General features: G+C 35.1%; 1 protein-coding gene across 1 annotated transcript; it reads right to left on the minus strand.

Moving 5' to 3' along the window:
• Positions 1 to 9,826: 9,826 nt before the first annotated feature.
• LOC149926311 (maternal embryonic leucine zipper kinase-like) lies at positions 9,827 to 90,206 on the minus strand. The gene is made up of 14 exons (XM_090159077.1): positions 90,038 to 90,206; positions 89,805 to 89,903; positions 89,273 to 89,358; positions 88,954 to 89,214; positions 88,705 to 88,886; positions 88,549 to 88,627; positions 88,315 to 88,482; positions 88,167 to 88,253; positions 88,013 to 88,111; positions 84,740 to 84,989; positions 62,556 to 62,634; positions 51,710 to 51,929; positions 18,433 to 18,545; positions 9,827 to 10,379 (listed from the first exon to the last, which is right to left on the minus strand). Exons 2-14 carry the CDS (start codon positions 89,875 to 89,877, stop codon positions 10,166 to 10,168), a joined length of 1,911 nt encoding a protein of 636 aa, XP_090015203.1. The 5' UTR covers positions 89,878 to 89,903; positions 90,038 to 90,206; the 3' UTR covers positions 9,827 to 10,165.
• Between the last annotated feature and the right edge of the window lie 53,973 nt (positions 90,207 to 144,179).

The following is a 144,179-nucleotide window of genomic DNA, read 5'->3' on the forward strand; positions in this document are numbered from 1 at the left end:
GAAATCCACACCGCGATCCAAGCCATACAGTCACGGAATTTGTCGAAGGTAGGGGAAATTGCGACGGACGTAGGTAATATACGGATGGGAAACCGAAAAGTTTTTCCCATCATGCAAAAAACACAACGAATCTCCCCGCCCCGTTGGAAAAGTTGACTCTCTAAATCACCAAAAACGTCTCGGGAAAATTTCCACGTTTCTTTTTCACCGTAATAACACCGATCGAAGCGATTTCGGATGTAAAGAAATAATCCAAATGCAAATTTCCCCCATTTGAATATGTCCCACATTACACAAACGGATATTTGTTCGCTATCGACTTCTTGCCTTATATTTTTCGCATTATTCAACGCTAAACAAAAGGATTCTGAGGTACAACAATACACTCGATTTTAAATCTTTCATTTCTTGAATGAAAGAGAATGCTTTCAGGTCGAGTTCGCACTTGTCGGAAATTACAACGAAACAATTTCATTCGCTGCTGTTTTACGCGTCGGGTTTAAAAACAGTTAAATTAAACTTTTCCCGAAAAGTTCATAAGTTGCTAAATTATCGTTTACTAAGCGGGCGATTTTGGTTTGATAATAACAAAACAACTGTTAAGCATACGTAATCGGTGATCAGACCCTCGCTTTTGAATAATATTCAATTTGGTAATAGTTAATATTTGTAAATCACAAGCGTACTTCATAGTTTTAGAGCCTCCGTGAAAGGTGATAGCAAACAAGGTTCGCATAAGAACTAGGCACTTAGGATAGCAACGTAATATTTATTCGATTTTGTAAAATAACCTATTATTGAAGATTGGATTAGGTTTTAGGGTTAATCCATCGTTCTTTTCGGCACAATAATGAATTGTGAGACCCTAATTTAGGCCTTTGAAGATTTTCAACATGCGATTTGAGATGAAGAAAATTCTATTAAATGCAATTAATTGAAACTTTCAAAATTATGTTTGAGACTATTTTCAACTGATTATGTGGTTTTGTAATAAACATTAATACATTTATATATACTAATCAGTCGTGATTGATTCAATTAACAAGTCGTTGTTATATTTTTAACATGTGTCATATTCTTCAGTAACAACGATTTTAAAATCTGGAGCGACAACGGCTGACTGTAAATTAACGTATTGATTTTTTTCTCACGAGCTATGCTGAAAGGGACGTCAGTTGTGAGGTTGTTGCTACACAAACATTAAAGCGAGGGTAATCTTTCCAATTCTGGGCAGAAAATCCAAGTAATCCTTTCAGCTTGAGGCGGCGCGGGGGAAATTAGCTTGTTCGTTGGTCTGTGCAGTTCATTTCGTTCGTCAAAATCCTGTACATTTTAACAGAAAATATTTAAGACAGTTGGAATTCAATTAGAAAATAAAGAAATCTAATCCTAAAGTCTAAAAAATAAAAGGGAATCAACGCGAAAACTACACTTCAAAATCTCAAATCTGCATAATAACCGGAAATCAACGCGAAAACTACACTTCAAAATCTCAAATCTGCATAATAACCGGAAATCAACGCGAAAACTACACTTCAAAATCTCAAATCTGCATAATAACCTGAAATCAACGCGAAAACTACACTTCAAAATCTCAAATCTACATAATAACCTGAAATCAGCGCGAAAACCACACTTCAAAAGCTCAAAATCTGCATTAAAATCTCACTTCAAAATCTCAAAATCTGCATAAAAACCTGAAATCAACGTTGAACGCGTATTTTAAAATCTCAAAATAAGTTTCAGATTTCAAAAAAGCGAAAGGCATATTTTCCGACAAGTAGGACAATGTAGGCAGACATTCCAAGGCGAATTGCGCTAATTTCTACGAAGCCACAAATCATTAGTTTGTTCCAGATTAGTGGCACATTTTCCCATAAATACCAAAATGAAATTCCCAGCTCCACGCCCAATATCAATCAAATAGCCTAAGCTATATCCATAAGTAAAACATTAACATTAACATTAAGTATAACACTTCCTATTATTTTAATGCTAATTTTTATAACGGACCTTTTACCTATACTAACACTCTCGGTCAGCTCCGACTTGGACTCGAAACCGAGCTGATCATCGTCCTTGGTAACAGAATATTTCGGGTTTAGACACTAGGGGGCTCTGTACTGAACTTAACCTTCATGACCAATAACTCTTAAAAATCAGTTCGGGGATGAATTTTCCTGATAGGTCAATTTCGAAAGTTAGAGGGCGAGCATTTTCTGAAACCTTCTTACCCAGATCACTCTGTTACAGGGTTCAAATTAAGTGAAAACCTCCAAACAGACGACGTTATGACGTAGGGAAAGAAGTGACAAGATTGGTTGTCTACAACTGACGGGTTTCGATGTGTTTGAACCAAGTGGCTACGGTTTTTTCGAATTCAAATTCCCAAGTTTTCTCTGGTCATTTCACACTGGCTGCATTCAGTAACGCTCAACGAAATATCAAATTATTTTCGTTGCTAAACGTGACGTAGGATCTTGTTGAACGCTTTTTACACTTAGTGTAAATTTTTGTAAAATATCGTCTGCTGCGGCGTCTGCCGTTAGCCTTCCCCCGTGCTGCGACGTCACGTGACCGTTGAGCAACGAAAAAAACGTGCTCTTACAGCCAATGACTTCGTTGGGCAACGTGACGTCAAAACCGGTACAGTACGAATCCGGACTCAACGTTTACTCAACGGTGAGTTCGTTGAGCGTTACTGAACGCAGCAATCTTTTAAGCTATATTTTTGTAAAAAATTCCTATTTGCAACCAAAATTAAATTCCCTGACTTTTATATTAAATTTTAAAATTCCCTGACCTTAATACTATTTTTTAAAATTCCCTGACCTCAACACTAATTTTTAAAATTCCCTGATCTTTATATTATTTTTTTTTAAATTGTCTGACCTTTATATTATTTTTTTTTAAATTGTCTGACCTTTATATTAATTTTTAAAATTCCCTGACCTTTATATTAATTTTTAAAATTCCCTGACCTTTATATTAATTTTTAAAATTCCCTGACCTTTATATTAATTTTTAAAATTCCCTGACCTTTATATTAATTTTTAAAATTCCCTGACCTCAACACTAATTTTTAAAATTCCCTGATCTTTATATTAATTTTTAAAATTCCATGACCTTTATATTAATTTTTAAAATTCCATGACCTTTATATTAATTTTTAAAATTCCCTGATCTTTATATTAATTTTTAAAATTCCATGACCTTTATATTAATTTTTTAAATTGCCTGACCTTCATACTAATTTTTGAAATTCCATACACTTTGAATTAATTTTTAAAATTGCCTGACCTTCATAATAATTTTTAAAATTACCTGACCTTTATACTAATTTTTAAAATTCCCTTACCTTTATATTAAATTTTAAAATTCCCTTAAATATATGTATATTACATTTTAAAATTCCCTGAAATGTATATTAATTTTTAAAATTCTGAGACCTTTATATTAATTTTTAAAATTCCCTGACCTTTATACTAATTTTTAAATTTCCTTACAGTTTATATTAATTTTTCAAATTTCCCGACTTATAAACCCATTTTTAAATTTCCCTGACTTTTAGACCCATTTTGAAATATCCTAACGTTTCCAGGTACTGTGGCAACCAGGTTGAGGCACAACCCTGTGACAAATTTCCTTCCCCTTCTCAACAAGCTCCTTCTCCTAAAGTAAAAATCATTAAATAAATCCTAAATAGAACTAAAAAAATTACAACCCATCGACTTTGGAAATCGATCCATCGTCATACTTATTGATTCCTAAGTTACTTTCGCTACAACCGAGAATAAGGTAGAACAGGTAACCGAAGAAAGAAAAACGAACGTCGGTATAGTACACAAGAAGACGGTGACTCATTTCATTCATTTTCTAACGGCATCCTGAGAGGCCACAGTTTTAAAAAGATGTTGATGATGGAGAATAAGAGCCCCCCTGGAACAAGTCCTTACCCTCCCACGACAACCAAAAAAATCCATTGTAATCCAGTCCGAGTCGCAGGCAGGTATTACCGAAGACGTATATGAGAAAAGAACGACGGCGGGTAGTTCGGTAGCCAAAATGCCATCTCCCCCTACTACCCTCCCCGAAATCACTCAACCAGAAATTAATAAGAGAGCGAGGGAGGGCCAAAGAGCGCGCTAGTTTTCGACAGGAAGTAGAATGCTTTTTTTGCCGCTTGGCGACGGATATCGGCCTAAAGAAGGGACTAGTACACCCACCCCCAACAACACAACTGATATTATCAAGAATTTTGCATTTTTTTTTTCTATCTCTACAACTTTACGTTGACTAGGATCGAAAAAAAGATTATTTTCTTGAGCGAATATACAATGCTTTTTCTTAAGCCCTGTTCGCACGGGACGACTTTCGTTTGACAACTCGGTTGGCCAACCTAGTTGCTTCGTCCGAACACGCGAAAGCTTTGTTGGATAAGTTATGATCTGACCGAGGCTTAGATTCAAATATTAAAATCTAATCATTTTCTTGAATTCACAAAACTAATGCAGTCCTATAATTCCTATTAAATCCTGTTTTTTAAACCTATCCTATATTCTCCAGTAATTTCTTGAAATATTCTACAAGTTTAAGTTAATGTATATTTCCGAAATACATATTAATTTAACAAAATCAATTTTCAATTATTTTATTTGGAAGCAAAATTGCGTACCCTAAGATGGAATTTGCTCTACAAAAGCCTAAAAATGAAAAATTTACCCTTATATTATCCTAAATATTAAAAATTTAGTCCTATATTATTCTAAATTATAAAAACTTAGCCCTATATTATCCTTAATTCTAAAAATATTCCTATATTATCTATTATCCAAAATATTAAGAATTTAGTCCTATATTATCCTAAATATTAAGAATTTAGTCATATTATCTTAAATATTAAGAATTTAGTATATTATCATAAATATTAAAAATGTAGTCCTATAAATAACCTTAATTTCAAAAATTAGTCCTATATTATCCTATTTCAAAAACAGTACTCCTATATTATCCCAAGTTTCAAACAATACTCCTATATTAACCCAAGTTTCAAACATTCAAACCTACATTATCCTAAATTTAAAAAATGTGGCCTTATTTTATCCTAAATTTAAAAAAATGTTCTTATATTGTCCTAAATTTCAAAAAAAAATGTTCTTATATTGTCCTAAATTTCAAAATTTAGTCCATTATCTTAAAACAGAATAAGTCATTTATCTTAAAATTTAAAAAATAGTCCAATATTAACCTACATAATTAAATTTCGTCCCCAAATAATCCTAAAATTTCAAAAATTATCCTAATTTTAATGCAAGTAATTTAATTTTTTTCATCATAACTTTATTGTCGAAATATTAATTTTTGTAGAAGACATGCTTTTATTAAAGAAAACGAATAATTGTAAAAACCTGCGTTCACCAACAAAGTTGGAGCAAAATGTTGGAGCCAAATGTTGGCTCGTGTGAATGGGGCTTTAGATATAACCGAGGCTTAAAAACTTTTGCTTAGAAGCGGTCTATTCTATTCTATTATTTTTTTGCAAGCGCGTTCGAAGTTCAGGCTAAAAAAGAACTTTTTTCGGGCGAAATAATGGATTTCTGGAATAAATTATGAAGGGGGAATTTGAAATTTGCATTTAAAAGATGGGAAACTCTCAGTCAGGAAGTTTCTACGGCCCGTCTTACACTCGCTGCAAATAATACAAAAATTGATTTATTTAAATTAACTCGCTAAACGCTGTTAAAAATCTTGCATATTGATTTTTTGGTATAGAGGTATATTTGCAGGACAGAAAAAATAGGATTTTTTATTTCGTAGAAAAGTAGTTTAACTTAAGCGAAGTTAAGTTAGAAGAAACCACCTATGGACTGTGCGAAGGTTGATAAAATACGCGAAAAAGTAGATTAGTCCATAATTAAAAGGGATAATAAAGCTAAATCCTAAATTCCCTAATTCATTATATATTCATAAATTCCCTAATTCATTATATATTCCTAAATTCCCTAATTCATTATATATTCCTAAATTCCCTAATTCATTATTCCCTATTTTTTAAATTCCTAAAATTCCCTAATTCATTATATATTCCTAAATTCCCTAATTCATTATATATTCCTAAATTCCCTAATTCATTATTCCCTATTTTTTAAATTCCTAAAATTCCCTAATTCATTATATATTCCTAAATTCCCTAATTCATTATATATTCCTAAATTCCCTAATTCATTATATATTCCTAAATTCCCTAAATCATTATATATTCCTAAATTCCCTAATTCATTATTCCCTATTTTTTAAATTCCTAAAATTCCCTAATTCATTATATATTCCTAAATTCCCTAATTCATTATATATTCCTAAATTCCCTAATTCATTATTCCCTATTTTTTAAATTCCTAAAATTCCCTAATTCATTATATATTCCTAAATTCCCTAATTCATTATATATTCCTAAATTCCCTAATTCATTATTCCCTATTTTTTAAATTCCTAAAATTCCCTAATTCATTATATATTCCTAAATTCCCTAATTCATTATATATTCCTAAATTCCCTAATTCATTATTCCCTATTTTTTAAATTCCTAAAATTCCCTAATTCATTATATATTCCTAAATTCCCTAATTCATTATATATTCCTAAATTCCCTAATTCATTATATATTCCTAAATTCCCTAATTCATTATATATTCCTAAATTCCCTAATTCATTATATATTCCTAAATTCCCTAATTCATTATATATTCCTAAATTCCCTAAATCATTATATATTCCTAAATTCCCTAATTCATTATTCCCTATTTTTTAAATTCCTAAAATTCCCTAATTCATTATATATTCCTAAATTCCCTAATTCATTATATATTCCTAAATTCCCTAATTCATTATTCCCTATTTTTTAAATTCCTAAAATTCCCTAATTCATTATATATTCCTAAATTCCCTAATTCATTATATATTCCTAAATTCCCTAATTCATATTCCTAAATTCCCTAATTCATTATATATTCCTAAATTCCCTAATTCATTATATATTCCTAAATTCCCTAAACCATTATATATTCCTAAATTCCCTAATTCATTATTCCCTATTTTTTAAATTCCTAAAATTCCCTAATTCATTATATATTCCTAAATTCCCTAATTCATTATATATTCCTAAATTCCCTAATTCATTATTCCCTATTTTTTAAATTCCTAAAATTCCCTAATTCATTATATATTCCTAAATTCCCTAATTCATTATATATTCCTAAATTCCCTAATTCATTATATATTCCTAAATTCCCTAATTCATTATATATTCCTAAATTCCCTAATTCATTATTCCCTATTTTTTAAATTCCTAAAATTCCCTAATTCATTATATATTCCTAAATTCCCTAATTCATTATATATTCCTAAATTCCCTAATTCATTATATATTCCTAAATTCCCTAATTCATTATTCCCTATTTTTTAAATTCCTAAAATTCCCTAATTCATTATATATTCCTAAATTCCCTAATTCATTATATATTCCTAAATTCCCTAATTCATTATATATTCCTAAATTCCCTAATTCATTATTCCCTATTTTTTAAATTCCTAAAATTCCCTAATTCATTATATATTCCTAAATTCCCTAATTCATTATATATTCCTAAATTCCCTAATTCATTATATATTCCTAAATTCCCTAATTCATTATATATTCCTAAATTCCCTAATTCATTATATATTCCTAAATTCCCTAATTCATTATTCCCTATTTTTTAAATTCCTAAAATTCCCTAATTCATTATATATTCCTAAATTCCCTAATTCATTATATATTCCTAAATTCCCTAATTCATTATATATTCCTAAATTCCCTAATTCATTATTCCCTATTTTTTAAATTCCTAAAATTCCCTAATTCATTATATATTCCTAAATTCCCTAATTCATTATATATTCCTAAATTCCCTAATTCATTATATATTCCTAAATTCCCTAATTCATTATATATTCCTAAATTCCCTAATTCATTATATATTCCTAAATTCCCTAATTCATTATTCCCTATTTTTTAAATTCCTAAAATTCCCTAATTCATTATATATTCCTAAAATTCCCTAATTCATTATATATTCCTAAATTCCCTAATTCATTATATATTCCTAAATTCCCTAATTCATTATTCCCTATTTTTTAAATTCCTAAAATTCCCTAATTCATTATATATTCCTAAATTCCCTAATTCATTATATATTCCTAAATTCCCTAATTCATTATATATTCCTAAATTCCCTAATTCATTATATATTCCTAAATTCCCTAATTCATTATTCCCTATTTTTTAAATTCCTAAAATTCCCTAATTCATTATATATTCCTAAATTCCCTAATTCATTATATATTCCTAAATTCCCTAATTCATTATATATTCCTAAATTCCCTAATTCATTATATATTCCTAAATTCCCTAATTCATTATTCCCTATTTTTTAAATTCCTAAAATTCCCTAATTCATTATATATTCCTAAATTCCCTAATTCATTATATATTCCTAAATTCCCTAATTCATTATTCCCTATTTTTTAAATTCCTAAAATTCCCTAATTCATTATATATTCCTAAATTCCCTAATTCATTATATATTCCTAAATTCCCTAATTCATTATATATTCCTAAATTCCCTAATTCATTATTCCCTATTTTTTAAATTCCTAAAATTCCCTAATTCATTATATATTCCTAAATTCCCTAATTCATTATATATTCCTAAATTCCCTAATTCATTATTCCCTATTTTTTAAATTCCTAAAATTCCCTAATTCATTATATATTCCTAAATTCCCTAATTCATTATATATTCCTAAATTCCCTAATTCATTATATATTCCTAAATTCCCTAATTCATTATTCCCTATTTTTTAAATTCCTAAAATTCCCTAATTCATTATATATTCCTAAATTCCCTAATTCATTATATATTCCTAAATTCCCTAATTCATTATATATTCCTAAATTCCCTAATTCATTATATATTCCTAAATTCCCTAATTCATTATATATTCCTAAATTCCCTAATTCATTATATATTCCTAAATTCCCTAATTCATTATTCCCTATTTTTTAAATTCCTAAAATTCCCTAATTCATTATATATTCCTAAATTCCCTAATTCATTATATATTCCTAAATTCCCTAATTCATTATATATTCCTAAATTCCCTAATTCATTATTCCCTATTTTTTAAATTCCTAAAATTCCCTAATTCATTATATATTCCTAAAATTCCCTAATTCATTATATATTCCTAAATTCCCTAATTCATTATATATTCCTAAATTCCCTAATTCATTATATATTCCTAAATTCCCTAATTCATTATTCCCTATTTTTTAAATTCCTAAAATTCCCTAATTCATTATATATTCCTAAATTCCCTAATTCATTATATATTCCTAAATTCCCTAATTCATTATATATTCCTAAATTCCCTAATTCATTATATATTCCTAAATTCCCTAATTCATTATTCCCTATTTTTTAAATTCCTAAAATTCCCTAATTCATTATATATTCCTAAATTCCCTAATTCATTATATATTCCTAAATTCCCTAATTCATTATATATTCCTAAATTCCCTAATTCATTATTCCCTATTTTTTAAATTCCTAAAATTCCCTAATTCATTATATATTCCTAAATTCCCTAATTCATTATTCCCTATTTTTTAAATTCCTAAAATTCTCTAATTTATTACAAATTCCTAAATTCCCTAATTTACTATTATTTTCGGCCTATTTCCAAACTCGCTGACTGTTTGTAAGAAAAATGAAGGAAAACCCAAAACTACGATATAAAAAATATATTTTACATAATCAACATACTGATACAAAGGAAAATATTTATAAAACAACCTAAATGAATAAGAAAAGTGTTTGAAAAAAAAAATGGGTTTCACGAAAGTTAGTGAGATATAAAAAAATAACGAAATTCTTAAAAAAAAAAAACATTTAACATTTTTACACATAAAGAAATAGGTGCTTTTCATGTACAAAAAAATGTAGAGATTTTGTTTGAAAAAGGCACTTTTGGATTTAGGAAACGTTGAGGTGAATATCGCGTGAAAACCTTTGTAAGGCCGCCATTTCAAAAAATGGCGTCTACCTAAAGGCACCAAAGAGAACATTTACAACGCGCGTCGAGCGCTCCTAGTGGTACTATTGAGGACTTTGAGGATCTCTTCCACGAGATGTTTGTAGAGCCAGGCGTCGCCCTTGAGCCTTTTCCTGCAAATACCCATCAGCTCGTCGTCGCCTCGCTGCAGCCTGCAAATCTCCAGTTCGAACTCCAACATGACCTTGCCATTGCGGTCGTCCTTCAACTTATTCCGCAAAGAGTATCTGCAAATAGTCAAAACACAATAACAGGTTTATATTTCGTTTACTAGTCATTTAATTTAGTAGTAAAAATGGGGGTAATATAACCCAAAGGGTGGTATAAAAACAACATTTAACCGTGGGGTGGCGGAGTGGTTAGCACTTTCGCCTCGCAGCAAGAGGAGCCGGGTTCGATTCCAGTTTGTGGCACTGGGTGAAAATCGGAACAGCTCCTAACGCGTTTGAGTTTGTAAGTTCTCTCCCCGCTGGTTTAAGGGGTTTTCCCTCGAGCTCTTCGGTTTCCCCTTCCCATAAAAACGTATCGAGGTTAACGGTAATAGTGAGTGTAAGGAGCTGTTTGCTCGCGTGGCTTGAAGGGCTTGCTACCACCCTCCTACGCATCGTAAACCGGCCACTTGAATTAATGGCTTAAAAAGTCGCTTGATGACTTAGACCTAAGGTAGTATTAATTAGCCTAGTTGATTATTATTATTATTAGAATTAAAATAGGTGTTAATTATCACTTGAGTTACCTGATGTGATTTTTAAAATAAAATGGGATTGCTGAATGATGAATTTATGATATTCGCCATTATTTATGAATATTTAGGTACATTTTTCACTAGTCAAATTAATTAATTAATTTTAGTAGTCAGAGCATTTATTTTAGTTATCAAATGCCGCGACTAGTGCCTTATGTCCAACCATGTTTACATTGTCAACAAACTAATCATCATTAAAATTATCAAATAGATAATTAGATTCGTTGCTAGCACCCTATGAATTAATTAACTGGAACAATATCGCATAAAACTAATTACTAATAACGATTTTCGAAAACTTAGGATTTAACACAATTACTCCGAGATCCACAGTGCTTTAGCACAATATTTAAGCGATGATTACCAGTGATGTATTACAATTGCTTCGTGATTTCAAGTTCTCAGAATTATTACAGAGATCTACCACGCTTTCCTATAATATTTATGTGACTATAAGTAAAAAATAATATTTCCGGTATGGGATTTTGAATCTAAAAGCGATTTCTGAAATCAAAATCTGATTTGGTGATTTAAGAGCACGATTTTCATGTTGAATGTTTTTTAAGCTGATTTTGTGACTGATTTTCGACCAGATTTCAGGATTTCAAGTTGATTTCTAGATTTTTAAAATAATTTTTTTTCTGAAGCGTGGATTTTAGAATTTATTTTCGGCCAGATTTCAGGATTTTCAAGTTATTTTCTATATTTCTAAAATCGTTTTTTCTGTAGCGAGGCTTTTGGAACTGATTTTCGGCCAGATTTCGTGACTTTCAATTTTATATATATATGTCATTTTTTACGTAGCGCTTACTTTATTAGTACGAAAGTCAGACCCCTCGAATTTAACATCAGACTAAAGATTTAATATTTCGATGAATATTACCAATAACCATAATCGAAATAAAATCGTAGTGCCAGCGAGAATAAAACAGCCCGGAAACAAGAAGATTACTCAGATCCCAGCGTACAGACAGTCAATGGAGACGGTAGAACTACGTCTAAAGGCATCTTTGAACAAAATCGAGGCCTGATCCAGGCGCGACCAAATGAAAGAACGATCATTTCCGCAACTGCCAAACGCGAGGTTCCGCCTCATCTTTCACAATGCTCTCAGCCTGGTCAGCGATGGTTGCCTAACACTCCGGAGCCGGTACCTGCAAACACGAGTGCCCCCTGGGACGAAACACCGACCGCCCCGTGCGACACCTCAAGTCGACAGCGCGCTGCAAGGGGAACTAGAGCGGTCGCGAAGTCGCCTGCCAACTGCCACGATAAGTCGCGATTTTCCGTATTGTTCGAAGGCGATATTTCGCGCATCTTTTCATTTCAAATCGAGCGCCGCGTTTGTCATCTCGGGGCGTCCTGCGGGGGGAATTAAGGATTTGTTTCTACTCCTTGTCCTCCGTAGTTCGAATTCGCGCGACCCTCATTTCATCAAGTAAATGATAAAAGTTTTCGTCCTTCGAGAAACGCTTCCGCCAAAAACACCCTCGATTTTTGCTCTGGGATATATTCAGGGTGCATACAGCCATTGGCAACCCGATTTACCTGATATCTCCAGGTTTTCCCACGAATATTTCCAGGTGCAAGATAAAATTAAACTAAGATTTACAGATCAACTCATTTCATGATTGTCGTTTAAGTTAAATTTGTTCAATATTATAATATAACAGAAATGGATCAATACTTTTAGTATTATAACGCCATTGTCACACCGAATTATGAAAAATAATGGCAGCCAAAACCAATAATAATAGGAATAATTAATAATAATCCTCAAATATTTCTTACTAGGCTTGATTTTATTTCGAACAGTTAACTTTATTTTTATAAGAATACACCGTCATAATTAGATAAATATTGTTTTTATTCGAAATTCAAACGGACAAAACCACTTTTTACACAATATCCCCAAGCGATTTGCGTGTACTAGTTTCACTTACAGTGTAGCCGCAGTTGCCCCGATTCTGGCGGCGAATTCTACATAACTCTTAGCAGGGTTGCCACAATATTATCAGATTAAAATTCCCTGTTTTCCCCGACTTTTTAAGGCCCAAAATTATAGAGTTTTTAACTTTTATATTTATTAATTAATAAATTTATTCATTTTATATTTCAGTACAAAAGTTATTTCATCGTTAAAAAACCTTTCAAAGATGTAAATAAAAATAACAGAATTTGCCATAGCTCTAGAGTAAAATTACCTTAAAAAAGTGTATTTTCCCTAACGTTTTACAAATTTTTTAAATTCCCTGACTTTTTAGGCCCATTATTAAATTCCTTAACTTTTCCAGGTTATCACTGACCATTTTGGTTAAATTGTTTGACTTTTTATTATTATTTTAGGGCAAAAACGTCTTTGTTAATGTGTGGTTTGGTTTCTCTAACTAAAATCCCTGACTTATCGCTGACTGTCTACGAAAATATTTAAATCCCTGACATTTTTCCTCCATTTTACAGATCCCTGACTTATCCAGGTTTTGTACGAACCCCGAAAATAGGCCCGCAGACAAAACCCAAACAAACTCATTTCGTAAGCAAATCAGGACGATTAGTCTTGAAAAGGGGAAAAAGACTGTTACCAACTTGCACGCTTTAGCAGTTCCTACAAAGGTGTTCGTTCTTCGGAGCACAGAGATCGTTTCATGGCGGAGAATCGGCCTGAAAGCACTCGTACACATTGCAGACGGGACTCACACCACCATCGCAGCTGTTAGAGCGAGTCTCCGTTTGACTCTCCACGCTCGCATGCCCAAAAATAAGGTCCCCTTTTTCCAGAACCAAAAGGGACCCAAAACGCATCAGACAAACCGAGGGGCCGCCGCGCGACTCCCGAACGCCTAGGTCCCCCGCCTTCCCGCGGCCCAAGAAGTTGCGGCGGCGCCGGCGGATAAACGCCCACTAGAATCAAGGCCGGAGACTGTTTCGACGTGACTTTGGTGAAATTAGAAACTGGAATTTGTTTCGGCGAAATTTCTCAGCGGCGATCCGCTAAATATTTCCATTTCGTTCTTTTTTCACCGCCAGGTGACGCGTATTAACGATATTACAAGCATCCCGCGGAAGCCAAAAATATACGTCGCACTCCTTACCAAACAAAACTCGAAATTCTACTGAAATCTCTCTCAATTCTGGATGAGATTAACATACAGAAAATTAAGCGAACGTATTCAGCTCAAGGCGAACGCTGAAAATATCGAAACCTCTATACAGGAAAAATAAGAAAATTTGCAGCGATTTATAAGATTTAATAGCGAAAATTTGCAGTTAAGTTGAAAGATTTAATAGTAAAAATTTGCAGTTAAGTTGAAAGATTTAATAGTAAAAATTTGCAGTTAAGTTGAAAGATTTAATAGTAAAAATTTGCAGTTAAGTTTAAAGATTTAATAGTAAAAATTTGCAGTTAAGTTTAAAGATTTAATAGTAAAAATTTGCAGCTAAGTTGAAAGATTTAATAGCAGAAATTTCCATTGAATTTTAAGATTTAATAGCAGAAATTTCCATTGAATTTTAAAGATTTAATAACAGAAATTTCCATTGAATTTTAAGATTTAATAGCAGAAATTTCCATTGAATTTTAAAGATTTAATAGCAGAAATTTCCATTGAATTTTAAGATTTAATAGCAGAAATTTCCATTGAATTTTAAAGATTTAATAACAGAAATTTCCATTGAATTTTAAGATTTAATAGCAGAAATTTCCATTGAATTTTAAGATTTAATAGCAGAAATTTCCATTGAATTTTAAAGATTTAATAACAGAAATTTCCATTGAATTTTAAGATTTAATAGCAGAAATTTCCATTGAATTTTAAAGATTTAATAGCAGAAATTTCCATTGAATTTTAAGATTTAATAGCAGAAATTTCCATTGAATTTTAAGATTTAATAGCAGAAATTTCCATTGAATTTTAAGATTTCATAGCAGAAATTTCCATTGAATTTTAAAGATTTAATAACAGAAATTTCCATTGAATTTTAAGATTTAATAGCAGAAATTTCCATTGAATTTTAAGATTTAATAGCAGAAATTTCCATTGAATTTTAAAGATTTAATAACAGAAATTTCCATTGAATTTTAAGATTTAATAGCAGAAATTTCCATTGAATTTTAAAGATTTAATAGCAGAAATTTCCATTGAATTTTAAGATTTAATAGCAGAAATTTCCATTGAATTTTAAGATTTAATAGCAGAAATTTCCATTGAATTTTAAGATTTCATAGCAGAAATTTTAAGTGGAAAATTATAGGCTTAAATAGCAGAAATTTGCAATAAATGTGTTGTATTTTAAATTTATAGAACAATTCCCCGGTAACACAAGGGCTTTTCGTTTGTGGGAGGAGCTTAGGTAGTAGATCATACGAGTCTACCTTCCGGGCACGTTAGTACGTTCTCGCTAACCTAAATACGTTCCCTGTAACACCTTAGAACGGACTTTAAAAAGGAAGGGGAAAGTCGAACAAAACCGCTAAGGGGGGAAAAAGGAGGGGGGGCAGGAAAAGGGTCGTCGTCGGCGAGATGAAAGATTTCCGGATGAGTGACCACTGTCCGAAGTCGAAGGGGTCAGCCGGGGGAAAGTGGAAGGGTCGTCTTTAAACTGGCCTGTCAAAAACGGCGAAGGATTCGCTCCGGCGGACAACACGACGGGGTCGCGTCCGTGAAAGGATTTGAGTCTGAAATGGACACTGTCCGTGCGCTGACCTCCTCTTGACCTCTGCCGTGTTATATTATTCAAAGGGGCGAAACCTCGATCCGAACGCGGAGGGAACAATGGGTCAATGGGTACTCGAGAGTATAAGGTACGGCTCTATTAAAGGACATTTGTTACCCATAGTCCCATACGAAAAAGGATCTTGTTCGGATACGATAATATTGTTAGCTGCGTTGTACTAATTAAATAAATTTTGCTTTGTAAACTTCATTAACCCATTTTCAACTATTGACCTTTTTCAACATTTAAGATGCGTTGCGACTTATAATGCCTTTAAACAGGTGGCCGGGTTACAATGCGTAGGAGGGTGGTGGCAAAGCCCTTCTGATCTGGTCACCATGCACACACCTTCCAAAATATACATGATTTAAATACTAACGTATTATTCCAATTGAAATCCATAGCCAAAGGCGCGTCATGTTGCCAAGTCCTTATTTTTGATAACGTAAATATTATTATCATAATTAATTAAAAAATTTCAAGCACCAGATGAAGTTCGTCGTTATAACGAAATACAGGAATCCATACCTCTACTTGGAATGCCTATCGCGGCCGATTTTCGTCTCGATGTGGCTGACGGTTTTTTTGACGTCACTATGTTAACTTAACAAACAACAACGTGAGAGGGGAGCGCGCGCAGAGGGGATTTTATTTCTCGTAGGCAGGGCCAAAGCCGTCAGAGTGATCTTATCATACGCGATACGCCAGAATAAGCATTCCTAGTAGAGGTATGGATTCCTGAGTACGACAATTGTTTAAAATTGGCTGAAAACCAGTGTTTTTAATAAATAAATTAAAAAATTTCAAACGTATCGCTATATTTCAGGCGTAGGATAATTTATTTCTGAAATCGGTAATTTTATAGCTGTGGTAGAATAATTTTAGTTTCAGGAACTGTGTGGCCAATGCGAACCCGGCCAAGCCCGCATTTTCTGAACAGGCAACGTGACAGATATAATCCATTGGAGATCCTCATTTTAAAAGGATTTCGGTCAGGAATCATCAACAACGTCAACAATACGATTGGTGGCCGCGACCGAAGATGGAGCGAGTGGACTGCCAGTAGCGCCGCCTGCGAAGAAGTACCGAGAGCGGAAGAAAGGGGGCGCCGAGAGCGGAAGAAAGGGGGCGCCGCGAGCGGGAGGACAATGGCCGGAAAAAGACGGACGTTTCCTCCGTTTGATGGACTGCCGCCGACTGACCACCGGAAATCGGTCAAGATACGAGGTCAAGTTCATTTCTCCGAGCACTGATCGAGCTTTGCAAAAATGTGTTTCCTATTTACGACTTTCTAAAACCTCGCCATTAATAACGATACAAGCAGCTTCGTTAACTGGTCAACAGATGGCGTTCGTTTTATCCCGTTGTTATTAAGAAAAAGCAACTTGTTAATTTGCGTAGAAAAAATAAACCCTTTTCATAGTGACTTTCTTTGTAACATTTATAAACCAGACTGTCCAGCTCTTAAAATCGTTGAAGCGGTTGACGATCAAATTGATAAGTCACTGTTACTTTCAACTTGAAATTCAAGTTTCAGTTTCGATTTTGTTCTATTAAAATCAATCATTTTTTTAGTCTATAACAGTGTCAGTCGAGCCGTGGCATCCTGCTCCAAATGTCCACCAGCGAGAGATGCCCGTAAGGTTAGGTGAAAACGTTATCAGCGGGCGTGACACGAGAGTCGAAGGACGTTAGTTAACGGTAATAGTTAGTGTAGCTACCTTTGATTTCTTCAGGAGGAAGGCGCTTATTTTCCAAGCGTGACACTAATAGCGTTTACCATGTGTCTGCTCAGGTTGGTCCGTGAGCCAGTCAAGTTACCGGGCCCACCAAGGTTTGATCACATTTTCAAATAGGCCTACCCCAAAAGGTCTTGAGAAAATTTGTGGACATACGTGGGGGTGTACCTTTCTCCGCAAAAGGGGAGATGAAATTCAAAAATTGGGGTAAATATCGCGTTTTTAAGCCTTGTTATCTCCAAAATCAGAAGCTGTGTAGAAGTGAAAATCATTCCATTCATTGCATTGGATACGCAATCACCCATTTCGTTTGATTTGAGCTTTATATGATTTTATAGAAAATTTGTAGTCCTTTCTAGGATTTTGCAGAAAAATCGTAGTCCTTCATAGGACTTTGTAGAAAATTTGTAGTCCTTAATAGTATTTGGTATTTCCCCCCCAAAATGGCTAGATTTTGATTGCCAATTATACCATGCAATTTTAGCATGTCAGAAATGAAAATTTCCTCAAAAATACGAAAATAGTGTAATTATAGGAAGACATTGTAAATACCGGGTGTTTCAAAAGGTTACGCAAAATTTTTAAAGAGTCGCAGGAGGTGAGTTGAGAAGTATACCTGTTTTTGTCCCATTTTCCTACGATGAGTTAAAAGAGCGCCAGAGAGCTTCAAAGTGTGGCCTATTAGCCCCTGGAAGTAGGCTGCAACAAACGCAAAACCAAGCAGCAATGACTTTAAATACTGTTTAAGTTTACATTTTTACGCTGGCTACCTCGATTTGTTTTTACCTATCACACGAACCCAAACCTTAATGTTCGCAATTTTCCTGCTGCTTAGTTTAGCGCTTGTTGCAGCCTACTTCCAGGGGCTAGTAGGCCACACTTTGAAGCTTTCTGGCACTCTTTTCACTCATCGTAGGAAAATGGGAAAAAACAGGCATACTTCTCAACTCACCCCCTACAACCCCTTAAAATGTTTGCATCACATTTGAAACACCCTGTATAAGAACAAAATTATAAATATAGGAGATGTGGTCACCTTGTAACAAAACCAAATGAATGAACAATTAATGCAAATGAACTAACCCTTTCTGCTTGCAAGGAATGCCTCGAATCTCCAGCGCCTGCCGCAAAGTGTCCAGAACGGAATCGGCGTTTTCCAAGCCACTTATGACAGACACATTGTACAAATTTTCATTCTGCGTACGATAAAAATAACAGTTTCAAATATACTCCAACACCATTCCATTGGAAAATATGCTTTAAGCAAATACGTGGTCAAAAACTATTTTCAATACCAAGAACATATTTACGCGAGAAAGAACCCGTGAGTTTAGCTTATAGCTCCGTTGTTATCATGTCGTATACCGTAGCTCCGCCCTATTTCTGGCTCCATCTTGATTTTAAGTTTAGAGCGTCATCTTTCGATTATAATACAAAACATAATTCACAATTATTATTAAATAAAATAATTATAATTATAACTTTATATATTAAATTTTATAATATTAGTATATAACTTATAAATTATATTCCATTCGTATAACGTTTTGGTTAAATCTAATGTAATTTTAATAATTATTAATATAATATTACAATAAAAGTAAACATTTTAACAGATTTAACATAATTGTTATATTATTTCCCAAAAGTATACGTGGTTACTTATTAGTAGGCAGTATATTTTCTTTGATCCTAGTTCCAACCAGCTAGGAGCAAAAAATACAAGGATAACGGAGCTAGGCCTTTAAACACGCTAACGCAGTGTTGTGTACAAATTTCATTGGACGAGCCTTTACGCTGAGCGTTTTACGGAAAGGGGGAAGACAATTTTGGAATTTTCCCCTTCCGACGACAGCAGGCGCTAAAGCTTCTAACTAATGAAAACTGTACGCGAGAAAATGCACGACTTTTGACGGGTTGCGTTCTCCTTGTGTGGGATGCTGCGTTTGTTGCATGAATGAGATATCGTGATTTTACTGAATACAATGGTCTGTTTAAAATTTTCACCGATAAATGAATAATGTATCGACATTAAAAACCTAGCTAACTCGATCCACGCGTTTTTAGCCCTAAACAAAGGTTTTTTTCAAATTTAAATTCACTGGCCATTTCCACAGTATTACCACGACTTATTTTATGCCAAAGTTTGGCAATTTTTTAATTATATTTTAGTAAAGGTTTCCTATTAGCAATCAAAATTAAATAAATTGTTCCATATGTTAACCATGGAAAATAAGATGCAAAATAGTTAGGCAAAATAAGGTTTTAGGAAACGCGGTTATAACCACCAACAAGATGTCACGGACATTTGAGTACACACAATCCCACTGATGTATTAACTTAATAAACCCAAGAGGAATTTTATCGGAAAAGAATTATTCGAGTTACCTGGTTTTGGAAATAAGGTGGCGAAACGCGAACACGTTAATTTAAATTAATTTTTATAAAAACCAAGTTTTCCGAGTTACCTGGTTTTGGAAATAAGGTGGCGAAACGCGAACACGTTCATTTAAATTAATTTTCATAAAAACCAAGTTTTTCGAGTTACCTGGTTTTGGAAATAAGGTAGCGAAACGCGAACACGTTCATTTAAATTAATTTTTATAAAAACCAAGTTTTCCGAGTTACCTGGTTTTGGAAATAAGGTGGCGAAACGCGAACACGTTCATTTAAATTAATTTGTATAAAAACCAAGCGTTTCGAGTTAACTGGTTTTGGAAATAAGGTGGCGAAACCCGAACACTTTCATTTAAATTAATTTGTATAAAAACCAAGTTTTTGGAGTTACCTGGTTTTGGAAATAAGGTCCAAGTTTTTCGAGTTACCTGGTTCTGGAAATAAGGTGGCGAAACGCGAACACGTTCATTTAAATTTATTTTTATAAAAACCAAGTTTTTCGAGTTACCTGGTTTTGGAAATAATGTGGCGAAACGCGAACACGTTCATTTAAATTAATTTTCATAAAAACCAAGTTTTTCGAGTTACCTGGTTTTGGAAATAAGGTAGCGAAACGCGAACACGTTCATTTAAATTAATTTTTATAAAAACCAAGTTTTCCGAGTTACCTGGTTTTGGAAATAAGGTGGCGAAACGCGAACACGTTCATTTAAATTAATTTGTATAAAAACCAAGCGTTTCGAGTTAACTGGTTTTGGAAATAAGGTGGCGAAACCCGAACACGTTCATTTAAATTAATTTGTATAAAAACCAAGTTTTTGGAGTTACCTGGTTTTGGAAATAAGGTCCAAGTTTTTCGAGTTACCTGGTTCTGGAAATAAGGTGGCGAAACGCGAACACGTTCATTTAAATTTATTTTTATAAAAACCAAGTTTTTCGAGTTACCTGGTTTTGGAAATAATGTGGCGAAACGCGAACACGTTCATTTAAATTAATTTTTATAAAAACCAAGTTTTTCGAGTTACCTGGTTTTGGAAATAAGGTAGCGAAACGCGAACGAGTAAAGACCTTTTCACACGAGCCAACTTTTCAAATCAAAATGCTGAGTCAGCAAAAATGGATCAGTGATCCATTTTTTTCTCGCGTACTTTTTTGGTGGATCAACTCATCGAACTTTTATTCACACGAACCAACTAGTTTACTCAACTCAAAGTTGACTCATCTAGTTGGATCAAAAAGTTGGCTCGTGTGAATAGACCTTTAGATGACACCTGTATCAATTGGCACGAAATTCAAATATGACAATCGACCAAAAACACTAAAGGGGGCAAATGCCCCACTTCTCGGGCTCCGACCCCAAAAATTACGAAAATCCCGTCGAGGCTATAATAGTGCCTACCGATTGAGATATCAATCGCCTTTGTACAACTAACGTACCGCGAGCAATCGTGTGTACGGCAGCTGGTCAAAAAAATATTTAGTGGCACACTTATGCTTAACTTCTGGGCATAACAAATATTTAGGGTCACACTTATTTTTTACGCGCCTGTTCATACGTTATTGTTATTGCAGGCAGGCTTTCAATGGAATGCGAATATAGCTTCAGCGCGTAAAGAATTCAGGTATGACGCGAAATGGCTAATTAACTCACTTAAAGTTAACTTTTTCCAACGCGGCTGCAACCTAAGCTGGAATAGGCCTAGAAGTAACAAAACTGGTGATTTTTGATCAAATCTTACTTACCTACTTCCTGTCGTACGACGTGCGTAAAAAGGGCGTTAAACGTGCGTAAAACGTTGGGGGTCACACTTATTGTTACTTCTGGGAACACGTTGAAAGCTCGGCGCGAACGGCCTTGAAAAATGCGAGAGGGAAACTGGCGTTTAGAACTCTATAGACACGCGGATTTACCATGTCGGAAGTAGCGGGGGTCCGCATACGCTGTCGAAAAAACCTCACTTAGAATTAAAATTAAGCAACGTAATTGCAAATCTAGGGTTAAGGGAAACCACAGCTATTCAAAAATATAACTCTCATGAAAATCGGACTTAAATTAAAGAACGTTATGTAGACTTTTAGGCGAAAATATAAAACCGCGAAAATTGGGGTCCCGTAAATTAACTATACTTAAATTTAATATTTACTGATATAACTGAAGTTGTATATCCGCTGAATCCTAACCTCACCAAAAATATTTTTTTTAACGTTATCGGACTTAATTTTAAATAAAATATCAACCACACAAAGCGAAACCACAAAAAATAGTTAATTGGGCATTTGCCCAACTTCTCGGGCTCCGATCCCAAAATTACGAAAATCCCGCCGAGGCTATAATAGTGCCTATCGATTGAGATATCAATCGCCTTTGTACCACTAACGTACCGCGAGCAATCGTGTGTACGGCAGCGGCGGCGGCGGCGGCTACACAGTACGTGATCGTAATACACACAAATCCCTAAGGATTGTGTGTAAAAAACCATTCTAAAGAAAAAGCCAGAAACCCTGAAACCAACTAATCTAATTTGATCAAGTAAAATTGAAAGGAATAGTTTGAAAGACCCAGGACTGGCTCGTTTAAATATTGGTTTAAACTAAGTGATTTAAAAAAACCAATGGTTTTTTAATAATTTGTTTTTTTAATTAACTAAAAATTATTCCAAAATGTTTGCACATTTTATCACCGAAATGATAACATTCCTAAAACATTTACTAGGTGACCACATTGCCTATGTTTTCAATACATTCCTATAAATTCCTTAGGTTTCTCATGTAGTATAACCCGAAAACATTCCGTCGTCGTGTACCCTTCTTCATCCTATATTTCACTTTACTTTATCTACTGTTTTTCGATAAGAATGCTTATTTTTGCTCAGGGTTTTTCCTAATTTTTCCTTTAATTCGCTTGAAAATTTCCTATTTTTTCTCTAAAATTTACAGATAAATTGTGCATGGTTTAAACTAAGCATAATTTTCATTAATACTCATTAATTTTTAGTTGATTGGTAATACCAAAGGTTAATAATATTACTACATAAGTGTGAAGCTTCCTATTCTTCACATGCAAAGGTTTTACTGACAAGGAGACATCCCGAAGTGTAACCCACCGAATTTGTTCCAACTCGGGGGATTGGTAGACCTTCATTTATCATGAAAAATCCTAAAGGGAATTTATTCAATGGGCAACCGTTTTGCCATGGCATCAAAAATGTTTTTGACAACACAAAATTGAAATTTTCCCATTGAACCGCTGAACATGTTCAAATCAAATCAAATTTTATTGTTGCGTTTTCTTATTGAGGATTTTACAAGTATGTGGGCTAAGTCATAAATGACTTGTAAGCCCTGTTAAATTATGACAATTTTAAATTACAAAAATTCCAAGAAAAAAAAAAGACAATAGCTGCTCTATATAAACAAAAAATAAATAAATGTACAGTATGAACACAAACAAAGAAAAAAAATAAAAATAACCAATTCAGCTGAGTTATTACAGACTAACTAATATAGACTATAATAGAGAGTTAACAATTAAAGTTAGATTTCCTAGTTTAAAGGGGGACAGGCCGAATAAAACCTAGGCCTTTAATCAAATTTATTTTTTTAGTCTATTTATTTATATTTTTGGCATTTTCAAATTTTTTTGTTGTAAAAAACATTTTTCGTTGCCACGGCAAAACGGTTGCCCATTGAATAAATTCCCTTTAGGATTTTTCAAGTTAAATGAAGGTCTACCAATCCCCCGAGTTTTAACAGAATCGGTGGGTTACACTCCGGGATGTCTCCTTGTGAGAGCTATTAAAGGCTTCGTCTCCGTTTCGCGTCCGATTGCTAACGCGTCACACGTAGCCTTTGAAAGCGCCTCGCTAGAGGGAGATTTTTATCTTGTGATGACGTCACTCCGTTACTAGCTCTCAGTAAAATATTCACCAAAGTGACAAACTTATAGACTTATGGTAATATGTATGAACGATTAAACGTGTTTATAGGTCTACGCGCCCGTTTCCCTCTAGCGTTTTTCAAGGCCGTTCAGAGTGCGCCGCGCTTTCAACGTATGACCAGAAGTAATAAGTGTGACACTCAACGTAACAAATAAGTGTGATCAGAAGTAACAAATAAGTTTGGAACTGTACGATCTAGTCTTTGTCGTATAACCAGAAGTAATAAGTGTGACACTCAACGGCTGACTAGTAAGTAACAAATAAGTGTGATCAGAAGTAAAAAAAAAAGTGACACTGATCGAAGAAATCTTCGATGCTTTCAAAGTATGACTAGAAGTAATAAATAAGTGTAAATACAAATATGTGTGGCCCTGGATATATATAGGTTGTGATACCAGCGTTGCAGGTTGCTCTGAATAGCTCAAACAAACTTAACACATTAGAAGGATTGTGTGCATTCTGACCGTCGTACGTTTTGCCTGGAAAAACCGTTATAACATTTACCAGGAGGTGAGGTGGGTACCGGATATATCGTACTTCGGTTTCCACACGCGAATGTGAGCGAGGGACCCAAGCCCGCATTCTAATAAAAGACGATAATTGCAGAAGGCAGAACTATAAAAGCGATTACACGAATTAACGATGAAAGTGGGTGGATAATTTCGGCCGGAAGGCGGAGGGTTGAGGAGACGGAATTGCCGGAAATTGGCCTTGTTAGCGTGTAATAAATAGCCGTTCAGAGCCGCGATCTTCAATTCCCACGGACTACGCGCCAAAACATTTCCATTGTTTCGCCAATTCGCGCAAACGGGCACATTCAGGGTTAAAATTACAGGAAAAAGTACCATATTACCCCGAAAGATAATAACATTCAAAATCTCACGATTATGAGAGAAAATATTACTACCGGCGCACAAAAGTCAGAAGATTTTGGAAATAAACTTAGAGATTTTCCAAAAACGGATTTCGAGATTTTCCAAAATGAATTTCGAGATTTTCCTAAGCGGATTTCTAGATTTTCCAAAATGAATTTCGAGATTTTCCAAAAACGAATTCCATATTTTCGAGATTCACATCAAGTCTAGGCTAATACCCAAGGCAACACCTCACGCCCAAGTCATCGAGGGACTGCTAATGCCTTTAAATCAGGTGGTCGGGTTATAATGCGTAGAAGGGTGGTGGCAAGTCCTTCATGCCACGCGAAGCATGGATTATACCAATTGTAATATTCCAAGATTGTTAAAATAGATTTTAAGGGTACCGATTATTTCTGTTGCAGATTATCGATTTTGAAAACGGGTCCGATTTAGTTTACAGTCTATAAATGTCTAGATTTAAAGCCTTGCCCTGGCGATTTTCGAGGCGACCACAAAACACATACCATGGGAGTTAAGTATTGAAGTGTTTCCATAATTTCGAAAATTTGAGACTAGTTGCACATTAAAAGCATCTTCAAAATTCTGAGTGTTTTGGTTGTATTTCGAGATTTGCTGGTTACAAAGTATCAAACAATTTATTTAAATGCATTTTAATGGAGGAAAACAAACTAAAATATTTAAATTTCGTTCAGATTTCCGGTTGAATTTAATTTTGACATTATTTTAAGAAATTACCAATTAGACTGGAAAACAATACCTTCAATAAAATAAAATTATTTTTATTGGATTTTTTTTAATAAAAAATCCAAACTTACGATTATTACCTTACTTATGATTACAAGAAAATCAATTTACGTTCTTCATTGCATTCGAGCTTCTTGCAGGAATTTCGGAAGGAATGCGAACAAGAACAACAATAATTAAAATATTTCCGGCGAATTGTCGAAAAAAATCCGGAGCGAAAATAATTGAGATTGCCATGGTTACGCATGACCTCATCTACGTCTCGCATTTTACATTAAACTAAGAATTCCCATAAAAAATATCCACGTACGGAAAAGTATTAAAGCTGCAAGAGGAATTTTTCATTATAAGAAAGTATGTGGTTCGAAGATTGAAATTTTACTCCTATGGAATATATATCGTAAGAATTGTATGATATAAATTAAATATAAATCAAGTTAGAAGAAACCACCTATGGACTGTGCGAAGGATGATAAAATACGCGAAAAAGTAGATTAGTCCATAATTAAAAGGGATAATATAGCTAAATCCTAAACAAATTTGAAGTTTTTGTTTGCTCGAAGACCTATTGGTACGAGTTATTTGTCAGTTTTTTAATTTCTTCAAATTTGTTTAGGATTTAGCTATATTATCCCTTTTAATTATGGACTAATCTACTTTTTCGCGTAATTTATCAAAGATTTAAATCGTCTTTTAAGCCTCGAAGTATTCTATAAATGTACAAAAGTTTCTCTAACAGTGGCAATTTATCGCGGATTAAATTACAACTAGTAATTCAATTTCATTATAATTGGTTCAAGTTTAACTTTACAACTCATCAAACTATGTAATTTATTTTATCAATTATTATTATCAATTTATCATGAAACAAAAGTCTTGGAATTAGGGTTGGAAAAATCCAGAATGGATAAAACCGGTGGTTTATCATGAATAAAAAAATGCTCACATTGCTTATATCTAGCCCTCATTACTTCGAAAATGCTCAAATTGCCCCATTTCAAAATAACGTTTTTGCGCGTGACTTTACATTGTGAGGTATAGCACACTTATTTACCGGCTTTTATAACCTAACATGGCGGCGTATTTTCACGCGTAATATGAAATTTAAGATCCCCTAATTGCTTATTACTAGCTCTCATTACTTACCGTAATAAAATTTAAGCCTTAGCTGTAATTACCCTGAAATTTAACAAGTGGTACATAAAATCCTAGAAATGTGAACAACACTTCACTAAACTATTACCAACTTGTGCGGGCCCCGGATATACAATTAAGGGCCCTACTAATGCCGTTAAAACTGGAGACAACAGTACGTTTTCGATGAGAATCTTAGCAGAAGATTGCAAAACCAGATCGCACCCATTTTTCACGGGCCCCAGAAGATAGCAAACGATGGTACCCACCAATGTTTCACGGGCCACAGAAGATAGCAGACGATGGTACCCACCCATGTTTCACGGGCCACAGAAGATAGCAAACGATGGGACCCACCAATGTTTCACGGGCCCCAGAAGATAGCAGACGATGGGACCCACCCATGTTTCACGGGCCACAGAAGATAGCAAACGATGGGACCCACCCATGTTTCACGGGCCCCAGAAGAACGCAAGCCCGGGCCCCACCACATGTTTCAAGGGCCTACGGGTAATTTGTACCGCCTTCTCTTTACAGGCCTTAGCTAATTTCCCTCGTTTTACAGTGGCATGGAAATATTAGAAGACCTTTCGTGCACGGTTCACGATTTCAAAGGAAAAAAATAGCGAAGTTAAGCGGTCCTATAGGTTACTTCGATAAACGCATCCAAGTTAAATTGACGAAACGCGGGCCAAGCGGCGTGGCGTAACAAAGCCTAGCCGTTCCCGTTCCAAACGAAACCAGGAGGTGACGCTTAACCTCGCCAGTTTAACACATTTTTCAAAATAGGAGTCCCCAAAACTTTAAAAATTGCGGCCGAGGCAAAACGACTTTTTAAAGAGGATAAAAACAGCCGTTTTTGTTCGCCATTGCACGGCTCATCAACTCCATACTGGCGCGCGCGCGCTCGGGACAAACACGACAAAAATAATGTTTAAATGCCACAGAGAGAGAGCCCTAGCAACCCGGCAAGTTCGCCCGACAGAAAACGCATTTGCTGAATTGAAATATTTGACAATATCCTAAAAATGTACCAGTTTACTTTCAGAACTCGTAAATACGCTACATAAAAAACAGAGAAATTTAGAATTTTTCTAAAAAAAGTCTTAGGGTTGACCCCAACGTGACAAATACCATCATTAGTAAGAGCACGAACGTATTTAGCTTACCAAGAACGTACAATCAACAATAACATACAATCCAGATTCGAGACCCGTTAATCTGTTCTACTACCCAAAATTATATTCAGGGTTCATAGTAACTATTACCAAACTGATTTTTGTAGGTTTTTCTAGGTTCTTCCCTTGTTATTACTTAGATTTTCCCCTGATTGTTCCCTTATGACACTTCCCTTATTATTTCCCCCATGACACTTCCCTTATTATTTCCCCCAATGACACTTCCCTAATTTCACCCCCAATGACACTTCCCTAATTTCCCCCCAATGACACTTCCCTAATTTCCCCCCAATGACACTTCCCTAATTATTTCCCCCATGACACTTCCCTAATTATTTCCCCCATGACACTTCCCTAATTATTTCCCCCATGACACTTCCCTAATTATTTCCCCCATGACACTTCCCTAATTATTTCCCCCATGACACTTCCCTAATTATTTCCCCCATGACACTTTCCTAATTATTTCCCCCATGACACTTTCCTAATTATTTCCCCCATGACACTTTCCTAATTATTTCCCCCATGACACTTTCCTAATTATTTCCCCCATGACACTTTCCTAATTATTTCCCCCATGACACTTTCCTAATTATTTCCCCCATGACACTTTCCTAATTATTTCCCCCATGACACTTTCCTAATTATTTCCCCCATGACACTTTCCTAATTATTTCCCCCATGACACTTCCCTAATTATTTCCCCCATGACACTTCCCTAATTATTTAACCCATGACACTTCCCTAATTATTTCCCCCATGACACTTCCCTAATTATTTCCCCCATGAAACTTCCCTAATTATTCCCCCCATGACACTTCCCTAATTCCCCCCATGACACTTCCCTAATTTCACCCCCATGACACTTCCCTAATTTCACCCCCATGACACTTCCCTAATTTCACCCCCATGACACTTCCCTAATTTCACCCCCATGACACTTCCCTAATTTCACCCCCATGACACTTCCCTAATTTCCCCCATGACACTTCCCTAATTATTTCCCCCATGACACTTCCCTAATTATTTCCCCCATGACACTTCCCTAATTATTTCCCCCATGACACTTCCCTAATTATTTCCCCCATGACACTTCCCTAATTATTTCCCCCATGACACTTTCCTAATTATTTCCCCCATGACACTTTCCTAATTATTTCCCCCATGACACTTTCCTAATTATTTCCCCCATGACACTTTCCTAATTATTTCCCCCATGACACTTTCCTAATTATTTCCCCCATGACACTTTCCTAATTATTTCCCCCATGACACTTCCCTAATTATTTAACCCATGACACTTCCCTAATTATTTCCCCCATGACACTTCCCTAATTATTTCCCCCATGACACTTCCCTAATTCCCCCCATGACACTTTCCTAATTTCACCCCCATGACACTTCCCTAATTTCACCCCCATGACACTTCCCTAATTTCACCCCCATGACACTTCCCTAATTTCACCCAATGACACTTCCCTAATTTCACCCAATGACACTTCCCTAATTTCACCCCCAATGACACTTCCCTAATTTCACCCCCAATGACACTTCCCTAATTTCACCCCCAATGACACTTCCCTAATTTCACCCCCAATGACACTTCCCTAATTTCCCCCCAATGACACTTCCCAATTAATTCCCCCATGATACTTCCCTATTAATTCCCCCATGATACTTCCCTATTAATACCCCCATGATACTTCCCTATTAATACCCCCATGATACTTCCCTATTAATACCCCCATGATACTTCCCTATTAATACCCCCATGATACTTCCCTATTAATACCCCCATGATACTTCCCTATTAATACCCCCATGATACTTCCCTATTAATACCCCCATGATACTTCCCTATTAATACCCCCATGATACTTCCCTATTAATACCCCCATGATACTTCCCTATTAATTCCCCTCATGACACTTCCCTATTAATTCCCCTCATGACACTTCCCTATTAATTCCCCTCATGACACTTCCCTAATTATTTCCCCCATGACACTTCCCTAATTATTTCCCCCATGACACTTCCCTAATTATTTCCCCCATGACACTTCCCTAATTATTTCCCCCATGACACTTCCCTAATTATTTCCCCCATGACACTTCCCTAATTATTTCCCCCATGACACTTCCCTAATTATTTCCCCCATGACACTTCCCTAATTATTTCCCCCATGACACTTCCCTAATTATTTCCCCCATGACACTTCCCTATTAATTCCCCCATGATACTTCCCTAATTATTTCCCCCATGATACTTCCCTAATTATTTCCCCCATGACACTTCCCTAATTCCCCCCATGACACTTCCCTAATTTCACCCCCATGACACTTCCCTAATTTCACCCCCATGACACTTCCCTAATTTCACCCCCATGACACTTCCCTAATTTCACCCCCATGACACTTCCCTAATTTCACCCAATGACACTTCCCTAATTTCACCCAATGACACTTCCCTAATTTCACCCCCAATGACACTTCCCTAATTTCACCCCCAATGACACTTCCCTAATTTCACCCCCAATGACACTTCCCTAATTTCACCCCCAATGACACTTCCCTAATTTCACCCCCAATGACACTTCCCTAATTTCCCCCCAATGACACTTCCCTAATTTCCCCCCAATGACACTTCCCAATTAATTCCCCCATGATACTTCCCTATTAATTCCCCCATGATACTTCCCTATTAATACCCCCATGATACTTCCCTATTAATACCCCCATGATACTTCCCTATTAATACCCCCATGATACTTCCCTATTAATACCCCCATGATACTTCCCTATTAATACCCCCATGATACTTCCCTATTAATACCCCCATGATACTTCCCTATTAATACCCCCATGATACTTCCCTATTAATACCCCCATGATACTTCCCTATTAATACCCCCATGATACTTCCCTATTAATTCCCCTCATGACACTTCCCTATTAATTCCCCTCATGACACTTCCCTAATTATTTCCCCCATGACACTTCCCTAATTATTTCCCCCATGACACTTCCCTAATTATTTCCCCCATGACACTTCCCTAATTATTTCCCCCATGACACTTCCCTAATTATTTCCCCCATGACACTTCCCTAATTATTTCCCCCATGACACTTCCCTAATTATTTCCCCCATGACACTTCCCTAATTATTTCCCCCATGACACTTCCCTAATTATTTCCCCCATGACACTTCCCTATTAATTCCCCCATGATACTTCCCTAATTATTTCCCCCATGACACTTCCCTAATTATTCCCCCCATGACACTTCCCTAATTCCCCCCATGACACTTCCCTAATTTCACCCCCATGACACTTCCCTAATTTCACCCCCATGACACTTCCCTAATTTCACCCCCATGACACTTCCCTAATTTCACCCCCATGACACTTCCCTAATTTCACCCCCATGACACTTCCCTAATTTCACCCCAATGACACTTCCCTAATTTCCCCCAATGACACTTCCCTAATTTCACCCCCAATGACACTTCCCTAATTTCACCCCCAATGACACTTCCCTAATTTCCCCCCAATGACACTTCCCTAATTTCCCCCCAATGACACTTCCCAATTAATTCCCCCATGATACTTCCCTATTAATTCCCCCATGATACTTCCCTATTAATACCCCCATGATACTTCCCTATTAATACCACCATGATACTTCCCTATTAATACCCCCATGATACTTCCCTATTAATACCCCCATGATACTTCCCTATTAATACCCCCATGATACTTCCCTATTAATACCCCCATGATACTTCCCTATTAATACCCCCATGATACTTCCCTATTAATACCCCCATGATACTTCCCTATTAATACCCCCATGATACTTCCCTATTAATACCCCCATGATACTTCCCTATTAATTCCCCTCATGACACTTCCCTAATTATTTCCCCCATGACACTTCCCTAATTATTTCCCCCATGACACTTCCCTAATTATTTCCCCCATGACACTTCCCTAATTATTTCCCCCATGACACTTCCCTAATTATTTCCCCCATGACACTTCCCTAATTATTTCCCCCATGACACTTCCCTAATTATTTCCCCCATGACACTTCCCTAATTATTTCCCCCATGACACTTCCCTAATTATTTCCCCCATGACACTTCCCTATTAATTCCCCCATGATACTTCCCTATTAATTCCCCCATGATACTTCCCTATTAATTCCCTCATGATACTTCCCTATTAATTCCCCCATGATACTTCCCTATTAATTCCCCCATGATACTTCCCTATTAATTCCCCCATGATACTTCCCTATTAATTCCCCCATGATACTTCCCTATTAATTCCCCCATGATACTTCCCTATTAATTCCCCCATGATACTTCCCTATTAATTCCCCCATGATACTTCCCTAATTATTCCCCAGGATATTTTCATAATTACTTCCCATGTTATTTCCCTGATGTTTGCAGGTGCAAGAGCGCCCTATGACATGGATAGTTACACTTGGTAACTTATGGGCATAAAGTTACTAATTTAATGTTTGGCATTAAATCTAAACTGGTTCCTAAACATAACTTATGGATGTGAATTTGTACTCTTTAAAGCCAACTTTCCTGACCTTTTGTCGACTATCTAAATTGCCAGATATTTCCCGGTTTTCGAGATCTGGGGGCCTATTCTGTAAATATTCGAAATCCAATTTTCGATCGAAAACTACATTTCGAACTTCGAGATCTCGACGAATGGTATTCGGTAAAGATTTCGAATAAGCATAAATCAATGCAAATTGTCGAAGTCGATTTCGACATGGTACAGGGTATCGAGATCGAATTCCAATTCGATTTTTTACAGAATCGCCCCCCTGTATGAACCCTGATATTTTAATAGAAGCTATTAACTTCTAGAAATTGTATTTACTCTTGAAACAAAACAACGAAATATGGAAGGAATTTCTAATGTTGACCCCACCTTGACCAGAGCTGGGGGCCCTGTGCAAAACTGCAAAGTAGAATTTGGGGCCCCTAAAATAATTAATACCTTCCTTTTTGACTCTACTAACGTTAAAGGGACTTTCAAGGGAGAGCTGTGGAAGTGGAAGTCTTCTAATTTTTTATAGGAAAAATAGGATTATATTTCTAAACTTAAAGGACTTTATAGGATTATTTTTATAAACTATAGGATTTTATAGGACTATATATGTCATTTCATTTACTAACTTTATAAATTTAAAATAAAAATCTATATTTAGTGAAATAAATCTTAAAAAAGAAACTAAATTTTATCATAAAAAAATACTAGTAGCTAACCATGTAAACAATACACCAAAGTATAGACTAGAATGACTTTTTATAGGAATTTATCCTATAGCTAAATCTAGCAATTTAACCGAGTGGCGGGATTTTAAATGGGTCAAATATCAAAGTTATAGGATATCATAGGAAATTTTGGAAAATATTGGATTTAATGGGAAATGTAGGAAAATATAGGATTTAATGGGAAATTTTGGAAAACATGATTTTATTGGAAAATTGTGGAAAATATAGGATTTTATTGGAAAATTGTGGAAAATATAGGATTTTATGGGAAATACCGGAAAATATAGGATTTTACGGGGAATTTTTTGAAAGAAAGGAATTTATGGAAAATTTGGGAAAATATAGGATTTGATGGGAAATTTTGGAATATATAGGATTTTACGGGAAATTTTGGAAAATATCTTACGGGAATTATAGAATCTCTGGGGGCGCTACATTAACTAAATAACTAAATGTTACGCTCGAATCATATTGGATTTTACATCAAAATTACATCCAAGATTTGCACCAAAATCAAACCAGCTGAAATTGATTAAGGGATTTCTGTGACGTTGACCATTTCTGCAACAAAGCCGTGAATATATGAACCACAAATTCATCTTTGTCAAACAAAGAAAGTGTTCAAAAATATATATAAATATATTATAAAACTGATTCAAGCGTCGACGACATGAATATCTAAGAAAAGAAGTTTGGCCAAGTTGATCAAATTAGGTCTTTGTGGTGATCCTTTTACCATTACCTTCGCTATCGAATAGTTACCATTTTCTAAAAGCTAATTGAACAATTTTTCAACATGGCAATTAACCAATTTTAACGTGTAACTAAATTCATAACCATTTGAAAATAATTAAAATCCTCAAACAGATAATCGAAACTGTTAAGAAATCTACGCCATCAAAATTCTTGGTGCATATATTGATACTTGGAACTGCGTCATTGATGACGTAGGGATACAAACTATGCATACTTGGCATATATTCTCCTCGAGTATAAATAAATTCTTGGCCAAAACCTTCACCATTTTAAAAAGGTATTTAGTCATTGGCGCCAAAATTTCCTTAACGCCAAAAAAAAGGTGAAAATTCCAGCAACTCAGGCAGGTAGCACTGTTAAAAAACCCTATTATTCGATCCTATTTCAAATTCCTATTAACAATAAAGGCGGGAAAGGCGGGGATGGAATTTCGGCAGCTTCAGTGAATCCAAGATCTCAGTGGCGACATCCTGACGCCGACAGCCCGCAAACTCACCGAATTACGCGCTGATAGCGGCACTTCGATTTCGAGGAATTCTCACGGAGGACGTCGAGACCTATTTACCGGTAGCGATCTCATTGAAGAGATGGCGCCACTTTCAACGGGGGCATTTCACTGACCAAGTTGGTCTTCGCGCTGGATGTGTGGGAAAAACGCGTCGCCGGGAAGATCAATCCGGAGGACGGAATGATGTTACGAAACCTCCAATTTGGCGGCCCAACTATAAACCCCTACCACCCCCCTTTGGTTCCCCCGCGACAATTCGGAATGTCACATCGAATGCGGCGGTAGGTGAGGTCCTGCGCCTCAAACCAATCCGCATTATTTCAAATGGCCTATAAAATGCGACAATAATGTCAGTCTGTCTAACCAAGAACCTAATTATGTCTAATAAGAACCTTGAAACGATAACCTTGACTTCTTCGAGATGGTCTTGTACTTTTCACATAGGTTTGCGGAACTAGTTTTGGTTATTGTTCAAATTGTCAATCCAATAACTTAACATTTATTACTATAAAATTGAGTTGTGGGGTGATGGAGTGATTAGTACTTTCACCTCGCAGCAAGAGGAGCCGGGTTCGATCCCAGCTTGTGGCACTGGGTGAAAACTCGGAAAATCTCCTTCCGCGTTGAGTTTGCAAGTCCCCGAGCTCTTCGGTTTCCCTTTTACATAACGGTAAAAGTTAATGTAGGGAGCTGTTGGCTCGCATGATGACTTAGGCCTAAGGTGTTGCCTTGGGTATTAGCCTAGCTGATAATTATTATTTTTATTATTATTATTATTTTTATTACAAAAATTGACTTACAACTGATTAGCTTAATATTGTTTGCCAATTTAAATCAAGCGGCATTTTCGCCTCATTTTGTCGAATCCAAAAGTAAAACTAAACCTCTAGACTAGTCTAAAAAAACCCTTAAAATAAATATATGTTTCAATATTTATTTTTGTGATTTGCGGAAAATATTCCTCAATTCGTAAAATTTTCTGGCAAATTTCCCGGAAACTTTTTCCGCATTTAATTTTTCCGGAAAATTAACAGCTCTACTATAAAATAATCAAATTTATTTACAAGATTACACTTTTTTTCAAAATCATAGGCAATTTTTTAACTGATTATCAAAGTTTTTTTTAAAAAAAGTCTTTTGATTCACAGTGATTATATTATTACGAAAATAATCTTGTTGAAGCGATAATTCCCAGTATTGTTTACTACTTAACAATTACCCGATTTTTAAGGATTTCATTTGATTCCAAATGATTTTAATTTCTAAAACAATCTTGGATTTATAAGATAAGTATTAAAGATTTCTCAATTTTTATGTTTTTTTCTGATCATTTTCATTTTCTTAGATTGTTTTTTAACTTCGCGGATTTCTGAAGATTTCGAATTTTTTTGGATTTTAAGAAATCGAATAACTTATCTAGCAACGTTAACTCAGAGCAAACTAACTTACATTTAGTTTTTAATTACTAATTCAATTTAATCGAGATTAATTTAAAAGAGGTATAACGTTAAAAAAACCACAAAAATCCTAATTAAATCCAATCGATTTTTTCGTATTTAAAAATAAAAATATTAACAACCTTAATAATACTTGATTTAAATCGACTTTCTTTTAAAACAATTACTTGATTGAAATTAGGATTGGAACAAAATCAATTATTTTTTTCGCAATAAAAAAATAAAAACCCCAACGTTAATAATCGAAAATTAAAACAAAAACCCTTGATTTTAATCTATATTTAAATCGGAAAACCTTGTATAGTTAACAACATTCCTGATAAGGAAAAACTTTAATAGGAATAAAATAGGTATTCCGGCATTTTTAGTGTAGGGAGCTGTTGGCTCGCGTGGCGTGAAGGGCTTGCCACCACCCTCCTACGCGTTGTTAACCGGCCACCTGCTTAAGGCATTAAAAACTCGCTAGATGACTTGAGCCTAAGGTGGTGCCTTGGCAGGTTTCGTACGAAATTTTCGGATTTCAAATCCCTGACTTATCCAGGTTATCCCTGATTAATTTTTGGCGATATTTCTGGAATTTTTATTTAATTTTCATAGATAAAAGTACAAAGTGAAACAATATTTTCTAAATATCCCAAACTGAATTATATTTTATAAGAGCATACTGAGAGCGTCTCTCTCAAGAAAAGGTGCCAGCCATAAGCGCGAGAGAAGATACTTCATTTTGTCTGCGATGCAAAGTTTGTTGACTAAGAAAATCCCTGACTTTTAACGATATTATTGAAATCCCCGACTTTTAACGATATTATTGAAATCCCCGACTTTTAACGATATTATTGAAATCCCCGACTTTTTACGATATTATTTAAATCCCCGACTTTTTACGATATTATTGAAATCCCTGACTTTTAACGATATTATTGAAATCCCTGACTTTTGACGATATTATTGAAATCCCCGACTTTTAACGATATTATTGAAATCCCCGACTTTTAACGATATTATTGAAATCCCCGACTTTTAACGATATTATTGAAATCCCCGACTTTTTACGATATTATTTAAATCCCTGACTTTTTACGATATTATTGAAATCCCTGACTTTTAACGATATTATTGAAATCCCTGACTTTTGACGATATTATTGAAATCCCTGACTTTAAACGATATTATTGAAATCCCCGACTTTTAACGATATTATTGAAATCCCCGACTTTTAACGATATTATTGAAATCCCCGACTTTTTACGATATTATTTAAATCCCTGACTTTATACGATATTATTGAAATCCCTGACTTTTAACGATATTATTGAAATCCCTGACTTTTGACGATATTATTGAAATCCCTGACTTTTAACGATATTATTGAAATCCCCGACTTTTAACGATATTATTGAAATCCCCGACTTTTAACGATATTATTGAAATCCCCGACTTTTTACGATATTATTGAAATCCCTGACTTTTAACGATATTATTGAAATCCCTGACTTTTGACGATATTATTGAAATCCCTGACTTTTAACGATATTATTGAAATCCCCGACTTTTAACGATATTATTGAAATCCCCGACTTTTAACGATATTATTGAAATCCCCGACTTTTAACGATATTATTTAAATCCCTGACTTTATACGATATTATTGAAATCCCTGACTTTTGACGATATTATTGAAATCCCTGACTTTTAACGATATTATTGAAATCCCCGACTTTTAACGATATTATTGAAATCCCCGACTTTTAACGATATTATTGAAATCCCCGACTTTTTACGATATTATTTAAATCCCTGACTTTATACGATATTATTGAAATCCCTGACTTTTAACGATATTATTGAAATCCCTGACTTTTGACGATATTATTGAAATCCCTGACTTTTAACGATATTATTGAAATCCCCGACTTTTAACGATATTATTGAAATCCCCGACTTTTAACGATATTATTGAAATCCCCGACTTTTAACGATATTATTGAAATCCCCGACTTTTTACGATATTATTTAAATCCCTGACTTTATACGATATTATTGAAATCCCTGACTTTTAACGATATTATTGAAATCCCTGACTTTTGACGATATTATTGAAATCCCTGACTTTTAACGATATTATTGAAATCCCCGACTTTTAACGATATTATTGAAATCCCCGACTTTTAACGATATTATTGAAATCCCCGACTTTTTACGATATTATTTAAATCCCTGACTTTATACGATATTATTGAAATCCCTGACTTTTAACGATATTATTGAAATCCCTGACTTTTGACGATATTATTGAAATCCCTGACTTTTAACGATATTATTGAAATCCCCGACTTTTAACGATATTATTGAAATCCCCGACTTTTAACGATATTATTGAAATCCCCGACTTTTTACGATATTATTTAAATCCCCGACTTTTTACGATATTATTGAAATCCCTGACTTTTAACGATATTATTGAAATCCCTGACTTTTGACGATATTATTGAAATCCCTGACTTTTAACGATATTATTGAAATCCCCGACTTTTAACGATATTATTGAAATCCCCGACTTTTAACGATATTATTGAAATCCCCGACTTTTAACGATATTATTGAAATCCCCGACTTTTTACGATATTATTTAAATCCCTGACTTTATACGATATTATTGAAATCCCTGACTTTTAACGATATTATTGAAATCCCTGACTTTTGACGATATTATTGAAATCCCTGACTTTTAACGATATTATTGAAATCCCCGACTTTTAACGATATTATTGAAATCCCCGACTTTTAACGATATTATTGAAATCCCCGACTTTTTACGATATTATTTAAATCCCTGACTTTATACGATATTATTGAAATCCCTGACTTTTAACGATATTATTGAAATCCCTGACTTTTGACGATATTATTGAAATCCCTGACTTTTAACGATATTATTGAAATCCCCGACTTTTAACGATATTATTGAAATCCCCGACTTTTAACGATATTATTGAAATCCCCGACTTTTAACGATATTATTGAAATCCCCGACTTTTAACGATATTATTGAAATCCCCGACTTTTTACGATATTATTTAAATCCCTGACTTTATACGATATTATTGAAATCCCTGACTTTTAACGATATTATTGAAATCCCTGACTTTTAACGATATTATTGAAATCCCCGACTTTTAACGATATTATTGAAATCCCCGACTTTTAACGATATTATTGAAATCCCCGACTTTTTACGATATTATTTAAATCCCTGACTTTTTACGATATTATTTAAATCCCTGACTTTATACGATATTATTGAAATCCCTGACTTTTAACGATATTATTGAAATCCCTGACTTTTGACGATATTATTGAAATCCCTGACTTTTGACGATATTATTGAAATCCCTGACTTTTAACGATATTATTGAAATCCCCGACTTTTAACGATATTATTGAAATCCCTGACTTTTAACGATATTATTGAAATCCCTGACTTTTGACGATATTATTGAAATCCCTGACTTTTGACGATATTATTGAAATCCCTGACTTTTGACGATATTATTGAAATCCCCGACTTTTGACGATATTATTGAAATCCCCGACTTTTGACGATATTATTGAAATCCCCGACTTTTTACGATATTATTGAAATCCCTGACTTTATACGATATTATTGAAATCCCTGACTTTTAACGATATTATTGAAATCCCTGACTTTTGACGATATTATTGAAATCCCTGACTTTTGACGATATTATTGAAATCCCTGACTTTTGACGATATTATTGAAATCCCTGACTTTTGACGATATTATTGAAATCCCTGACTTTTGACGATATTATTGAAATCCCTGACTTTTGACGATATTATTGAAATCCCTGACTTTTGACGATATTATTGAAATCCCTGACTTTTGACGATATTACTGAAATCCCTGACTTTTGACGATATTATTGAAATCCCTGACTTTTGACGATATTATTGAAATCCCTGACTTTTGACGATATTATTGAAATCCCTGACTTTTGACGATATTATTGAAATCCCTGACTTTTGACGATATTATTGAAATCCCTGACTTTTGACGATATTATTGAAATCCCTGACTTTTGACGATATTATTGAAATCCCTGACTTTTGACGATATTATTGAAATCCCTGACTTTTAACGATATTAATGAAATCCCTGACTTTTAACGATATTATTGAAATCCCTGACTTTTGACGATATTATTGAAATCCCTGACTTTTGACGATATTATTGAAATCCGACTTTTGACGATATTATTGAAATCCCTGACTTTTGACGATATTATTGAAATCCCTGACTTTTGACGATATTATTGAAATCCCTGACTTTTGACGATATTATTGAAATCCCTGACTTTTGACGATATTATTGAAATCCCTGACTTTTGACGATATTATTGAAATCCCTGACTTTTGACGATATTATTGAAATCCCTGACTTTTGACGATATTATTGAAATCCCTGACTTTTGACGATATTATTGAAATCCCTGACTTTTGACGATATTATTGAAATCCCTGACTTTTGACGATATTATTGAAATCCCTGACTTTTGACGATATTATTGAAATCCCTGACTTTTGACAATATTATTTAAATCCCTGACTTTTGACAATATTATTTAAATCCCTGACTTTTGACAATATTATTTAAATCCCTGACTTTGAACGATATTATTGAAATCCCTGACTTTTTCACCAAATTAGAAATCCCTGACTTATCCAGGATATCCAGATTCCGTAAGAACCCAGCTCGGATATTAGCCTAGCTGATTATTGAACTCTTTCATAACAAGCGGGGCACGTTGTTCGTTTTGGAGCATTCGGGATTCTTCCGGCAAATAAGGATCGAATTGAAGAGTATAATCGTGAGAGGGGGGGAGATGCGGGGAGGGGGTGGTTTTGGCCGCAGGGAAGGTCGTTTCGCCACCGACGACAGGCGGGGGGCCGAAAGGGGGGAGAAATAAAACCCAACTTCTTCGAAACATCGTGGCATAATGGGCCCGAGCGGGGGTGAATTACTGGTATTTGCTCACGCAACGCCAAAATACCATTCGAATCGTTCTCTTTGGCGCATTATGAAAAAAAGGCAACGACTTAAGTACCCAAAGGCTGCCAATTTACCTCATCTACATACGCTGATATTATGAAACGACAAATCTCAGACCCCTACTACTGGGAGGAGTGCAGTGCCAAAAAAATTGCCCATAAAAAAGACACTAATGTTCCTGGCAGTGTCGCTTTAACATAACCGTCAAACTCAGAATTCGAGGACTTTTTACCCCTGCAAGTTTATTTTCTATAGATCAATTCTGTGTCTTTCAGAAATTGAGATTTTATTTAAAAATTAGTTTTGCGATTTGGTTTTTAAATTCTGAAATGGTCCCTTATAATTCTATAATTCTGAAATGGTCCCTTACAATCCTATAATTCTGAAATGGTCCCTTACAATCCTATAATTCTGAAATGGTCCCTTACAATCTTATAGTTCTGAAATGGTCCCTTACAATCTTATAGTTCTGAAATGGTCCCTTACAATCCTATAATGCTGAAATGGTCCCTTAAAATCTTATAGTTCTGAAATGGTCCCTTACAATCCTATAATGCTGAAATGGTCCCTTACAATCCTATAATGCTGAAATGGTCCCTTACAATCCTATAATGCTGAAATGGTCCCTTACAAGCTTATAGTTCTGAAATGGTTCCTTACAATACTATAATGCTGAAATGGTCCCTTACAATCCTATAATGCTGAAATGGTCCCTTACAATCCTATAATGCTGAAATGGTCCCTTACAATCCTATAATGCTGAAATGGTCCCTTACAATCCTATAATGCTGAAATGGTCCCTTACAATCCTATAATGCTGGAATGATCCCTTACAATCCTATAATGCTGAAATGGTCCCTTACAATCTTATAGTGCTGAAATGGTCCCTTACAATCTTATAGTTCTGAAATGGTCCCTTACAATCCTATAATGCTGAAATGGTCCCTTACAATCTTATAGTTCTGAAATGGTCCCTTACAATCTTATAGTTCTGAAATGGTCCCTTACAATCCTATAATGCTGAAATGGTCCCTTACAATCCTATAATGCTGAAATGGTCCCTTACAATCCTATAATGCTGAAATGGTCCCTTACAATCCTATAATGCTGAAATGGTCCCTTACAATCCTATAATGCTGAAATGGTCCCTTACAATCCTATAATGCTGAAATGGTCCCTTACAAGCTTATAGTTCTGAAATGGTCCCTTACAATCCTATAATGCCGAAATGGTCCCTTACAATCCTATAATGCCGAAATGGTCCCTTACAATCTTATAGTTCTGAAATGGTCCCTTACAATCTTATAGTTCTGAAATGGTCCCTTACAATCCTATAATGCTGAAATGGTCCCTTACAATCTTATAGTTCTGAAATGGTCCCTTACAATCCTATAATGCTGAAATGGTCCCTTAATATCCTATAATGCTGAAATGGTCCCTTACAATCCTATAATGCTGAAATGGTCCCTTAATATCCTATAATGCTGAAATGGTCCCTTACAATCCTATAATGCTGAAATGGTCCCTTACAATCCTATAATGCTGAAATGGTCCCTTACAATCCTATAATGCTGAAATGGTCCCTTACAATCCTATAATGCTGAAATGGTCCCTTACAATCCTATAATGCTGAAATGGTCCCTTACAAGCTTATAGTTCTGAAATGGTCCCTTACAATCCTATAATGCTGAAATGGTCCCTTACAAGCTTATAGTTCTGAAATGGTCCCTTACAATCCTATAATGCCGAAATGGTCCCTTACAATCCTATAATGCCGAAATGGTCCCTTACAATCTTATAGTTCTGAAATGGTCCCTTACAATCTTATAGTTCTGAAATGGTCCCTTACAATCCTATAATGCTGAAATGGTCCCTTACAATCTTATAGTTCTGAAATGGTCCCTTACAATCCTATAATGCTGAAATGGTCCCTTACAATCCTATAATGCTGAAATGGTCCCTTACAAACCTATAATGCTGAAATGGTCCCTTACAATCCTATAATGCTGAAATGGTCCCTTACAATCCTATAATGCTGAAATGGTCCCTTACAATCCTATAATGCTGAAATGGTCCCTTAATATCCTATAATGCTGAAATGGTCCCTTACAATCCTATAATGCTGAAATGGTCCCTTACAATCCTATAATGCTGAAATGGTCCCTTACAATCCTATAATGCTGAAATGGTCCCTTACAATCCTATAATGCTGAAATGGTCCCTTACAATCCTATAATGCTGAAATGGTCCCTTACAAACCTATAATGCTGAAATGGTCCCTTACAATCCTATAATGCTGAAATGGTCCCTTACAATCCTATAATGCTGAAATGGTCCCTTACAATCCTATAATGCTGAAATGGTCCCTTAATATCCTATAATGCTGAAATGGTCCCTTACAATCCTATAATGCTGAAATGGTCCCTTACAATCCTATAATGCTGAAATGGTCCCTTACAATCCTATAATGCTGAAATGGTCCCTTACAATCCTATAATGCTGAAATGGTCCCTTACAATCCTATAATGCTGAAATGGTCCCTTACAAGCTTATAGTTCTGAAATGGTCCCTTACAATCCTATAATTCTGAAATGGTCCCTTACAATCCTATAATGCTGAAATGGTCCCTTACAATCCTATAATGCTGAAATGGTCCCTTACAATCCTATAATGCTGAAATGGTCCCTTACAATCCTATAATGCTGAAATGGTCCCTTACAATCCTATAATGCTGAAATGGTCCCTTACAATCCTATAATGCTGAAATGGTCCCTTACAAGCTTATAGTTCTGAAATGGTCCCTTACAATCCTATAATGCTGAAATGGTCCCTTACAATCCTATAATGCTGAAATGGTCCCTTACAATCCTATAATGCTGAAATGGTCCCTTACAATCCTATAATGCTGAAATGGTCCTTTACAATCCTATAATGCTGAAATGGTCCCTTACAATCCTATAATGCTGAAATGGTCCCTTACAATCCTATAATGCTGAAATGGTCCCTTACAATCCTATAATGCTGAAATGGTCCCTTACAAGCTTATAGTTCTGAAATGGTCCCTTACAATCCTATAATTCTGAAATGGTCCCTTACAATCTTATAGTTCTGAGATGGTCACTTACAATCTTGAAGTTCTGAAATGTTCCGACGAAATCCTACAATTTTGTAATATCTTCGTGAAATCCTACAATTTTGAAATGTTTCCATGATCCTACATTGTTTTAAATTAATAGACATTTGTGGGTTTTTCGCCTTTTTATGGATTTATTCCTGCGATTGCTCTCTACAGACTTTCGAATTTTGAACAAGCAGGAATCTTTCACACATTTAATTTCCAAGTCTGTGGCTATAATTGCAACTAAATTTTAAACCACGAACGAAGAAATTTAAAGGGAGTTTGAACTCAGGGCCTCAGAAAAATATTAATTTCGGGCCCCAATAGAGCTGTAAGTATCGATGATAACTATACATTTAAGGGCCCCCGAGGCTGCGCGGGCCCCGGTAATGTGTACCGGCTATATCCTCTCCACATTTCTTCTGCCACCAGGTTTGACCGAAGCTAGGTGATTGGCGCTGGTTACGTTAAGAACAAGTGGTAGCACCAAGGTGACCATAGGTAACCCTTCAATTTTTTATAGGAAAAATAGGAAAAATATATTCATTTTATAGGAAATTATGGGAGTAATTTTTAGGTAAATCTAGGAAATTATAGAGGTAATTTTTAGGTAAATCTAGGAAATTATAGGAGTAATTTTTAGGTAAATCTAGGAAATTATAGAGGTAATTTTCAGGTAAATCTAGGAAATTATAGGAGTAATTTTTAGGTAAATCTAGGAAATTATAGGAGTAATTTTTAGGTAAATCTAGGAAATTATAGAGGTAATTTTTAGGTAAATCTAGGAAATTATAGGGGTAATTTTTAGGTAAATCTAGGAAATAAAAGGGGTAATTTTTAGGTAAATCTAGGAAATTATAGGAGTAATGTTTAGGTAAATCTAGAAAATTATAGGGGTAAGTTTTAGGTAAATCTAGGAAATTATAGGGGTAAGTTTTAGGTAAATCTAGGAAATTATAGGGGTAATTTTTAGGTAAATCTAGGAAATTATAGAGGTAATTTTCAGGTAAATCTAGGAAATTATAGAGGTAATGTTTAGGTAAATCTAGAAAATTCTAGGGGTAAGTTTTAGGTAAATCTAGGAAATTATAGGAGTAATGTTTAGGTAAATCTAGGAAATTATAGGAGTAATGTTTAGGTAAATCTAGGAAATTATAGGAGTAATTTTTAGGAAATTATAGAGGTAATTTTTAGGTAAATCTAGGAAATTATAGGGGTAATTTTTAGGTAAATCTAGGAAATTATAGGAGTAATGTTTAGGTAAATCTAGAAAATTATAGGGGTAAGTTTTAGGTAAATCTAGGAAATTATAGGAGTAATGTTTAGGTAAATCTAGGAAATTATAGGAGTAATTTTTAGGAAATTATAGAGGTAATTTTTAGGTAAATCTAGGAAATTATAGAGACAATTTTTAGGTAAATCTAGGAAATTATAGAGGTAATTTTTAGGTAAATCTAGGAAATTATAGAGGTAATTTTTAGGTAAATCTAGGAAATTATAGAGACAATTTTTAGGTAAATCTAGGAAATTATAGGGGTAATTTTTAGGTAAATCTCGGAAATTATGGGAGTAATGTTTAGGTAAATCTAGAAAATTATAGGGGTAATTTTAAGGTAAATCTAGCGAATTATAGGGGTAATTTTTGAGTAAATATAGGAGCTTATAGGAGTAATTTTTAGGTAAATCTAGAAAATTATAGGAGTAATTTTTGAGTAAATATAGGAGCTTATAGGAGTAATTTTTAGGTAAATCTAGGAGCTTATAGGAGCTTATAGGAGTAATTTTTAGGTAAATCTAGGAAATTATAGGGGTAATTTTTAGGTATCTAGGAAATTATAGGGGTAATTTTTAGGTAAATCTAGGGAATTGTAGGGGTAATTTTTAGGTAAATCTAGGAAATTTTAGAGTAATTTTTGGGTAAAAATAGGAACTTATAGGAGTAATTTGTAGGTAAATATAGGAAATTATAGGGACGTTTATATGAGTGTATAGGAATAATTTTAATAAAGAGAAAATAATTCTTTTAAAAGAACTTTGGTTGAATAGAAGCCAATGAAATTTTAAAATTCCCTGATCATTTGGAATCATTTTAAAATTCCCTGATCATTTGGAATCATTATCAAATTCAATGACTATTTGGAATCATTTTAAAATTCCCTGACCATTTGGGATCATTTTCAAATTCCCTGACCTTTTGGAATCATTTTCAAAGTCCCTGATCATTTGGAATCATTATCAAATTCCCTGACCATTTGGAATCATTTTCAAAGTCCCTGATCATTTGGAATCATTATCAAATTCCCTGACCATTTGGAATCATTTTAAGTCCCTGATCATTTGGAATCATTATCAAATTCCCTGGACATTTGGAATTATTATCAAATTCCCTGACTTTTCCCTGACCATTTGGAAACATTTTCAAATTCCCTGACAATTTGGAAACATTTTCAAATTCCCTGACAATTTGGAAACATTTTCAAATTCCCTGACAATTTGGAAACATTTTCAAATTGTCTGACCTTTTGGAAACATTTTCAAATTCCCTTACTTTTCCCTGACCATTTGGAATGATTATAAAATTCCATGGCCATTTGGAAGTAATATCAAATTCCCTGGCCATTTGGAATTATTATCAAATTCCCTGGCCATTTGGAAACATTTTCAAATTACCTGACTTTTCCCTGACTATTTGGAATCTATTTCAAATTCCCTGGCCAATTGTAATTATTATCAAATTCCCTGGCCAATTGTAATTATTATCAAATTCCCTGAGCTTTTGGAATCATTTTCAAATTCAATGACCATTTGGAATCATTATAAAATACTCTGGCCATTTATAAACATTTTCAAATGCCCCGACCTTTTGGAATCATTTCCAAATTCCCTGACTTTTCCTTGTCTATTTGGAATCTATTTCAAATTCCCTGACTTTACCCTCGCCAATTGTAACTGTTATCCAATTCCCTGAGCTTTTGGAATCATTTTCAAATTCCCTGACTATTTGGAATCATTATACAATTCCCTGACTTTTCCCTGAGCATTTGAAATCGTTATCAAATTCCCCGACTTTTCCAGGTCGTGTACGAACCCTGTAGTAATTCCAAATTTCATACCCCCTTTAGTCATTGAAAACGAACTTTCGACTAACTCCAGCGAAAGTCTCGATCCCAAAATGGCACTAGTACACGCGCGTCGAGCGCTTCGCTGCCCAACTGAAACCAGGAACATCTTCGACGAAAAACGTGTTCATTCATAATCTCCAATTTTAACTCGGACGGCTGGCTTTTCATTCATAAGCCGCTAAGCCTACTTTTTTACCGGTTTACGCTGGGTTAAACAGACGATTGTTATATATAAATCGCTCCCCTTACTTACAAAACCAGGTAACTCGACTTACGCGAGTTGGTTTCTTTTCGTCCATTCTTCAAGGGCATTTCAACTTTCATTTATAGTAAAAATACACTATTTATAATTCGATTTCCCCATGGTTTTCTGATTATAACTTAATTTTTATAATATATTTATAAAAATACACGAAAGTAAGTTTTTTTCAAAATTTCAATTCAGACAATCTGCGATTAAATTATATTATCAATTATTAATTCAATTTAATAAAGATTAATTGGTTTGAGCTAAAATCCAAAAATTTATTTTTATTTTTTTGGGGTCATTTTAAAATTCCCTCACTTTTTGGACCATTTTCAAATTTCCAGGCTTTTCCAGGTCGTGTACGAACCCTAATTATCTTTCCAACTTGGTGACCCCAAAAATTCACAGGAATTATAGGCAATTTGTAGGTGGTGCTTTGGGTATTAGCCTAGCTGATTATTATTTATTTATTTAGTTTAAGCAAAATAAAGGAAAATATAAGATACATTCATTTAAATGACAGGAAAATATAGGTTTCAAGTACTTATGAAGTTAAAATCCAAGTACTTTTTAATTTGGTTCAAAAAATGGTTGAGCGAACGAAAATTTCCAATATTTCAAAAATTATTTCGAACTTAGATTTTGATATCAAAAAACATATTTCGAAACATGTAAAGCCCGAAAAATTCCACAAATATAGGAAAGTAGTGTAATTAAAGGAAGTTACACTAACACATTGAAAATATAGGAGTGGTCAACCTGAATTTGGCAGCAAACCAAATCTACAGATTTTAACCATTGATAAAAAAGCCTTACGTAACCCATTTTCTAAATATAAACAATGTTTTACTGAAATTGAACTATTCGAGATACCTGCTTTTGCAACTAAGATAAGCCTTATGTCCAGCTGAGAAAGAACACAACGTTAAATGTCTAAAACCTAGTCACATGCCAGTGAACGAAAGTCCGATAAATGGGTTAAGTTTACGCTGCATTATTATACCAAATATCGTTGTCTGCTTCGTGAAAAAAATATATGAAATTTTGAAAATTGCCGTACGATGCCTCGGGGCAAAAAGGTATCCTGCCCGCGAGACCAACGCGCCGTTTGGTGAAGGTCAGGTCACGTGGGAAAGACGTTAGAAAAAAAAACACAACGTAAAATATATAATGAGATATTATTTAGTCAATCCGTTGCAAAACAAGCTCCCACAAACGCGGCTACCGAAACCCGGAGACGTCTCGGCTCTTCGCGAACGGCCACAGTGTCGCCATCTCTAGCGCGCTGTCAGAACTAATCATTTTTTTTCAAAAGTTGTTATATCTCTACGGATTAGCGTTCGTTGAACAAATATTAATATTATAGAGGGTATTTTTTAACGTGGAATTTTTATGCATTTTGCTTTACATAAGAAAATTGTATTATTTATAAGAAATTACCATTTAAAATATCAAAATACAAGAGTTTAAGGATATATAACGATATGAAGTCATTTAAGCCTTAGCCAGGAATTTTATATTAGAAGGGTATACAATACGACCCAGTTAAAGGAATTAATCACTAATCTTTATAGAACTTTATCAGTTTCATATACAAATAAGAAATATTTTGTATTTGAGTTAAGATCTTATAGGATAATTTCGGAGTTACGATTCTATATATTATAATTTTAGATTTATTATTCTATAGAATTATTTCAGAATGGTTGGAAAAAACTTTTTTTCGGGAAAAACCGAAATAACCTTTTTTTAAAACCCTGGTTTATATTACTTTTAAACTGTTTTTTGGCTTAATCGTAAAAGTTAAAACTTTTAATTACCATGGTTAAAAATATTAATTATAAATTGGTTAAAGCATGACTGATACTTCATGGTATTTTTCAAGCGGTATTTTGTTCTGAATAATTTACAGATTTAACATGTAAATTTTAACTGTTTTTAATAAAAATACCATGAAGTATCAGTCATGCTTTAACCAATTATTAAATTAATTTTTTTGGCTTGTTTTAATTCTTCTTGATTCTACGTACACTTTATTAATAACTAAAATTTTATTTGAGTTTAAAAATTAAAGTACCAAAATTAAATGCCCAGATTAAAAAAAATAACTTATTTTCAGGGGCTAGATTTATTTACTTTGACTCTCTAACATTTTTGTTAAAGATTTAAACAAAAACACAAGTTTAGATGTTTTTCTGTCGAGTATTATTAGCCAATAATCAACTAGAGAACAGAAGTATCGCTTAAATGTTTTGTTGTAGATTTATTTTCGGTTTTGAATATTAGAAACGTCTCGCTAGTTTTAGTTTTGTTTCGATAATGTACAAATATTTTGGGAGAGAAGACATTCTTGTTTTATTTTCGTTAGTGTTTTGGTCAGAAAATTTATAAATAATTGGGAATAATTTAAAGTAAATCATAGCAAAAATAAAAGAAACCAAAGGATTAAAAAATCAACGGTTTTTATTAAAAAATACTTGGTTTAAATTATGGTTTAAGTCAGCCAACCATGCATTTCGGAATTCAGATTCTACAGAAAGTTTCCGAATTCAGATTCTGTAGAAAGCTTTCAGAAATCAGATTCTATAGAAAGGTTTCAGAATTCAGATTCTGTAGAAAGCTTTCAGAAATCAGATTCTATAAAAAGGTTTCAGAAATCAGATTCTATAGAAAGGTTTCAGAATTCAGATTCTATAGAAAGGTTTCAGAAATCAGATTCTATAGAAAGGTTTCAGAATTCAGATTCTATAGAAAGGTTTCAGAATTCAGATTCTATAGAAAGGTTTCAGAAATCAGATTCTATAGAAAGGTTTCAGAAATCAGATTCTATAGAAAGGTTTCAGAAATCAGATTCTATAGAAAGGTTTCAGAACTCAGATTCTATAGAAAGGTTTCAGAACTCAGATTCTATAGAAAGGTTTCAGAATTCAGATTCTATAGAAAGGTTTCAGAATTCAGATTCTATAGAAAGGTTTCAGAATTCAGATTCTATAGAAAGGTTTCAGAACTCAGATTCTATAGAAAGGTTTCAGAAATCAGATTCTACAGAAAGGTTTCAGAAATCAGATTCTATAGAAAGGTTTCAGAAATCAGATTCTATAGAAAGGTTTCAGAATTCAGATTCTATAGAAAGGTTTCAGAGTTAAGATTCTAAAGGAATCATTTGAGAATGGAGATTCTAAAGAAATCATTTGAGAATTATGGTATTTCATAGAATAAAGCAGAATTATAATATTTAATAGGAACAGTAAAGAATTTAAGTATTTAGTACGACCATTTCTAATAATACGATTTAAAGTATTTTAATATTTATAGGACCATTTCAGAATTTCGTTTGTAGGCCGGTCAGAATGTGAAACAAATGACAGTCGTTCACAATAAATTGGAAATAGTTTTCAAAATTGAAACATTCAGTAGATATTTCCCTAAAATAAAATACCGCGTTGGTTTATTCTGGAATATACTCAGTACAGTATCGTGACCAAAAAAGGTAGTTTTTCGATCAGGGGACCAAATGAGGCAGAACATCCCCGGAGAATAAACTGCAACATCCGTTTTTACAGAAGGGGACCCCACCGCCAAATGGGCCCCGGTCACCAACAGCCAACCCCCGCCTAAGCTTGATACACCGAATCATCTATCTACTAGAATAAGATCACCATTGGAGAATACCTTGCTCGACAAATTTGCCTATATAGGAAATCGAAAGAATCGACTATTTGCAAATTTATGCCCATTATCATTTGTTCGCTTTGTAAAATAGCCTATTGTTTTCCCAAGAAACCAGGGCGATCAAAAATAAATAGACCGTTTTGTGAAATGCTTACGGGGAAACACAAGTTTAAATGGAAGCCATTTAAGGTTTAGTTTTAACGCTTTTATTTACACAAGATGGCGCTTTTTTTAACCTTCCCGAAATCGGGACAAAAATTAAGAAATATTTAAACTCAGCGTGAAATCCCGTACAGGGTTGCCACAAAATTTTTAGATTCAAATTCCCTGACTATTCCCTGTTTTCCCTGACCATTTTAAGAGATTTTCCCTGACTTTTTAAGGTCAAATTTTTATTTTATATTTTACTTTTATCAAAAGTAAATAAATTTTAATGAACTTATATTTCAGTAAAAAGGTTATTGCAATGTTGAAAAAATTAGCCAAACTTTCAAGGAAATAAATGATAATCATAGAATTTGTCATAGATCTGGTCTAAAAAATAAACTTAAAAAAGTGCCAAGATAAAATTGAATTCCCTGACTTTTTACAAATTCTAAAAATTCCCTGACATTTCCCTGACTTTTTAGGTCCATTCTTAAATTCCCTGACTTTTTAGGTCCTTTCTTAAATTCCCTGACTTTTCACTGATTTCCCTGTTTTCCCTGACGTGTGGCAACCCTGCCGTACACATTTTTGGTGTATGTCCAACCCCCTCGGTTGGCGCCATCTGGTGTGACTTTGGCAATTTAGAACCCTACCGCTAATGGCGTTACCCCTGTAAAACCACCTTCTCCTACCTTTATTTTCCTGGGCGTTTGAGCCACAGCGTTGAAGGTGCTGGACAAATCCGCCATTTTCTTCTTGGGGGTCAGCATGTGTTTGACCCGGTCTAAGCTCTTTTCAATGCTGCCGAACACTTTGCGCGCCGAGGAGCGGCCAGAAGGGTCTTTGGTTGGAGTTCTCAAGGAATTACCATTTAAAGAGGTTTTGTTCAAATCCACCTCGACTGATTTTGAGCTGTAAGAAAAGATAAATATGTTAACATAATAATCAAATTATGATCATGGTTATTGATTTCATATTTATTTGTAAAATTTGTTTAACTTAAGTAAGCTTTATTTTTATTGATTTTTAAAATATCTTTCCTGGCCATTGTGGCCAATTAATAATTTGCTTTCATCTGGCAACCCTGATTACTACACCCTTTCGAACACGAGCAAATTAGTTTTAAAAATAATTATTTGAATATAGTCAAATTAGAATTCAAAGAATTAAAATATTTATTCGAACAAAAGCAAATTAGAACAAAAACGTACTTGCACATAATCAATTTAGAATTAAAATAAATATTAGAAAAAACAAATTAAAATTAATGATAATACTTAAACATAAGTTTATTGTGATTAAATTAAGTTGAATTAAAAATAGCTTGAACATAATCAGATTAAAATTAAAAATGCTTGAACATAATCAGATTAAAATTAAAAATGCTTGAACATAAGATTAAAATTAAAAATGCTTGAACATAAGATTAAAATTAAAAATGCTTGAACATAAGATTAAAATTAAAAATGCTTGAACATAAGATTAAAATTAAAAATGCTTGAACATAAGTAGATTGTAATTAAACGAGAATAAATACATTGCTTGAAAATAATTTAAATTAGAATTAAAATAACTTTTCGAATATAATCATTAAAATTAATTAAAACACTTCAACCTAAGTAAATTACAATTAAATGAAACTATAAATTTGCTGGAAGATAAGAAAGTTAGAATTAAAACAATTATTCGAACATAAACAAATTAGAATAAAAATAACTATTTGCATATAACCACATTAAAATTAAAAATTAATAAAATACTTGAACCTAAATAAATCGTAATTAAAATAATGCAGCGAAACCACGTGTTGCAAAAAACTACGAAAACCAAAAGAAAACACGTTCCGAAGACGACGGTTTCTAATATAATACACCTGTTGCGAATCATTTTGAATCTATCATTATTTCGGAACATGTCCGTGATCATCACGAAAAAGAAAGACTTGAAAATTCGTCCTCGGGCGGAATCTTACAAAATTAACTCGTCATCCGCAGTCGGACACGTGCGCCACTCGCGCGCCATCTTGACTGTTTCAACGCCCCCGGCACCAATCTAATTCGCGCGCGGAAAAAACGCCCTATTACAAAATTGCGAGGTTAAGGACATTCAACTTCGGGAACGCGAACGGCTAGCAATAAATTTTATTTAAATCAAGCATTGTAACCCGGCCACCTGAATCAATGACTTTAAAAGTCGCCCGATGACTTAGGCCTAAGGTGGTGCTTTCGGTATTAGCCTAGCTGATAATTATTATTCTTATTATTATTGTTAACTTTTAAATTTAAATCACCTCAATACTACAATGTACGAACGTAAGATCTATAGAAATGTCAATTCGGAGTAAACTTTAAATTTCATTTTAAATTAATAATTTAATTTAAGATGATTTAAAATTTTAGTTTTCATTTAGCTGCACTCCAATTGTTAATAACATTTGGCATGAAACCTTAAAAATCTATTAAAGTCCGATTGAAATCAAGGAAATATATATTTTTTATAAACAAAAAATCAACACCCTTGCACAGCAAGCTCATACAGACGTTTACATTTCAGTTCTGCATAGAAGCAAAAATTTAAGTGCAATCACATTATTATTATAAATAAACAAGGTGCTCTGACACTAACTTTGAGATTTAAAGAGTATTTTCATGTTTATTTTAATTGAGATTTCGGGATTTACGCCTTGATTTTAAGATTTCCAAATAAAAAAATATTTCTGTCTGCAGATAACAAATTCGCCTAGATACAGGGATTTTTAAGATTATTCCAAGATTTCAAAAATATTATTTTCTGTAGAGAAACGGATTATAGGATTCCAACCCAGATTTTGGGATATTCGTATAAATTTTAAGATGTCTAAAATATTTGTTTTCTTCTGTTGAGAAACGGATTCTAATATTTCAGAATACGAATTTCGTCGAGGGGTCGGACACTTGCCATTATTTTGTATGGGATTTCGTAGAGATTTTGGCGATTTTATCAGTTCTTTTTGAAGTGATTTTGGGATTTCAATGTTAAATTACCATAGAGAGAGTAAAAGATTTTGCGATTTTCGACAAAGTGTAAGGGATTTTGGTAAATGTCCGACCCCTCAAATTTCGTCAATATGTTGGGATTTTCTGCTTAATATATCTTTTAAAAAAGATTTGAACACTAATTTCCATTCCTATTAAGTCAATTTCAAAATTTTCGTAACCAATTTTTCCCGTATTTTCAATTGGTTTTCAAGATTTATAAATTTATTTGTCAATAGGGTGTAGTCCAAATTATACAATGTACATATGTACATGATAGAACATGCTTCTAAACAAAGTGCAACATTAATAACCCGCAGAATCATAACGGGGGGGGGGGGGGAGCGATAGTCAACGACCGAGAGGAAGGCAATTTTTCATTTCGGCTCTAAAGAAAAAGAGCTATTAAGGAAGAAAAGGGGGTCAAAGGTCAAAGTCATTGAAAATTAAAAGATGGGAGGCGGGCGTCGACGTCAAACGAGTTTTCATTTATATTTCATCTTTTAAAAAATAGATGGGATACACTCCACAGAGGTCGTTAGTTCTTAGTGACGTCACTAATGCAATACGAACAAGTGTGTCTATCAATCAAAATATTTTATTGCTACATTAACTATTAATTCACAGGAAATTAACAGATTGGTACAAAATTGCAATATTCTAGTCTACGGGTACTGTGGGGTTTCCCCTTCCATAATACTTGTTTAGGTTAACGGTAATAGTTAGTGTAGGGAGGTGTTGGCTCGAACGGGTGGCATGCAGGGCTTGTCACCACCCTCCTACGCATTGTAACCCGGCCACCTGAATTAAAGGCTTCAAAAGTCGCTTGACGACTTAGGCCTAAGGTGGTGCCTTGGGTATTAGCCTAGGTGATTATTATTATAATTATGTGTTTCTTCGGGTAATTTAAAAGATTTCGTGGTTTGATCGAAAATATTCTTATTGAAACGTTTAAATTTCACAGAGGAGTCATAAAGGTTGAAAAGTAACAATGATAGGATTTCATAAGACCTTTTTAAATATACGAATAATATCAGGGTTCATACAACATTTGGAAAATTAATTTCCCTGACATTTCCAGCTTTTCTCCTGGAAATTTCCCGGATATATCCAGGTGCTAAAGCACCGTATGTTTTCGTTTAATCGAACAAATTATATATAATTATTGAGGCGCTTCCAGACTCAAACGAATTTCCCTGATATATCCAGGTTTTGGTTAAATATTTAAAATTTCCCTGATATCTCCCTGATTTTTTTGGAAAGAATCTGTTTCACTGATATTTCCAGGTTTTCCAGGTTCTCCAGGTTCGTATGAACCCTGAATATTAGTGCTTAAATGTAAAAGGTCAGAAAAGGTTTTACTTAAATGATCAAAACTCCTTAATTTAATATCTTTCATTCAAACTAAATATCATGATATATAAATTAAAATTATCCGATACGATTTCAAAGTTACCGTCAATAGAAGCAAAATTTGCAGTTTGTAACTATTAAACTCAAATGATTTGTATTTTGTATGTTACATTCTAATTGCCAGTGTATTAAATCTTTTTTTATATTTCTATCGATATTCTTCGTTATCTATTCCCATACTCGTAAGGTTTAAATTAACTAGAGCTCAAAGTGAGTCTAGAACCCAAAGAAATTGAGAGCTCAAAGTGAGTCTAGAACCCAAAGAAATTGAGAGCTCAAAGTGAGTCTAGAACCCAAAGAAATTGAGAGCTCAAAGTGAGTCTAGAACCCAAAGAAATTGAGAGCTCAAAGTGAGTCTAGAACCCAAAGAAATTGAGAGCTCAAAGTGAGTCTAGAACCCAAAGAAATTGAGAGCTCAAAGTGAGTCTAGAACCCAAAGAAATTGAGAGCTCAAAGTGAGTCTAGAACCCAAAGAAATTGAGAGCTCAAAGTGAGTCTAGAACCCAAAGAAATTGAGAGCTCAAAGTGAGTCTAGAACCCAAAGAAATTGAGAGCTCAAAATGAGTCTAGAACCCAAAGAAATTGAGAGCTCAAAGTGAGTCTAGAACCCAAAGAAATTGAGAGCTCAAAGTGAGTCTAGAACCGAGGGAAGTTGAGAGCTCAAAGCGAGCGAACTTCGCTAGGCTGGTTACCGTTTAGTTCATTAGGGGCAATCAGGAAGTTAGCTACACTCTGTAAAGTAAAGTTATAATCGAAGGTCGAAGCAAACGGAGACACCCTGTATCTCGGAAGAAACCCGCCCTACCCAGACCAACCCCTTCGACGTTATGACAAAGACAATTTATGCAAAGTATAAAAACCTAGATTCTTCCTGGAATATATAAAAAAAAGTGATTTTTTTGAAGAGCAAAAAGTGCGAATTCGAGAGAGGAGATGAAATTTAAAACCGATGAGTACGCTCCGACCGAAAAAATATATAAAAAGCCCAGAAATGAAATAAATGTGCCTGCGAAATTGGTACGGCAGGGGCCTGCTGCTGCGAGGCGAAATGACGGAGCTCCGTCTTCCCATATTTCCAGCCAAGATTGAAAAGCTACATAAAATTGAGAGCGCCCTCTCCCTTCCTTACACAAGGGGAGATCCCGAATTATGATGTTGCCCGAGAAAAAAAAACTCGTAACTACGTTTTCAGCATTTTAGGGAAAATATCATATATAATATAAAAAAAAATAATATTTAATATAATATAATATAAAATAATATATAATAAAATATAAAATACAATATATAAAATAAAATATATAAAAATAATATAATATATAAAATAAAATATATAAAATATAATATAAAATAAAATATAATATAATATATAATAAAATATAATATAATATAATATATAAAATATATATAAAATAAAATATATAATAAAATATAAAATAATATAATATATAAAATAAAATAAAATATATAATATAAAATAAAATAATATAATATAATATATAAAATAAAATATATAATATAAAATAAAATATATAATATAAAATAATATAATATATATAATATAAAATATGAAAAACAATTAAATATATAATAAAAATATATACAATTAAATACAAAATATAATATATATAATATACAAAATAAAATATATATAATATACAAAATAAAATATATATAATATACAAAATAAAATATATATAATATATAAAAAATACTTATATAATATAAATATTTCATATATTATAATATAAAATATAATGAAATGCTTTTATTTAACGTGCACAACAACAGTTACGTATCGAACCAACAAGGTGTCCACACGGTGGGTTAAAAAAAGGATTATTTGTTGAGTTTGAAATATTTAGAAATGTATACACTTATATGAATGTAAAACTTAGGGATTAAATATAATTTAACAATTTTAATATAATATAATATAAAATATCTAATATAATATCCATAATTAATAAACAGAAACAACAATACAATCTTCTGCTATCACTTGCTAAATCCATTTTTTAAACAACGCCAGTTAATACAAGTTTCTGTTTCCTCTGGTGGCGGAAACTTTCAATATTTTAAAATAGGGTACTGGTATATTACCTTAGAGGTAATAAGACTGAAAAACTAACTTGTGATTTGGCAAATATATCAGTTTAAAAATAAGGAAACTCTAAGCAAATTTCAATAATCAGAATCAAAGATATTTGTCAGTGAAATGAAAGTTGACACTCAATTAGAATATCCGGCCCCCAGACCATCCGGGCCCGGACACTCAATTAGAATATCCGGCCCCCAGACCATCCGGGCCCGAGACTATCCGGGCCCTAGGAATTTCTACCGACTTCCACCTTTCTTGTCAAGCCTGTTAATTACATCCAATAAGCACCAAAGACTTGACTTTAAATATTGCATCGAATTTGTATCTTCCAAGTATGATTTTCTTTAAAATAAGAATCAAATCTACCTTTTTATTCATTTCAGATTTTTATATTAAATTTATGGATTTTTTTGAACAATTAAAGACTATTTTCAGGTTTAATTGATAAATACTTTGCTTCTACTCGTTATTTAATCAATATTTTAATTTGAATATCTCAGTTTGCATTGAAATATAGCATGCGATTTTAATCAACGACTTTTTGGAAATAATAATTTAAATCATGAAATAAATTTAAAAATCACTATTTAAATTATAATTTAAATCAAGGATTTTTAAAAATTACGAAATACATTAAAAAATTTTATTTAAATTATGAAATAAATTTGAAAATATTCGATTTAAACTATGAAATACATTTTAAAAATATTTGAATTAAATTACGAAATAAATTTGAAAATATTCGATTTAAACTATGAAATACATTTTAAAAATATTTGAATTAAATTACGAAATAAATTTAAAAAATTTGATTTCAACTATGAAATTCATTTTAAAAACATTTGATTTAAATTATGAAACTATTTAAAAATATTTTATTTAAATTATGAAACAATTTAAAAATATTTTATTTAAATTATGAAATACAATTTAAAAATATTTTATTTGAATTATGAAATACATTTAAAAAATAATTCATTTAAATTATCACTAATTTCAATATCACTACATAAATTATGATTTAAACTCACTAATTTCTAAATCTTTAAATAAATTATGATTTAATCTATCACTAATTTATAAATCTCTAAATTAATTATGGTTTAAACTATCACTAAGTTATATATCACTACATAAATTATGATTTAAACTACCACTAAATTCAAAATCACTACATAAATTATGATTTCTAAATCTCTAAATAAATTATGATTTAAACTCACTAATTTCTAAATCTCTAAATAAATTATAGTTTAATCTATCACTAATTTATATATCTCTAAATAAATTATGATTTAATCTATCACTAATTTATAAATCTCTAAATTAATTATGGTTTAAACTATCACTAAGTTATATATCACTACATAAATTATGATTTTAGCTATCACTAATTTATAAATCTCTAAATAAATTATGATTTAAATAAACCTTATTTAAAAACTAACTTGTTTTAAAAAATATTTTTGTAGTTACGAAGTTTTCCCTCTGAGGTGGCGAAACAGAGGACCTTACAGTGAAATCGGATGGAGATGATCCAGAGAGCGACAGCGTGAAATGGAATGCCCGCCCCCCGCCTGAACGTCATCTTCTCCTATGATTTACTTCGTATATTCTTTATTGAGCTATTATAGCGGGTAACAGATCAGTTGGTCATTCTCTATCTAAGGAAAAGGAAATCCTTGGTGCCTCTCGCGTATGATAATTTTATAAATATAAATGGCTTTTTAAAGAGTGATGAAATTCCTCATCAAATATGGGATAAAATAAAATATTTGATACTTTTTATTTAATATGATTGAGCGATGGATTTTCCTTCGGGAAAATGCCTATGGATTTATAAAAGCGGTATTTTCTTAAATACGGCGCCAGTCTAATTCATTTTAAATTTATTGCCCAACAACGTACTCTGCCCACTTGGAGATTAAACCGGTTTAAATCATGATTACGTGATTAAATTAACGTTATTTAAAATTTTATATAATTAGATTGAAATTGGAAGGAATAGCGTGAGCCGAAATTCGACCAAACGGAGCCGTCGAGTTTTAAGATTCGATCAAACGGAGCCGAGATTTAAAATTCGATCTAGCGGAGCCGAGATTTAAGATTCGATCTAGCGGAGCCGCGATGTAAGATTCCATCAAACGGAGCCGAGATTTAAATTTCGATCAAACGGAGCCGAGATTTAAGATTCGATCAAGCGAAGCCGCGATGTAAGATTCGATCAAACGGAGCCGAGATTGAAATTTCGATCAAACGGAGCCGAGATTTAAGATTCGATCAAGCGAAGCCGCGATGTAAGATTCGATCAAACGGAGCCGAGATTGAAATTTCGATCAAACGGAGCCGAGATTTAAGATTCGATCAAACGGAGCCGAGATTTAAGATTCGATCAAACGGAGCCGAGATTTAAGATTCGATCTAGCGAAGCCGCGATGTAAGATTCGATCAAACGGAGCCGAGATTGAAATTTCGATCAAACGGAGCCGAGATTTAAGATTCGATCAAACGGAGCCGAGATTTAAGATTCGATCAAACGGAGCCGAGATATTAAGTTTTCTAAATCAGTTTTTCTCAAATATATTTGAAACTAATAAATAATTATACAATGAAAATGAACTATCGTTGGCGCACCAGTTAGTCTACGTTAAATAATAAATTTCACCTCATTTCATTGATTAAATCAAGTCATTCAGACATTTCGCGATTCCCAATAGACCACCGACCAAAATCAGCATAGCGGTTCCTTCCGAAGGTGGTTAGGACCACACAGAAGAAACCGAGAGATTGAAGTATGACTTCAGATCTTTCAATAGGAGAGAGATTTGACTAATCTACGCCGCCTCAGCCCTTTTCAATATTCACGACTGATTCAAATTTAACTATTCGTTAAGAGAGTTCGCCGAAAAGTAATGACCCTCCGCTACAAAAAGAAGTTCCAATAAATCGTTCGAGAAATATGTCTTCGGAATTTCACGCTCACCGTTCGGAGACCACACAATGGAACGGCTCTAAAATATTTAGTGAAACACTGCGGGCTACGACGGGTCATATAGGTCCTTTAACAAAAATTTGATTGCCTATAAATCTCGACACCTATGCCTTCAGTTAATTCTTTTTCTCGCATCTTTTCTGACATTGCACTTATGACCAGCAACTCCATTACATCCGCAATTACATAATACGCCCAACGCGGGGGGGGATATTTCACGAAAAATGGGAGTCATTTGACTCTTACGGACTTAGTGATAAACTGAATCATGATTCAAAATGTAAAGCGTGAACTACCCCGCCTGACGATGTAAAATATTAATTTTACAATGCGTAGTGTGAAGGAATATTAATTATTTACAAGCCATATTTTTTGTAATTGATGTTTATCTTTTTACTACAGTTTTTTTTTAGTGTAACTGACTCTAACGGTTATAATTTAAAGTCCCCGATTTTTCTCTGACTTTGTAGGCCTACTTTCAAATACCATTTTCCCTGGCCTGTGGCAACACCGGTATCGGCTATCTCATGGAAAAAACTAGTTACAGGATTTCCCACTGGTATTTCCCTGATTTTTCCAGGTGCAAGGTAACCTCAATTAAAACTAATATGAACAGAATACTCATTTCATGATTTATATTTAAACTGAATTGGTTCCATATAGTTATATTTAAGATTAGTAATAAAATCTTTAATAAGAAAAACTTATTGATTCAAATTTGTATTCTGTAGGGCAAACTTTCTAAACCCTCAACCAAAAAAAAACATACGAAAAATAAAGTATAAATTCCATTAAAATTACAGGGAAATATTGCTTTTAATTCATGGTTCAGGACGCCCAATCAAATATTTAATTTTTTATAGGAAAAATAGGATTATATTTCTAAAAATATAAAACTTTATAGGAATATTTTTCTAAATTATAGGATTTTATAGGACTATATATGCTCGTCTCATTTACTAGAGCCTTTATGCATGTAAAAGCGAAATCTATATTTAGCGAAATAAACCTTTGATTTACACTTAAAGAAACTAGTTTATCCCAAAAATATACTAGTAGCTAACCATGTTAACAATAACAAAAGTTTAGACTAGAATGACTTTGTATAGGAATTTATGATTTATCCTATAGCTAAATCTAGCAATTTAACTGAGTCCCGGAATTTGAAACCGAAAAAATAATTTTAGGATTTTATAGGACTTTTTGGGGATTTTCATAAAAATATCGGATGTTTTAGGACATTTTTGAAAATATCGGAATTTATAGGTATTATAGAATCTCTGATGGTTTAATTTGGTTTCACAATTAATACTAATTTATATTACAATTTACTTAGTCATTGCAGTAAAAAGGTAATTGTTTTTAGTCCCGCCTTTTGCTAGTCTACAGCATATATGTATTTGGGATTCGTTACAATTCTCAAATAATTATTTAACGAGAGAAAATAAAAAATGCCCGGTACAAAATGTTTTGACAGAAATTCTATAGACTTGCAATCTGAATCCTACAAGCAAAATAATCCCAATTTCTACATAATCTATAGAAATATACTGCAACTTGACCGAAATTTCTAGAGAATCTACAGAATCCTATAGCGAAATGACCCGAATTTATACATAATTCCAAAGGAAAATAGAAAAGGACCCAAATGTTTATAGAATCTACAGAATCTTAAAACGGAAGACCCGAATGTATATATTACCTAAGGAATCCTATAGAAAAAGACCCAAATGTCGATAGAATCTACAGAATCCTATAGTAAATGACCGAAATTTCGATAGAATATAAATAAAATTGTAATTTTCAATAGGCACGTTTAGGTACATCAATAGCAATATTTTTAGTACACTTTCTAGAGATTTTTATAGGTTTTATAGAAAATCCGTATAAAACATTTGTAAAAGCATATTTATCGACGAATTATTTTTGGTCGTTTCAAAATATGTCAAAGGAGGTTACATAAAAAACATTTAGTTAGACACTCCCACAAAAGATTATGCACTTCTGATACAACTCACCGTTTTTCGAAGGAGCCGTTGAGAGCAGGTGAGGCGAACACATCCACCCCGCGTTCGGAGGACGGAGTTCCAGGATGACCTGCACAATCAATCCAGACACATTGAAATTAGTATTTCACATTTTATATTTAGAAATATAAAAAATAATTTGATTTTTATTTTATTAATTTTTAAATATGTCCCTTTCCTTAACAATTTATTAATAATTTACTCGTTAACTAAAATTTAAACCGTTTAATTAAAATTAATTACTACCTGTAATTTGGTTTGCTCCAAAAACTAACTTCAGTTGTATATTTTTATAAATGCATTCAATGGATAATAGTCATATTTTACACCACTTTGTAGGAAAATTACTATCAAATTGCTTTGAAACGTTCACTTATATAATTGTTTTAAAACGTTTACTTTTCAAATTGCTTTAAAATTTCTTTAAAATGTCGTTTAAAAATTTCTTTAAAATGTCGTTTTAATTTTTTTTAAATCGTTGTTTTAAATTTTTTTAAAACGTTGTTTTAAAGCATTTTTAATTGTTTTAAGACACTTATAATAAATGAATTTATTGACGAAAAATCAAAAGCAAAACCATAAAAATTAAAAAAATTATTTAAAATTTTTTTAAATTGATTTATCACATTTATTTTAGCACTGTTAAAAAGTAGAATTTAAGACCCTTTTCTGAGTGAACTTTATCTATGTTTATATTTCTAATTGCCGTCAACAATTCATCAGCCAGTAAAAAGTGGGAAACTTTCAAAAATAATACAATTACAACAAACATTTCCCGTATTACACGCGCATTTAATGGTGGCCTATCAATTTTGTGTAAAAATGCACGCATGGCTCCACTCAGAAAAACATTGTTGAAACGATCAGTGGCCATTAAGATCCAATCCCCCCCGCCACGAGAACAGGGGGTCACCACGTCACCAGCGCGCGCTCCATTCGCGTCGAATGACGTCGGGTTTAGGGAGCCAATGAGATCCCGAGCTGATTTGATTTACTGTTAAGGGGAGGTGCTTACTAATCGAGCGTGATAAGCGTTGGAAGCGAAGCTAAAAATCTATCTAAAAATAAATAAATACACACAGAAGGAAAAATGGCCAATTCTTTACAAACAAAACGTCTATATTTGGCGAAAGGCTAAGATATAAACAGTAGCTATTCTCCGTATTAATAAACGCAGACAGCAAGGAGATTTGGAAAATTTTAAAAGGCGAGTTCGCCCAAAATTTAATAGACTCGTGATTTAGAAAATATAACAGCGTCGACGATAAAGGATTAAATTACCCGAAGACAACCCAACCGATTATAAGATCATTGTCAAAACGCAAATATTTCTACATTGAAGCCACCGATCCCGAATGTTTAACGACGCAGATCTATTCTTTGAAAAGCTTCACCGTTCCGCCCCCAGACGGCGCGTCAAATGCCGCAATATGGCGAGGAATTAAGGGGAGTTAGAAAAAATGCGACCGCGGTACCCCGGAGATAAAACCCATATTTTTTGAGCGCCTCTAAAAACACAATGATTTTGAAAAAGGGGTTGCATTTGGCTAATCAGATTATGAAGGAGGATTTTGTGATATATCGAAGACTGAGGGAATTCTTGAAAATAGGGGGAAAATAGGGGTGAGATTGCCAAGGGGTCGGACATAACAAATCTTACACGAGTTTTGTAAATGCCATTTTTTAAAATTAATTTCGTTGGATATAAATCAAATTAATTTTAAAAATAATTGATTTAAATTGCTTCAATGTATTTATGAATAATAATTTTAAATTTATAATTTCCGTAGCAAACTAAATTATAAGTAGTAATTTAAAATTTTAATGAATATTAATTGTTTGAAATAAATAAAATATCGAGTTTGAAAGATATAACATTATCGAGTTTGAAAGATATAACATTATCGAGTTTGAAAGATATAACATTATCGAGTTTGAAAGATATAACATTATCGAGTTTGAAATATCTAATTTATCGAGTTTATAACATAAAAGTATCGAGTTTGAAATATATAAAATTATCGAGTTTGAAATATATCACATTATCGAGTTTGAAAGATATAACATTATCGAGTTTGAAAGATATAACATTATCGAGTTTGAAAGATATAACATTATCGAGTTTGAAAGATATAACATTATCGAGTTTGAAAGATATAACATTATCGAGTTTGAAAGATATAACATTATCGAGTTTGAAAGATATAACATAATCGAGTTTGAAAGATATAACATTATCGAATTTGAAAGATATAACATTATCGAGTTTGAAAGATATAACATTATCGAGTTTGAAAGATATAACATTATCGAGTTTGAAAGATATAACATTATCGAGTTTGAAAGATATAACATTATCGAGTTTGAAAGATATAACATTATCGAGTTTGAAAGATATAACATTATCGAGTTTGAAAGATATAACATTATCGAGTTTGAAAGATATAACATTATCGAGTTTGAAAGATATAACATTATCGAGTTTGAAAGATATAACATTATCGAGTTTGAAATATCTAATTTATCGAGTTTGAAATATCTAATTTATAGAGTTTGAAATATCTAATTTATCGAGTTTGAAATATCTAATTTATCGAGTTTATAACATAAAAGTATCGAGTTTGAAATAAATAAAATATCGAGTTTGAAATATCTAATTTATCGAGTTTATAACATAAAAGTATCGAGTTTGAAATAAATAAAATATCGAGTTTGAAAGATATAACATTATCGAGTTTGAAAGATATAACATTATCGAGTTTGAAATATCTAATTTATCGAGTTTGAAATATCTAATTTATCGAGTTTATAATATAAAAGTATCGAGTTTGAAATATATCAAATTATCGAGTTTGAAATATATCAAATTATCGAGTTTGAAATATATAACATTATCGAGTTTGAAATATATAAAATTATCGAGTTTAAAAGATATAACATTATCGAGTTTAAAATATATAACATTATCGAGTTTGAAAGAAATAACATTATCGAGTTTAAAATATATAACATTATCGAGTTTGAAAGAAATAACATTATCGAGTTTGAAATATTTAAATTTATCGAAATCTAAACGTCTAAAATTGTGAAAAAAAAAGTGTATCAGGCACTAAAAATGGAAAAAAAATCTAGAATAATTGAGTTTAGAAAAATCCTCAATTATCGTGTTCTAAACCATGGTATTTCAAATAAGGGTCCCATATTCTTACATAAACATTATCGAAACAACCGCTTTAGTTACTAAGCCTTTCCCAACTCTCTTCAATGAAGTTCAATCGCGCAAAAAGGGCAAAACGCCACCCAGAAAAGCGATCATTACAGGGGGTCCCGAATTCGGAGCGAAAACAGAGGGGTTGAACGTACGCATTTTTTGTGGCGAATATTAGGGGAGTTCGGGGTAAAAAATGTTCCCCGAGGGGGTCCCTCTCGTTGAAAACTATCGGAGTGAATGTAGCTGGATTTATATTAGATTATAAAGAGGGCTATTTCATTCGCTTTAATACAAAAGGGTGCCCAAAGGGTGACAGGGGCGGTTTAAAAAACGACCAAGCTTGGGCCAATTTTTTACCAGTTCTCCTACAGCGATGATAACCTAATTAATTGACTTTCAGAGCGATACATTCTTAAAACTTCATTCTACAAATATGATATACTGACATTTTTTATTTGGATTCTTCAACCCATCCCCCGGAGTAAAATGTAATTACCTAAAGGGTCGATTTTTTAAACTCCCCTCCCCATTTAACTTTGAACAAAAAAAATACGTTAAATATGCATTGAAGAGAGGTTGATAATGAAATCTTGCGTCTAAAGTTCACGAAACAAGTTATCGCGTAGCCATAGCTTAAATGTAAGATGCGTTTCATTACACATTTTACATATACTCTGCTTGAAGTATCCAAACAGGGTTGCCACCGATTTACCAGATTCAAATTCCCTGGCTATTAAAGAATTTACCTAAACATTTCCACAGATCGTCAAAATTGGGTAATTTTCACTTAAACTTTCCATTTGCAAACTTATGCCATTTCCCTTACGTTTTTATTACTAATTAAAATTCAGTAACTTTTCCCTGAATTTTAGAACCGATTTCCAATTCCCTAATTATTCCCTGAATTTTAGAACTGATTTCCAATTCCCTAATTATTCCCTGAATCTTAGAACCGATTTCCAATTCCCTAACTTTTCCCTGAATTTTAGAACCGATTTCCAATTCAATAACTTTTCCCTGAATTTTAGAAGTAATTTCCAATTCCCTAACTTTTCCCTGAATTTTTAGAACCGATTTCCAATTCCCTAACTTTTCCCTGAATTTTAGAACCGATTTCCAATTCAATAACTTTTCCCTGAATTTTAGAAGTAATTTCCAATTCCATAATTTTTTCCTGAATTTAAGACCCGATTTCAAATCCGCTAACTTTTCCCTGAGCTTTAGACTCGATTAGAAATTCCCCGACTTTTCCCTGATTTTTAAGCCCGATTTGGAATTCCCCGACTTTTCCCTGAATTTTTAAACTAAATATTTATAATTTAAATTCAAAATAGAGATCAAAATAGTAATAAACTGAAAAGTGTCAGATTTAGTTGGATATAGAATTTTTAGATTGCCTAAATTATACTTCTTGAATTTATGAAAATATTTAAAACAATTTAATCATTTTATCCACAAAAATTACGACACATTTAAATATTATATTAAAAAATTTTTAATTATAAAAATTCGTTTTTAATCAAATATATCGATATGAAACATAAAATTATCGAACAATGAAATTTCATAAAAAAATAGTTTAAATTTAAGTTTACATTATCGCTACACGCAAATTATTAAGCAATTTGTCAAGAAAATAGGAATTAAACCTTTGAAAATAAATACAAAAACAAAAAAAATGAAAATAAAACACTTAAAATCATATCGATTGTTTTAAACCGAAGCTGGTCTTAAGATTATTATCGTTTAAAACAACTTGCCAGTCTACGAATAAAACGGAGATAATCGATAGCAGTGTTCCGAAGTGGTAAATGTCAGGTGTCAAATAATGTGCCAAAAAGAGGGAAATTATAAATTTTAATAAAAATAAAAAAACATACGAAAGGAAAAATATATTTGTGCTATTTTAGACAAATATACTGTATTAGTTGCCAGGTTTTGGGCTAGATACTCAATTATAGCCCAATCTAGTCATTTCTTTTGGCTATTTTTCAACGATTTTTCCTGAGTTTGAATTCGTCTGCTATATATCTTTAAGGTGTTTTTAATGGTTCTTTTGTGAAAAACTGAAACATTATCTCACATGTAAGTGATGCTACATCTCTGAAAGATATTATTTACATCATTTAAATGCATTTATTGATTATTAGTCACTATTTGTCACTTTTTGCCATATTTGCCACTGACATGGACTTTATTCTAAAAATTAGACATTTAGGTAACACTGATCGATAGAGTGGGAAACAGGTTGGGCCGTATTAAGAAATCAGCGGTGGCGAATGGCCTAATCAAAGGGGATCAGATTCTTCGCCTGGGGTCACAGACCTTTCAAACGTCAAACGCCCATATAATTAGGCGCCTGTCACCAGGAAGTCCAGGATACGTGTAAAGAGATAACTTAAATACATCAATGTATTTTAAAAATGTATCCTCAATTCAGAGCAAACTAAAAATTTGATTTTAATTAGAAATTAAATTAATTAAACGTTAAAAAATCAATAAAGAGCCAATTTAAATCTAATCGACTGTTTTAAAAAAACCCAAAACCATCGTAAATTAATTAATTTTTAATTTAATAATTTAAAAATCATTGATTTAAATAGCTTATTAAACTTCAATGTAGTTATGAAGAGTAGTAATTTCAAATTATAATTAAAATTGAAATTTTAGTAATTTATTTAGTTACCATGTTAATTTCATTGATAATTATTCACTGAAATAATGAAATTCGATTTCGCCAAGTGACTTGCACAGGGCTGCCACACAATTTTCAGATCCAAATTTTCTGACTATTCCCTGTTTTCACTGACCATTTTAAGAGATTTTCCCTGACTTATTCAGGCCAAAATTTTTCTTTTATATTTTACTTTTATCAGAAGTTAATAAATTTAGATGGACTTATATTTCAGTAAAACGTTTATTGCAATGTTGAAAAATTAGTCAAACATTCAAGGAAATGAATGGTAATCGTGGAATTTGTCATAGATCTAGAGTTAAATTACTTTCAAAAAGTGCCAAGATAAAATTGAATTCCCTGACCTTTCCCTGAATTTTTACCAATTCTTAAAATTCCCTGACATTTCCCTGATTTCCCTGACGTGTGGCAACCCTGTTGCACCTAGGACAACAAACACAGCACCCCACACCAAGAAAACGCAACCCAACAAAAGTCGTGCACATTCTTGTTATGGACCAATATTGGACTATGTTGAAAATCCACTTCATTGGACTAACGTTGAATTTCAAAGTGCTAAACTATTATATTTCGATGTCATCGACTCAACAAGGGCAACTACCACTTCAAAAATTTCGGGTCAAAGAGGAAACTTTAGTGGTTTTTAAAATATTAACCCCATTAATTTACAAAACCCAAAAACTTATTTTTAGAGCATATCTTCATAAATACTACACTTGTATCCTATCCAAATGTCCCATAAGTAATTCCTAATTTGTTTTACTTTGAATGGCACATGTTTTTGTACGGTTTACTGTGAATACCATATCTTGTTTGTACGATTACTCTCGAATGACACGTCTAGTTTGAACGGCTAAGTTGAACGATTTACTCTCGAATGACACGTCTAGTTTGAACGGCTAAGTTGAACGATTTACTCTCGAATGACACGTCTAGTTTGAACGGCTAAGTTGAACGATTTACTCTCGAATGACACGTCTAGTTTGAACGGCTAAGTTGAACTATTTACTCTCGAATGACACGTCTAGTTTGAACGGCTAAGTTGAACTATTTACTCTCGAATGACACGTCTAGTTTGAACGGCTAAGTTGAACGATTTACTCTCGAATGACACGTCTAGTTTGAACGGCTAAGTTGAACGATTTACTCTCGAATGACACGTCTAGTTTGAACGGCTAAGTTGAACTATTTACTCTCGAATGACACGTCTAGTTTGAACGGCTAAGTTGAACGATTTACTCTCGAATGACACGTCTAGTTTGAACGGCTAAGTTGAACGATTTACTCTCGAATGACACGTCTAGTTTGAACGGCTAAGTTGAACTATTTACTCTCGAATGACACGTCTAGTTTGAACGGCTAATTTGTACGATTACTCTCGAATGACACGTCTAGTTTGAACGGCTAAGTTGAACTATTTACTCTCGAATGACACGTCTAGTTTGAACGGCTAAGTTGAACGATTTACTCTCGAATGACACGTCTAGTTTGAACGGCTAAGTTGAACGATTTACTCTCGAATGACACGTCTAGTTTGAACGGCTAAGTTGAACTATTTACTCTCGAATGACACGTCTAGTTTGAACGGCTAAGTTGAACGATTTACTCTCGAATGACACGTCTAGTTTGAACGGCTAAGTTGAACGATTTACTCTCGAATGACACGTCTAGTTTGAACGGCTAAGTTGAACTATTTACTCTCGAATGACACGTCTAGTTTGAACGGCTAAGTTGAACGATTTACTCTCGAATGACACGTCTAGTTTGAACGGCTAAGTTGAACTATTTACTCTCGAATGACACGTCTAGTTTGAACGGCTAAGTTGAACGATTTACTCTCGAATGACACGTCTAGTTTGAACGGCTAAGTTGAACGATTTACTCTCGAATGACACGTCTAGTTTGAACGGCTAAGTTGAACGATTTACTCTCGAATGACACGTCTAGTTTGAACGGCTAAGTTGAACGATTTACTCTCGAATGACACGTCTAGTTTGAACGGCTAAGTTGAACGATTTACTCTCGAATGACACGTCTAGTTTGAACGGCTAAGTTGAACGATTTACTCTCCAATGACACGTCTAGTTTGAACGGCTAAGTTGAACTATTTACTCTCGAATGACACGTCTAGTTTGAACGGCTAAGTTGAACGATTTACTCTCGAATGACACGTCTAGTTTGAACGGCTAAGTTGAACGATTTACTCTCGAATGACACGTCTAGTTTGAACGGCTAAGTTGAACTATTTACTCTCGAATGACACGTCTAGTTTGAACGGCTAATTTGTACGATTACTCTCGAATGACACGTCTAGTTTGAACGGCTAAGTTGAACTATTTACTCTCGAATGACACGTCTAGTTTGAACGGCTAAGTTGAACGATTTACTCTCGAATGACACGTCTAGTTTGAACGGCTAAGTTGAACGATTTACTCTCGAATGACACGTCTAGTTTGAACGGCTAAGTTGAACGATTTACTCTCGAATGACACGTCTAGTTTGAACGGCTAAGTTGAACGATTTACTCTCGAATGACACGTCTAGTTTGAACGGCTAAGTTGAACGATTTACTCTCGAATGACACGTCTAGTTTGAACGGCTAAGTTGAACGATTTACTCTCCAATGACACGTCTAGTTTGAACGGCTAAGTTGAACTATTTACTCTCGAATGACACGTCTAGTTTGAACGGCTAAGTTGAACGATTTACTCTCGAATGACACGTCTAGTTTGAACGGCTAAGTTGAACGATTTACTCTCGAATGACACGTCTAGTTTGAACGGCTAAGTTGAACTATTTACTCTCGAATGACACGTCTAGTTTGAACGGCTAATTTGTACGATTACTCTCGAATGACACGTCTAGTTTGAACGGCTAAGTTGAACTATTTACTCTCGAATGACACGTCTAGTTTGAACGGCTAAGTTGAACGATTTACTCTCGAATGACACGTCTAGTTTGAACGGCTAAGTTGAACGATTTACTCTCGAATGACACGTCTAGTTTGAACGGCTAAGTTGAACGATTTACTCTCGAATGACACGTCTAGTTTGAACGGCTAAGTTGAACGATTTACTCTCGAATGACACGTCTAGTTTGAACGGCTAAGTTGAACGATTTACTCTCGAATGACACGTCTAGTTTGAACGGCTAAGTTGAACGATTTACTCTCCAATGACACGTCTAGTTTGAACGGCTAAGTTGAACTATTTACTCTCGAATGACACGTCTAGTTTGAACGGCTAAGTTGAACGATTTACTCTCGAATGACACGTCTAGTTTGAACGGCTAAGTTGAACGATTTACTCTCGAATGACACGTCTAGTTTGAACGGCTAAGTTGAACTATTTACTCTCGAATGACACGTCTAGTTTGAACGGCTAATTTGTACGATTACTCTCGAATGACACGTCTAGTTTGAACGGCTAAGTTGAACTATTTACTCTCGAATGACACGTCTAGTTTGAACGGCTAAGTTGAACGATTTACTCTCGAATGACACGTCTAGTTTGAACGGCTAAGTTGAACGATTTACTCTCGAATGACACGTCTAGTTTGAACGGCTAAGTTGAACGATTTACTCTCGAACGACACGTCTAGTTTGAACGGCTAAGTTGTACGATTACTCTCGAATGACACGTCTAGTTTGAACGGCTAAGTTGAACGATTTACTCTCGAATGACACGTCTAGTTTGAACGGCTAAGTTGAACGATTTACTCTCGAATGACACGTCTAGTTTGAACGGCTAAGTTGAACGATTTACTCTCGAATGACACGTCTAGTTTGAACGGCTAAGTTGAACGATTTACTCTCGAATGACACGTCTAGTTTGAACGGCTAAGTTGAACGATTTACTCTCGAATGACACGTCTAGTTTGAACGGCTAAGTTGAACGATTTACTCTCGAATGACACGTCTAGTTTGAACGGCTAAGTTGAACGATTTACTCTCGAATGACACGTCTAGTTTGAACGGCTAAGTTGAACGATTTACTCTCGAATGAAACGTCTAGTTTGAACGGCTAAGTTGTACGATTACTCTCGAATGACACGTCTAGTTTGAACGGCTAAGTTGAACGATTTACTCTCGAATGACACGTCTAGTTTGAACGGCTAAGTTGAACGATTTACTCTCGAATGACACGTCTAGTTTGAACGGCTAAGTTGAACGATTTACTCTCGAATGACACGTCTAGTTTGAACGGCTAAGTTGAACGATTTACTCTCGAATGACACGTCTAGTTTGAACGGCTAAGTTGTACGATTACTCTCGAATGACACGTCTAGTTTGAACGGCTAAGTTGAACGATTTACTCTCGAATGACACGTCTAGTTTGAACGGCTAAGTTGAACGATTTACTCTCGAATGACACGTCTAGTTTGAACGGCTAAGTTGAACGATTTACTCTCGAATGACACGTCTAGTTTGAACGGCTAAGTTGAACGATTTACTCTCGAATGACACGTCTAGTTTGAACGGCTAAGTTGAACGATTTACTCTCGAATGACACGTCTAGTTTGAACGGCTAAGTTGTACGATTACTCTCGAATGACACGTCTAGTTTGAACGGCTAAGTTGAACGATTTACTCTCGAATGACACGTCTAGTTTGAACGGCTAAGTTGAACGATTTACTCTCGAATGACACGTCTAGTTTGAACGGCTAAGTTGAACGATTTACTCTCGAATGACACGTCTAGTTTGAACGGCTAAGTTGAACGATTTACTCTCGAATGACACGTCTAGTTTGAACGGCTAAGTTGAACGATTTACTCTCGAATGACACGTCTAGTTTGAACGGCTAAGTTGAACGATTTACTCTCGAATGACACGTCTAGTTTGAACGGCTAAGTTGTACGATTACTCTCGAATGACACGTCTAGTTTGAACGGCTAAGTTGAACGATTTACTCTCGAATGACACGTCTAGTTTGAACGGCTAAGTTGAACGATTTACTCTCGAATGACACGTCTAGTTTGAACGGCTAAGTTGAACGATTTACTCTCGAATGACACGTCTAGTTTGAACGGCTAAGTTGAACGATTTACTCTCGAATGACACGTCTAGTTTGAACGGCTAAGTTGTACGATTACTCTCGAATGACACGTCTAGTTTGAACGGCTAAGTTGAACGATTTACTCTCGAATGACACGTCTAGTTTGAACGGCTAAGTTGAACGATTTACTCTCGAATGACACGTCTAGTTTGAACGGCTAAGTTGAACGATTTACTCTCGAATGACACGTCTAGTTTGAACGGCTAAGTTGAACGATTTACTCTCGAATGACACGTCTAGTTTGAACGGCTAAGTTGAACGATTTACTCTCGAATGACACGTCTAGTTTGAACGGCTAAGTTGTACGATTACTCTCGAATGACACGTCTAGTTTGAACGGCTAAGTTGAACGATTTACTCTCGAATGACACGTCTAGTTTGAACGGCTAAGTTGAACGATTTACTCTCGAATGACACGTCTAGTTTGAACGGCTAAGTTGAACGATTTACTCTCGAATGACACGTCTAGTTTGAACGGCTAAGTTGAACGATTTACTCTCGAATGACACGTCTAGTTTGAACGGCTAAGTTGAACGATTTACTCTCGAATGACACGTCTAGTTTGAACGGCTAAGTTGAACGATTTACTCTCGAATGACACGTCTAGTTTGAACGGCTAAGTTGAACGATTTACTCTCGAATGACACGTCTAGTTTGAACGGCTAAGTTGAACGATTTACTCTCGAATGACACGTCTAGTTTGAACGGCTAAGTTGAACGATTTACTCTCGAATGACACGTCTAGTTTGAACGGCTAAGTTGTACGATTACTCTCGAATGACACGTCTAGTTTGAACGGCTAAGTTGAACGATTTACTCTCGAATGACACGTCTAGTTTGAACGGCTAAGTTGAACGATTTACTCTCGAATGACACGTCTAGTTTGAACGGCTAAGTTGAACGATTTACTCTCGAATGACACGTCTAGTTTGAACGGCTAAGTTGAACGATTTACTCTCGAATGACACGTCTAGTTTGAACGGCTAAGTTGAACGATTTACTCTCGAATGACACGTCTAGTTTGAACGGCTAAGTTGAACGATTTACTCTCGAATGACACGTCTAGTTTGAACGGCTAAGTTGTACGATTACTCTCGAATGACACGTCTAGTTTGAACGGCTAAGTTGAACGATTTACTCTCGAATGACACGTCTAGTTTGAACGGCTAAGTTGAACGATTTACTCTCGAATGACACGTCTAGTTTGAACGGCTAAGTTGTACGATTACTCTCGAATGACACGTCTAGTTTGAACGGCTAAGTTGAACGATTTACTCTCGAATGACACGTCTAGTTTGAACGGCTAAGTTGAACGATTTACTCTCGAATGACACGTCTAGTTTGAACGGCTAAGTTGAACGATTTACTCTCGAATGACACGTCTAGTTTGAACGGCTAAGTTGAACGATTTACTCTCGAATGACACGTCTAGTTTGAACGGCTAAGTTGAACGATTTACTCTCGAATGACACGTCTAGTTTGAACGGCTAAGTTGTACGATTACTCTCGAATGACACGTCTAGTTTGAACGGCTAAGTTGAACGATTTACTCTCGAATGACACGTCTAGTTTGAACGGCTAAGTTGAACGATTTACTCTCGAATGACACGTCTAGTTTGAACGGCTAAGTTGAACGATTTACTCTCGAATGACACGTCTAGTTTGAACGGCTAAGTTGAACGATTTACTCTCGAATGACACGTCTAGTTTGAACGGCTAAGTTGAACGATTTACTCTCGAATGACACGTCTAGTTTGAACGGCTAAGTTGTACGATTACTCTCGAATGACACGTCTAGTTTGAACGGCTAAGTTGAACGATTTACTCTCGAATGACACGTCTAGTTTGAACGGCTAAGTTGAACGATTTACTCTCGAATGACACGTCTAGTTTGAACGGCTAAGTTGAACGATTTACTCTCGAATGACACGTCTAGTTTGAACGGCTAAGTTGAACGATTTACTCTCGAATGACACGTCTAGTTTGAACGGCTAAGTTGAACGATTTACTCTCGAATGACACGTCTAGTTTGAACGGCTAAGTTGAACGATTTACTCTCGAATGACACGTCTAGTTTGAACGGCTAAGTTGTACGATTACTCTCGAATGACACGTCTAGTTTGAACGGCTAAGTTGAACGATTTACTCTCGAATGACACGTCTAGTTTGAACGGCTAAGTTGAACGATTTACTCTCGAATGACACGTCTAGTTTGAACGGCTAAGTTGAACGATTTACTCTCGAATGACACGTCTAGTTTGAACGGCTAAGTTGAACGATTTACTCTCGAATGACACGTCTAGTTTGAACGGCTAAGTTGAACGATTTACTCTCGAATGACACGTCTAGTTTGAACGGCTAAGTTGTACGATTACTCTCGAATGACACGTCTAGTTTGAACGGCTAAGTTGAACGATTTACTCTCGAATGACACGTCTAGTTTGAACGGCTAAGTTGAACGATTTACTCTCGAATGACACGTCTAGTTTGAACGGCTAAGTTGAACGATTTACTCTCGAATGACACGTCTAGTTTGAACGGCTAAGTTGAACGATTTACTCTCGAATGACACGTCTAGTTTGAACGGCTAAGTTGAACGATTTACTCTCGAATGACACGTCTAGTTTGAACGGCTAAGTTGTACGATTACTCTCGAATGACACGTCTAGTTTGAACGGCTAAGTTGAACGATTTACTCTCGAATGACACGTCTAGTTTGAACGGCTAAGTTGAACGATTTACTCTCGAATGACACGTCTAGTTTGAACGGCTAAGTTGAAAGATTTACTCTCGAATGGCACGTCTAGTTTGAACGGGTAAGTTGTACGATTTACTTGAAAATTATACTTAAATACGACATTTATTTATAAAAAACAAATGATTTAGATTGAACAAACCATAACATCAATTACTGTTGAAAATACGGTACAGACAATAAAATAAAGAAGATTTCCGGGCGGGGACTTCGGGGGTTTGGGGTCGGAGGGGATAGAGTGGAGTATTTGCAAAAACGTCGTTAACAAATTTCAATACTGGCGGTGGGCAAATCGATTAGCAAAAGAGTAACGGTACCCGGCGACGGGGTGCGAGGGGACAACGGCACCAGGCGCTCGTTCCAAAGAGCTGAGAGACGGTGCGCGAAGCGCCGAGTGAAAAACGACCTGGAAATTTACTCTGTACGCCCCCTCGTGGCAACGTTTTGCGGCCGAAAAAAACGACGTAACATTTATCTTTAAAAAAAGCCGAATAATAAATCTGAGCGCACTTAAGCCGAAACCGACGGGCCAAAAAAAACCGCATATTCTATTTCGACCAACGTTTGAAAGAGGTCGAAAGAAATAATATTATCGCCAATTAACTGAAGGAAATATAAAAGTCTTTAAATTAATTTAAAATTCCGATGAATATCTATTCCAAATTAGAGATCATGAAATCAAACGAGTAACACCAAAAGTACACAAAAAACCCTAAAAGTGACTTAATGTTACTTGCAAGAACATTCTATACAAAATTTAAAATTTAGAAATCAACTTTAAAATCCCAAAAACAAATGGAAAATCAGCATAAAATAACACAAACCCAAATGAACTAACGACGTAAGTACTAATAATAATAATCAAGTGTTCGACATCACCCGATTTTATCAAAAAAGGTTTCGTAAGAATAGGTACATTATATGGACCACGGATTGTCAAATTAAAGCAATTTATGAAACCCGGATGCAAAATTCCGTGGTTAGTAACAGCTTTTGACCTCGTTAAGCCTTTGATATTTGGCCTTTCCAGTTGACAAAGCCACAACACAGCTAACTCTGGACTTTCGTCTACTATTTTTTAAACAAATAATCCGAAAAGTATTTGATTGAAGCAAATAATCAGAAAGGTATTTGATTTAAGCAAATAATCCGAATAGTATTTGATTTAAGCAAATAATCCGAAAAGTATTTGATTGAAGCAAATAATCCGAATAGTATTTGTTTGAAGCAAATAATCCGAAAAGTATTTGATTGAAGCAAATAATCCGAAAAGTATTTGATTGAAGCAAATAATCCGAAAAGTATTTGATTGAAGCAAATAATCCGAAAAGTATTTGATTGAAGCAAATAATCCGAAAAGTATTTGATTGAAGCAAATAATCCGAAAAGTATTTGATTGAAGCAAATAATCCGAAAAGTATTTGATTGAAGCAAATAATCCGAAAAGTATTTGATTGAAGCAAATAATCCGAAAAGTATTTGATTTAAGCAAATAATCCGAAAAGTATTTGATTTAAGCAAATAATCCGAAAAGTATTTGATTTAAGCAAATAATCCGAAAAGTATTTGATTTAAGCAAATAAACAAAAAAGTATTGGATTTAAACAAATAATCCGAAAAGTATTTGATTTAAACAAATAACCCGAAAAAGTATTTGATTTAAGCCAATAATCCCGAATTAAATTATCTAATAATAAATATCTTACAACAATAAAATATAAATCGAAAATTAAATCAATAACAAGAGCTTGAAACCAAAATCATTAATAATAAATAAACCTCTCCTTTTGTTAGCAAGTACGTGCATTTTAATTAAAGAGGAAATTGTCTTTACAAGCGGTATTTAAAAACCGCCCGGCTTTTAATAATGATCAAAATGGGGGCTGCAAGCGTTTACACGCAACCAACCACCTCACTCTCTAATGGCCCATTAATCATAAAATATATTAGAGGTCACGTCAAGGTCAATCGAGGCTCATGTTTTCAACGGGAACTATCATATTCATAAATCAAAACTACTTTAAGGCAGGTAAAGAGAACGCTCTTAAAGAAGACATCGTTCTTTCATCGCGCCGTTTTCGCAAATAACTTCTATTTTTGGCGATGTTTCCCGTACACAAAAATATAGTAACTTGAAACATCAAGATGTTCAGAAAATCAACCGTTAAGTTTATAAGTATTATCACAACTCAAGAATACCTTATAATTTGTAACAACTATTTAAAATATTTAAGAGGTAATAAACCATCTCCAATTACTTGAAAGAAGGTAAAATATCGTAACTCGGAATTTTCCATTCCAACTTTGAAATTTTTATTCAAACATGTCATAACTATAAGTAACAAATAAAAATATCGTAACTTCAAAATTACTAAAAAAAATTCCAAACAAATAATATCAGATCTTCAAGCTACTATGAAAATAAATCTCTTTTTTTAAAACAAAAATATCGTAACTTCAAGCAGTTTATATAACATTTCCCAAAAAAAATATCGTAATTTCAAGTTTAAATAAATTTTCCCAAATAAAAATATCCTAATTCGAGTAAACGATATAATTTCCCAAACCAATAATATCGTAACTTCCAGCTAATATAAATTTCCCAAAACCAATAAAATCCTAACTTCCAGATAATATAAATTTCCCAAACAAATAATATCCTAACTTGCAGCTAATATAAATTTCCCAAACAAATAATATCCTAACTTCCAGCTACTATAAATTTCCCAAACAAATAATATCCTAACTTCCAGCTAATATAAATTTCCCAAACAAATAATATCCTAACTTCCAGCTACTATAAATTTCCCAAACAAATAATATCCTAACTTCCAGCTAATATAAATTTCCCAAACAACTAATATCCTAACTTCCAGCTAATATAAATTTCCCAAACAAATAATATCCTAACTTCCAGCTAATATAAATTTCCCAAACAACTAATATCCTAACTTCCAGCTAATATAAATTTCCCAAACAAATAATATCCTAACTTCCAGCTAATATAAATTTCCCAAACAACTAATATCCTAACTTCCAGCTAATATAAATTTCCCAAACAAATAATATCCTAACTTAGAGCTAATATAACTTTCCCAAACAAATAATATCGTAACTTAGAACTAATATAAATTTCCCAAACCAATAATATCGTAACTTAGAGCTAATATAAATTTCCCAAACAAATAATATCAGAGCGTCCAGCTAATATAAATTTCCCAAACATATAATATCGTAACTTCAAGCTAAAATAAAATGTCCTAAATAAAAATATCGTTTTTGGTTTGGGAAATTTTACGGTTACTTCCTTTATGAAACAAAAAATACCGTAACTGTTAAAAAAAAAGTTATAGTTACGATAATTTCCAACCCAAAATATTTTGTAAAAAACTCAAAATATTATATTTTTAGTATCATACGTATGTTAAAATAGAATAAAGTCAGAGTTACGGCATTTTGAATCTCAGGTAAGGGGACAAGTGAGCGAAATATTAGTTGGTTGTCAGGGACCCTCCCAGCCGACTAAACACCCGAAAATATTTATCAAAAATAAATAAGCACCCCCAGGCTGGCATGCGTAATTTATAAACAAGAAACACGAGGGAAGCAAAATTTGAAAAGACGGCGTTTTTGTAAGAATTCCCGTCCATTAAAAATACCGCTTTGAATGATGGTTTGAAAAGCAAATTGTGACCGCGATAAATAAAACTCACCAGAAGCAAATAAGCTCTCTCTATCTAGAAAAGGAACCATCTAGCAGGGTTGTCCGATTTAAATCAATTTCAATTATTTAAATAAAGTGATTTTAATTAATCATTGATACTTCAAGGTATTTATGAAAACGTAAAGTTTGCCCCCCTTTTTACCTCTCCGGAGGGGTTATTAAATTTGGTTTTTAATTGATTTTAATTAAAATTAATTTTCAACGTAGTTTATGGTACCGCTGCACTCACAATAAATTTGTCAAGACCAAAAGGAATAACAAGTTCAAAACCAATACATTTTTTATTTAAATCAAATTAAGAGATTGGTTTTTTTAACCAACAAGGAGACTACCCGAGGTGTTACACACCGATTTTGTTCAAACTCGGGGGATTGGTAGACCTTCATGTAACTTGAAAAATCCTAAAGGGATTTTATTCAATGGGAAACGGGTTTGCCATGGCAACGAAAATGTTTTTGACAACATAAAATAACATGGGATTTTGACCGATTTCCCTGTGAAATTGTTTTATAAAAAATGATCAAAATGTGACCAATTTTGATTTTTTTCGTCAATTTTTATAATTTTTTTTTTAATAATTTTGGTATTTTAATTTTTTTTTTCAATTTTGTAAAATGTTTCACAGGGGGGACTCTTGGAATCGGTCCAAATCCCATGTTATTTTCAATGGAAAAATTTCCATTTTATGTTGTCAAAAACATTTTTCGTTGCCATGGTAAAACCCTTGCCCATTGAATAAATTCTCTTTAGGATTTTTCAAGTTACATGAAGGTCTACCAATCCCCCGAGTTTGAACAAAATCGGTGTGTAACACCTCGGGTCGTCTCCTTGTAAGTTCAGAAGTCAACTGCTGAATTTTTGTTTGCTAAGTAGACGTTTTATGTAAAGTCTACAAACTTCTCACGTTTCTGTGTAAAATAAAAAGTTTAATTTCCCAACCAAACCGCGAAAACATACATAGCATCACAAAATTTAAATGCAATTATTCTTAAAATTAGATGAAATTCCTTAGATTATTGTTTACCTAAATTTAAATGCAGTACTTTTAAATTCGATTAAGTGAAGTTCTTTAGAGGATTCCCATAATTAACATAAGAACAATAAGTAGGTCAACTAGCAAAAATTATCACTGAACTGATTTTCAGAGCTATTGCGCAATCATGGTTTATCTATTCTGCACAGAGTCCCCTAATGTCCAAATATGTCAAAGACGAAATAATTCTACCAAGGACGATATCATACTACTCAGTTCAGACGCAAGTCCAAGTAGGAGCTTGGTGAGAGTGTCAGTGCGAAAACAGGTTCGGTCAGACTTATGTTACTTATGTTAATGCACAAGACAAAGGGTCCAGTAAGTGTATACACTTTCAGGGCCTCCACTCAAATCTTAATTTTTTTATAAGAAAAATAGGATTATATTTCTAAAAATATAGGACTTTATAAGACTTTTTTTTAATTATGGGATTTTATAGGACTATATATGCTATTTCATTTACTAACTTTATGCAGTTAAAAACTAAACCAATATTTATTTAAATAAATCTTTGATTTTCACAAAAAAATAGAAAATATTTAACCATTTTATCACAAAAATATATTAGTAGCTAACCATGTTAACAGTAACCAAAGTATCGACTAGAATGACTTTGTATAGGAATTTATCCTATACACTCTTTTACGAAGTCGGCCATTTCATTACAGGCCTAATTTAAAATAGTACAGGCAAGAGCGCCTACACGTGCTCATCAGCTCGAGACGTCGCGTGCACTTGACCGCGTGAAGCAGCCTTGTATGCACTATTTGAAATCAGACCTGTAATAAAATGGCAGCTTTCACAAATAAGGATATAAAAGAGTGTATAGCTAAATCTAGCAATTTAACTGACAATTGTGAGTGGCGGGATTTGAAATGGGCAAAATATCAAATTTTTTGAAAATATAGGATGTTATTGGACATTTTTGAAAATATATGACGTCATTGGACATTTTTGAAAATATATGACGTTATTGTACATTTTTGAAAATATAGGATGTTATTGGAAATTTTTAAAATATATGACGTTATTGGACATTTTTGAAAATATAGGATGTTATTGGACATTTTTGAAAATATAGGATGTTATTGGACATTTTTGAAAATATAGGATGTTATTGGACATTTTTGAAAATATAGGATGTTATTGGACATTTTTGAAAATATAGGATGTTATTGGACATTTTTGAAAATATAGGATGTTATTGGACATTTTGGAAAATATAGGATGTTATTGGACATTTTTGAAAATATAGGATGTTATTGGACATTTTTGAAAATATAGGATGTTATTGGACATTTATGAAAATAAACGATTTTATACGAATTATAAAATTGTATTTCCTGTACAATAAATTTTTATTATTATTATTTAAACGAATTATTAATAACATTAACAGAATATATATAGATGTACACTTAAGCATATGAATATACTTCTGGAGTCACTTACGGATGAGAATGTATATAAATATAAACAAAGTGGTTGCTTTGTCAAAATTTGGGAGGTCAGGATGGGTGGGGACTAAAACAACTTGGGTTAGAAAAATGTCTTCAGAAATTACTCGCACCAGAGGGAGATAATTTATTGCTGAAGAGTAGGAAATTACTTAATATTGAGATAATTAAAAGCCGAGTCCGGCACACCGTTAATTCTGCGTAAAGTGGGGATGTTCACGACGTTGAAGATAGGTTAATTGGTAACCTCGCTCAATCTCTGGCCGAAAAATGAAGATGGAAGTTCACTAACACGAGCATTAACATGAAAATGACATTAACAGCCCCAGGGCCGAGCCAACAAATTGGCCAGCCCAAATCAAACGTCTAATGCTTTTTCTACTCACAATGTCAGTGCTACCAGAAGGTAAAATTTATATTTCGCTCAGCGTTGCCAGATCGAGAATCTGAAATTATCGTATCTAAGGCAAAACATTATCGTTTTTCCTGCAAAAATTATCACACATTTAATTTTGGCGCTAAATTTGAATTCACACATAAATGCGTTGAATGTCGACGATTATTTTGAAAGCATTACGGAAGTTTTATTTCAGGGAAATAAACAAATTGCCTATTATCATTATTAACTGAACTTAATATGTTTCATATATTACCTATCAATGTCTACTCCGTCGGCAGAAAATTTATATCATTCATTTTTAAGTAGAAGTTATATAAATGAATAATAAAATTTAAATCGTTCGTAGATTTTTCAAAAAATTCTAAAATTATCGTACATTGAGGCAGAATTATCGAAATAATGGTACGATATCGCACGCCATGAAAATTATAGTAGGCCTAAAAATTAAGATGAAACGTATGTCTGGCAACGCTGATTGCGCTCTAAAACAAACCGGCGTTATTACCAAACACAATTATTTAGTCCGTATTTTGTCCATTTTTAGAATTATTAGTTTGAACAATTCAGCGATTCGCTAGGAAGAAATAATACTTAGACCATACTACTCTTTTATGTGGTCCTTGTACAGGCTGGGTTTCAAACGGGAAAAAACTTCACGATGGTCAAACCTGAGATCCTGGGAATCGCTGTGCTTAATATAGAGACGCGAACAGCGTTGCCAGACTTGGGCTAATTATCGTCCACGTCGATAACTTCACACTAACTTTTGGGCCGTACGATAATTTTAACGGCGTACTGTATTGTACGAATGGATTTGAATAAATTATAATTAAGTAAGAAAACTAATGAGCTTTCCATAATTTATTTATTTTTTTAAATATGTTGTACGCTGTTTTCGATAATTTTTGGGCCGTACGATCATTTCAACGGCTTACTAAATTGTACCCTATTTTCGATAATTTTTGGGCCGTACGGTAATTTCAACAGCGTACAATAGGCCCTATTGTACGCTATTTTAGATCATTGTTGGGCCGTACGATAATTTTTATGTCGTACTATATTGTATGCTTTTTCGATAATTATTGGGCCGTACGATAATTTCAACGGCGTACTATGTTGTACGCTATTTTCGATAATTTAGCGTCCACGTACGATAATGTACGATAACTGCAACTATTTGATATCAGTTTTATTTTGGTTTAAGTCAAGATTGTTCCAACAGTCAAAACTTGATTTAAGCGTTATTATAAAAATTGTTTTAACATAAATATAACTAACAATTGTAAGTTTAATATAAATATTCCCACAAAATTAAGATTTACCGATAATTTTCAGACGTACGATATTTTTTCTGAAATTACAAATTTTTAAGCCATTGTACGATAACTTGATTTTCAAGATCTGGCAACGCTGGTTGCAAAAGGCTGACTTAAATTTCACCCTGTACGTTTCCTAATTCCTTGAAATAGTTTGGAAATCAAATGATTGTTTAAGAAAAAACATTGATTTAAATCACCTATTATATTTCATTTATGTAAATGTACAAAAGTAGGCAATACAGGGCAAACTCAAATAATTTAAATTTTTAATTAATAATTCAATTTAATAGAGATAAAAAAGAATATTATTGATGAACAGGGTGTCTACTACAAAACGATCCAGAGTTAATAACCGAAAAACTATTTTTCCTAAAAATGTATATTTTTAGATCACATAGCACCGAACAGGTCATTAGATGTTACAAAACTCAATGACCTTAAACCATGTCCTCAAGGTCATTCAAAAACTATCTTGAAAACCGTTAACTTAACTTCCCCAAATCAATCATGAAAATAACAACTCACCCTCACTCTCCAGTCTAGTTCTCCGGGACTTGCGGTGAGATGGCGGTTGTGGAATGACAAAATTTTCCTTATTACTAAGGCTAAACTCTGTGACACTTTTCTCTGTAGACAACTTAGGTTTGACCTCCACCACTGTCCCTAGGTCCATTTCGTCTCTTTTCGGGCTTCCCAAGCTCAATAGATCAGCATTGTCAAGTCCACTCTCTAGTGAGCCACCGAGATCCCATGTTACGTTGCTTCGTGTATTTGTCTAAAATAGAAAATACCCTTCCATTATCATTGAAAGATACCCAATCAAGAATTATTGTTTAAGGCTTAGCTTAAAGGGGCTCCAAAGTTCGGTGGCAAAAAAAAGAAAATTGAGCATGCTTTTCATTCCCCCCAACCCCTCACTCAGCCTTGGCAGAGGCGGGCAGAGTCAACCGTAAATTTCGCACTCTACTGACTTTACACACATTTTGCCACCGAGCTTTGGAGCCCCTTTAAAGAACAAAGGTTACAGTGGGCTCATCTCAGTGACCAGAAACATACTATTTCTGTGGAGCCTACAGGCAGGAAACCAGAGACTTCAAGCGACGGAGACTCATTTCAGGTGACATTCGTTTGCCCTTCCCAAAACACAATATTAGGTAGCTCCATTGTTAAAATTTGAAAGATTTTGTGGCCCTTTAAAGGAACGAGGCCTGTAGTGAAACTATCGCCATATAGATTATATTCGAAAATGGCTAGAAATTGGATTTAAAAAGACTGGAAAACCAATTTCTAACACAAAACTAAATTAAAAACAACAACTTTTTCAATATTATTTACCAATTTTTTTATGAGATTTTTGGTTAAATTACGTTACTGTAACTAAGGTTATATCAAGAACACATTGAGGTACCCAAAATATGGGAAGGCATAAATCCATTCTATTCCAAGTACAATAATAATAAGAAAAGTTATACTAAAAATAGTAATAATTATATTAGGTAGTGTAACCCTATTACAAATCAAAATGGAAAGAAATGAAATTTAAAATGTTTCGTTAAAGGTATTATAACCCTAGCAGGAAAGGTCAAGGTCAATACTCACACTCGAGCATCTAACACGTAGTAAATAATCGCAATTTCTCATCCTGTTGCGAGTTGTATAGTAATATCGTTGGGAAATATTTACTCACAGCTGGATTTTTTACTACGTTCTAGACTATCACATCAAATGCGAGTATTTACTGCATTCAAGGGTCATACTCCCATCATTAAAGGCCCTTTCAAATGAACCTGATCATTAGCACCCGTGATTGAGTCAGGAAGCGAAATAATTAAAAGTGACGAGCAACCTTCTTGGAAAAGCCTCAGGTGACTCAATCACTGGCAGCCTTGTACTGAAAAAAGGATCTAAGCCCAAGAAGAAGCCGGTTAAGACTCAAGTCTTTGCTCCCGAAGAAGATATCCTAAAGGGAAAATAATCTTAGAAGCATTAGCTTATAACTGGCTATTATCTTAAGTTCGCACAGAAAAGCACCATCTATGTTTACATTTTGAGATGAAAAAGTAGACCAGCGGTTATTACTCGAGACTTGTAAATAGCAGCAGTCCAGCAGTTAAGAACTCCACTAAAATTATAGGGTGAATATCAATTTTTATATTATTTTGACACAGAAATGTTCAGTATCGTCGAAAGTATCAAAAAAATATGAAATGAAATAATCGGACATGCATTGGTGTGTTGATATTTGGCCAAATTATACCCTAAACACCATTAAAAAGTGGAGTTGCGAACTAAGGAAGATCTAAATTTGGAAATGAAGACCAGGTGGTAATTTAAAGGGATCCCTCACTCACAACAGGGGAAGGCATAGGGGTCACAAAAAACTGGTTTTCTAGCACACTGCAAGTCTGGATTTTATGTTACCCCTATGCCTCCCTCTGTTGTGAGTGATGGATCCCTTTAAAAAATAAGAGATGAGAGAGTCTTGGACTCCTAAAGCAAATCAACCGATAGAGGGGTCTACGTCCTGCTATTTACAAGTCTGGCTATGGCTATTACCCAACATAAACGAATTCTGGGTTACACAGTGTGTCCTTTGAAAAATTACTTCAGGTTATTAGTTTTCTAATCAATGAAAATTACAAACTGTTGCTACGTTTAGACAAATGACGTAGAATATAAACTATTTATACATAACATATGTATAAATTGTGTATTTTATTCTAAACATTGTGGGTTGGCGGAGTGGTTAGCACTTTCGCCTCGCAAAAAGATTAGCCAGGTTTGATCCGAGCTTGTGACACTGGGTGAAAACTAGGAACTACTCCTGCATTGAGTTTGCAAGTTCTCTCCCCACTGTTTAAAGGGGTTTTCCCTTCCCATAAAAACTTGAAGAGGTTAACAGTAATAGTAAGTTTGGTTCCCGTGGCATGAAGGGCTTGCCCCAAACGTTTATGATTAAAATCTGTGCTATTTAAAAGGGCCCCAAGTCGTTTTTCGCGGGGGGGGCCTCAGAGTTCCTAGTTACGCCACTGGCCACAACCCTCCTAAGCATTGTAACCCGGCCACCTGTTTAAAGGCATTCAAAGTCGCTAGATGACTTTGGCCTAAGGTGATGACTTGGGTATTAGCCTAGCTGATTATTATTACATTGTTAGGTTCAGAAAAATTTCAAATACAAGAGAATACTTTTATTGATACTAGATGGCGCCAATTTTAACTATTTGGAAATGACTAAATATTTAAAGCTTTTTTACCAAAAAAACTATTTCTAACACTGGCTGCGTTCAACAACCTTCAGATTATGTATTGAAAAAATCGTAACAGTTGTTGGAACAATTTTTGCCACTTCCAGTTGTGACATCACTATAGGTATCGTAAAGGTATCAAATTAACCTGTTCCACAAACATAATTTTATGATTTGTTGAACACGCACGTAAATGACTTCTGCTTGCCACCACGATAAACAAAAGTACCAAATGGTAACACAATCAGAAATATCGGATTATTTTGAGATTTTAATTGTTACAGGGCCCCTAATTTAAGCATTGATTTTTTGAGAACAAACTTATGGAGTCTGCAAACAAACCTGTAAACATAATCAAAATATCTACATTTTAGACTGTGGGCGCCATCTAGTAAGACTTTAGATATTCAAAACTCAACCTCTAATGACATTACCTAATTTAAGAATATTCTCCCTCGAAAAATGTTAATTACATATGTAAAGTTCAATTCCAAGCATATACAGCTTTTCAATAATATCCATATGGGATCTAACTAAGTAAAGATATAATTACTTTTAGTGCCTTCATTGACGGAGTTAGTTGGAGGGCCCTTCCTTTACACTTTTTCAGCAACAAAAGGAAATACGTTGCTGTCATGTAATCATAATTCCACTGAAAACCAAAAAATTTAAACTTTCAATCAATAAATTCAAATATTAGAACTAACCTTCTGCAGTTCTGCTAAAATAATTTGTTTGGGCTGACCATAACATAGAGACAATTCACAAATAATATTTTCCTCAAGATAGTTTTTCTAGGATGGAAAGAAAAACAATTTATAACAACTGAAGAATTTCAAATTCAAAATACTTTACTTTATATACACTAGGCCATTTTATTGATTCGGAATATCCATCATTGAGCCATGGATGAATTAATAAACTGCCCACGGTGATCCTTTGTCTGGGATGAGTTACTAACATTTTGGATAACAAATTTTGGCTGCCTTGCGAAAGCCAGTGCGGGCATTCGTATTTGCCATCCTGAATATTACAAAAACGTTTGCTTAGTTTAAAAAATTTGGGTATTCGGTAGCCACGTTGTATTACTTGAATTTTTCTATAAAGACTTCCAACGTTTTCATCGTCAAACGGTAAATATCCACAAAGCAAAGCATACAATAGGATGCTTTTGTTAGAAAGTTTATTGATATAAGATTATATATTTATGAATTATAAAACATTTTGTACATGATAAGTATTTACCCCATACTCCAAATATCAACTTGACTGCCTAGATATTCTTGGCCATTGATTAACTCCGGTGCAGCGTAAGCGGGACTCCCACAAAATGTTTCTAGCCTGGAACCCATTCCTCCTTTCGGTTTGGCACATAAACCGAAATCAATCAATTTGATATTTTGATCATCATCTATCAGTAAGTTCTCCTGTGAGAAAAATTGGGGAAATCAAAGATTGTTATTTAAACAGTTGAGTGCTCCGTTGAATACGCACGGGTTTAAGATCTCTGTGAGCGTAACCCTGAGTGTGTATAAATGCGACAGCGGCTACAATTTGGCGAAAGAAATACCGAGCTTCATCCTCCTCAAGCCTATCCTTATTGACTATATAGTCAAACAGTTCTCCTCCAGAACAATATTCTAATACTAGAAATAGTGTGGTAGAGGTTTCTATAACTTCGTAGAGTTTGCAAATGTTTTGATGGCATAAGTCTTTCAGAGCTTCAATTTCTAATTGCGTTCTGGGTAAATCATCCTATAATGAGTGATGTTTAAAGTATGGTAAAATTATAGAAAATGCAACACCAACTTACACCAAGGGACTTTTTATCCATAACTTTAATGGCAACCTTTTCTCCCGTCGAAATATGGATGGCTTTTTTAACCTTTCCGAAGCCCCCTGTTCATTGAAAGACAAAATATTTATTACCAATCCATAAAATTTTGACAACTTAAAGGATAACGTTTCTGTATTAGACAAATTGTTAAGTTTGAAATGATAAATATTGTATATATTTAATTGTCAATACATCCACATAAGTGGAAGGAGAATGGTGGTCAGCCCTTTCAACTTGTAAAGCAACCGCTCTCAACGCTTACTATTGCCTATTTTAAAATTTTAAAGGACCTCAAAATGTTTTAAAATTTTGATTATGCCTCACTTATTGCTCTATAGAGTAGTAGCACTCCATAGCTTTGGCTATAGCCGCCATTTTGGTTGCCAATGTTTTATTAATAGGAAAGAGAATGGATGACGTACTAGGACGTCACAGTACCATTACACTATAGCGTTATAGTTCTACAGACACTTAGGATGATTCGAATGCCAATGCAATTAAAATATACCAGTTCCAACTGTTTCCAAGACTTTATATTTTCCATCCAGGACTCTATAACTTGCACAACTTCCCCCTGTCATTGCCTATTTGTTTCAGGTACCAGTACCTACAAAATAAAATTATTAAGTCTAATAATTTGATATCTGCAATTAAAAATAAATTGGCCCCTTGTTGGTGCATGCTTTAACCAAATTTGAGCCTTTGATTCAAAAGGCAAAGTCTACTAAAACATTAACTTACTTTTAAGTGTATTATCAATTTCAAATTAAGAAGATTAAAATTCAAAATATTACAATTCGTTAAATTTAAGTAAAAAGATTATGTTTTAACTCAATCTGATTATTTCTGATAACAACAAAAATACATTCTTGGTTATGTCTTGGTGCTCAGCGCCCGCCAACGGTTTAAAACACGAATTTGACTTCTAATCTTATTTCTTTACTCTTTACAGTCACACGTTGGTGTCAGGTGTTTTGTGGATTTTGAATTTGGTGGTGCCGAAAGTTTTTCCTCATTATTTTTACTGATTTCAATGCGAAGAAAATGTATATATTACACAATATTTTCAAGAAAAAATTTGAAGGCGCAAATGGTTAAAACAATGTATTTATTTATACTTATGAAGAATAACTATATTGAGAAGATCCCAGGTAATATGCGCTTAAATAAATCATCCTCCCAGGAAATCGCCAAGAAGTACTATTTCCGAGAGCCAGGACCATTGAGTTGGGAATATTAATCTAGAGATCCAATCAAATCTGCTCCCCGCGAAACAAGTTTTTGAAAATTACGAACGTGTTGTCTCCTCTAAAATGACGAGAAAACGTTATCATATGACCCGTGGCGCCATCCATTATTTTTGAAAAACCAAATATTTTTGCCGGAAAACGTGTCTTATTTGAACGAACCATCGAGAGATAGACGGCGCCACGGGTAGAATTTTAACGTTTTCTCGTCATTTGGAAGCAGACGACTTGTTTCGCGAAATACTGAAATCCGACATTTCGATTGGACCTCTAAATTAATATTCCCAACTCAATGGCCAGGACCCGCAAGGGATTGTTAATATAGTGCTTGTGGAAATAATGAAAACTTTTCACCCAAACAGAAACTCGTTTTTTTGCCAAGTCTTGAAAAAGCTACCTGGCTAAAAGCACGGCCAACTTCGATCGATCACGCGCTGTTCGCGAAAAGCGCGTAATCGAAGTTGGCCGTGCTAAAAGGGAACGCCATGGAGAAAAGTGGGGTTCATTTCCCCAACTTTTCATATCTCCAACAGTTCATATATCCAACTTTTCATTTGACCAACTGCTTATTTCCCCAACTGTTCATATCTCCAACCGTTCATTTCGCCAACTTGTTTTTTTTTACTGAGTTGGTGAAATGAAGAGTTGGGGAAATGACCATAGAAATCTTATAACGTAGAATGATTTCGTATAAATACAAAATGGGCCAATTACATTTTTGGAGGTTTCGTCATTATCAGCCAATCACGATTCAAAGAGTGACTACGGCAACGACTCGCTGCCATCTAGTTTGAGTTACTGAAAATAATAATTTGATTTTAGATTACGTCACCTTAAGAACCCGCATTTGATTGGCCCACGTCAATCGAGTCACGGCGCCCTCCCAACTGTTCCCGCGGACTCCGTTCCGTTCCGCGGCGCTGGAACGGAATCGGAGCTAATTTATAAGAAAGTAGAGGAACGGAATAGAATCGGAGCAAATTTCCAAAAATTTGTTGTATCGGAACGGAATCGGACCAAATTTCCGAAAAATCTTTGTAACGGAATGGGATCGGAGCAAAATTCCGAAAAATCTTTGTAACGGAACGGGATCGGAGCAAATTTCCGAAAAATCATTTTAACGGAACGGGATCGGAGTAAAATTTTCCAAAACCTTTGTAATAGAACGGGATCGGAGCAAAATTCCGAAAAAAAAACGTCAGATAATGAAGCATGGACACTGTTTTCATTTCTCTCTTGGCTGCTGATTGGGTCTCCCATTTTTCCAGACAGTGAGATCATAATCCCCCTTCTTCACCGGCTCTTGGGAAACATAACTGCAACTGAAGCCTTTGTCTCTACGACTACGTTGCGTACATCAATGCGCAGAATCGCAAAAGGTACAAAGGCCGTTTAGCGAAAAGGGGGAATAAATTGGCGGGGTGACCCGGCTTGCGGTAAAGTTTTAGTTTTACATTCAATTCAATATAAATAATAATTGTTTCTGTAAATTTCTATATTCAGGAAAATAAAATAATTTTTCCTCTTTTTTCAAGACTATAGACTCTTAAACGCGCCTTCCCAATCGACCGCCATTACCTTACAGTCTACGGGGAGGGTGATGAGAAAACCGGTTTTGGGGGATGAAATTTCTGCGGTAGAGGGAAAGTGATAAAGTGTATAGCTGAAGCGGATTTTGTCGAATTTTACCCGCTACCAGCGAGCATGAAAATGGGGCTTTACAGACGATTAATGAAACGGAGCGGAACACGAACGGAAATAATATCGGAGAAACAAACGGAGCGGAAACGGACGGAAAATATTGACGATAAATGAAACGGAGCGGAAACGGACCGAAATGATAGGCGACAAACAAAACGGAGCGGAAACGGACGGAAATAATGGGCTAGAAATAAACCGGAGTGGAAACGGACGGAAATATTGGGCTAGAAATAAACCGGAGCGGAAACGGACGGAAATAACGGACGATAAACAAAGCGGACCGGAAACGGACGGAAATAATAGGCGAGAAACTAAACGGACCGGAAACGGACGGAAACAACGGACGAGAAACAAAGCGGACCGAAAACGGATATATGTACCATACCGGGAAACAAAACGGAGCGGAAACGGTGTTGTATTTTCGCTGCTCTGCAGCTCTCTAGTCGGCGAGCCGCCTTTCAGTCTCACCGATGTAGAGCATCGAGCAGACTTTACAGCTAAGAGCGTAAACGAGATTGGACGTCGTGCGGGTGAAAGACCCTTTGATCTGGAAATCTCGCTTCGGACCACGCACCAGTAGATCACCAGACACAAAAGCGCAAGTGTTACACCGCGGACAATTGCACTTTTGGGTACCCTCGTATGTCGCGCTGACGTCATGTCCCGGCAAGGAGCTAGAAACAAGGATAGATCGCACGTTATTATCGTAACAAAATCTAGGCGGATCACTGAAAATATGGCTTGTGTCTGGGTCCATCTGTAAAAGGTGATTGTTTTTCCGAATAACAGTTTCGATTCGATGAATTTGCGGATGATACGTCAAGGCCTCTCAGTGGCGGGCTTCTTGGGGTGAACGGCAAGAGCATCATCGCGTGTAACAGCAGAGGCCTTGGTAAGAGCAAGTTGTAGAACCTTGGTAGAGTAACCTCTTGCCGAAAAACAATCGCGCATTTCGATGGCCTTGTTGTTGAAGTCATTATCTGAAGAGCAAATTCAAAAACTGGGAAAATGGAATTGAATTAGTGGTGTGCCGAGGATGGGAAGATGTCGGCAAAAGGTATGAATGAGAGTCAGTTGGCTTGCGATATAACGTAGTGGACACGCCATCACCGGAAACCGAAATACACAAATCCAAGAAGTTGATAGTTGTCTCGGAGACTTCGACCGTGAACTCCAGGGCAGGATGCATGGCGCAAAAGGATGCGAGGAAGGTTTCTAGGTCAAGACTGGGCAACGTCATCGATGAAACGACCATGTAAATCTGGAGTAGGGCCAGCATAACCTGAAAAGAATTGCTCCTCAGCCCAGCCAACGAACAAATTCACGTAACTTGGTCCCATCTTAGTACCCATAGCAACACCGCTGACCTGTCTGTAGAACTTGCCGTCAAAAGAGAAAGCGTTCAGCGTCAACACCAGTTCAGCGAGACGAACGAGGGTATCGGTGGGAGGGTACTTGTCGGTAAGTTTGTTCAAAAAGTGTTGGATGGCACGAAGACCATCAGCGTGAGGAATCACCGTGTACAAAGATTTAGTATCCATAGAAATTAACCACCTTTTAGTACCTGTAAAGGAGAAAGAAGAGAAATGGCGGGGAGCATCACTTGTGTCTTTAATGTAACTCGGAAGAGAGGTCACAAGCGACTGCATTTCACTATCCAAGAAACTCGAAATGTACTCCGTAGGACAGGAACAGGCGGAGACAATTGGACGACCCGGGTTGTGAGGTTTGTGGATTTTAGGTAGTAGATAGAAGTGAGATGTCCGGTGGTTGTCAACGATAAGGCATATCGCCATGGGTGGAAGATCTGTAACCTCGATCATTTCATTGATCTCAGAAATAATCTGTTGATACTCGGATGTTGGATCAACTAGAAGCTCTTCGTAGAAATCGGGGTCGGAAAGTTGACGGAGGGCCTCGGCAACATAAAGATCCTTCTTCCAAACCACAATAGCAGGTTTAATCACAATATCACCCCTACCTCGAAGAGAACGGAGAGCAACACGTTCGGCATTCGTCAAATTAGAAGTCTTAGTTTTGCGGAACTGAAGATTGGCAATCTCGTTCTTGCAGGCAGCAATAAACACATCAAGAGTTTTACGCTTCCCTTGAGGATTGAAGACTTTCTCTTTGGGATTGTGGATCTGCTGAAAAATAGTGAGGGGAGCTTTGGGTTTAGACGGCTGGTCGGAGAAATGAGACCGAAGGCGCAGACGACGGTAGAAGTCCTCGAGATCGTGAAGCAACTGGAAGCGATCCGGCAAAGGTTTCTCTGGAACGAAGGATAAACAATTCGAGAGAACCGTCCTTTCATGGGTGGTAAGAGTCAAATCGGATGGAATAGACACGACGAGACGCTCAACCGGCACTGCAGTGGCGGGGGCCTAAGGGTGGTAGTTTTACGGGCCTTAGCCTCGGAAATAGAATTTAATAAAATAGAATTGGAATATCGAATGGCCTGAATTATAGTCCAATAGAGAGCGTTGTTAGGTCCACAAAGGCGTCTCAAAACCGCCTTATGAGAGCGCGGCGAAGATCAGTTTTCTTCTGTTGTAAGCAGCGCAGGTACGAACGCATCAAACGTCTGGAGGCCACTCTCAATATGTTGGTAGATTGAAAATCGTCCGGTCCATGGAAAAATAGTCTAAAGCCATTGGGGACAACATAAGCCAGCGGTTCCCAAAAGGTGTTCCACGGAACCCTGGGGTTCCGTAAAAGGGTCACAGGGGTTCCAAGAATTCGCAGCGTGGCCATCTTTGTTTGTGTCAAGAGTTTAAGATGAGTAAAAAAATGAGTTGGGGTTCCGCCAGAATTAGGTGGATAATTTAGGGTTCCATAGCAAAATAAAATTGGGAACCGCTGACATAAGCATCCAGGCAGGAACGAAGGAACGTAATATGAGACGCCGTCTTGGTAGAAGTAGTGGTCAGGCGGAAAACTTCAATGCTGTCACCGAAGCTAGCAGGCGGGACTGAAGGAAAACCAGGTGGCGGACCAAGAGTATCCCGGCAATAATCTGATATGTCGTGGATGAAATCAATGCGGAAGGAGTTAGATAAACGACTGATACAGGGCATAGTGGTGGAGAAATATATCAAACTTATTGCGAGCATTCCCCTTTTATGACAGTCCTTTTTAGATTTTTTAGCTTTTCTGTCCCCCCCCCCCCCTTTTTTGTCGCGTGTTAGTATTCTCCTTTTGTTGTCGCGTGTTAACGTCTCGCGCCTCGCGTCTTCAATATTTTTAAACATTTTCAAATTGTCGGTTAGTCCTAATAAAGTTTTTCGCCTTGAAGGCCTATCGGCCGAATTGCCGCATATTTTTCCCCAATAAAGCTTAGTTTTCTCCCCCACTTCTTGGTCTCTTTACTTGTTCGCGTTTTTACTACTTAAAGGGAATATAACCTCACGTATTTAGTGTGGAACACCAACGTTTGCAGATCTGGCCACTCTAACCTTTGGCTTTAGAAATATTTGGCGCCACTGTACAGGCTAATTTGATAAATTGAAGGGGTCTTCTATAAAGATTGCTTTGCAGGTTATATTCCCTTTAAGTGACTACCCCCTTGTGAAAATGTGACTATCTCGTACCAGCCATGACTTTTAAAATAAAAAAATAATAGGACACAGTCTGGTTCACATCAGACCATTATCAGACGCTCAATTATCTTTTCGCGATAAACATTGCGCACGAAAATCCTTTATTCAAAAAAGTTTTTATTATCCATGAGACCTTTTCATTAAAGACTCAATTTTTAAATATTTCTATACTATGGACTTAGGTTTTAAAATTAGTATGTAAATATTATATGAAAAAGCTCAGCTGCGCTGAGAAAAAGGGGATATATAGCTAACCTCTTATCGCTTCACTACGGCCAAGAAGGGACAGGTATTAGATTAGATGGTTAGTAAGGTTTTAGGAGAGAACCAATGGCGTAGCGTGCATTTCTGCTACCCGGGGCCCATCCATGTTAAACCGTAAATTTGCCACCCTCCCCCACTATTTTCCAGGCCACCCCCCATAACCCCCTTTCCCTCGCCTCCACGCTACGCTACTGACGAAAACAAAACTTTCTCATGTTACGTTAAATTAGTTACACATTAATTTGTTTCCAAAGTTTATTAAAGCTCAATGAACGTCCTAACACCAACGTACAAAAAATGTCCTATTAGCATTACAGTTTTCGTTTTCGGGCTATATATGGCGGCCTTTTTCAAACCTAAACGCGATTTACAATAAACATTTTAAGCATATACTTATATTCTATTAATTCAGATGCAACAATTATAAATCCCAAAAGAAATCGACTTGTTATTATAAAAACTTAAGATAGGAGAATGAAAAGCTAGAAGGTTGTGCAGGCGTATTAAAGTATATTATATCTTTAAACGTATCCAATTTTTCTCAGCTCATAAATAGTTACATTCTAGTACAATTTTCACTGAAATTGAGCTTTAAGTAGACATAAAAACACAACCAATTACAGTAAATAATTTAGTAAAGGCCGCCATATATAGCCCGAAAACGAAAACTGTAATGCTAATAGGACATTTTTTGTACGTGGGTGTTAGGACGTTCATTGAGTTTTAATAAACTTTGGAAACAAATTAATGTGTAACTAATTTAACGTAACATGAGAATAAGTTTTGTTTTCGCCAGTATCGTAGCGTGGAGGGGAGGGAAAGAGGGTTATGGTCCCTGGCGGCGTCCCGGGCGGCTTATAAGTAAGGGGTGGCCTGGAAAATAGTGGGGGAGGGTGGCAAATTTACGGTTTAACATGGATGGGCCCCGGGTAGCAGAAATACACGCCACGCCATTGGTTCTCTCCTAAAACCTTACTAACCATCTAATCTAATACCTGTCCCTTCTTGGTCGTAGTGAAACGATAAGAGGTTAGCTATATATCCCCTTTTTCTCAGCGCAGCTGAGCTTTTTCATATAATATATGCCCCTTCTTCGAAACTATAAGGGAATTACAGGGTGTTTTCATTTGATCGGCCCAGGCATTTTTCTCAAAAACTATACCTTCTAGAAATGTGAAAGTTTCAGTATGTACTCTCTCGGTGGAGTTCCTTGTTATCTGTGAATTTCAGAAAAATCGTGAAATATTTCACGGTTTTAGAATTTGTAGTTTTTGAACGCTAGGTGGTAGACGAAAAGTTTCAATGAGTAAGTTGTATAACATACTCAAAAACATTTAATGGAGTTAGTATGGTCAAAATCGTACATTTTGTCACTGAAATAATAGGTCATGAAAAATAACAAGTTGGTACTACCCAAATGTGTTTACGCCTCATGTTACTGTAATGATTGTCTGTGAAAAATGAACATGTTCTGATTCGTTTAAAATGTGGGTCCGTTTAAGTATTTAAAGTGCCACCGCTTTGTTTGAAAAACATTATCTCTACGTTATCCGGTAAAAAAGTATGAATCGTTATACTCGTGAATTGCAGTCCAGGATGGTTGAGTAAAAGTACGTCATCGAATCTGTAAGCCTATTTCCTTACCTTTAACAACTGCTCCTAGCCAAAAGGACGACAGCGCAAGAGACAATAGCCTACAGGGAAGGATTGTTATTGGGAAACTCGTATAACGTACACGATTGGAGTTAACGAGTTGATGAAGTCTAGGTGTATGCTTAAACTACTCATAGGGATAAAAGGACGGACTGCCAAATTGTCATTAGAATGGTTACTTTTAATTATTAACACAAATTAGATTTCACTCTACCAAATGCTCTGCAGAGACTAACTGATGCATGACATACATCTTATAACAAACAAAACACAGAAACAATTCCGAGGGAATTGACAACAGTTTTAAAGTCTTAGTTACGAAAATAAACATTCGTCATACCATTGCTGCTTCGGCTCGGCACCCAGTTTGCGGTTTCGGAACGATGACCGCTAGAGTTATGGCGCACAGACACACACGCGCACTCCGGGAATTCTGCTGCCCGAACGGGACTTACGCCTTTCCAACCTAAACCGCCAGGCTAGCTCGATTCATCACCACCAAACCGCGGGCCAGTTGTTTTTTAGATTAGGGGTGCTTCCGACTTCGCGTCAGTGGACCCAAGTTACCCAAAGGTCGGGTCTGCTCCAGGAGTAGCGGAGAGGGTGACCCTTTTTCTGGTTCGAGTCCCCAGAGCGGTTCTCAAGTTCGTTCTGTCAAAATCCGCCAAAATCTTTGGTTTTGATGGTCTTGGGTTCCCGCGCTTTTGGGCTCTGTCCAACCACTAGTTCTGTTCCTGAACGGTCATCACTGGGGTCATTCAATCGTCGAGCGTGGGAGCGAAAGTCTTTAAATTCAAACCCCCGAAAATAGTTATTAGTTGAAGGGACGCTCGTTTAACATGAAGGCCGTACCGCCGAGCCAAACACAATCACATTTAAACTTTTACTTTTCGCACTTAGGCGTTAAACGTTTCCATCTGAGTCACTTTATGACCCCAAAGCGAGGAAAGCTCGCTTTCTATTCATTTCCTTAAAATTGTATCAATACAAACTCTCAGAATTGAAGTAATAAAAACGTCACACAGAAATAACAAAAATATAAAATAACATGACATATTGGCAGTCCTTGTTTATTATTTCGGAGAAATCCCAAATGGGGAGATGTGGGTGAAAAGATAGTGCGGTATTACAAAGACAAGAGGGTATTCCTTTACTCCAAACGCATCGTTATATGGAACGAGAAAAGCTACTGGGGGCACAGCAGCCCGTGGCCACTAAAGCCACTATGGACCCCATGGAAGAGAGGGAAGCTCGGCTAAGAACAGCTGGTTCACGCGATCCCACAAAACCCAAGACGACCCGCACCAAGGGGTAGAGAGAGAACGCCCGAGGGGAAGTTACAAAAACTTAAAGAACGATACAATTAAACTGAAACTAGAAAGCCCATCAAGAATTCTAAAATTAACAGGCTAACGTAAGCCTAAAATATGGTCGTTACAAATCGCACGTTTAACAAGTCGGTTGTTTCAAATGTTATATCCTGAGAGTCAACCAAATCACCACACTAATCTCCCAGCTGTTGCTGACTTCGAAGGAGACGGCAATGTGAATCCCAGATTCTGCGGACCTGGACGTCATAACACTAATATGGAAGACACAGTCATCGCCTATTTTGTCGCTTACCCTCGAGCAAGTATAAGAATGGCATACTCCGATTTGGACTTGTCAAAATATTATGTCTGGAGTGTCCTTAACACCCATAAATTTCACCCATTTCGTACCACGCTCCACCAAGCACTTCACGATGGTGATCAGCGCCTTAGGTTGAATTTTGGTAACTGGTTAAGTACCATGGCGGAAGCCAACGAAGATTTCCTCCGTTTGATCCTGGCGCCCGACAAGTGTTCCTTTGGAAGGATGGCCCATTTAACCGCCCGAATAACCATATATGTGGAGCGATGTAAATCCGCACTAGGGATTTCCACATCACAATCAAGTACAATTCCGCTTAAACGTCTGGGCAGGTCTACTATAGGAAATCGCGTTATTGGGCTATTTTTTCTTCCGAATCGGCTTAATGGGGTGATCTACTTGGCATTTCTACGAAATGAAGAAGCAGAAGCACTGGAAGATGTCCCTCTAGTCGACCTGCCACGCCTTTGGTTCTTGCATGACGGTGCACCTCCTCACCAGGAACGACATGTGGTGCAATACCTCAAAACCGAGTTCCCTGAGCGTTGGATTGGGAAGAATGGTGCAGTGCGATGGCCTCCTAGGTCCCCAGATTTGACACCGCTGGACTCTTACCTGTGGAGGAAGTACACAAGACGACTTGCACCAGAGAATCATTGCAGCGTTCGAACTCGTTACTAAAGATATGGTCCGTGGTTCGTTCCAGAATATGCTTCATCGTGTACGGATTTGTATAGCAGCGGACGGTGGCATTATTGAACCGTATTTGTAAAAACACTTTCTGTAATTCCTTATTATAATAATTGCACTTGTTGTAAAAGTAAAACAATGATTTGGCTCAAAACTTGTTCATTAATCATTACAATAACATGAGGCGTAAAAACATTTGGGTAGTGCAAATTTGTTATTTTTCATGACCTATTATTTCAGTGACCAAATGTACGATTTTGATCATACCAACTCCATTAAAGGTTTTCGAGTATGCTCTACAACTTACTCAATAAAACTTTTCTTTTACCACCTAGCGTTCAAAAACTATAAATTCTGAAACCGCGGCCTAGAAAATTGCACATTTCTAGAATGTATAGTTTTTGATAAAAATGCGTGGGCTGATCAAATGAAGACACGCTGTATATCAATTATGTAAAAAAATACACCACATTTTCAATAAACCCTTTGATTTTTTGTAGCTTTTACAATATTTATACAAATTGCAGATGCCTCTTTTCGGCAATATCCTAAATTTTCGATACTTTAAATGTATATATTAGAACTGGATATTAATTTGCCCGAAATTTGCAATAGAATATCTACCAAATATAAGAGTTGCATCTTAAATCGTGATCAATGTAACTGAAGGTTGGTAATTTGCTTACTTTTAAGCTACGTTTTCTATAATAAAGAAAACTGATAAATTTAATCAATTTCGCGTATTCTTCTGTTATGAATTCTTTCGTGGTTTCTGCCGAATTCTTTGGTCCCCCACAGCCGCATGAGTGTATCGTTTCTATCGTTGAATTCTTGACGAAGACATTTGCGTCAAGTTCACTCTTTTCCTTGAGCTCCAGATTGTAGAACGACCGAGAAACTGGTTTCGTTAACTCTATTTTTTTTCGACGTATTTCCGACAGTTTCAAATAGAAAATTTACAATTCGCTTTAACTTCCTTTGAAATTGTCCTATATAATAGGAATTCTAGAACTATCTTTCATAAATTATTTATCATCTAAAAGAATTGTGTTAACCATGTTGATATCAGTGTAACAAAGAATAAATGAAACTATCAGTTTCCGTTAACAAAATAAAAAATATAAAATTATACTCCTAATCTAAAAGGGAAATAACTGCAGGATCTTTAAAAAAATAGGCAAAAATAAAGCTAAAACCTAAAACAATGTGATTCATTTAATTAACCCTAAAATAAAATAAATCATAACTAATTATATAGCTTTCCAGTCGGCGTATATTTTGGAAGGGTCCAAATCAAGTAAATGAAGACCATCTAACGATGTACATGTAACTCTAAAAAGAGCAACATAAGCCATTCCACTTTGGAAAACACTTGCTCCTATGTTTATCAAGCACAATCTGGGCTCATACCTTGACTCTTATGTATAGTAACTCCATACGCTAAAATCACATTAAATTGAAATCTTTGCACCAAAAAGTTTGTGACAATTTCAAACTTCACATTAACTCTTTCAATTTTCTCTTCATCAGCATGGCCATCGAACAAAACCATCACATCTTAAATAACGCCATCTGCGTTCTCCATATAGCTTTTCACCGTACCCATGCATGGCTCCATTAACAAGACCTTTCTCTATATTTAGATTTCTTCATAACATTATTCGAGCATCAATACAAAGCAAAAGTCGAAACTCCAAACCAGCTGTAGCAGAAACATTTTTCTCCAATTTCTTTAACTGATCTTTATCGTATTTTTGCATTTCTTGGTGTCCATGGACTTTATCAACACTCAGTATTTCCAAAATAGGATTGTTACATTTTTGAAGCATTATGTTGTTAATAGCTTCGCACATATTATTGGTTGGTAACAAACAAACCGGTCTTTTTCCTTCTTGGCATAACTTACCATAATAGTTTGCAATATTTTCCACATTACTTGCTTTGGGTATTAAATGTGTGTTCGACACTTTGACATCTGGTTCTGTAACTTCACCCACGCGTTTTCTAGCAAGCATTTCTCCATAAGCGTGGTCACTTTTTTGCCGCTTGTTAATTGTCAATTCATCAAACTTAAAATATTGTTAGAATAAATTAAATTCGCCAACTGAGCCAATAGGTTATCTCGCCTCTTAGTGACTTAGCGTAGAAAAAACTGGGTCACCCTTGACACGCTGTAATTGTAACAAATCTCCTAAAGCAAAGATTGAAATACCACCAAATAGTTTCTCTTCGCCCGTTACTTCACAAAGTCTCAAATGAATATAGCTCAACAAAGCCGAAGAGAGCATTGATATTTCATCGTTTATTAACAATTTCACAAGGCTGAATGTGTTTCGCATTACTTGCAAACTTTCAGAACCCAACTTATGATATTTCGCTATTTTCCCTCGTTGCACGGGTAACATAAATAATCTGTGCAGAGTTACACCTCCTATATTACACGCAGCCAACTCTGTAGGTGCTGTTAAAGCTACAGCTAAATTGTTTTTAAGATGACTGCAAATAACTTTTCTCAGAGTTTTTATTAAAAAACTTTTTCCAGTGCCAACATATCCACTTACAAACATATATAAGCCTTCATCAGAAGGATTTGCACCGCAGAAGTGTGCCGATACATTTTCAAGTATAACTCTTTGATCTTCTTGCAAAGCTATAAGCTCACTGACTAGACTTAGAGTTAATATCAAATTTTCATTGCATTTTCATGATACTTCATCTTGTCTTTCAACTAAGTTGGCAAATGAGCTTCAAAAGAGTAATAATAATAATAAACAACTAGGCTAATACCCAAGGCACCACCTTAGGCCTAAGTCATCGAGCGTCTTTAAAAGATGTATAATTACTTAAAGGAAAAGTCCAGGTTGGGTAAAACTTGGGTCTAATTGAAAGCAGGGCCGGATTAACCAATAGGCCGAATTGGCCTGGGCCTAGGGCACCAAGCCTACAAGGGGCACCAAGCCTACCAGGGGCACCAAGAGGGTTCGAAATAAATAAAAGTACAAAACTTTAATTATTTGCTTTTCACAAAATATTTTCCGGAGTAATTTTAGTAAATGCGTCCACCCCTATGAACCAAAAACGCTTGATTGTCACATTCTCTGACGGACTGCGGCCTAGCCCCTGACGACATACTAAATCTGGCAGAAAAATGAATTTTCCTTCCATTTCTCAATTATAAATTGAGGAAGCGCCTTGCTCGCTATTGAAAGGGGGCACCAAAATTAACTAGGGCCTAGGGCCCCATAAAGTCTTAATCCGGCCCTGTTCGAAAGATCATGTTTAAATATACTCAAAAATATCAGTCGTAAAATTTTATCTTTTTTTAATGACGAGAAATTAATTTTTAAACGAGCGAAATTTACCCGCCAAGCGAGCTGCCATTTTATTTCACCTTCCCTCCGCAGACCGCACGCGGAGCAAGCGCGCGCAGGGATCAGAGCGCTGTTATAGCGCGTGATTGAAGTCATAAAACGTCACCGCGAATTCATTCCATACACTGTTAAAAAAATTGTTCTAATTTGAACAAATCGCCGTTCATAAGGTTGTCCCTGTAACAGAACGCCATTTTTTTCTAATATGAACAAAAGATATTCGTTCGATAAAGAACGATGGTTCAATATTGAACAAACCTTCTTTGTTCAAATTAGAACGTTTTGTCGTTCGCCGTGGATCATTTACTCGTTCAGCGTGGAATGCTTTGTCGTTATCCAATACAAAGAGTACATAAAGTAATTGCTTTCAAAAATTTTACCTCATGTCTCCTGCCAGTGTTTCTTAATGTTAAATGAATAAAAGTAACCTAACCCAACCCATTGCCCACCGAAAAGGAAAACTAGGCCTGAAACTAGATTATTTGAATTTAGTTCCAACCTCAACTACAATAATCTTATTAAGCTTAAAACATCTACCACGAAAGTGATAAAACAAATAAACATTTTCATAGCGCATAAGATATTACATTCTATTTTCAGCCTGTAGGCCGAGAACTGGTAACAAACGATTTTAGAATTTATTTCTATGCTGAAAACGTCAACCCAATTGCAGTATATTACGAAATATTTCCTGTAAATTTTGATTCTGGAACTTGGGCAATTGCATTTTCGAACGAATTTCGTCTACCTTTCCAATCAAATAAAAATATACTTAAGAAAAACGGTGCGTGTTCTATAAATTCGGACCTTTGACAACCTTTTTTCGTTTTCCGCTTCGTTAGGACACGGAGGTTATTTATATCGTTATGTGTGAAGTTTCTTTTCAACAGGTGGGGTAGTTTCTGAGAAACAGCGTTACAGACATAACGCCATTTGACTAGCTAGTGAAGGAGCTACGCTCCAACAATGAAATTAAATCTTCGGTGAATTTCCAAACACACTGTACAACTGCCAAAACAACTTCCTTACAACTAGGAGCAACAAACACAACACCCCACACAAGGAGAAAGCAACCCGACAAAAGTCGTGGATTTCCTTGTGTACATTTTTCATTGGCTAGACGCTTTAGCGCCTGCTGCCGTCGCGTCGGAAGGGAAAAATTCGGAAATTGTCAACCCCCCCCGCCCGTAAAACGTTCAGCGTAAAGGCTGGTGACGCTCGTCCAATGAAATTCGTACACAACCCTTCGTTAGCGTGTTTAAAGGCTAGCTGCGTTCTCTTTGTGTTTGTTGCTCCTAGCTTACAACATGTTCTAACTCACCCTGTAAATAAATTACGAAGCCCATTTTATTCATCCTATACATTAATAGTAGTAGGAAACTAAATATGAACCCTTTTTTTCCAAGATGGCCGCCAAGATGGCCACCAAAACAACCCCCCACCCCCCCAAAATATTTTCCAAAAAAATTTTTGTCCTTGGAAAAATCGAAAATATTTTTGTTTTCAAATTTCACCTTGAAGATAATCTTTGACCTCGACGCCTGACACCTGTACACAACCACGAAGCCTCGGTCTATCAAATCAACAAGTTTGGTCACGATCGAACAAGGTCGAACCGAGATATCGGCGGTAATGTGTGACCCCACCAAATACTTCCACTTATTTACTTCTGGTGTCATTTTTTTCGTTTTTTTCGTTTTTTCGCCGTTTAAAATGCTAATTAGTTATTTGCGAGATGGGGAAACGAATTCGCGACCTTCGCTTTATACCCTTGGCGGTTTTGGCCCCACCCAAAATACTTTAAACAGCTAATAAACGTGTCTAAACTTGCAATAATAACTATTTCTATAAATAATAATTGTTTTTACATTTAAAAGTCAAAGGATATGTGTAAGCGTAAGACGTCTCAAAAATCGAGCTCTTTAAAGGTTAAAAAAATGAAGTTATTTATGGGGAAACCAGAAATTAAATGCAAATCGCCTACCGAGAATCCTTGTTATTATAATGAGCCATGTCGCAAACACGCTTTTAATTTCTTTGATAATTTAAACTTTAGTGTTAAATGCTGGATTTGTCAAGAACAATGTCTTGACAAGACAATTTTTAAACAACACTTAATGGATCACTTATCGAGTAGTTATAAAAATCAAATTCGTACTGATGTTTGCGATTGTCTTCATTCAAAGAAACCAGAATATACAACCAAAGAAGAAATATTAGACGATCAAATTATTGATTATTTGAACGAGTTTAACGTAAAACATCAAGAATGGTTAAACGAGTTTGTTAATGGTACTGGAACTCCAAAGAAAATTCAACGTAAAAAAAAGACAACTGGTATTAAGTCCGAAGAAACTTTAAATTCAACAATGAAATCAAATGTTGTATTTCCACCAGACTTTGTCATGCCATCTGATGAGCAGATGGAAGCAATTATTTTTTTTCAAGAATATTGTAAAAATAATCAAATTTTAACTCTTAATCAAGTTGAAACACCCATTGAGATTTTGGAAAATCTTGAACAAACTTGTCAAATGATTGAAAATATGTGAATAAATATGTTTTCTAATATATTGTGATTATTTTTCCTACGTAAAAATAGATATTTTAACTCTTTCATGTTAAGGTTTAGCGTGGTAGATCGGTAGCGTTGCAGGACGTTATTCAAACAGTCTCAAGTTCAAATCCCAATTCTTTCGATCTATCACGCTAAATCTTTTATTAGTATAAAACGAGATGTCGCCCAACTGAAACTGTCATTATAAAGATGACAAGTTTCGTAGTATTTCTACCTTCGAACGCATCACCCGATATTTACCCGGAAAATACACCTTCTAGTTTTAAAGTTCAATTAGCAAAACCTTTAAATTTTAATAATGAAAAATGGTCTTGCGCATTAGCAGAAATAATTCTTCCTGAAACTTATTCGAATATAACAAATGAGTATTCGCATTTCCAAGTAGGGCACGTGTCAGATGTTATTTCACCCGAAGAAAATCAATGGGATTATATTAAAATTGAAATTCCACCAAAACGTTACGAGGGTGATCTAGATCGAAATAAGAATAATATTCCAACATCTCTTCAAAATAATATACTCAACGAGTTTGCTAAAACTATTGAGGCCAATCAATCACTTAAAGGAAAAATACATATGAATACGGTAAAAGTTGACGAAAACGAAGACAGTTCAAAATTAAAAATACAGTTACAAAAAGATGTGCAAGTAAGAATACCTCAAGCATCGCCCCTAGCATCTGTTCTGGAATTTCGAGAAAATGATTTTGTCGACAGTGATTATCTTTCTAATTATCCTCTCTCGAATCACGCTAAAACTATTTCTTTAACTTACGCAACAAATTTTATCGAAGTACGAATTAAAAAGGCGTTAGTTGTGAATAAATATCAACAAAAATATTTACCACGACAAATTCCCGTGGAAGAAATACAATCACAACCCAGGAGAAAAAAACAGAAAATTAACAAGAAACCGAAACTAAAACCAGAAGTGAAACAAGAGGAAAAACCAAAACTTGAACCAAAAACAAATTTAGAAGAAAAGCCAAATTTTAAACTAGAAGAAAATATAAACAACATTTTAACAACAGAACCTTTAATTCTAAATATTAATGAAGACGTCAACCAACCAAAAGTTTTAAATCCTTCCGAAGAAAATATTCTACCAAGTTCTCTCCCAATACCCATTAATCCACCATCTCAGCCTGTTATTAAACAAATACAATGGAATAATTACGCGATTGTTTTTGAAGCGGGCAGATATGAGGGAGAAAGACAATATAATAATGAAATTCAACCGTTCACATTACACTTAATTATACGTGATTTATTAGAACGATGTAAACCAAGACAGTTTGATGGATTAAAAACCGCGATATCTTCCGATGATGAAGATAATTTATATTTTAATTTAGAAATACCGGTAGGGATGGAAATTAAATTTCAAAATCCATTAGCAGATCTTTTTAAAATTCCAACAGACACTTATTTTACGGGTATTCAAAAATTTGGCCCGCTAAATAATTTAAATAATATTACTTTTAATTCGCGTACTAATTTTATCGACATACGTATTGAGACAACAAAAATACCGCAATTTGAGCAGGAAGATTGGGCTTTCTATTCCGTATCAATTATCCAACCTTTTTTATTTGAAGGTCAGAGAGATGATTTTGGAAATATTATCCCATTATCTTTGCATAGGCAATTAAAAAACGAGATTCAACAGGCGACTAACTTCCCCCCTTTAAATCGGTACGAAATTAGTTACGCAATAGAAGAAATAAATCGAGGTCATTACTTGAGAATTTCATTTCCTAGAGATCTACAAATTGCCTTCACTGGGAGATTAGCAAATATTTTTAATATAAACGCGCCAGAATTTCAAAATGGTGTAATTAGCAGTAAAAATCCTTTAAAAGTGTATGAGGAAAAATTTATGTCAGATGAAGAATCGGTTATAGATTTTAGGTACAATAAAAATATTCCAATCGAACACCCTAACTGGGAAAATGACAGTTATACGTTTGAACGAAACTATTACGAGTCTGATAAAGATTTAGGCGGGAATTTTATACCGTTATCTCTTCATTTCAAAATTTTGAATGAACTTCAAAAATATTTTGATTCTCATATCTCACTTAAGGCGGGTTTTTTTATTTTCAAAGAAAATGGAAATTATTATTTTCAAATTGAATTAATGAGTGGGTTGGAAATTAAAATATTCGGTCCTCTAGCAGACCTCTTACAAATTGAGTACAAAGTAGATTATATATCCTCAGTTTATAAAAGCAAAGCATTAGACCCTCTTCAAATTAGAATAGAATTAGATAATACGGCTAATTTTATAATTTTTCGAAATGATTTAAACAGAGTTGAGAATAGTCGACGACAAAAACGTGATATTGATTTCCACAATTACGAACATGGTAAAAATAATAAACTAAATATTGTAGACAAATTCCATTGTCGAATTCCAACTGGGGTGTACCACACTATTGATGATATTTTATTAGCAATGAAACAATCATTGCCACATCAGAGTTGGGCTAAATTCGAGTTTAATTTTAATTCAGATTCGACAGTTTCAGTTAAAGGTTTGGGTGGAAACAGTTTTTTAACCTTTCCAATAGATAACCCCAAACTCGGGCGAATGTTAGGTTTTTCAAATAATCAAATTGAAAGGCCTCTTTTTAACGAAATAGGCATGTACCCCGCAGATCTCAACCACGGAATATCCGGAATTTATGTCTATACAAATATTATACAGCCTATAATAACAGGACACACTAATACCCCCCTGCTGAGAATTATCAAATTAAACGAAAATAAAAATCGAGCACAGGTTGAAAGATTTCATTTTTTAGACCATTTTCCAGTTCTCTACGATCAAATACAGACTATAGAAATTTCTTTAAGGTCGGATTACGGTGAACTCCTGCCATATAAAACAGGCAAGACTATTATTAAATTAATATTTAAAAGACTGGATGCTTAGTCTAAAGTACACTTAAAACAAGCTCATCATGGAAAGATATTATCATCATTATGTTCAAACAGGACGCGGATATAACATCTTTCGAGGAAGTCAATATCAGACTGGGCGTGGATTTGGGTCAATTTTTAAAAGTTTAGCAAGATTCGTAACACCTCTTTTTCGACCCGTAGCTAAATCACTCGGTATTCAAGGGTTGGTTATGGGGAAAAGGATAATGGACGATGTTGTTGCTGGTCAAAATTTTAAGGAGTCGTTAAAAAAAAATAGTAAAATTGCTGGAACAAATCTTTTAAATAGTCTCAGTGATACCATATTAAATACACAGAAAGGCTCTGGAGCTCGAAGAGTAAAGAAGCGCAAATCAAAATTACGCAATAAGCAAAGAAAACGCAAGAGAACAAAAACCGATTTTCTTGACTAAAGCATTATGCCTCAATTTGAATCTATGTGTTCGGAGTTGGAGCTTTTTAACGAACCCCTGATTAATGGTAATATTGAGGGAAATAAATTTGTAGACTATTTCCCTATAGCTCCCTTGTCTAATGCTACACAGATTGATTTTTCTATCCCCGGGGGAGATTATTATATTGACATGTCAAACTTGATGCTTAAAATTCGAATTCGGGTTAAAAAAGAACAAAACGGTGTTTTAATAGATATACCTGCAGCCGAAAAAAAAGTATCATTATGCAATCTTCCATTGCATTCTATTTTTAGCCAAATAGACGTGTTTATGAATGAGACTTTAGTACAATCTAGCAACAACTGCTACCCATATTTAGCATATTTAGCAACAGTTTTAAATTTTGATAAAGGCGCCAAACAATCTTACAAAACCGCCGAGGGCTATTACGAAGACGGGTTTTGCGACCCAACGCTAGCGTTTAACGATGTTCATAAAGATAAAAAAAATAATGGAATTTTAAAAAGAAGTAAAGATATTGCGGGATCGAAACTTTGTGAATATATGGGAAGACTTCATGTAGACTCTTGTAAAATAGACAAATTTCTTTTAAACAAAGTGAATTTAAGAATTCGACTCTTGAAAAATTCCGATGAATTTATAATTATATCACAAGAAGATGTTAATATCAAATATAGATTAATTATCGAAGACGCTGTTCTTACTGCTAAACATATTATCGTAAATCCAGATCTACAGCTGGCACATAATGCTATATTGCACAAACAGAGGGCTTTGTACGATCTAACACAAACTGTTGTTAATGTTGGCATTAGATAATAATTACAAACAAACTGGTTTGAATTTCGCGGGTCCATAGACTTTAAACACATTTTGGTGCATGCATAACGCCATCTATATCTTGATTGTATATATGTTGTGTATGCCACGGGGAGGCGATCAGGCTGCTTGACAGTCTTTTTCACTTTGGTATTATCCCTTTTTTTGACAAATAAAGCCGTTATACTTTTCCATTTTACGATATCGTCTCTAAAAACTTTGCGACATGACAAAATAACAGGTTATGGGTTCAGCAAGCTGTCCAATGCGCTAAGAAAGAAAAAGAGACGACATTTACGTAAGAAGAAGAGCGTAATTTAATAAAAGGGACGAATTTATTGAAAGGTTTAACAAGACAAGGCCCGAGCAGAACTAAGGGTTCGTACTCAATTATTCATTGGGGTCATTCATAAAGATCGAAGAAGAAGAGATCTAGTTATAAAGAAATTGATATATAACAGAAAGATAAGCAGAAATGGGAGACGAATATAAAATGGAGAAATTAAACTCTAAGAACTACCGACACTGGTCTATGAGAGCACAGGGATTGCTAGAAGCTAAAGGATGTTGGGCAGCTATAGAACCAGGGTATGAAGGTGAATTGACAACTGCACAAAGGAGTTTAGATCATAAAGCTAAAGCAACGTTGTATTTGATCCTAAACGATGAAAGCCTTGATGATATTGTTGAGTGCGAACGAGCTAAAGAAATATGGGAAGCGTTGGAAAGCATTCACACTACCTACGATACGTGGCACAGGTTATTATTGTTAAAGGAATTTGTAAACACAGTGAAGGAAAAAGGCGAATCTATTGGGGACTATTTAACACGTCGAAATGCCACTTATCACAGTTTGAAGACCGCAGGATTTGTATTTGCAGAAGTAATACTAGCAGGTTTGGCAGTGCTTGGACTACCTAAAGAATACGAATTTTTGGCTAGGAGTTTACAAATCGACAAGAACGACTTAACGTTAACGAATATAAAAGCTAAGTTAACAGAAGAAGAGCGACGTATCGAGTCTGCAAAAATGAAGGGTTCAGAACAACAGGATAAAGAAGTTGACAATGCAAAAGCATTCGCCGCAGGAGGTTCATCCTCTTATAGAAGAAATCGTTCATACAACAGAGGACGAAGCAGAGGAAGAAGCCAGTATATAGACCGATTTCCAAGGCAACAAGAACCAAGAGATGAAAAAGAGCTCCACGCAAATTTACGATGCTATAAATGTCTAGAATTTGGACATATTGGACGAAATTGTACCTACTCTGAAGAAAATAGCACGACTAACAGATTAATACCCCCAAAGAAACAAGAAACAGCTTACGCAAATAACACAGAAGAAAGAAAAACTGCAACCATTACTAGACGTTTCGAAGCATTATCAGCCAGCAACCAAGTATATTTTGGACTGAAATACATATGGGTAATGGACAGCGGCGCAACCGACCATATGACGTCTCACAGAGATAAATTTACATCATTCGAAAGAAAAGAATCAGTCGTACATGTTGCAGGAGGGGGACAACTTATTTCACCAGGTGTTGGAGACGTTGAAATTACCTTAACTGATGATTGTGGAGGATACACTCTCAAATTAACAAACGCACTATACGTCCCCGAGTTGAATGGGAATTTACTTTCTGCAAGTCAAATAACTAATAAAGGATTTAACGTTACTTTAGATGGAGGCGTTGCACGAATTGAAAAGCAAGGAATAAGGATCGCTAAAGCGAAGAAACAAGGACGACTCTATTACTTCCACGAAAAATTGGACAAATCAATAGAGAAATACTCAGAAGAAATAATCACGAATACAGCTAAATCAACCGATCAAGACTTATGGCATCAACGACTTGGCCACATACACCACACTGCAGTAGAAAGGATGGGGAAAATGCACATCATAAAAGACGACGTCCATGGAGGGAAAATCACTGAGAAGTGCGAAATTTGTTTAGAAGGGAAGCTAAAAACAAAGTCATTTCCAAAGAAAAGTAAAACAAGAGAAGACAGATCACTAAGACTTGTCCACTCGGACGTTGTTGGACCGATTAGCCCCACCTCGAAAGGAGGAAACAGATACTTCATGACGTTAATTGACGATTATTCTAGATACACTGAGGTGTATATATTGGCGAGGAAAAGCCAAGTCGAGGAGACTTTTGATGTATACCGAAGAAAAGTTGAAAACTATCAAAACAAACGAATCGTGATGTTGAGGAGTGACAATGGCGGAGAGTACATGAGTAATTCATTCAAGGAGCAATTGAAGAAACTCGGTATAGACAGACAATTAACCATTCCAGGAACACCTCAACAAAACGGAGTCGCGGAACGCGCAAACCAAACATTATTGGACACCGCACGATGTATGCTCCTACAGTCTGGTTTACCTACATGCTTTTGGGCGGATGCTGTAGCAGTAGCAAGTTACCTCCGAAACAGAAGTCCGACTAAAGCGAACAACGGAAAAACACCTTTAGAACTGTGGAAAGAAAAAGAAATTGACATTAGTCATCTACGTGTGTTCGGCTGCAGAGCATGGGCAGTTAATAAAAGAAGAGAGTCCAAACTGTCACCGAAAGGTATACCCTGTATTTTCATTGGATACGACCCACATGCAAAAGCATATAAACTGTGGAATTCAGAAAGTGACGAAATACTAATCAGTAGAGATGTTCACTTTGAAGAAACGGTATTTCCCATGAAAAACAAACGTGCGGAAGCGAAAGAACAAAATCTAGACAACACCATGTGGTGCGCACTTGAAGTTGAAGAACACCGAGAAAACGTAGAGCAACAACAAGACATTGTTGACGCGCCTATTGAAGAGGAACCTAGAATAAACAATAATGTCGACGAACCGCAAGAAGAACAAATAGAAAATCAAGACGTTCAACCAGAAGTAAGAACGCGATCTGGAAGAAGAGTGATACCGCCTACTTGGACACGTGATTACGACATGAACAGGGATGGCGCTTGTAATCAAATCGAATCTGCTCAAGACAAGATCGATCCGCAAACAAGTTGGGAAGCATTATCATCTGCGAACAAGAATGAATGGAAGGACGCAATGCTAGAAGAAACGGCAAATTTAATGAAAAACGACACCTTCGAATTCGTACCACGACCAAAACATCGAAAAACAATCAAAGCGAAATGGATTTTCAAGACCAAATACAATGAAGAAGGAGTTTTATCACGGTATAAAGCAAGACTAGTAGCTCTTGGAAATACGCAGATGCCCGGATTAGACTATAATAAAACCTACGCGCCAGTAGTTCAAGCGAAAACTACACGCATATTATTTGGAATCGCAGCGGAACGCAATTGGAAAATCCATCACTTCGATATCACAGCGGCATATTTATCAGCAGAACTCGAAGAGGAAGTATACATGGAGATTCCAAATCACTTTGCTCACTTGACCGAAGACTTAAAGAAATCATTTGGAACTTTACCAAAAGACACCGACTTGAAAAATGGCGACTACGTATGGAAGCTAAAGAAAAGTATATATGGGTTACATCAGTCAGGTCGACAATGGAATCGACATTTGGACCACAAATTGAAAGCATTCGGATTCACACGATCTCGTGCTGATCCCTGCGTATACTATATTCCTGGAAGAGAGATAATTGTCACCACCTACGTAGACGACGTTGTTGGATATGGTATCGATGAAGAACTAGAATGGCTTAAAAGAAAAATGAACCAGAATCTGGAAGTAAAGGATCTTGGAGAAGCCAAACATATATTGTCCATGAGAATCACTAGAACTAAAGACACCATAATTATGGACCAAACCCTATATACCGAAGAACTACTTAAAGAGATGGGAATGACAAACTCAAAAAGTGTCTCAACACCATTGTGCTTAGGCACAAAATATCACGTTTGCAGAGAAGGACAGGAATTAACCGAAGAAAAGGCGAATCAGTACAGAAGAGCTGTAGGAAGTTTACTCTATTTGGCATCACCAGAGCATTGGACTGGAGTTCAGCATATACTGAAGTACCTGAAAGGAACAAAAAATCACGCGCTAGTTTTTCGAAAGACGGATAAACCGATAACAATATTCACTGACGCGGACTGGGGAGCGGATGTTGTGGATAGACGTTCGTTCTCAGGATACACGTTCATTCTAGGAGGGGCTGTCGTAAGCTGGGCCAGTCGTAAGCAAAAATGTACAGCTTTGAGTACCGTCGAAGCCGAATTCGTCGCGTTGGGAGAATGCGCCAAGGAGTGCAAATGGATTCAACATTTATTAGAAGAACTCGGACAAGACTACTTTCTAAAGCAAACAATGAAAGTCCACATAGACAATCAAGGAACTATAAAGCTCGCGGAAAATCCGACAACATCAGACCGATCGAAACATATCGATTTGAAGCTATTCTACGTACGCGAACTCATAGAAAACAAAGACATCGAATTGCAGTATGTACCAACCGAATTCAACCTAGCTGACCAGCTGACGAAAATCGTGCCAAGCCCGAAGATGAACAAACATTTACAATGCATGGGAATCGTTGATCCAGGAGGGGTGTTGGCATTAGATAATAATTACAAACAAACTGGTTTGAATTTCGCGGGTCCATAGACTTTAAACACATTTTGGTGCATGCATAACGCCATCTATATCTTGATTGTATATATGTTGTGTATGCCACGGGGAGGCGATCAGGCTGCTTGACAGTCTTTTTCACTTTGGTATTATCCCTTTTTTTGACAAATAAAGCCGTTATACTTTTCCATTTTACGATATCGTCTCTAAAAACTTTGCGACATGACAAAATAACAGTTAAAACTCTGACAATTTCAGCAGGCGCGAGCGATTTCGTGAAGTCAAATATTTTTTTAGGTAAAATTCCAAATCGTGTAATAATCGGAATGGTAAACAATTCTGCTTACAACGGGTCTAGTCGAGAAAATCCCTTTCAATTTAACCATAATAATCTCTCGTTCTTACAACTTTCATTAGACGACCAGAATATACCAGAAACTGCTCTAACTCCAGATTTTAATAAAAACCTCTATACTCGGTCGTATTATTCACTATTCTCGGCAATGGATTTAATTGGAAATAACTCTGGTAATTGTATTGATTACGAAAATTATAAAAACGGTAATACATTATTCGCGTTTGATTTAACTTACGATTCCTCGGCAAACTCTAACAACCTCTCAATTCAACGAAATGGTAGTTTACGTATGGTAATGAAGTTTGCTTCCCCCTTAACTAATATTCAAAACATAATTATTATTGGAGAATACGAAAACCGATTTGTCATTAACCAAGAGCGTCAAGTTACGTATATTACGGAATAAAACCAATCAACGACGGCAAAGATTGATTAGTTGTTTCGCGAAATCGTAGTGGTAAAGATGTCTCGAACTCACAGTCTCTCACCCAAACAAGAAGTAACGGTGCTAGGATATGTAAATCCATCCATCAAAATTTACCGACTAGACACTTGCGCCGAATTTGAACTGAATTTAGAAGCCTGGCAATCTCTATTCACATTCGAAAAGGAAATAACTGATTTTTTTGAAGACCAAGTTGCTAGTTTTCACACCTGGCTTCCGCTTGAAGGTTCAAAGATAAAAATCGACTGTTTCAAGGGACAAAAGGAAAAACTCGTGGATGTGCGTGCTTGTGCCAGAGGAAAAAACCATTTGTATCATCTTTTCTATTCTACAAATTATGGTTTTAATCTCAACCAAGCAGGGTGGAAAAGATTAAAACATTGTAAACATACAATTGATCAGGAGATTAATTTAATTTTGTCGGCAAAAAATATTATGCGTGACATAATTGTACATGAGCTTACGGATAAAATGTTTGAAATTACCGAAAATTGTGAGAATCCGCATTGTAAATCTTCGATTGCTCACGATGTCTCTTGTAAACTAGGATTTAGCACAAATTTTGAAGACCGAGTGGAAAATATGATATTAATAGCTATCCCCCAATTAAACTACGATCATATTGTTGTAAGATTCCAAAAGGAATTTGGACTTGATCCCTTAATAGTAGAAAGTCAATTATATTTTGATATTGTACAAAATGTTTCAAACTTAAAATGCGATTTAATTTATTAAAATAAAAACTTTTACTATAATCTGTTTTTATTATTTCTATTCACACATTTAAAGATGGTGTTGTCAAAAACAGACAAACAATTAAGTAAAGTTTATTACGATGTTGAAAACCCATACAGTTATTCTGACAGTGTTACTTTAAGAAAAAAATTTCCCAAAATTTCGGAAAAAGAAATTAAAAATTTTCTCAGTAAACAACCAACCTACACACAACACAAAGCTAGGAGGTTAAATTTTAAACGTAACAAATTATATGTAACGACGATTGATGAGACATTTATGGCCGATTTATTAGACCTCCCTATTTTACAAACTTTTAATAAAAAGTACCGCTATACGTTATTAGTTCAGGACATTCTAAGCAAATTCGCTTTCATTCTGCCAATTAAAAATAAAACCTCGAGCGAGATTGTGAAGGCCTTTAGAGAGATTTTCAAAAAACGAGTACCCCTTAATTTATGTACCGACGCAGGGACAGAATTTCGAAACGCCCCATTTCGCGCTCTCTTAAAACGTTATAACATCCACCATTACCTCACGTACTCCGAGAAAAAAGCTTCTATGATCGAGAGACTCGTTCGCACGGTAAAATCAAAAATTTTTAAAATAATTACCAAGACCGGCGATTTACACTATCTTAATAAACTACCATTAATTGCAAAAGCTTATAACGCTCGAAAACATTCAACAACGGGAATCGCCCCTAAAGATGTCAATAAAAACAATGAATCGGCAATTTGGGAAAAAAACTATGGCAATCTTAGTATGATTGGAAAGGCAAGTTTAAAAATTGGGGATAAAGTTCGATTAGCCGTTGCAAAAACAACATTTGATAAATCATACAGGGGAACGTTTACAGCCGAAATATTTGAAATTCATAGAGTAATTACGAGAGATCCCTGTATGTATATTGTGAAAGATTTGACCGGCAATATAATTAAAGGAGCTTTTTACGCTCAAGAAATAGTTAAAATTCAAGTGTAGAGCGCTACAGTCTTTATTCAACATTTTGTTAAGCATGGGTAAAGTACACATTCTCCTGGGTCTCGCGATTGTAATATTTGGAGTGAGCGCAACAATAGTTTCCTCCGCGATGAAATTTAAAAAAAGAAGTCCAGAATACAGCTTAGATATTGGAATTTGCGACAAAGCCTTCAATTTAGGAAGAGACACGTACCTTGTAAAATGTAACGAAACTTTTGACGTGCGACATTTTAAAAAAGAAGACGGTAGTTTAAAACCATCTATCAGAGGAATCAACTTAACAAAAGATCAATATGAGAAATTATGCATTTTGACAGTGACGTGAAAGATGAATACTAATCAAATCCAAGCTATACTTAAGTGTGACCCCCGTTCGAGAGATAAATTTATCGGAGTGTTTCCCGCTAATAGATTACCAAAAGTTCCAATTAAAAAAAAATCATATTGTTTCGTAATCAACACCGATCCCGATACGCTTCCAGGGTCTCATTGGACGGCTGTTTACAAATCGGGCGACACTCTGGACTTTTTTTGTTCTCTAGGAAGATCACATCGTGACTATGGATTTTTGCTAGAGCGATATAGCAAGCGTATTCGACACAATACTCATAAATTTCAATCAAATAAAAGCCAAAACTGCGGACCACATGTGATTTATTTTCTAACCTCGAGATGTATGGGGATTTCTTACAGTAAAATAATTAACGAATTGTATAATTTCGATTTAAAAAGAAACGATAGTTTAGCGTTGTTGAATATATGTATTCATTTGATGAAAGAGTGGAAACGAAATAAATCAATTTGTTTAAAATAAAAAAAATGTTTATTTATTTCACACATAATTATTTTTACACATTTTTTATTATTCTTGCCAACGAGAAGGAGGGCGGGTCTGTCTTTTAGGCCTCGGCGATTTTTTTGGGGGGGATGGTAATTTTAATTTTTTTTGCGGCGATATTGGAACGCCACCGACAGCACCCTCCTCCTCCAAAGACAGCTCTCGATCCCAATCCTCTTCCTGGCTTAATTGACTTCCAATATCGGTATTTTCTAAGTATTCTTCAAATATTTCATTTTCTCGACTTAATCGTTTACGCATTCTATCATCGGTAATTGTCTTTTGTTGCTTAACAATCGGCGTAGATGCTTTCCTCTTCCAAGATTCTACATTTTTTAAGAGACTCGGGAATTTTCTACTCTGATCGTTTTCTCTCTCGCTGAGATATTCTTTCATTTTGCGTGTCATAGTATTTAAACGAACCTCGGCAGCGTCGCCAGCGTTAACTCCCTCGGGCGTTTTGAAGGGTGAATAAATTTGCGAGGTGAACGGGGAATTTAATGGAGCAACAGGTCCGGGGGCTTGAAAGTTTGTAATTTCAACTTTAGGTACCGGTATCGCTTTTCTCATTTCCCGGGCCTCGCTCAGTATTTTTAGAAATTCTCGCAATTTAGAGCGGCTGTTTAAATTATAAGTTAATATATTTTGCAACTCATTATCTAATAAGTTATAATACGTTTCCTGGGGAGAAACAAGCTGTTTATTTTCTTGAGATATTTGTCCGACACTCGAGGCGGGAACTAAAATCATTTTTTTCATTTTATCTTTTATTGAATAAATTGGCAATTAAAGGAACAATAGAGCCTAATAAAGCCGGTATGAAGAATCCCGTACCTTTCTGAATTATTAGAGCACGCTTCTTTTTTTGCGAAATTTTCGGACTGGCTAAGAAGCGTATTGTTTTTTTATATTTAGAAAGTTGTTTTTTTTTGGCTTTAGATAATATAATTCCACCACCTTTCAAGTTTTTGCAAACGCTTTGTAAGGCTTTTAATTGCTTTGGAGAACTGTTAGCTAATAAATTTTTACGTACCCCTCCTTTAGATTTATACAATAAATTTAAATATGGATAGTGTGTTTTAAACCTGTCAGAGGGATTTGCAATAGGAGTAGTTTTTTTACGTACTGTCTTTTTTGGTGTCATTTTCTTTAATGAACTTGATAATAATATAGTAAATTATTTATTATTGGAAAAAACTACCATTTGTGGTCCGTTTTGATTAAATGTGTACGATCTTAATCGTAAGCTATCTGGAGTGGTTACAGATGTGTCTATAAATAGTGAATTGTAAGGTTCTCCAGTAGCCATATCGTAGGCTAATTTAATTATTTTTGTATTATTTGGAGATATTTGATTGGCCAGATATTGGATTTGACTTAGATCTCGAGGAGATTTAAACAGATTTAGATATGACATATTAAGAGAGATTAAACGAGATTGTTTGCCTCGAGGAAATAGGGTTTGTGAGATTAATACAACTGAAATTTCATAATGATGACTGTCTACGGTAACTAATTTCGCAATTTGATCATTTTTGTAAAGTTCGTCTGCTAAATCGTCAATAATAAGTAAAGAATTTCTATTTGATTCCCAGAACTCGCTGTCCATTGGCGGAAGTCCTTGAATAAACTCTATATCGGTTAAAAACTGAGATAAATCGTGGTAACCTGATTGCCAAACCGAATAACAATAAATAATTTTAATAGGAGGTTTATCAATTAATTCATTCCTCCATCTAATTAGTGAGTTTGCCCATGCTGACTTGCCCGACATAGTAGGTCCTGATACCATCATTCGAAACGGTGAAAGAAATTTTATATAAGACATTACTGTTTAAACAAAGACAACATACTACGTATTTTGTTAGTACATGGAGTGTTTTATAGAATATATGAAAAAATAAACACATTTTTAAATTTAAAAAATTATTTTATTAAAGTTTAATGTTTCTTATCAAAACTATCCCTTCACCAGTTATATAAAGTTTCAAAACAACATACAAAAATAACATTTTGAATAAAAAATAAAATCATAATATCTACTTCACCAAAAAATTATTAATTCCCGTTTTTTAGTAAAAATTCAATTTTGGAAGTTAAAAGTTTAAATCTTAGGTTATTTAAAAATAAAGTATTTACTCGATTTTCGGAAGAGATTTCATTTACGATAACTATGTGGTTAAATGACACCTGTTTTGCAAGTTTTTTTGTTACATGTTTTTTAGATTTATAATTAAAAGACAACTTTATTTTACAATTCGCCATTTTCACATTCTAAATAGCCATAGGGAACACTGGAAATATTATCTTGTAGCACACGTTTACAAAAAGTCTTTTTGAAAGTTTTACTTAAGTTGCCAACACGTAAAAGCATTTTGTACTTATCTTTTATTACGTTAAAGGGAATTTTCACCTTAAACTCGGTATTTGGCACAAAAATCATTTGTTTGAAGGCGTCGAAATGTATGATTTCTGAGTTTTCCCTGGTAAGAGTTATTCCTTTAAGTTTTATAATTGTCCGATTATTTTCAAGTTTATAGCTGTAGCTTTTTGGTCCAGTTGATACGAATTTTGTGATATATGAATTCGGAGTCTCGCACGTAAGTTCACCTAAATTACCACCAAGGGGGGGTAGCCACTCGTGTGGTTTATGTGTAAATTTTATTCCGTCCGTGTCATAATAAATTACACGCTTCCCCAGCCTATTAATTAGCTTATGCAGATGAATACGACCGTAACTGGTGACAAAGGAAGCCACTATAACATTACCTTTGCTAAAAGTTGGCGCAAGCTCACTTTTTTTTTTATAGCTTACCATGGCAACATCGTTGTTGATTAAATGAAAGTCTGTTAATTTATTCGATGTGTCTGCTATAATCTCGGTTAATTGGGAGTAGCGATGTATAATTTTAGTTGATGATTTGTCCATTCTTAACGCCATTCTGCCATATAACGAATTTTGCGCCAATTTCGCGGAAGTTCTTAAGGATGGGTTATCAACAATTTCCTCAGGCTCTAACCGTACTCCATCAGCTTCGTATATCGCGTCTAAATACTCTTTTTGCTCTTGATATGTTTTAATATTGGGTGGAAATCCTGAATTTTTAACTTTTGCTTTAAAAAAAATGTCTATATATGGTTTGAAAAAATTTGTTGTAATACTATAGTGGTATACTTCGAAAATTTCTAACAGTTTGTAGTTACATTCTTTTATTGAATAGTAGATTTCCACCGAGGGTAAGACTACCGTTATAGCTCGTTCGTCAATACTGTGGGTACATTTGTCGTCATTTTTTATTACACAACTTCCGCATAAAGGATAATAAAGTTTTTTATTAAATCGATATGGAAGAACGGGTAAGTAGAGATCTCTGGGGGGGGAGGATTCGACAACTAATTATTCCAAAATACGCGTCTGGGGCATAATCAAAATTGTGTGTGATAACTTTAACATTTTTACAACCGTATTCCATTTTTTGTAAACAATAGGCGTACAGACTACAAAAGTCAAAATATCGGATTTGTTCTCCAAGTAAGGGCTCTACTTCATGATACAGTTTAATTGTTTCTACACGGCCACCCACTAGCGAATCTCTAGGGTTAATTTTAGGAATGATTTTAATTGTATTAAAAAATGCTTTCGCCTCGACATTTTTTCTCAACAGTTCTAATATCTCACATTCAAAAATTTGAATATATGTGTGTTTTGGTAAACTTTGTTCAATAAATTCTTTTCGGTCTAATTCCCTTTCTCTAATTTCTTTGAATGTTTTTCCGATAATTGAATTAAAGCTCGAGCCAGAAAAATGTTTTGGACAACCGTGCCAGAAATCACCCATTACATCAATTACTATGGGTGGATTTTCACAGTACCCATCTACAAAATACGGACCTACAGACTGTTCTCCCCCTGAACTTCTGACAGTTTGCAAAATTAAATTATTTTCCTTTTCATACCAAGATAAATATTTTAATGCAATCTCGCTTTGATTCTGTCTACTTGCCAAACCGATAGCAGGAATAGTACATAGTGTATATGGTTCTAAAAACTTGTCAATAAATACATTATTAAGTGCCCCGGAAAGAGAAATACCCCCATAATTACTGATATCAATTTCAATTAGTTCTTTATATAAGATGCGAAATTTCTGCATAGCTAAGCGTAATAAATTACAATCTAAAAGACAATACGCTCTGGATTCTGATTTAATACAATAGACCGGTTCGAGCTGTTTGTGTGAATACCAATTTTTAAATTCTCGGTATTCAAATTCTTTCATTTTATGGGGTTCAAAGTATTTTTCGTCCGGAATTTTACCTGAATAGTTCAAAGTGTCTTTCGTCCAAAAAATATAGGGAAAATATCCTTTAGATTGAGGCAAAGAAAACATTTTAGGAAAATGTCTTAAAGGAGCACTAACATAGTTTAAAGAATCTACAAAACGAATGTCTACTCCTTTAATATAAATAGTTAGTATCTTGGCTCCATCGTAAATAACCTCGGGAATGACATGATTAATTAATTTAGAAATAATAAACATTCCGTCGAAAGATCTTAGATTATGGGCCATTACGATGAGGTTGGTAAATTTTGGTCTAATAGTTTTTCGCTTTCGTTTCCCATCCATAAGTAAAACAGTTTCATTTTGAAACAAAAAATTGAGAAAGTTATTTACACAATATTGTCCTTCAAAAACCGTGGTTTCCACAGGCTGATTTAAAATTTCACTTTGGGCCACTAAGAGCATGGGTTTATGCACATTATTCTCGATTATGGTTTCAATATCGAAATATACATAGGATCTTGGATTCTTTTTAAATGTCGACTGTTTAACATAATGTTGGTTTGGAGGATGATCGATTTTACAAGATTCGCAAGCTGATTCACATTTGTGAGTTTTTGAAGTTTCAAATTGAACACAGCATTTTTCGCATCTGTGGAAAAGCTTGCAAGTTTCATTTTTTAGGTGAAAACTATAACATTCCCCTTGTTTTAAATATCTATTGCAAAGTTTACATCGAATTAAAGGAATTTCTAAAATTTCGTGAAATTCTCGACCTAAACACCTTTTACATTTTATATTTGAAGCAGAAAAACAGTGGTGTTTGTTCCTATGTGTGGTGGAATAAAATTTTTTTTCGCAATTTAAACATGAAGCTACACCGCCCCAAATGGAATGTAGATTTTTAGCTAAATGAACGTGCGTGCCAATTTTTACAAGTAGAATTTTGTGTTCGGCAGGAGGAAAACCCTTGAAATAAATTTGAAAATTTTCCGTGGCGTTAAATATTATTATCTGATACTTTGGGGCTAAATATGATTGAAATTTAGCTATATCACCAATTTCTACAGCGCCTCGAGCAATTCCTACATCATCGTGCAATTTCTTAGCGGCTTTAGTTTGTAATTTACTACGAAAGCGTGTTAAGGTTCGATATTCTTTAAGAACGGTTGTTAATGGAAGTTTATTCTTTTTGTACTCGGCAATTTCACAGAGTTTTATTCCTACTGTAAGGGCTCTTGCTACGCACAAATTATCGATATTATTGATATAGTAAAAATTGGTTTTAGTTTTTAAAAAAGCATCAAGATCGATAATATCTCTATTTTTTAGAGATAAAAATTTTTTTCCCATTTTCTGTGGGGATTTCAAAAGAATTATACTAAATTTAATTTCTCCATCTAGTAAGAAATCTTTTTTTGATTGAGCAACGCGAGCTATATGGTTAAATATTCGAGAAACAGTTAACTGATCAATTTTAATAAATTTAATGTTAATTGGATGTTCTAAATTTTCCGATTGAATTGCAAATCTGAGGAAATCGAAACCGGGTGCTTCTTGTCTTACGTATTTGATAATTTTGGACAGAATCTTTTCAAATACTGTAAAAAATAAATGTGTGGGGATTTCGTTTAAGTCTATTAGATCTAGGTCAATGTCCAGTTGTTTACATTTCCACTTTTTTGAATTTCTAGGGCTTAATTTTTTAATTTTATAAAACTTTTTATAATTAAAACTATTTAACGATGAAAAGTCTAATTGAGAGTCCGAATCGTAATCACTCGAGTCTTCCATGTTCTAATTTCGTTTCCAGGTCTAAAATATTATTCTAATTACTATTACGAATAATTAATTAATGAGTTTAACTTGCCTTCGTGGGTGGAACAACAATTTTTCCTTCCGTCTGCTCAATTAATTTTTTCAGCCTGTTTGTTGAGTTTATTATTCGAATAACATCCATGGATAGGGTGTTAGCTAAGAATTTCACCCTCTTATAATCACCCTTCCAGAGTTCATCTTGGGGAAGATGTTTGATGTTTTTATATGAATATATCTGGATATCTAGATATAATCCCTTGTCGCTCGCTTTTTTTCTCGGAGTTTTAGTTTCGTAAGACACTCCCCCTTTCTTGACTTTCACTGATTGTTCGATTCCAACTTGTTCGATGTTTGACATGCGACGAACCTCTTGAATATAGTCCCCATCCGATTCGTCAGACTCTAATAACATCTCCTGTTCAGGACTATCGAAAACTGAAACTACCTGACTCTCGGAGATTTGACTATTACTTGTGGAAGCCATTTTAGCCTGTTATGATTCAATAGAAAATTTTGCCCTTTTATACCAAATGTATTTTTCATTAATTTTTTTCAAAATATAAAACCTTGAATATTAAAGTGATTAATACTACAAGGATAGAACCTAGTTATAATTTATCAGTATGTAAATGGTATTTAAAATTGTTTGTGAATAACAATTTAAATATGTAGACATGTATAAAAATATAAAATTATTAATTATTTTTTTGAAGGACTTTATATTTAATTTTCGTGACAAAAAAGACAACGCCCTAAGAGTTTTAATATTATTTTGCTTTAAAAATCGATTATGGATGTAAGAATTTTGGTAATTACAGGGTTAGATGTTTTAAAATTCTATGGGAAGAAATATATTTCTGCGAGGTATAAAATTTAAACGAATGGATAAAATTATATTTCTGCAGGGTGTATTTGATAAAAAATTGTCTTTTGACTTGATTTTAAAACAGGTTAAAATCAGGATGTAAAAATTAAATATTCTGAAATCTTTCTTATAAAAGCGTGATTTTCAACGTATTCCTTTTATAAACCATGGGCTCTCGCGAAGTTTTGACTGTTTCTGGTAAGATTACTCATCCTCTCGCTATTAACCCTTTTTCACTAAAATATTTAGCTTTACGTAAAGTTAGGAATTATAACCTTTTTAAAATTAACGATATTTCAATTAGAGTTGAAAATTACTGTATGAGAACTGTCTTTCTTGAGTGTAAAGCATTAATAGAGCCCTTTAAAAAAATTGTTTTTGCCTGTCCCTTTATAAAAAATTCTTTCAAATTATCGCCAGCTGTTTTCGCTTCGGTTTTTTCTAGAAGAATCAATAACAATTCTTGTCTATTTGACGTTCATTCTGTTAATTTTGTCTGTCCCCACGAGGCTTTTGAGTTTGACGGCTTATTGTTCCACACTCAATCCTCTCTTGAAGGCTGGTTTTCTTACGAAATTTTACGCTTATTGGAAAACATATGCGCCTATATAAAAATTTAAATAAGATCCCATGGTTCCGTCAACATAAAAATCGTAGGAGCCTTCAACGTGACCTTTTAATACTCTTTCAATTACAACAAGTTTCCTTTTTCCGAAAAAAACATTTATCTATTACAACTGACTTTCGCCTAACACGGTATAACATCCGTTTGGAATTAGGCATGATCGTTCTATTTTTTATTAATGATTTGGATCGACAAGAAGTTAAAATAGTTACAACTTTAGAGTAAGGAATACTAATTTTAAAAAAATAATTACAATAATTAAAATAAATATTTTTATTTAGTTGCAAATTATCTCGACCGAATCAAAATTTAAACGATCGTCGGCAACTTTTCCAACTGCGACTCAAGGTAATTACAAAAATTTATTTATTTTTTAAAAAAACTAAAACTATTTATTTTTTTGAAATAGGACTCAAACCTTATAAAATTTTAATTTTTTTATTTAAAGACTTTTTTGTGTTTTTATTTTTTAATTTGTTTATTTTGGTGAAAGGTTTTAATTTTTAAAATGTTTTATATTTTTTATTTTAAATGTTTTTATTTTAGAAAGTTTAAGTGTTTAAATATGTTTTCCAAATCAACTAGCTTTATTAATTTAATTCAGGCGGTGGAGGTTGTTTTTAATATTTCATAATCTACTTTTTCTTTTTTAACTAGCTTTATTAATTTAATGTTGGGATTGGTGTAAAGTTCTTTTTTCTCTATATTAAAAAATCCTTTGTTTTCATCTTTTTTATCCAACGCATTTTCAAGAAATTTTATTAGTACATTTTGTACTAGATTTAATGTTTTTCTATTATTATTATTATTTTTTTTGTTTCTTCATCTCTTGCGCTATCTTTTTTTGTTTCTTCATCTTTTTCGCTATATACACTTGATCCTACCGCTCATATCAAACGACAAATTGATTATTTATTATTCTTTCTGGTTTTTTTCCGGTTCTTTTTCATGTATTCTATGTACTTTTTTATACTAATATCTGTTAAACTTTAATGTTTTATGTTTGTTTTTGTAATTGATTAGTATATTAACTGAAAAATGTCTAAGTACATTTTGTACTAGGTTGTTTTTTTAAAAATTGAATATAATTGTTTTTATTAATTTATAAAAACATGTTTAAGAAGGATAGTGATAATTAGTTAACCTTCGTTGTATTAAAAATTAATAATTATTCCCAAAGACAATATTTTTAAATTTTTAAATAAAAGTCGGGCTTAAACTATAAAATCTCAATGTAAAGGATTTTACCAGGAGAAATCTAGACTCAAGATGTCTGGTGAATTACATCTAAAGCCTGTACTTTCTTTGCCGCGATCTTTAAAATTGTTTCTCTTCGAGTAGTAAGAATGTTTATTCTTTGTAATACTCGTCAAATTTCGCGATGGAATCACAAGAATTTAAAGTCTGAACTTCGTATGTTAGATCAAATTCAACATGTTGGCATTGAACAACATTCGATCTGTTTTAATTCAGACATTCTCGAACTGTATACTTCCGAAGCGATTAAGACCAAAACCAGTGTTTTATTCGTGCGATGATAGAGCAACAAAAAGAATTCTTGTGGTAAATATTTTTTAGATATATTCGTTTTTAATAGGTTAATTTATTTATATTTATAAATTCTAGCCTGAATTTCCAACCCGACATCTCGTTTTGTACCGAAGAGGAAAAATACCTTCTACGAATTGATGTAATTATAATTATTTTTATTATACACTTAAAATATTTTTTAACATTTGTGTTTTTATATTTTTCAGCCTTCAAATTATTTATACAACCTTCTTTAATTCTTTATTATTAATTTTGTTAGCTTTTAGTTTTATTGTTAGTGTTTCATATGTTGTTAAGTGTTTAAAAAATATATTGAAATATCATAGTTATTAAATATTACAATAACTAATTGTGTTTTTTTAACTACTTAAACTAGCATTGTTTTTAAAATAATAAAATATTTGCGAATAACTTATTTATATTAGTTTAATTATTTAAAGTATTTTGGGTGGGGCCAAAACCGCCAAGGGTATAAAGCGAAGGTCGCGAATTCGTTTCCCCATCTCGCAAATAACTAATTAGCATTTTAAACGGCGAAAAAACGAAAAAAACGAAAAAAATGACACCAGAAGTAAATAAGTGGAAGTATTTGGTGGGGTCACATATTACCGCCGATATCTCGGTTCGACCTTGTCCGATCGTGACCAAACTTGTTGATTTGATAGACCGAGGCTTAGTGGTTGTGTACAGGTGTCAGGCGTCGAGGTCAAAGATTATCTTCAAGGTGAAATTTGAAAACAAAAATATGTTTTTCGATTTTTCCAAGGACAAAAATTTTTGGAAAATATTTTGGGGGGGTGGGGGGTTGTTTTGGTGGCCATCTTGGCGGCCATCTTGGAAAAAAAGGGTTCATATTTAGTTTCCTACTACTATTAATTACGAATAATAGTTTAATCAACCAGTACACTAACTTAAAACAACACAACAATGTACGAAAAGAATACCTATAACAAAGCGAACTCTAAACTCTGCCGCGGAGTATATTTCGGCTGTCCCAAGATAAAACCGACTAAGGGCATTTTTTGCGATTTTCTGAAAATTACAATTTATTCACCCTTATTTGGAGTCTGATATATATGCTTAATTTCAATCGTCTATTCCTGTTAGTTTTTAAGATATTGTAACTCATTTTTATGCAAATTAGCCTATTTCCAATTTTACCAAGGTAAAAAAGGCCATAAAATGTATTTAGATCGTTCTACCTTGGTAATTTTATATTACGATGGTAAAACGTACTAAATTTAAATAAAGTTCGATTTTCAAAAATAAAGATTTAGTGTTTCACTGAGCAAAACGAACTAAATAAATATTTGGGCCGTTTTACTATAAACAAAGGAAATAAGTTGCGATATGAAAACCAACTATAATATTTTTTTAGTTTGTTTTGGCGGTAGCACTTTTTGTTTTTCGAATGGTCCAAAACAAACTATATTTTTTTGGATTGTTATTCCATTAGTAAATCTAAAATCTCTTAAAAAGTGTTATGTCAAAACAGATCATATTTCTTTTGAAAGATAATTTTTTTATAGTTTGTTTTTCCATCTGTAACTTTAAAAGTCATATTTTAAAAACATATTAAAAACATATTTAGTCTCTTATACCGCTATGCATGAGTTTGTAAATTCATATTAAAACGGACTACAAATAAATATAGTTCGTTTTACTGCCAAAAATTCTAAATTAACAAAGTGAAAAACAGACTATATCCAAATATAATTCGTTTTACACGTTGAATTTAGCGAAAAAAATTATTTTGAAGTGGAATAAAGAATTTCCTTTATTTAAGTTGATTAATTTGATTTATTTTGAAATTTTGAGAAAACCATTAAATTCTAAATTAAATTTTACTATAGGGTAACCTAATATTCCATGAGAAAATATTTTGATTTTTGATTTCCTCACGGAAAAAGATAAAAATTTTTGAGGCTTCATTTCTCAAAAAGGGGGAAATGCCTATAGTCCGTTTTACCTTGGGACAGCCGATTTAGAGCTCAATTTTCCCTCCGCCTTAAAAACCCGCTGAATTGTATAGGATGCTTTTTAAGGCAGCCCAAAACGGGGGAATCCGCATCACGTCAACTTAACGTGTACATGATCGGGACGGATCCGCGAATCGAAACTTTAAAGTCACCCATTATTTTTTGCGCATGATTATAAAATCAACGACTCGCCCGATTTTAATTTGGAGACCAGATTTGGATTCCTTGGATTTCGTAGCAGTGCGTTTGATATGCACATTATCCTATTTAAATAGTTAACACCGTCAAACAATTTAAAACATCGAAACACTGTTAAAAATTTCAAGTCGCCCGTTATTTTTTGCTGGTGATTATAAAATCAACCACTCGCTCTATTTTCATTCTGAGATCAGATATGGATTTCTTGCATTTCGGAGCTTTAGATTCGATATCAACATTTTACTATTTAATTAGTTAACACCGTCAAAAAAAATGAAGTATTTAAAACATAGAAAATTACGAAGAAAGCGGGAGCCGCGTTTTCTCTATTTTACTTTTTAACCTGCAAACTGATCGGAGAGGCCGGTGTAGTGGTTAAGGACGCGCAGTCAAGAGCGAACGAGTGGAAAATCGAATCTTGATTCCGTTAATATTTTTTCATTTTAATTTTACTTTCAGTTTGAACATTTTCTCTTCTTTTTATATCAAATAAGTTATATTACTTAAATCAAGGATTCTTTATATAAAAATCCACGGATCGTAGCACTCACTCTCTACTTCTTTAGAGGTGTATTAACCCGCGAAAAATTTTCAGATTTTCCAAAAAGCCGGAAAATAAAAAGCGCCGGAAAAAATTGAAAAGTGCCGTCTCTCAAAACAATCAAAGATACCCACTCCCCCTATCAGAACGACTTTTTTTAACAGTGTAAATTTTCTTTATCTAATTTTTCTTTCTTAGTAATATAAGAAGTGATATAACGTGCAATGGCCATCTTTTCATCAGCTACAAACTGAATGTCCATATTGCCTTTGAAAGCCAAAAGCAACACAGGATTGTAGTCATTAATTTGCATTTCGTCCTAGGTAATGAATAAAGATTTTTGAAGATTTTCCAGAGACATGGTGTCTTACAGTAGAATCAACTTTATTCGCTTTAGCTACACTTGTAATTTCTCTTGGATATTTGAAACGGCAACGTGTAATAAAGGTATCTCCAAATTTATTTTTCCTCAAACAAGTTGGGTGACTTGTGCCATTGGTACTTCGATACTAAATCGTACAGAGTTGGATTTTTATTCTGGTCAGGCAACGCACACGTGATATGTTTTTGTATAAAGATTAAAACATCGTCATCTGACGACTTGCCAATTCCCGGTGCATCTTTTATCCGCAAAATAAAATGGATATGAGGTGCACCACGGCTCTGATATTCCACTCTCCATAAAAAATGACCTAATTTATTTACGCGCTAAAAATTAATAAATATTATATAATATCATTAAATATGTATCCGTGGTTCTGTGGTAGAACGCTCACCGATCGTGCAAGAGGGCTCGGGTTCAATTCCCGCCCAATACTAACGCAAATTAAAAAAACTATAAAACATCCCAGGGCAAAAGGACGGCGCTTTTGGAAATACGTTTTCCCTAATTCTAAGAAACTGCGTACGCAACGATTACACTTTACTCCGAAAATGCGAACGCGTGCGTTTGCAGACCAGACAAACAAGCGCACACACCGACAGACACGGTGATTGCAAAAATGAGTTCCCTAATAACCATTTTGCACTACAATGTTGTAACTTAAAGTATATACCAAACGACGACGCGCTTCGCTACGTCACTTGCTATAATAATATTGTAACTTAAAATTAATAAGAAAAAATAATTTTTATTTAAATTTAAAAATTTCAAAACCAAAATAATTATTATTTAAATTAAAAAAAATTGGGAAGAGAAACTGAAAATATGTTATTATTAATACTAGCTAAAAAGCCCGCCTTACAGGCGGGACCTCAGCTAGTTGTGTATTTCGAGGCACCCTTTTCCCCATATTCGAACCACCGCAGTAAAGCGATAATTGCCGTGGTATCCTTTACCCCATAGTTGACTTCCCCCCTCCCAATAAAGCCTCCTCCCCCTTTTCCCTAGGGGATAATTTCCATGGTACTCTTTTCCCCATAGTAGAACCACCCCAGTAAGGCCCTTCCTCTCCTTTTTCCCCATGTGATAATTACCGTGGTACCCCCTCCCCCATTTTCCCATGTGATAACTACCGTGGTACCCCCTCCCCCCTTTCCCATGCGATAATTACCTTGGTACCCCCCCTTTTCAAATATGATAATTACCGTGGTACCCCTCCCCCCTTTTCCCATGTGATAACTGCCGTGGTACCCCTCTCCCCTTTTTGCATGCGATAATTGGTACTCCCTCCCCCTTTTCCCGTGTGATAACTACCGTGGTACCCTCCCCTTTTCGCATGCGATAATTGGTACTCCCTCCCCCTTTTCCCGTGTGATAACTACCGTGGTACCCCTCTCCCCTTTTCGCATGCGATAATTGGTACTCCCTCCCCCTTTTCCCGTGTGATAACTACCGTGGTACCCCTCTCCCCTTTTCGCATGCGATAATTGGTACTCCCTCCCCCTTTTCCCGTGTGATAACTACCGTGGTACCCCTCTCCCCTTTTCGCATGCGATAATTGGTACTCCCTCCCCCTTTTCCCGTGTGATAACTACCGTGGTACCCCTCTCCCCTTTTCGCATGCGATAATTGGTACTCCCTCCCCCTTTTCCCGTGTGATAACTACCGTGGTACCCCTCTCCCCTTTTCGCATGCGATAATTGGTACTCCCTCCCCCTTTTCCCGTGTGATAACTACCGTGGTACCCCTCTCCCCTTTTCGCATGCGATAATTGGTACTCCCTCCCCCTTTTCCCGTGTGATAACTACCGTGGTACCCCTCTCCCCTTTTCGCATGCGATAATTGGTACTCCCTCCCCCTTTTCCCGTGTGATAACTACCGTGGTACCCCTCTCCCCTTTTCGCATGCGATAATTGGTACTCCCTCCCCCTTTTCCCGTGTGATAACTACCGTGGTACCCCTCTCCCCTTTTCGCATGTGATAATTGGTACTCCCTCCCCCTTTTCCCGTGTGATAACTACCGTGGTACCCCTCTCCCCTTTTCGCATGCGATAATTGGTACTCCCCCCCCTTTTCCCGTGTGATAACTACCGTGGTACCCCTCTCCCCTTTTCGCATGCGATAATTGGTACTCCCTCCCCCTGTTCCCGTGTGATAACTACCGTGGTACCCCTCTCCCCTTTTCGCATGCGATAATTGGTACTCCCTCCTCCATTTCCCGTGTGATAATAACCGCGGGACCCCCTCTCCCTACGTGCCATGCGATAATTACCGTGGTACCCCCTCCCCCCCTTTCCCATGTGATAGTTACCGTGGTACTCCCCTCCCCTTTTCCCATGCGAGAGTTTCCGAGGTACTCTTTTCCCCGCAAAAATAACTGAAAAACTTGCAGGCGTCGAAAAACCCATCTGTACTCCCTGAAACCCCCTGTATCCAATGGCTCATTTACTCTCATGACGAACAAATTAAAATACGCTCGTCCTTGAGTCCCGATTTACAGTGCGAAATTCGAGCCAGTGTGAAATCCGATCCGAAATTCCAAAAACAAACTTAATGACCAAATGTATACTTGACATTAGACCCGATTTCTGAAATATGCTCAACGACCTAGTATTAAGGCGAAGCGCTAGGCATACCTTCTGTGTGTACCTCCGTGTACCTGCGGCGATGCCACGTTAGAGTCGCGAATGAGAGTCAGAAAAAAATGCGACGAAAGGGGCTTAGAGTTTTATAATGTAGATAATGTAGATATTATAGTTATTTAATTTAAGATTACAACCAAGAATGTATTTATTTCTACTCAGGGAGAATGAATATGTCGAGACTATCGACGGACACGTTGAGGCCCTAACGCCGTCACGCTAAGGGGGGGGGGAGGAAAAAAGGAGGCAGTCTTTTTTTTGCGTCCTCGCAGCAGCGTTAATCGCGTCGAAAAACGTAATTTTTAAGAACCAATGAGATTGCAGTATTATTTGATTTTAATAAAGCGGAGGAGCATACCGGGGGCCCCAACGGGTGGAATTGGAGAAACGCTAAAAATAATCTCGACATATTCATTCTCCCTGAGTATAAATAAATACATTCTTGTTACAACTGTTATTTTTAAATTCAACAATAATTATTCTATATTATAAATTACACTGCATTATTTGTTATTTATAATAAATATTATTCGTAACATGACGAGGCTCGAACATACATAGGTTGTTATTTTCACAATCAACGATAGTAACCCCTCGCTAGCCTATCCCTAGTGGTGATTATTTCTTTTACGATAACTATACATTTGTCCAAGGCTTAACTGAATACGAGCTTGTGCATCAAAAACAGCCATTTCATTTTTCGCGATTGCGCAAAGACACCGTATAATAAGAGGTCTGTTGAATAATGATAACTTTTTTGGACATAGTAGCGCTATCGCCATCTGGTTCTAATAATACACAATAATTTTCTTTGAAATTTATTTAAAATATCTTAAATTCATTTAAAATTAATAAAATTAAAAATGTCCTTAGACAATTCAATAAAGAACGTTGTTTTAAAATTTGAACCTTAAGGGACCAACCGTTTTTCCTCTAGCCCTGGCTAAATAATTTAACGTTAAGTGACGTCACAGAGCTTTTTACTCTCCAAAAATCTCGCCCCAAAAATTTTAATTTTCTCCCATAGCGTGAAGGACTCGATCTAATGTTAAAAATCTTGTTATAATTTGGAATTACCAGATAAAACTAAAAACGTTCTTGGTATATCTTCTAATCTTTTAATAAAGTGAATTTTCTTTACGTAATATTATGCGTAATATTTCATAGATGTATTTTTTAATAAAAATTCAGATTTTGAAGTTTATCGTATTATGTGGGGTACCATAAGTCTACAATATTTTAATATAAGTATGACATTTCCTATATTTTACGCGCGAATCTTTTAATGAGAGCTATTCACAAGAGAAACGCTATAACGGGCTTCGTTACCGTTTTGCGGACACTTGCTCCCGCGTCTTACGTAGCCTCTGACAGTACCTCGCTAGGAGGCGATTTTATTCTTGTGATGGCGTCACTGTGTGAATAGCTCTCACGAGGAGTTTACCCGAGGTGTTAATCACCGATTTTGATGAAACTCGGGGGGTGTGTAGACTTTGGGGTAACATAAATCTTCACCAAGGAAAAAGCTACGCTGGGCTTTCGTATCGCTATGGCAACCAAAAATGATTTTAAAATTAAAAATCTACATTTAAAAAAGCATGGGATTTTCTCGGTTTCACAGGGTACTTACTGTGAAAATGTTTAAAAAAAAATTCAAATCTCAACTAAAATGCTAAATTTGAACTATTTTGGGTGAAATTCATCAATATTTGCAAATTTTTACCTAAATAGGGTGTGTTGTTTTTATATTTTTAGTAGATTGAGTAAATAAGTCATTTACGTTGTAGTCATTCTATGTAATATTGTTTTTGGGTTTTTGGATTTGTCTTAATTTTTTATTCGTATTTCTATAACATTTTGATTTTGAATTGGTATTTTTATGAAATTTATATTTCTGATGAGCTTTCTTGGAATATTGAGCTTTCCTAGGGAATATTTGTTATTTTTATTGAACGCCTTTCTTCCAGGGGCTTCCCTTTTCGCTTTGTAAACAAGTGTAAAGTGTTATTTTTCAATAAAATTAATTATTATTTTACCAAAGTAAGCCTTATTTACTCCATTGAAAGTGAAATTCTATTTTTCTCATTTTTATAAAATAAAATCAATACGGAGGATTTCCATTGTTTTATATACAGTAGACGAAATGTAGGTATCCTTCTCTCATTTGCGGAACCATTCTTACTCTATAGGAGATAAGCTCATTTTAAAAATTCCTCGAAATGAATTTGGACGAGGGAAGTGTTGCGGTTTGGGAGAGCTAATTGTCTTTGAGAAAATGTATATATATCTCCACCGGACTGAAACAGTGGGTATATACAGGTAGGTGATGCGGTCTTGAAGTGAAGGAAACGGTCTTGAAGTTGAGGAAACGGTCTTGAAGTTAGGTGATGATAATTGGTGATTGGTAACGTGTTAGTAGGTTAAATAATGCGTTGGATTTAGAAAATAGGAAAACTGCATTTATTTACACGAAAAAATCAAAGTTTAAAATTTGGAAGGAGAATTTCTCTGGTTAGCGGGCTCAAGAGATCTGCCCAGTGTAGGACCCTGGGAACCATCGAAAGCTTTGTTCCGCCCCCCTTTTTACACCCCAGGTAGATCCCCCTTATAACCATCCTTTGGCACGCGGCATCCCAAAGAAGTCAAATTGCTTGAGAAGTGATTTTTTACGACCCTCGGAGATGGCGGAGATGGGATGGCGGACAATCAGAGAGACTTACCCTCGCAAACAGTTATATTTTTTAGAGTTAAGCTATACACTAGGACGTCACAAAACCCCAAAGGGTATTTTTGACACAGACTTGAGCGGAGCGAGCGATACGTGAAATAAGAGCATACCGTAGGAGTAACGCCTGTTAAAACAGTAGGAGTAACGCCTGTAAAAACCGTAGGAATAACGCCTGTAAAAACCGTAGGAGCAACGCCTGTTAAAACCGTTGGAGCAAAAACAAATCGTGCCTCGCCCCAAAACGTTGCTGCCAAAACAAATCCTACCTTCGCTACTCAATCGCCACAAACAACCCCTAGCAAAAAAGCAGCCGCTCCACCAGCAAAGTACGTATTATAATTAAATTAAAATAATGTAAATAAACAATTTAAAATTAGTAGTTAATTACCTAAAAACTAATTAAATACCTAATTAAAATATATAAAGAACTAATTAAATACCTAATTAAAATATATAAAGAACTAATTAAATACCTAATTAAAATATATAAAGAACTAATTAAATACCTTATTAAAATATATGAAGAACTAACTAAAATAAATAATTAAATAACTTATTTACAAATGTAACGATCTACAAATAATTCATTATTTCCAAAGGAGAAACCTTTTGGAGGAGCCAGCGTTCGACAGCGACGATGAATTCAACGAAATGGCCAATTTCATTCCAGTTACTTTAATGTCTGGGGAAATAGTTGTAAAATTAGGCAGTAGAGTCATTGAAATTGAAGTTGTGGAAACCATGAATTTAATTTTGGACAGAATTAAATAAAAAATGCATAAAAAACCGCCTTTCATTCATCTCATCTCCCTCTCTCCCGCAATGCGTAAAAAAGCCTATCAATCCCCTCCCCTCTTACACACACTTTACGTGCACTGCCAGGTTCTCTATCGAAAGTCGCCTTACACACATGCTATCTAGCGATACTAGTAGACCCAGGCTTCGGACGGTTTCTACTCTCTCGCCTTATACGCGCGCTGCGCTGCCAGGTTCCCTCTATACGCGCGCTATCTGGTTCTCTCTCTCTCCCTACTCTCTCCCTTTATACACGCGGTCCCCTTTTGCGCGCGCTTCCAGGTTCACCGGGTGTTCACCGGGCGCCAGGCTTCGGGCGGTTTATATTCTCTCGCCTTTTACGCGCGCTTCGCATAGGTTATTTTGACGGCTTCGGACAATCACAGGACCAGCGTTTTTTCCCCATAGCAGTCGTTGCTAAGGGAGCTATGCTTGCTTCGTTCGCTCCGCTTAATTATTTAAGGTACAAAATGAAAATTACAAGAAGTTTAAATTTATGTTTAATATTAAATAGATTTTAACGGAAAGCGCTTTATTTGTAATACGCTTTCGCAACAGGAAGAAAAGGATTATCTCTCCAGGGGTCCCTTTTCGCTCGGGTCCGCGCGACCGTCGAAAACTTTCATATCAATTTTCGTTTCTACCCTCCAGCAGTTTGTATCTTTATGCCTAGTGGTGTCCGAGTACTCGGACTCGGACTCGGAATACGTAATTTTATTACTCGCACGGGTACCCGATTCCCACGAAAAGGGTACTTAATTACTCGAAGCGGACTCGAGTAAATAGATAATTTGAAAATTACCCGGCGAGTCTAATATTACTCGACGAGTCCATTATTACTCGGCGAGTCCATTATTATTGGGCAAGATTATTTAAACAGCGGCAAATAAATTTCAGACGAATTGGCCACGATAACTTAGGACTCGAATTGAACTCGATAAAAATTAGGACTCGAATTGGACTCGTTAAAAACATTTCGGACTCGTTAAAAACATTCCGGACTCGTATTGGACTCGAAAGCTTTAAACCTAATTCTTTAGGACTCGAGGACTCGATCAAGTCCTTAATATTTGGACTCGAGGACTCGCGAGTCCAAGTTTCTAAGACTCAAGACTCGACTCGAATTTCAAAAAACAGGACTCGCACACCCTTATTATGCCGTCCACTTTTCAAAACCGGCCGATCTCCACACCCTGCCTAACCTTGAAAGTAATTTTGAAAACTTCCGCCAAAATACGAGGTCGCCACTATGCAGAACGTAAATATGGACTCACTTTTTAGAAAACGAGTGTGGTCAATACCGATTTTTTCCCAGTGATATAGTGCCTTTAAACAATGTATTCATCCGCATTTTACCTCCATTAAAATGACGCCTTGTCAAAGCCGCCTAGATCTTTAGGTGTGTGGAATTTCATTTCAATAGGTGGGCTAGTTTCTGAGAAACATCGTTACAGACATACAGACATTTGACTCGCTAGAGAGGGAGCTTCGACAAAACACAAGTCAATTTTTTTGCAAGTTGTAATTAACGAACAATATTATGGAAAACGTTGAAGTATGTTTTTTCAAAATTGGGGTATTTTGGATTTGAACGAAAGGGTGGTTTTTAACGAAAAAATCTTTAAGTTATAGTAGTTTTCGTTATTAATTAGTGTTAACGAAATTGATAACTTTCTAGTTGTTACTTTACCTTATCTTGTGGGTTTTCTTCAGTTTATCTACTTTTGGTCCTTCATCACTTTTGGTAGTTTGACAGATTTATTTTAGTCAATTTCAATTGATTTAAGACGATTGTAGTCGAAACTTATTTATAGGGACTTGGAAGTGCTTCATCACAGGTTTTTTTTCAATAGTTTTTATCATGGGGAGAAAAATATGACCACAATGGCCAAGTTTCTATTTTAAGTAAATACTGCTCTTTTTATCCAATTTCGTTCATTTTAGTCAATACAATTAATTCTACACGATTCTAGTCAATTTTATTTATTTAACCCAAATTCCGTTTTTTTAACCAAATTTCATTCATTTTATTCAATTTTAATCATTTATAGCCACGTTGAAGATTAATTAAATTGCGTTTACTGTAAATCATTAAGTAACATTCGGAACAAAGCATAACCTTCTCATCGTATAGAGCTGCGGTTCTTGAGTCTTTATTTTAGATGAATTCAATTCCTTGTGGGAGGGGGCGCAAATTCGATATTCCACCCCGGGAGACCATAAGCCCCCCCCCCACCCTTAAATACGCCCTTGGATAATGAATACCTTGTGTGGATATGGTTTTTTTGCGTTTTCTTAACCCTCTTCACGGTCGGTTAATATTATCCGAAGAGTCGGACATTTAGAGAAAAGTGTTATTGATTTTGGAATCTTCCTAACGATTTCGGAATTCTGAAATTTTCTGATGTTTTAATTTCCTCCCAGATTTTGTAATTTGTCGCATAGTGATTTTAGATTTAGATTTTGTAGGCAGATTTCGAGTTGTGTCCGATCCCTCGATATTCTCCACTTCGTATTTTATCTCCCGTTTTTTTCAATTGACTAGATAAATATTTTCGTTATCCCAAACATAAATAAATACATTCTTGGCTTTACTATGTATATTTAAATGTGCTTTTATAATTACATTAATAAAAATATAGGCAATATATAGAAGAATTCAATCTTCAGGCCTCACGCGTGTGTACGCTTTGAAAATGATCATGGTTCTCCCCCTGTTACCGCCACAGATCTAAGAGGGACTTAATATAATTCGCCTGAAAATTGTGGGAATGGCCGATGTAAGTCGTACATAAAATTTTTCTATTAAAATTCGTTTGTTGAAATGAAAGCCTAGAAAATCACTTAGAAGCTCCGACGTTCAGTTCTATGCTAGGTTTGTTGAAACTCTAATACGCGTGTTAAATTAATTTATATAACAAATTATTAAGCTGGATTCAATGCACTTGGTTGCCCTTAACGGACTGGCCCAGTATGTTCAAGATTACTGGATCGGGACGGTTTCTTGCAACGTCCTTTCCGTGTGGGGCTGTTCGAAAAGATCCAGTTACCATAACGAATTATTCAAATATTCAATGCGTCGCTAAAAAGAATTTCTACGAACAATAATACAATAAGGGAATGGCGATACATAGGTATAAAAAATTACAATTTACTTATACTAATAAAAATTAACAAAGAATTATATATATTTAGAAAATTTGATACTTATCGAAGATGCCAAGAGAAGGGACCACGCATTATCTATCACTGGCCAAAATATACGATCAGGATATAACAGAAAATATCACCAAAATAACGCGTTAGTTTTTAACTTTAAATATTTGGCATTTGGCTACCTACGTAACCAGAATTTTAAAATAAATCCCCTTCAGGAGAAGGGAGAATATGTAACTTCACGATTTCCTTGAAACACCCTTTAAACGAGTGTCGGATAACGAGCGTGCACAAATTCAAGCGACCGAAAAATGTTTAAGCCTATAATTTTTTCTCTAAAATTTATAATTGTTATTTTATAGCCGCATCCAAAACCTTTCTGGTAAATTGGATAGGCAGGAAATTAATGTGGAGCAATTTTTGGATGCTACAAAGCGCTGCGTTAATCCAGGAGGTGCAATCGGTAATTTAAGTTTTCATTTTTAATCCTAAAATAAAACGCTTTAATTTGTAAATTAAATTAGAAGGTGCGCTCCATGTTGCGGCTCATGACGGAGACCCACCACCCGCCGACGGAAACGGTCCAAACATAGCACCACCGGCCGCTGCACACGGTAATATTTAGTCCTAAAGCGTTTTAATCCGAAACGAAACGTGTTGATTATTATTTAATTAGAATGTGCACTGCTGGTTGCGGGACATGGTAACGACCGAAACATTGATCCACCGGCTGCTACACAGCCCCCTGCACAATTTCGCCTGGTGAGGGCGCCAAATGGGTTGAGATTAGAACTTTTAGGCGCTCCTCAACAGGTAATACATTTCTAAATATTGCACTATTTTGTAATTTTACTAACTAGTGAGTTATAGCAACATAACAACGAACCAATGCTACGCGCAGCAATTATTCGTGCGCAGCTCTACTAGCACCAGCAGCTCTAGGTTCGCCAATTCTACATGCGCCAGCAGCTCTACTTGCTCCACCAGCTCTAGGTGCGCCAATTCTACATGCGCCAACAGCTCTACTTGCTCCACCAGCTCTAGCTGCGCCAATTCTACATGCGCCAGCAGCTCTACTTGCTCCACCAGCTCTAGGTGCGCCAATTCTACATGCGCCAGCAGCTCTACTTGCTCCAGCAGCTCTAGGTGCGCCAATTCTACATGCGCCAGCAGCTCTACTTGCTCCAGCAGATCTAGGTGCGCCAATTCTACATGCGCCAGCAGCTCTACTTGCTCCACCAGCTCTAGGTGCGCCAATTCTACATGCGCCAGCAGCTCTACTTGCTCCAGCAGCTCTAGGTGCGCCAATTCTACATGCGCCAGCAGCTCTACTTGCTCCAGCAGCTCTAGGTGCGCCAATTCTACATGCGCCAGCAGCTCTACTTCCTCCACCAGCTCTAGGTGCGCCAATTATACATGCGCCAGCAGCTCTACTTGCTCCAGCAGCTCTAGGTGCGCCAATTCTACATGCGCCAGCAGCTCTACTTGCTCCAGCAGCTCTAGGTGCGCCAATTCTACATGCGCCAGCAGCTCTACTTGCTCCAGCAGCTCTAGGTGCGCCAATTCTACATGCGCCAGCAGCTCTACTTGCTCCAGCAGCTCTAGGTGCGCCAATTCTACATGCGCCAGCAGCTCTACTTGCTCCAGCAGCTCTAGGTGCGCCAATTCTACATGCGCCAGCAGCTCTACTTGCTCCAGCAGCTCTAGGTGCGCCAATTCTACATGCGCCAGCAGCTCTACTTGCTCCACCAGCTCTAGGTACGCTTTAGGGACAACAGAAACTGTAGGTGCGCCAGCAGCTCTACGTGCGCCAATCCCACGTGTGCTACGTGCGCCAATTATTTCCGAACCCGTTATTCCAGAAAATGAAGAAATAGAAGTAAAATTATTTATTTTTTTCTTAGGAAATAAAAATCTATAAAAATATTATTTTTATAGGAACAAATATGCCGCATATGTTATTCGATGGTTCCAAGAACAATGGTGGTTCCGTCAGGGCCGGCTTGGTGTTTTGCGGGGCGCCGGGTTCGAAATATACTTGCGGGGCTCTCGAATTTCGGATTTCATAACCCTATAGCTTTACCCTCCCTTTTACCCCCCCCCCCCCCGTCGTTTTATTGATCAAATATTGCACTTTTTTAAGTTTCTAACATTGGAAGACATTAATTTTATTTTTCATAGTTCATTTACAGTTGTAACAGTTACTTGTTACCTTTACCCTTTAAAATTGACATCTAGATCTTTTGGCAGAAAAATCTTTTATTACGCTATCAAACTCTAATGATTTCGCCACTTTATTTTCGATTGACAATAAGGCAAGTGATGACAGTCTCTCTTGGCTTATAGTTGATCTTAGATAGTTTTTAATTAATTTAAATTTTGAAAAAGTTATTTCTGCTGAGGCCACTGAAACTGGAGTGGTCAACAAAATTTTCAAAGCTATTACAATATTAGGGTACAAATCAACCATGTTATTTTCAGTTATATAATTTAAAGTATCAATAGCTGTCAAGACTGTTACAGGATTAACATCTTTAAACAACTGAAACTCTTCAAATAATTCTTCTCCGTCAATTAACGTCGTTTCAAGATTTTTAAAAGAATTTTGTAGATCTTCTTATAAAATGTTTTTATAAGAAGCCAAATACATCTTTGTGCTCTCTGTACAGTTTAAATCTACTTTCCATGGCGGATAACGCGTTATCAACTATTTTTAAAAAATAATTCGTTTTAAATTGAACCTCACCATTGTAAACTGTTTCATCGGGACCTTCATAACTAAACATATTTTTTTCGTGTCCTAACTTCCCTAAAAATGGTTGAATATCCAATTCAACGATAATTTTGAAGAAAAAAAATGACAATTTCTGCTAAAATGTTTAGTCCTTACGTCCATTGTCACTTTTTGGTCAACATTTCGTACCAAATAATGAAATTAACGATGAAATCAAAAGACGTAAGTTCTTGAAATAAACCCTGAGCCTCGCTCCTAATTTTCACATCTGAAGCACTTTCTGAAATCTCGCTTAGTGCTTTTAAAAAGGCCGGAATTTCAAATCTATCCGCTCTAACCTGGCCACCGGGATAATTGGCTTTAAAAGTCGCTTGATGACTTAGGCCTAAGGTGGTGCCTTGGGTATTAGCCTAGCTGATTATTATTATTATTATTGATTGGTGACAAAGTTACGCGTTCGAACGATGATTCAATCGCGCACACAATTTTATCTTTTTCGACACCCTATGACTGAACGAAGATCTCTCTTAATTCTTCGTAATTCCTACAGTTTTCGTTGCTTATAAGTGTGCCAGTACAATTCCTTTTTTCAAAAATTTTGAAAAAAGGAATTGTACTGGCACACTTCAATTTCTTCGTGCTTTCTTTTCTGCGCCGCTCATATACTTTCTTCCCATGTATTGGATATTGGAAACGGACATTGGACACCTGCATTTTTGTTACCTTATCTATAACTGTATTTTCCAGGAATTTCCCGTTAAATGCTTGAAAGTGTGAAATACCGAGAAACCAGCGGGGCCCCCGCTGGCATACTACGCTGCGGCGCCGGTTTATTACAAAAATAGTCACCCGCTTCGTTTAATGGTTTCTTAGAAATTTGAGATGCATAATAAAATAGGTGAAATGATCCCACAATTTATTTGAATATGAAAAAAAAATGGTTGTCAAAATCATTTATTTTCTAATATAAAAGGAAATTTGCGGGGCCCCTTAAATTATAGCTAGCGCGGGGCCGGGTGAGATCGCACCCTTTGCACACACATCACGCCGGCCCTGGGTTCCGTGTGGGCATACGGCTTGCCGTACGTGTCTTGAAAGGGTTCAAGGAATCTCAAGAAGCTAGCTGTTAACCCCTCGCTTTCCAATTTGACTTTATTTTGTCTTGTTGTAAGATTTTCCTTAAAAAGATCTTGTTCTAAAAATCCGAAACATTGTTTGAAATGCGCAGGTGCAACACGCGCCTCTTCAATTTAACACGCGTCTTTACTTCTAAAAGGTCCACGAGGAAAATATCTTGGCAACTTGACGCACTTGTTATCATTCTAATCTCCTGGCCGGTCACCTACTGCGTTTTCCCGATTGTTGAGAAGAGACGACATAGCTTACCAAAACCAAAAGGTAGGCTCGTTGGGCCCGGGCTTAGGTGAGTGGCAAACGTCAAAACATCGCCATGTGTTTTTGTGCAGGTGCTCTCGACAAATAACTTTAACACGTGATGAAGTTATAAATTAAGACATAAGCGAAATACTGGTATATGTGATAATGAAAACTTACCTCCATTCTCAGGGTGACTTTCTTACACTTTCAAGTTTTTAACACTTCATCGTTTTTCTTTTAAAGCAACGCGAATGTAAAATAATATGTAAATAAAGGATTTTCATGCGCAATGTTTATCTCGAAAAGATAATTGAGCGTCTGATAATGGTCTGATGTGAACCAGACTGTGTCCTATTATTTTTTA

The sequence above is a fragment of the Leiobunum rupestre genome, chromosome 9, assembly GCF_980474605.1.
Source record: "Leiobunum rupestre chromosome 9, qqLeiRupe1.1.hap1, whole genome shotgun sequence".
Classification (NCBI taxonomy): Eukaryota; Metazoa; Arthropoda; class Arachnida; order Opiliones; family Sclerosomatidae; genus Leiobunum; species Leiobunum rupestre.

What these genes read in the sequence shown, in the direction of transcription:
- LOC149926311 (XM_090159077.1), bottom strand. Translation starts at nt 89,877, where the DNA reads ATGACAGGGGGAAGTTGTGCAAGTTATAGAGTCCTGGATGGAAAATAT. An exon ending in TGGATAAAAAGTCCCTTGGT is followed by an intron (nt 89,215 to 89,272) that starts GTAAGTTGGTGT and finishes CACTCATTATAG; the next exon opens with GATGATTTACCCAGAACGCA. An exon ending in GTTGATATTTGGAGTATGGG is followed by an intron (nt 88,628 to 88,704) that starts GTAAATACTTAT and finishes TTCTAACAAAAG; the next exon opens with CATCCTATTGTATGCTTTGC.